This window comes from Dryobates pubescens, chromosome 26 (assembly GCF_014839835.1).
Source record: "Dryobates pubescens isolate bDryPub1 chromosome 26, bDryPub1.pri, whole genome shotgun sequence".
In the NCBI taxonomy this organism is placed as follows: domain Eukaryota; kingdom Metazoa; phylum Chordata; class Aves; order Piciformes; family Picidae; genus Dryobates; species Dryobates pubescens.
Genome location: NC_071637.1, coordinates 40,713 through 173,676, shown reverse-complemented (window position 1 = coordinate 173,676; position 132,964 = coordinate 40,713). Strand labels below are relative to the sequence as shown.

Sequence of the window (132,964 nt, the reverse complement as noted above, 5' to 3'; positions counted from 1 at the left end):
GACACCTCCCAGCCAGCCCAGGTGACTTGAGGCCACATCCAGCCTGGCCTTGAGCATCTGCAGGGAGGGGGCATCCACAGCCACCAGGTTGTTCAGTGCTGTGACAGGCAGGCAAGCAGCAGGACTTTGGGCAGCTCCATCCCAGAGCAGGAGTGCAAGGGGCTGCCCAGTGCCAGTGCAGAGAGTGGAGAAAGCCAGGCAGGGAGAGCTGTGCTGTGAGGAGGCAGCACAGCCAAGGCCCTGGGGGTGCAGAAGGGATCACAGCTCCCAGGATGTAAGGGGTTGGAAGGGACCTCTGGAGAGCTTCCAGTCCAAGCCCCTGCCAGAGCAGGAGCAGAGGATCCAGCACAGGTCCCACAGGAACACATCCAGACAGGGCTGGGAAGGCTCCAGAGCAGGAGACTCCACAACCTCTCTGGGCAGCCTGCTCCAGGGCTCTGGGAGCCTCACAGCCAAGAAGTTCCTCCTCATGTGGAGCTGGAACCTCCTGTGCTGCAGTTTCCATCCACTGCCCCTTGGCCTATCCCAGGGCACAGTGAGCAGAGCCTGGCCCTGTCCCTTCCCTCCTGACCCCCAGCCCTCAGCTATTGATAGCCATTGATCAGATCCCTCTCAGCCTTCTCCTCTCCAGACTGAACAGCCCCAGGGCTCTCAGCCTCTCCTCCCCAGGCAGTGCTGCAGTCCCTTCAGCATCCCTGCAGCCCTCCCTTGGGCTCTCTGCAGCAGATCCCTGTCCCTCCTGAGCTGGGGAGCCCAGAGCTGGATGCAGTATTCCAGGGGAGGTCTCAGCAGGGCAGAGCAGGATGAGACTGTGCAGGGAGGACATTTGCTGTCCCTGCCACCCACACATTGTTCTGTTTCCCCAGGCCCTGCTGGGGGGTGTGGGTTGCTCCATGCTGGGTGCTCCAGGAGCTGCTGGCAGGGCTCAGGACTCTCCTTCTCCAGCAATGGGCACGACTCAGTCCCCCTGCTCTGGCTCAGGGACCTTTCCTTTTCCATGACAAGCTTCAGCTTCTTGCTGCAGCCTCCCAGGAAGTGGCTTTGTTAAAGTGCTGGCTGCCAAGCAGAGGCAGCCAATGGCTCAGGGCTGTGGCACTGGGCTGAGCCTGAAGTGGCTCCCAGTGGACTTGCCTGTTGGGGAGCACTGGTGTGCAGCACTACCCAACACCAGGGCTCTGCTTTCCCTATTCCTGATGAGAGACAAGAGGAAGGACAGGACAGGAGCCTGTGTGATCTGCTCCAGCTGGCCCTGCTCTGGCAGGGGGGGCTTGGACTGGATGAGCTTTCAAGGTCCCTTCCAACCCCTAAAGTTGTGTGGTTCTGTGAAACCTGAGCTGGAACAGACCCCAGAGGCTGAGCCAGGAGAGGACAGCTCTGCAGGGGGACCTGGTGCTGCAGGAGAGCTCAGCAGCCGGGCAGGCTCTTCAGGGGCTGCACCATACGCAGCACAAGACCCCTCCTGAGGCTGCAGTCCCCTGGGCTGCCGGCTCCCAGGTGGTTTTTCCACCCCCCCACTGGGAACTGTGGAGTGCAGGCTGCTCCCTGAGCCTGGAGGGAGCTTATTCTGGCAGCAGTGAGTGAGTGAGGAAGGAGATGCAGGAGGGCATTGGTTGCTCAGGGGTGGGAAAGGATTGCCAGGGCCTGGGTTGGAGCAGGGCTGTCCCCAGGGCTGCTCCCAGGGCTGCTCCCAGGGCTGCCCACAGAGGCTTCACAGAGGGCTGCTCCCAGGGCTGCCCACAGGGCTGCTCCCAGGGCTGCTCCCAGGGCTGCTCCCAGGGCTGCTCAGGGCTGCTCCCAGGGCTGCTCCCAGGGCTGCTCCCAAGGCTGCTCCCAGGGCTGCTCCCAGGGCTGCTCAGAGGGCTGCCCACAGGGCTGCTCCCAGGGCTGCCCACAGGGCTGCTCAGGGCTGCCCACAGGGCTGCTCAGGGCTGCTCCCAGGGCTGCTCACAGGGCTGCTCTCAAGGCTGCTCCCAGGGCTGCTCCCAGGGCTGCTCAGGGCTGCTCCCAGGGCTGCTCCCAGGGCTGCTCCCAGGGCTGCCCACAGTGCTGCTCCCAGGGATGCTCCCAGGGATGCTCCCAGGGCTGCTCCCAGGGATGCTCCCAGGGCTGCTCCCAGGGCTGCTCCCAGGGCTGCTCAGGGCTGCTCAGGGCTGCTCCCAGGGCTGCTCCCAGGGCTGCTCCCAGGGCTGCTCAGGGCTGCTCAGGGCTGCCCACAGGGCTGCTCCCAGGGCTGCCCACAGGGCTGCTCAGGGCTGCTCCCAGGGATGCTCCCAGGGCTGCTCCCAGGGCTGCTCCCAGGGCTGCTCCCAGGGCTGCCCACAGTGCTGCTCCCAGGGATGCTCCCAGGGATGCTCCCAGGGCTGCTCCCAGGGATGCTCCCAGGGATGCTCCCAGGGATGCTCCCAGGGCTGCTCCCAGGGCTGCTCAGAGGGCTGCTCAGAAGGCTGCCCAGGGCTGCTCCCAGGGCTGCTCCCAGGGATGCTCCCAGGGCTGCCCACAGGGCTGCTCCCAGGGCTGCTCCCAGGGATGCTCCCAGGGATGCTCCCAGGGCTGCTCCCAGGGCTGCTCCCAGGGCTGCCCACAGGGCTGCTCCCAGGGCTGCTCCCAGGGATGCTCCCAGGGATGCTCCCAGGGATGCTCCCAGGGATGCTCCCAGGGCTGCTCCCAGGGATGCTCCCAGGGCTGCCCACAGGGCTGCTCAGGGCTGCTCCCAGGGCTGCTCCCAGGGCTGCTCCCAGGGATGCTCCCAGGGCTGCTCCCAGGGCTGCTCCCAGGGCTGCTCAGGGCTGCCCACAGGGATGCTCCCAGGGCTGCTCCCAGGGCTGCTCCCAGGGCTGCTCCCAGGGCTGCCCACAGGGCTGCTCCAAGGGCTGCTCCCAGAGGCTGCAGCCAGAGCAGGATGGGCAGAGGGCAGGAGAGGGGATCCTGCCCCTGGGCTCTGCTCTGCTGAGACCTCACCTCCAATCCTGCCTCCAGCTCTGGCCTCCCTACTGCAGGAGGGACAGAGATCTGTTGGAACAAGTCCAGAGGAGGCCACAGAGATGCTCCAGGGGCTGGAGCAGCCCTGCTGGGAGCACAGGCTGAGGGAGCTGGGGCTGTGCAGCCTGCAGAGTAGAAGGCTCCAGGGGCACCTCAGAGCTGCCTGCCAGGTCCTGAAGGGATCCTGCAGGAAGGCTGCAGAGAGACTGTTTCCAAGAGTGCCCACCCACAGGACAAGGGGAAATGGATTTAAATTGAAGGAGTTCAGGTTTGGATTGGATCTGAGGAAGAAATTCTTCACTAGGAGGGTGGTGAGGCTCTGGAAGGGATTGTCCAGAGGGGCTGTGGCTGCCTCCTCCCTGGAGGTGTTCAGGGCCAGGCTGGATGAGGTCTTGAGCAACCTGGGCTGGTGGGAGGTGTCCCTGCCCATGGCAGGGGCTTGGAGTAGATGATCTCTGAGGTCTCCTCCAGCCTGAGCCATTCTGTGATTCACTGCTGGTCACACTGGGCTCATCCTGCTTCACTGTGCTTGTGTGAGTGGTGCTCCCTGCATGGGTGCTCAGTGTCCCTGCATGGGTGCTCCCTGCGTGGGTGCTCCCTGTCCCTCAGCTTGGTGCTGAGGGAGCCTCAGTGCCTCTGTCCATGGCACCAACAAAGATGTTAACCAAGCCTGGTCCCAGTCCTGAGCCCTGGGGGATTGCACTTAACCATGGACCACTGACAGCCACACTTTGGGTGCAGCTCTCAAGCCAGTTCTGTACCCACTGAATGGTCCTTCCATGGAGCCCCTCCTGCACCAGCCTGGGGACCAGGATGTGCTGTGGGACAGTGTCAAAGGCTTGGCTCAGGTCCAGGTCAATGATGCCAGGTAAATATTCAAGGCCCTCAGTCACTGCAGCCATTCTGGGTCTGAGAGCAAGGGCCCACGGTGACAGCAAAGGGGCAGCCCCTGATGAGGCTGCACCTGGAATCTTGTGTCCAGCTCTGGGCTCCTCAGCTCAGGAAGGACCTCAGGGAACTGCTGGAGAGAGTCCAGCACAGAGCCACAGAGATGCTGCAGGCAGTGGAAGATCTTCCTCAGGAGGAGAGCCTGAGGGAGCTGAGGGCTCTGGAGCCTGGAGAGGAGGAGCCTGAGGGTGAGCTCATGGCTGGGGCTAAAGCTGTGCAGGGTGATGCCCAGAGGCTGGAGCCAGGCTCTGCTGGGGGATGCCCAGTGCCAGCCCAAGGGGCAGTGCTGGAAGCTGAGGCAGAGGAAGTGCCATGGGAACAGGGGGAAGATTTTTTTCCCTGTGAGGGTGAGAGAGGCCTGAAGCAGGCTGCCCAGGGGGGCTGTGGAGTCTCCCTCTCTCCCCCCTGGCTGTGCTCCTGCATGCCCTGCCCTGGGTGCTCCTGCTCTGGCTGAGCTTTCGAGGTCCCTTCCAGCCCCTAACGTTCTGTGGTTGTGTGGCTGCCCTGCCCCTGCTTTGCTGAGAGCCTTTCCCCAAAGCCTGCTTGCTGGCTCCCAGTCACCCACATGCCCTGCAGCCACACTCATTTGAGTGCTTTCAATTGTTTGCTTGTGGTGCTGTTGGGTTTGGTTTTCCCACTGGCCGCAGCCTGGTGTGAGGCAGCTCAGCTCCTTGCTCCTCTCTGAGTGAGCAGTTCTAGCCAGGATTTGCCTTAGATCTTGGAAGACAGAGTTAAGAGCTGTCCTTGCCTGAATTCACTCTGCCTTTCAAGCTCCTGCCAACGTGGCAGGGCTGTGTTTGGGGTGATCCCTCTGTGTGCAGTGCTGCAGCCAGCCTTGGCTGCAGGCTGTTGTTATGGCAGTGCCACGCTCAGCATCCTTCCTCCACAGAGAGCTTTGCCAGGGCTGCATCACAGAGCTGAAATTGCTTTGATGTTTGGCTGCAGCCTGAGAATCTGCAGAGCCTGAGCCTCTCCAGCACCTGAGGGACCAAGCAGTGGAAGTGGTTGTGAGTAGATGACTTGTGAGTGGGGGCTTGTGAGCAGATGACCTGGACTGACATCAGCCAGCAGTGGGCAGCTGGAGGTGGAAAAGCTTCACACCACTGTTGTGAATCCCTGAGTGCCTGCAGGGGTTAGGGTTGGGGTTGGAGTTGAGGTTAGAGTGCAGCAGGAAGGGGCTGCAGAAATAATTCCATTTCACAGATGTGTTTCTCACCCCACCCCCCAGCCTGGACACAGTGAACATCTTTGGGGTGTCAGGGAGGGACAGGACTGGGGGGGATGGAGCAGCACTAGAAGTGGGGAGATGGAGCTTGGATGTGAGGAAGAAGTTGTTGGCCAGGAGGGTGGTGAGAGCCTGGCACAGGCTGCCCAGGGAGGTGGTGGAAGCCTCCTGCCTGGAGGTGTTTGCAGCCAGGCTGGAGGTGGCTGTGAGCAACCTGCTGTGGTGTGAGGTGTCCCTGCCCATGGCAGGGGGCTGGGGCTGGCTGAGCCTTGAGCTCCCTTCCAGCCCTGAGAGTTCTGTGATTGTGTGGTGTTGGGAATGTGATCCCCATGGGCCCTGAAATTCCTCACCAGAGAGGCATCCAGCTCCTTGCTGAACCACGAGGTTCCATGGGGGATCCCCACTGCTGCTTCAGGAGCCCTGGTCTGCCCCTGTTACCTTCCCCTGGGCTTCCAGGCTGAGGCTGGGGTTGAATGAAGGGCTTGAGAGGTGAAAAGGGTCCCAGCTGAGGCAGAGGTGAGGTTTGTGGGCTCAGCACTTTTCCACTGGGTGTTTACACTAAAACCTTGCCTTCCTGGGGTTTCCATGCAAGCAGACACAGGAGCTCAGAGCAGCACACACTGACTGTAGCCAGAGCAGCCACAGAAGCTGCACCCAGAGCAGCTCCCTGTTGCTCAAGGCCTTGGGCAGCACTGCACAGAGCAGAGGATGTGACACTGCTCCCGACAGGCAGCCTGGGAGCAGGCAGGCTTCGGTGCCTTGCTGTCTCAAACGGCTCCCAGGCTGTCCCCTGCCTCTGGGGCAGGTCACTGCTGCAGGATGTGGCTTTCAGACAGCTTTCCATGAAAACACCTCTCTAGGAAGCCAGAGCTCCTGTGTCCCTGGCAGAAGCCTCACCAGTTAATGCTGCAGACAGCCCACTGCAGCAGACAGCCAAGTTTTAACCACTTGAGTTCTCTTGCCCAACACTTAACAATTTCCTTCTGGCTGGGCTGTTCCCAGAGCTGCACAGAGACAGAACAACTACAAAAAGTCCTGCAGACCTTGCTGGCAGCAGCTAACAGCCTGCCTGTGCTTGCCTGCAGTGGTGGGGGGGGTGTTTGCGCTCCAGCCCAGCACTGCAGTTGGTACCATGGCACAGTCTGGAGGAGGACAGACACTGCCCCTGCAACTGGCAATGCAGCCTGGAAGTGAACAGAGGGCAGAGAGAAATAGAAGGGTGGAGGGGAGGGACCTGGGCAAAGGCTGGTCTGCAAAGAGTCCTGGAGATGCACAGAGAGATCCCTTTGGACTTCTTTCTCATCTGATGGCATGGCAGATCCCAGATGCAGGTAAACAAGTTGGGTTAGATCTAACTGGGAAAAGCTGAGAAGCTTCCAGGTGCACAGAAAGCTCTCTGAGTTCCCCCTCTGCATGTTCCCATTCCTTGTGTTGAGAGAAGGCAAAGGCAGGAGCATGTCCAGCATGAGCAACTGCCTCTGCATCCATCACACCCTGCTGGCTTCAGCTCTTCCACTGAGTCCCTCACAAATCATAGAATCATCTGTCCCTCACACCCTGCAAAGTCCCTCCCCAGCTTGCTTGCAGCCCCCTGCAGCTCCTGGAAGGCCACCAGAAGCTCTCCTGGGAGCCTTCTCCTCTCCAGCCTGCACAACCCCAACTCTCTCAGGCTGTCTCCAGAGCAGCTCCAGCCCTCTGCTCCTCCTCCTGGCCCTGCTCTGGACACCTTCCAGCCCCTCCAGAGCCTTCCTGGCACAGAGGCTCCAGAGCTGGCCCCAGAGCTGCAGCTGTGGGCTCAGCAGAGTGGAGCAGAGGGGCAGAATCCCCTCCCTGGCCCTGCTGGCCACACTTCTCTTGCTGCAGCCCAGGCTCTGCTTGGCTCTCTGGGCTGCAAGTGCTCCCTGCTGGCTGCTGCTGAGCTTCTCCTCCCCCAGCACCCCCAAGGCCTTTGCTCCAGGGCTGCTCTCCAGCCAGTCCCTGCCCAGCCTGTAGCAGTTGGTTTGTCAGCTTGGCACAGGGAGCAACCCCATCAGTTCCCTTCTCTCCCCCTTTCACCCTCTCCTTTACTTTAGCCCAGCTGCTGGGCACACTGCCAGACAGTGAGGGGCTCTGCAGCCTGGGCAAGCACAGTATCATAGAATGCTCTGGGTTGCAAAGGACCTCCAAAGGGCATCCAGTCCAACCCCCTGCACCCAGCAGGGACATCCTCCCCTGGAGCAGGCTGCCCAGAGCCCTCTCCAGCCTCCCCTGGAATAGCTCCAGGCATGGAGCCTCAACCACCTCCCTGGGCAGCCTGCTGCAGTGTTCCAGCAGCCTCCTGGGGCAGAACTTGTTCCTCACATCCAGTCTCAATCTGCTCTGCTCTGCTCTGAAGCCATTGCCCCTGGGCCTGTCCCTGCAGGCCTTTGGGAACAGTCCCTCTGCAGCCTTCTTGTAGCCCCTTCAGATACTGGAAGGTCATCTGGAGTCTTCTTTTCCCCAGGCTGAACACCCCCAGCTGCCTCAGCCTCTCCTCATAGCAGAGATGCTCCAATCCTCTGATCATTTTTGTGGCCTCCTCTGGACCTGCTCCATCAGGTCCAGGTCCTTCCTGTATTGAGTGCTCCAGAGCAGGACCCAGCACTGCAGGTGAGGTCTCCCCAGAGCAGAGGGGCAGGATCTTCTCTCTCCAGCTCTGGCCACACTGCTTTGGATGCAGCCCAGGCTGCCCTTGGCCTTCTGTGCTGCAAGTGCACCCTGTTTGCTTATGTCCAGCTTCTCATCCAGCAGTAGGTGTGAGAGATCATAGCACTGGTCACCACAAAGTGTATGTAGCCCCCAGCTGCTGACTGGGCAATGCAGACCATCCTCAAAGCCTTTGAAGGAGCAGTGCTGTGGAAAAGCAAAGCACTGCTGAAATACTGATGCAGAGGTACCCTGGCCTGTGGCCTCATCACACCCTGAAGTGCTTCTCATCACACTAAAAAAGACCTAGACATGGGCCTGCAGGAGCATATTTACCCTCTGGTCCTTCCTTGGACCTGCCAAGAAGGACACAAAGCAGATGTCCCTGTCAGGCAGCTGCTAGGATGAGAGGTGAAGCCAACAACCAAATCCAGACCCCTTCACTAGGCTGATCTGAGCACTCATCATGGCAAGGCAGCGATGGATTTTACCCAGGGAGCTTCCCAGGGGCAGGGTGGGAGGCTGCCTGGGTTTAAGGAGCAAGACAGAGCTTTCCAGCTCTTGCCAAAGGAGTTGCAGAAGCCACCACCCAGCAGGAGTGGAGAGAAGTGGGAGAGTTTGAGTGGAAGTGCTGCTCCCAGACCACACACTGCAGAGCAGAGCACACAGCACCCAAAGCAAGCCATAGTCAGGCTGGGCTTAACACAGAAGCTCGTTAAGCCAAAGTTTCCCCAACCTCCTCCCAACCAGGCCAGAAATCCAGGCCTCAAATGCACCTCCCCCCTCCTTCTCTACTCCCCCCATAGCTAAGCTGAAAATGACCCAGCTAGAACTCAGCCTTGCCCAGGCTGCTGGCAGGCTGCTCAGGGCTGAAACCTTCCCCCAGCCCAAAGAGGAGAGCAGGAGCCTGTGCTGGGAGCAGGGAAGGGGCAGAGGCAGCTTGTGCTGTCCCTTACAGGGGCTGGGTGCAGGCATTCTGGGAATGAAAGAAGGAAAACCTGCGCTTTCCAGTCCACCCCTGGACCTCTCAGCTCCTCCTGGTAAGACTTTCCTGTGGTAGCTCAAAGGCAGCCAGCCTCAAACCAGGACACAGGGCCAGGATGCTCTCGCCGGGCGCACGGCCGGGAGCTGCAGCCCCCAGCAGCCTGCGCGGAGGGACAGCAAAGTCAGCCCAGAGTGAAGCTGCTGCTGTCGAGGGGAGGAGTGTGCAGTGCTCTGAAAGCTGACAAGTGCTGTGTGGCAGACCCTTCCCATTCACCTTGGCCAGCCCCAGGCTGTTCAGTGCCTTGGAGGCTGGTTCAGTGCAGCCCTGACCCAGCCAGGAGAGAAGCCTGAAGCGTTTTCAGCTCCCTCGGACAAACTCCTCTCTGCCTGCTGTGGAGGATGAGCTTCCTCTCGAGGGTCAGTTGGCTTGCAGATGGTTTAGGCTGGCTGGCAGGAATTCCACCTGTCCTCCTTGGGTATTTATTTGTTGCCATTCAAAGCTCACTCTGGAAAACCCTCAGCGTGGCACCAGAGGGACGATCCTCCTCCTCCCATGTCTTTGATGGGAAGTTCCTGGCATGGGAAGCCACTCAGAGAAATCTGGAGTGCATTTATTGACTCCTCTCCCTGAAGCCAAAGAAGAGACCACTGCTAACCTCCACAAAAGACCACAAAGCCTCTGCTGTCTCCTGCCAATCAATCAATCAGTCACAGAATGGTAGAGGTTGGAAGGGCCCTGCAGAGATCAGCCAGTCCAAGCCCCCTGCCAGAGCAGGGTCACCCAGGGCAGGGCACACGGAACACAGCCAGGTGGGGCTTGAAAGCCTCCAGAGCAGGAGACTCCACAACCTCTCTGGGCAGCCTGCTCCAGGCCTCCAGCAGCCTCACACCAAAGCAGTTTCTCCTCATGCTGAGGTGGAAGCTCCTGGGTTCCAGCTTGTGCCCTTTGTTCCTTGTCCTATCACTGGGCACCACTGCAAAGAGCCTGGCACCTTCACCCCGACACCCACCCCTCAAGTACTGACAGCCATTGACCAGACCTCTCCCAGCCTTCTTCAGACTCAACAGCCCCAGGGCTCTCAGTCTTTCCTCATAGCAGTCCAGCTCCAGTTCCTTCATCATCCTCGTGGCTCTCTGTTGGATTCTCTCCAGCAGATCTCTGTCTCTCTTGAACTGTGGAGACCAAAACTGGACCCAGCATTGCAGGTGTGGTCTCAGCAGGGCAGAGCAGAGGGGGAGGAGAACCTCCCTGGACCTGTTGGACACGCTTTTCTTGAGGCACCCCAGCAGCAGACAGATTAGAAGATACCTACAGTGCTGCTCTTTCAGCCTGCCAGGAACACGGGGGGGGGGGGGTCCAAGCTGGTAAATAAAAGGCAAGCCCCTCTCTCCCAGCAAGTTATTGTGCCCCAGAATGCTGAAGAAAAGGAGCAATGGAACTGGTGCAGCCCACACAAGTTAAACAGAGGAACTGGGAGGTGGGTAAATAAAATCTGCCAGCCAAAGAACACCACCAGCAGCCAGCTTGGAAAACAAGAGGCAAAAGCAGCTGAAGATCAGGAAAGGCTGCTGGTATGTAAGGTAGAGCCTGTGAAAGTGGTCTCCAGGGGAAGCCCAAACCCGCTGAGGAGCAGCAGGGAGCTCCCTGCAGCTCCTGCTGTGTGAGGGCTGTCAGGGGTGGGGAACAGGAGAACACAGTGCAGCACTGAGGTGACTGACTGCAAGGAAATAAAGCACAACTGCCTGGCCCCCATGAGTGGTGGGTGCAAATGATCCCTCTGGTACTTGGGCTTGGGGTGGAACAGATCCCACGGGAGGAGGAAGCATCTCTGGACTACGAATTCCACGGCAGAAGGCCCTTGAGATGAGATCTCAGTCAGAAGAACAGAGGCAGTTGTGGTCTCCCAAGTGCAAACCGACTGAAGTAGAGTGGAAGAGCTGCCAGCAAGGCCTGTGGGGTGCCTGAGGAGAGTGGAGCTAGGAAAGGAGTGGCTTGTTTACCCAGAAAAAGGTCCCTGTTGTGTAACTCCAGTAGGGCACACAAAAAGTGCCCAAACCAGCATCTGTTTGCAGGAACAGAGATGAATCATCACTGGATTGGCTCAGTCTTGAACAGCCTTTTATGAAAGTTCTGTGGTGTAACAGCAGCAGGTTGGGTTCAGCACCCAGGTGATCAGCACCCAGATTCCCATCACGGCTGCCCCACTTAGGCAATGAAATCAGTGAAGGGAAGGAGGTTCCACCAGCAGCTCTCCCTCGGCTGTTTGGCTCCATCTAGAGCTGCAGCTCTTTGTTCAGGCAGCAAAAGCTGGAGGCTCAGGGTAGGCAGCAAGACCCCTCCAGAGCTCCCTCTGCCACCAGCTGTGTGGAGCACCAAGCCCTTCACCATCCCTCTGCAGTGCTGCTGATGGTGCCACGGGAGGAGATGCTCCAACGGCAGGTGGTTAAACTGCTCCCATCCTCCAGCACCCCGAGCCCTGCACACGTTAGTGTCAGCTCACCCACACAGACAGGAGTCTCAGGAAGGAAGGAGAGCACAGGAAGCTCCTGGTGCTGCAGAAACTGCCAGCAGCTTGGGGGAAGCACCAGCACCAGGGCTCAGGTTTGTGCCTCTGCCGAAGAAGAGACCCAAAGTGCTGCACGGAACAAGCCCTCATCTCCCCCAGCTTCCACAGAGTGCCAGCTGGGAAGGCACCCCAAGGCTCATCTGCTCCAACCTCTCTAGGTGACAGCAGACTTGCAATGAGCTGCCCAGCACCCTGCCAGGCTGAGCCTTCAACCTGTCCAGTGCAGGACACGCCACTGCTTCCCCTGGGAGATGATTCCAGTGTCTGACTGTGCTCATGGGCAAACATTTTCTTCTGGAACGCAATGGGAATGTCCCCAGCAGTAACTTGTCCCCACTGCCTCTTGTCTCTTCCATGGCACTCCTTGTAAAAAGGGAGTCTCCATCCTCACAGCTGCCCTTTATGGCCTGGTCCATGGTGATAAGGTCTTCCCTAATCCCTTCCCTTCCCTTCCCTTCCCTTCCCTTCCCTTCCCTTCCCTTCCCTTCCCTTCCCTTCCCTTCCCTTCCCTTCCCTTCCCTTCCCTTCCCTTCCCTTCCCTTCCCTTCCCTTCCCTTCCCTTCCCTTCCCTTCCCTTCCCTTCCCTTCCCTTCCCTTCCCTTCCCTTCCCTTCCCTTCCCTTCCCTTCCCTTCCCTTCCCTTCCCTTCCCTTCCCTTCCCTTCCCTTCCCTTCCCTTCCCTTCCCTTCCCTTCCCTTTTCTCCAAGCTGCACAACCCCAGCTCTCAGCCTTTCCTCACATGCCAGCTCCTCCACTCCCCTGGCCATTCTCCTGGCCCTTCTCTGCACACTTCCCAGCCTATCCACATCTGTTTTGTGCAGTGGGGATGTTCGGTTTGTGTTCTGACAGCTCGATGCTGCAAGTCTCTGTTCAGCTCAGGATCAGCCTCTGACAGCCCCTGAGACCTCTTCTCTGTTGCTTCAGCTGCCTTCCCTCCCTGCCCTTTGCCTGCTGGCTGGGAAAGCAGCATGCTGGCTTCCAGCCCCAGCACTGCACACTGCAGGCTGCCAGGTGATCTCAGACCCTGCCCTTCCCAAACCCACCCCAGTCTGGGGCTCTTCAACCTCCTCCTGATTTTCACAGAGCCTGTGAGCACCACGAGGTCTGCTCCCGTGTCTCATGCAGCTGAAAGCAGCTTCAAAGGTCACTGCCAGACAAAAGCCAGTGCCACACAGTGTGTGTGTGTGTGCTTATCACAACTCCTGGACCAAAGTCCAGCTCCCCAAATTGGTGCCAGCCCATAGACAGTCACCAAGACTCTAGCACTTAACCTTTGCCTTCTCTATCTGACGTCCTGAGGGGGCTGAATGTGCCAACTTACCTTCTGAGCTTCACCCTTGCTAGCCTCAGGGTCTCCAGCTGGAGAAACACTTGGGCAAATCTATGGCTCCAGAAAGATTTGCTGCACTTGCCATGAATTGTTCTTGTGACCTTCCTTTTCAGCTGGCTTTTGCACTCCAAGCACAGGGGGCCTGCAGGGGCAGGACTTCCCAGGGCACGGTTATCAGCAGTTCCCCAGGGTTTCCATTTCCCTGTGCTGCACCAGCAGGTGCTGGGAAGCATATGGCAGAGATCAGCCTGGCAAAAGCAGCACTTGGAGCAGTGCAGCTCTAACCACACAGCCACGTTCCAGTTATGCAGCAAAGCAGCACTCCCAGCCAACCCCTGTCCAGCTACCCTGGATCAGAACTGTCACAGGAAGAGCAATCCATGCCGGGGAAAAGCCTTTCTGAGGAGAGCACTCAAGGGAGCATTGTTCACAGCTGCACAGAAGAGAAGAATCAGCATTTCTGGCTTCTTGTTTACAGAAGGCTGCACAAATAAATTAACTTCAACAAATTCACTCTGATTAATCAGAGGATGTGCCAAGCCCAGCAAGTCCTGGGGCCACCAAGTGCCACAGCCAGCCGGCGCCCGTGCTGATGGGAATTGGTTTCACCACCACAGCCAGCACCTTCGTGCCAGCAGCCTGAGAACAGAAGAGCTGCCAGGTGAAGGACATACATAGAATACATAGAATAAACCAGGTGGGAAGAGACCTTCAAGATCCTCGTGTCCAACCCATCAACCAATCCAACACCACCTAAACAACTAAGCCATGGCACCAAGCACCCCAGCAAGTCTCCTCCTGAACACCTCCAATGACTGCGACTCCACCACCTCCCTGGGCAGCACATCCCGATGGGCAATCACTCCTCTGTATAGAACTTCTTCCTAACATCCAACCTAAACCTCCCCTGACGCAGCCTGAGACTGTGTCCTCTTGTTCTGGTGCTGGCTGCCTGGGAGGAGAGACCAACTCTGCCTGTCTACAACCTCCCTTCAGGTAGTTGTAGAGAGTAATAAGGTCACCCCTGAGCCTCCTCTTCTGCAGGCTAAGCAACCCCAGCTCCCTCAGCCTCTCCTCCCAGGGCTGTGCCCCAGACCCCTCCCCAGCTTTGTTGCCCTTCTCTGGACTCGTTCCAGCAAGTCAACCTCCTTCCTAACCTGAGGAGCCCAGAACTGGACACAGGACTCGAGGTGCAGCCTAACCAGTGCAGTGTACAGGGGCAGAATGACCTCCCTGCTCCTGCTGGCCACACTGTTCCTGATGCAGGCCAGGATGCCATTGGCCTTCTTGGTCCCCTGGGCACACTGCAGGCTCATGTTCAGCTGCTGTCAACCACTACCCCCAGGTCCCTCTCTGCCTGGCTGTTCTCAGCCACTCTGCCCCCAGCCTGTTGCACTGCCTGGGGTTGCTGTGGCCAATGTGCAGCCCCTGGCACTTGGATGTGTTCAGTCTCCTGCCCTTGGCCTCTGCCCATCTGTGCAGCCTGTCGAGGTCCCTCTGCAGAGCCTCTCTACCCTCCAGCAGATCAACTCCTGCCCCCAGCTTGGTGTCAGCTGCAAATTTAGTGATGATGGAAATGTCTTTGTAGGACTGAACACTGAAGCTTCCCTGTTGCTTCAGGAGTAGTTTGTCATCTTGTGTCAGTGGGTAGGAGCACATGGGAGGCCAGCCCTGCAGAGGCAGCAGCTGGACAGGCACGTTGCCTCACCCTGGCAAGGGTGTGGGCAGAGGAGGAAACACTCTTTGGGCTGTCTGAAGGTGGCTTTGTAGCATGGAGGGATGAATGTTGTTCTGTGGTCTTGGAAGCTGCATGTGTTTTACCATCTCAATCTGTGCCACCTGGGCCTTAGGGACCATGTCCCAGAACCATTCATCCTTCCTCCATTTCTGCAGGTGGCTGCAAGTCTTCTTTGTGGCTTGGAAGCTGCATAAACCCAGCGTGAATGTCATGACTTGGCCCTTAGCCCTTTGAAATGGCAGCCTCAGGAGACAGCAAATCCTCCTGGTTTCTTACAGGACAATGAATGTTGTCTTCACACATCACAAGAAATGCTTCTTTTCACTTTCTCTCTCAAGCTCACAGGACCAGAGGATGTTAAGGGTTGTAAGGGACTTCTGGGGATCTTCCAGTCCAATCCCCTGCCAGAGCAGGACCATAGCACCCAGCACAGGTCACACAGGAACACATCCAGACAGGGATGGAAAGGCTCCAGAGAAGGAGACTCCACAACCTCCCTGGGCTCTCCCTAGCGTCAACAGCAGTGCTGTAACTGACCATAGCCGAAAGGCTGGCGGCAGCTACGTGCAAGACTACGAAAGCATTTCACACCTGGTGTGAAACAAAGAACAGCCTGAGGGGCTTTCCAAACAGCTTGCCAGAAGCCACTGATCCCAGCCTGCCAGCCTCTGCTCCAGGGGTTGAGGAAGTGAACACACGGGGCAAGAGCTGTCCTCCAGGGGCACCTCACCTCGACAGGCTGCAGAAACGGACCAAGAGGAGCCTGATGGAAGAAGCCTTTGCAGCAGTCCTGCCCAAGTTGAGTGCAAGGCTCCAAGGAGAGGCCGAGGGACACAGCCTCAAGCTGCGCCAGGGGAGGTTTAGACTCGAGGTGAGGAGAAAGTTCTTCACCGAGCGAGTCGTTCCTCATTGGGATGTGCTGCCCAGGGAGGTGGTGGAGTCCCCGTCCCTGGAGGTGTTCAAGAAGGGATTGGATGTGGCACTTGGAGCCATGGTCTAGTCGTGAGGTCTGTGGAGACAGGTTGGACTCGATGATCCTTGGGGTCTCTTCCAACCTTATACTGTGAGACTGTGACCACAGCCTGCTCCGTGCAGGGCATGAATGGCTCCGTGGGGCAGCACAGCCGCCGGCCGTGAGGCTGCCGAGGGGACGGAGCCAGACCCTCGGCAGAGGCCGCAGGGCGAAAGGCGATGTGCTGAAGGGGGAAGTGGAGCATCCAACCACTTGGAGAGGCCGCATCTGCCCGCACAGGAGAGGAAGCCTGACCGGGAGGGGACAGCACAACGCTGGAACGAGCGGCACACGCGGGCTTCGCGCTCTGGTTAAGTTCGTCCCGCCGCTCTCGCCGTAGCGCTCCGGTGGCACCAGGCCGCGGGGCCGGGCGGGGCGCGGGGCCTGCCGGGACTTGTAGTCTCCCCGGGCGGGCCGGGGCATTGGCGCCGCGTTGTGCGGCGCCGCCCGGGAACTACAGCCGCGGAGCCGGCGTCCGTCCGCGAGGATGGCTGCTCCCTTGGTGCTGGTGGTGCTGGTGGCCGTGACGGTCCGTGCCGCTCTCTACCGCTCCAGCCTCGCCGCCTTCATCTCCGAGCGGGTGGAGGTGTCGTCCCCTTTAAACGCCTGGAAGCGAGGTGAGGCCCGGCGAGCCTTGGCCGCGGCACCGCTGCTCCGGCGCAGCCGAACGGGCCGAGCCCTGCGGGGGCTGCGCTGAGGGGCTGGGAGCGGCGGCTGCCTGGGCCCGGGAGCGCAGAGGCGGGCGGGCAGGGGCCGGCCCGGAGCCGGAGCCGGAGCCGGAGCCAGGCCGGCGGCGCGGCCCGCGGGCAGGGGCCGGGTTGCTATCCCGGCGCTGGGGAAGGGCCTCGCGTCTCCCGGGCCCGAAAACACGCGGCGTGGGGCAGTCCGTGGCACTTGCTCCCGAGGGAAGAGCGAGTGCTGCAAGGGGACAGCGGCCCGAGGGCTCCGCCGTTGCGTGAGCTGCCTGGGCTGCGCTGGTGCAAAGCGGTGGTGTCAGAGGTGTCTGAAATGGAGACCAAAACCTGGCACCGAGGAAGTGGTTTCGGCAGCTCTGATGGAGCCGCGCTCGGTGCCCTGGAACCCTCTGTGCCGCGGGCACGGCTGCCTGCTCCCCGCTCCGTGCAGCGCTGCTCACCATCGCCGTGTTCAGTTTGTGCCCTACACCTTAGCAGCACGATGCAGATTCTCTTCTGAGGGCTGGGGTTCACTTTAACCAAGGCTTTTCTGAGGCGTTCATCTCTGCAGCATCTGAGCCACTTAGGAGCCTTAACTTTAAAGACAGCCATCTGGGAAAGTATTATCCAGGTATTTCTGCAGGGGTGGTGCAGAATAACAAAGACATGAATGCATTTGATAGCCACAGGGCCTCTTCTCCGTGGTGTGTGGCACTTCACGCTGCTTTGTTTCAGCACAGAGCTCCCCAAAACCCCCTTGCAATAATGTGTGCTTCTGAATCTTGTCTTAGAGCATCAAAGGAGGCATCTAGATAGTGAGGAGCATGAGCAGGATCACAGAATGTTAGGGCTTGGAAGGGGCCTCTAAAGATCATTTATTCCAGCACAGCTTCACACATGGCTTTGGGTTAGAAGGGAGCCTCCAAGGGCATCTTCTCCAACCCCCTGCAGGCAGCAGGGACACCTCCAGCTCGAGCAGGCTGCCCAGGGACACAGCCAGGCTGAGCTTGGATGTCTCCAGGGATGAGGCCTGAACCACATCCCTGGGAAACCTGTTCCAGGATTTCACCACTCTCCCTGTGCAGAACTTCCTCCTGATGAGCAACCTAACCCTGCCCTGCTCCAGTTTCAAACCATTGCTCCTTGTCCTGTCCCCACAGGCCCTTCTGGACAGTCCCTGCCCAGCCTTTCTGTAGGTCCCCTGCAGATACTGAAAGGTAGCTTTAAGGTCTGGAGCCTTCTCTTCCCCAGGCTGAACAGCCCCAATGCTTTCAGCCTGTCTGCCTGGGAGAGGTGCTCCAGCCCTTACCACCCTGAAAAGCTGAGCAGAGACAGAATGTCCTTCATAGATGGCTGCAGTGAGAGCCTCTTTTTGCTTCCCTCAGCCCTCTCTGAACAGATGCATCCAGTTACTGTAGTTACCTTTGCTGCTTGATGCCCAGGGAGCCTTTGTGCCCAGTCAGGGGGAGCTGCTGCTGTGGAGAAGCTGCAGCCCTTCCAGGGCAGGCTGTAATTCCAGGGGTGCAAAGTGCTGGGAAGGTTCAGCAGCAGCTAAGTTTTTGTCTTTGCCTGGTAATGTGTCTTCATTTGTGTGCTTCTGGTGTGGTGTTGAACATTTCAGATCTCTTGACATCCACTTAGGCAAAACAGTTCCAATCCTGTGTGTTGCCAGGATCTGGCCTCTCAGAACTCAGTGTGTCTCCTGCACAGCTGCCATGTGTCACACAGCAGGCACCTGTGCCTCCTCTGCAGTACAGTGCAGCTGTAGCATTTGTAGCTGGAGCAAACCAGCAGATCCCTGTGGCAGCAGGCAGCCAGCAGGCAGCAAGCAGGCAGCAGGCAGAGCTGGCTGTTGGCCCTGAGAGATTTCCACCCAGTCACAGAATCGATGTTAGGGCTTGGAAGGCACCTGGAAAGCTCATCCAGTCCAACTCCCCTGCCACAGCAGGGTCACCTAGAGCAGGTCACACAATTTTGTGTCACCCATCCCAGGTGAGATCCTTGGGAGTGTGGGTGGCTTAAAGAACTGTGCTCATTCTCTCCCCTCAGTCCAGGATTCACCTGCAGTCATTTTGTGTTGCAGTGGTGGAAGGCTTGGCTCTGCTGGACCTGGGGGTCTCCCCCTACTCTGGAGCTGTGTTCCATGAGGTCAGTGTGCATGCTTCATTTCAAACCTGCTAGCTGTGGCCTCACTGGCTGGCAAGGGCTGGGCACCTCTCTTGTGCCAGGGACTTCAGGGAGCTTGGAGCCTTGTAGTTGTCTGCAGTGTTTTATCTGGGTGGTGACCAGCAGGGTGAGGAAGCAGCTCATCCAAAGCAGCCCTTTGCTGTGCCCCTGGCAGGCACTGCAAGATCTGTTACTGCACAAGGAGAGCCTGAAGTGGGGAACACCTCTCATGAGTCAAATACTCTGCTGACATCCATTTCTGTCAGCAGGAGCCAGGGCTGGGAGCAGCAGTGTGAGGCTGAGCACAGTGAACACTGGCTAGCAGCAGCTGGGGTTTGGGCACTTGCAGAGCTCCAGCTCTGGCAGCAGCAGGCAGGAGATGTGTTCCTCACCCTGGAAACACCACACTGCACATTCCTGCAAGCCCTGGAGTGTCTCTGGGGTTTTGTGGCCTAGAGTGGTGTTGCTGCTAAGGTGCTCTCATCCATGGTGTCCCCTGGGGCTGAGACTCTCTGTGTACAGCTGGAAGTGGGGCTCTCCCCAGGAAGTTCTCCTTCTCTCCAGAGAGTGTTCTCCCAGAGGGAAAGCTTTTCCCAGGCTTACTTCCTTGAGGCCATCACATTCAAGGGTATTTCAAAAGCAATGCATTTTCTGCCAGTGGGGACTGGATTCACACCTCCAGGTGAAGCTTTCCTGTCACAGCCATAATGCAGCAGTGTGCTCCTCCTGCTGCCCTAGAAGGGAAAAGCTGTGGCAGTAAGAGGGTGCTGGGACTGCAGTCCTGCTGCTTGGTGGTTTGAACAGGCTTTGTTCTTTTTGCTGTGTGAAAGAGCTCTCAGAGGGTCATGGAATCATAGTATGGGAGGGCTTGGAAGGGGCCTGCAGAGATCAGCCAGTCCCAGCCCCCTGCCAGAGCAGGGTCACCCAGAGCAGGGCACACAGGAACACACAGCCAGGTGGGGCTTGAAAGCCTCCAGAGCAGGAGACTCCACAACCTCTCTGGGCAGCCTGCTCCAGGCCTCCAGCAGCCTCACACCAAAGCAGTTTCTCCTCATGCTGAGGTGGAAGCTCCTGGGTTGCAGCTTGTGCCCTTTGTTCCTTGTCCTGTCACTGGGCACCACTGCAAAGAGCCTGGCACCTTCACCCTGACACCCACCCCTCAGGTGTTCCTAGACACTGAGCAGGTCCCCTCTCAGCCTCCTCCAGGCAAGGGCAGGGGGAGAGGCAGTTGCTATGTAGGAAATGCTTTCAGAACCTGCAAAGAACCTGAAATGAAGGAAATTCTCTAGAGAAACTATTCTGTAAGGCCAGTCTTGATCTGGTTCCTGTTGTAACTCTGCCACTGTCCTGGTGGAGTGGAAAAGCTGGAGCAGAATCTAGCTGTCAAGGTTCCTGGGGTCTGGAAGGCTGTTGAGAACCTCTCAAGAGGAGAGATAGGTAAGAGGAGTCCCTCAGGGGGACCAGGACTGTTCAATCTATTCAGCAGCAGCCTGGCTGAGGGCACAGAGGGCACTGCCAGCAGATTTGCTGATGGCACCAAACTGGGAGCAGTGGTGACAGCCCTCAGGCTGTGCTGCCATTGCCCAGACCTGGCCAGGCTGGGGAGCAGGCAGGGAGAACTCCAATGAAATCCAGCAAGGCAGAGTCCTGCACCTGGAGAACAACAGCATCCTGGGCTGCATTAGAAGGGCCAGAGAGGTTCTGCTGCCCCTCTGCTCTGCCCTGCTGAGGCCACATCTGCAATGATCTGTCCAGTTCTGGGCCTCTCAGTTCAAGAAGGACCTCAGGGAACTGCTTGAGAGAGACCAGCACAGAGGCACAGAGCTGCTGCAGGCAGTGGAACATCTCCTGTGAGGCCAGGCTGAGGCAGCTGGGGCTTGGAGCAGAGGAGCCTGGGGGCTGCCCTCAGTGCTGGGGATAAAGATGTGCAGGGCTGGAGCCAGGCTCTGCTGAGGGATGTCCAGGGACAGCACCAGGGGCACTGGGGGCAAGCTGGAGCAGAGGAGGTGCCAGGGGAAGAGCAGGGAAAACTTTGTCCCTGTGAGGCTGCTGGAGCCTGGGGCAGGCTGCCCAGAGAGGCTGTGGAGCCTCCTGCTCTGGAGCCTCTCAAGATCCAGCTGGATGCATTCCTGCCCTGGGTGATCCTGCTCTGGCAGGGGGGTTGGACTCAGTGGTCTTCTGAGCTCCCTGCCAAGCCCTGCTGCTCTGTGATCCTCTGCAGCCTGCTTTGTTCAGTCTCTTGGCTCTGAGCTCACAGTGCTGTAGGGGAGGCTAAGGAAGATCACCCTTCAGAGTCTCTGGCAGTGCTGCTGCATTTGCCTCTGGGCAGGGTCTGACATGCCTTTCCCTCCGCTCTCTTTCAGACCCCCCTGATAATATATCTCTTCCACTTCCTGATTGAATATGCTGAGATGGTCTTCATGGTAAGTGCTGCTGGGAGGCTCCTGCTGAAAGCTTCCATCCCTGTGGAGTGCTGAGCAGGAGTTCCAAGAGCTGGGGGCCCCTCAGCCTCCCTGCAGCTCAGCCTCCTGCTGAGCTGTGCCTGCACAAACTGTGCTTGGCCTTTTCCCTGGCTGTGCAGACTCCTGTCCTGTGAGTCCTTGCTCAGCTGAGTGCCCACAGAGGGCTGGGAAGCTGCCACTTGGTTTATCTTTTGCAGCTGAGTGTTTTGTCCCCCAGCCTAATGCCCACACTGCAGTGTTTCTCCCCAGGCCTGCACAGAGAGCACAAATGTGGTAGGCCTCCAAATGCCTCTTGTAAGCTGGCCTGGAGTCCTGCATGGCTCAGGGCAGGAATCTCCCAGCTGGCTGCAGATGCTGGAGCCTGTCCCCCCCCCCAGCTCCTTGCTGGGCAGGTCTCAGGCAGAGCTGAGCCATCTGCCTGGTGCTGGTGCTGCTTTGCCAGGTGGCTCTGCTGCTGCCTGGTGTGTTTGGCACAGCTCTGGGCACTGTCATGCTGGACTGATGGACAGGTTGGGGTCAGCCAGCTGGGCACTGCCCCAGTGCTGCCTGTGCTCTGCTCAGAGCAGGGCTTCTCTGTTGCCCCCTGAACAGTTTCTTTGCCCTTCCTTCCCCATTCTCACAGCTTTGGTGCAGCTCATAGCCTCAAGGTGAAGCAGTGGGGGCTGAGCAGTGCTCAGAGCAGCAGGGCTGGCAGGTGTAAAGCTGCTGCTCTCAGATCAGAGTCCTCCCTCAGCACTGCAGGGCTGCCCAGTGGCTCTTGCTCCATTCCTTTGCTTTGCCCACAGTCCCTCTGTCTGTGCCTTGCTTTTCTGCAGATAACTGATGTGCTGACTGCTGTTGCCCTGTACTTGGCCATCCAGGACTTCAACAAAGTTGTGGTAAGTGCCAGTGTTGCTTGGTCTTCTCTCCCAGCACCTTGTCCCAGAGCCCAGCCAGGGGCTGCAGTGGTGAGCAGGCCTCCCTGCAGCAGTGCTGAGCAGAGCTGGAAGAGCCATGGACCAGGGGGCTGAGTGTGGCTGCCAGCAAGGGGTTCTCAGGGTTGCTGTGACAGTTCCCCAGTGTCTGTAGCTACCAGCCTGCACTTGAGTGCTGATCACAGCAGTGCAGGTTCTGTGCTCTGAAGGGAACAGGAAGCATTGGAGCAGTTGGTGAGGATGCAGTAGCCAGGGCAGTGCAGACAGGGCTGGGGGTCATGGTGCACAGGGAAGTGTGAGACCTCAGAAGGGGCTCTGAAAAGCCCTCCTCAGCTGTGGCAGGCTGCAGCAGGCAGAATTTCATCAGTGGCTGTGGATTGGCAGGGCTTGGGCCCTCTCTCAGCTCAGCTCAGCTCAGCTCCTGCTGCCAGCCCCTGTGTGGTTTACAGCTAGAGCCTGGAATGTTTTGCATTGGGCAGGGTTTGTGTTTTGCACACACCAGGAGTTCATCCTCAGGCTGGAAACCTGTAAAGGAGGGAGCAAAGCCTTCCAAGGGTGCTGGGGTGGCCTAAATCATTCTGGTGAGCCAGCTGGAGATCTGATACAAATGTGGCCTGCTCCCTTCAGCTCCTCAGAGCATGGATTGGGCAGGGAGTGCTCCCTCCCAGGTCCTTCTCCTGAGTAACTCAAAGGCCATTTTGTGTGTGCAAAGCTGAGCTCTCTGTGGTCCTAGAGGGACAGCAATTCAGCCCCAACAGGAGCAGGGGGCTGCACATTGTACAGCATGTCTGGTCTCCCATCCAGCTGTGTGCTTGTTCCTTCTCCTCTGACTTGGAGAAGTAACTCATGGCAGAATGTGTGCAAATCCTGCAGGTCAGATACTTGGCTCACTGAGAATTTATTGCTGCACCTGGTCCAGAGGAGGCCAGGGAAATGCTCAGGGGGTTGGAGCAGCTCTGCTGCAAGGACAGGCTGAGGGAGCTGGGGGTGTTCAGCCTGGAGAAGAGAAGCCTCTGGGGAGACCTTAGAGCTGCCTCCCAGTACCTGAAGGGAGCTACAGGAAGGCTGCAGAGGGACTGCTCCCAAAGGCCTGCAGGGACAGCCCCAGGGGCAATGGCTTCAGAGCAGAGCAGATTGAGACTGGATGTGAGGAACAAGTTCTGCCCCAGGAGGCTGCTGGAACACTGCAGCAGGTTGCCCAGGGAGGTGGTTGAGGCTCCATGCCTGGAGCTATTCCAGGGGAGGCTGGAGAGGGCTCTGGGCAGCCTGCTCCAGGGGAGGATGTCCCTGCTGGGGGCAGGGGTTGGACTGGCTGAGCTGTGCAGCTCCCTTCCAGCCCAGAGCACTCTGTGATTCATTCCCCATCACAGGAGGGGCAGAACTCAGATGTGACTTGACTCCAGAGAGAGCATCACAGAAAGAGACAGGTTAGAGGCAGGAGCTTTGGGTCCCAAAGGACACTTGCCACAGAGTTGTCCTTCTCCACAATAACCAAGATGCTTACTGCTGTGCATTGGTCTCTCAGGGCCCTGCCTGCTGAGCAGTGAGTTCATTGACTGTCAGTTTAATGAAGGTCAGCTTGTGCCTGGAGCTCCAGCAGCCTTCAGGAGGGTGCAAAGTGCTCAGCTCCAGTGCAGTGAATTCACTCTCAGTTGTGCCAAGAGCTGGACACAGGGGATTTAGGGAGTTAAATGAGCACAGAGATTGTCTGCTTTCCCCTGACTCCACAGGATCATAGAAAAACAACCAGTGGGCAGAGCCCTCCCAGCTCCCCCAGCCCAGCCCTCAGCCCAGCACTGCAGGCTCAGCACCAAACCAGGGCCCTAAGCCCCAGGGCCACAGCTGCTGGAGCACCCCCAGGCATGGGCACTGCAGCACTGCCCTGGGCAGCCTCTGCCAAGCTCTGAGAGCCCTTCCAGGGCACAAAGATCTCCTGAGCTCCAGCCTCAGCCTGCCCTGGGGCAGCCTGCAACCATTGCCTCTGCTCTGGCCCTTGGCACCAAGCAGCAGAGGCTGCCCCCTCCTCACCCCAACCTCCCTGCAGGGAGCTGCAGAGAGCAAGGAGGTCTCCCTCAGCCTCCTCTGCTCCAGCCTCAACCCCCCCAGCTGCCTCATCCCTCCTCTAGCCCAGGGGCTCCAGGCCCTTCTCCAGCCTGGCTGCCCTGCTCTGGACAGGCTGCAGCCCCTCAGTGGCCTTCCTGCAGGGAGGGCCCAGAGCTGAGCACAGCACTGAGCTGTGGCCTCCCCAGTGCTGAGTGCTACTAAGCTAAGCATTTGGGTTGTGGTTTGTCCAACACCTCATGGAACAGGAGGAGCCTTGGCTCCCCCCTGAGCCTGGTGTATCCTCTGAGCAATGGAGCAGCACAATGACTCTCCTCACCTGACAGTCTTTGGTTGTTCTCCCTTGTCCAGTTCAAAAAGCAGAAGCTCCTCATAGAGCTGGATAAATATGCCCCAGATGTGGCTGAGCTCATCCAGACTCCCATGGAGATGCACTACATCCCCCTCAAGGTAGCACTGTTGTAAGTATTGCTTCTGTGGTGTAAGTAAGGCTGCTTCAGCTCCTCCCTGCCCCTTGGGCTCTGTGTCCCTGCTCTGGGGCTTCAGCATGTGTTGAAGCTTGGTTGGTTCTTTGTGGGCTTGGGTTTTCCCCCCAGAAATTCTGCATTGTCTGCTGTGCCCAACCTCCCCCCCCCCCCAGCCTGACTGCAGGGCTGGAAGGGGCAGAGCAGCTGCTTGGCCAAAGGTCTGCTGCCAACAGGCAAATTCCCTCAGGCCCTCTAAGCAGACTGAGCAGCACAGGGTCCTGAGCTGGGCAGCAGGGCTGCTGTGTCTGCACACATCACAGCCCCACTTGCTTCTGCTGCCTCCTGATGTTACCTGAATGGGGTTCTGTGCCTCCCAAGTGTCCCTCAGGGAGCTTGGCAGAAAGGTGAAGAGCAGCTCAACATCACAGCTTGAGCATCCCAGAGCTGCTTGCAGCACTTCCAGGACCCTGTGGAGGTTGCCACCTTAGCAGGGGCCTCTGGGCAGCAAACCCTTTGGTTTCTTTCTTTGTTGCAGAAAGCTTCAACTGAAATAAGTAATTCCCAGGCCCCCAAGTTGGGGTTTTTCACACTGAGCTTTTGACATGAATAAATCATTGTTTGAGTCACTCTGCAGCAGAGAGTTTTCCCCTGAGCTAAGCTGGTGTGGTTTTTCCCTCCCCCCACTATTTTCATGTGGCTTTTCCCCAGGGTGAGGAAGGTGAAGCCTCAGGCAGGTTTGTATTTCACACTGCTGCACACCAGCAGAGCAAAGCTGGGCTGGACTTGCAGCTGGCCTGCTCTGAGCTGTCTCTGGAGACACAGGAAAAGGCAACCTGAGACTCAGAGGAGCAGGGAAGTGTAAGGAGAGAATTAGGGAATCAACCTCAGCTTGGTGTGCTCAGGTGGTTGGTAGCAGAGCTGAGGGGCCAGCACCTTGCTTGTGGGCTTGGTCATCCTGCCAGGCATGTCTGAAGCCAGGAGAGGAGCTGGCATCCCCCCAGGGACAGCTGTGCAGGGCTGGCTCTCTCTCCCCATCACTCCAAGGATGGATTTCCATAGCTGGCAGGTTCTGTTCCTGCCATGCTCCACATCAAGGATTGCTCTGCCACAGCAGGAGTGGGCAGCTGCAGCTGGACTGGGGAGCTCTGCTCTTGGCTCAGGGTTGGTTTCCATTTTGCTGTCTTCTTACCACTTCCTCAGGGACAGGAGATGTGAGCTGCAAAAAGAGTTCACCTTGCAGCCAGTGCCCCTGGGTCTGAGTGAATCAGTGTGCAGTGTTTTGGCAAAGCAGGGGAGGTTTCTGACAGCCATTTTCCTGGACAGAGCTTGCACTGGGAGCACCTTCCCAGCTCTCTCCTGTTCTCCCTGTGGCCACTCCATCCACAGCTCCAACCCAGGGGTTTGTTTTTAACAGTGTTCCAGGTGTGCTCTCAGCAGGGCAGAGCAGAGGGGCAGCAGAGCCTCCCCAGCCCTGCTGGCCACACTTTTCTTGCTGCCCTCCAGGCTGCCATTGGCTCTCTTGGCCCCCAGGGCACATTGCTGTCCCATGCAGAACTTGCTGCCCAGCAGCACCCCAAGGGCTTTGTCCATGGAGCTGCCCTCCAGCAGGGCAGCCTCCAGCCTGTCCTGGTGCCTGTATTCCTCCCCAGCCTTAAGAACTGAGTTGATTTGCTGCTGAGGTCATCCCATCACATGTAAACAAATGGCAAGGAGCTTCTGCTTCTCCTTGGAGCATCTCTTTGCTTGGGTGCTGTCTCCTTTGAATGTAACTCAGGCTTTGCTCTCTTTCAGCTATCTGTTGAACCCCTACACTGTGATGTCTTGTGTGGCCAAGTCCACCTGTGCCATCAACAACACTGTCATTGCCTTCTTCATTCTAGCTACAGTCAAAGGTAACACAGGGAACAGGAAGGGCTCTCTGGGACTTACTGCAAGGTTAGAGAAGCAGCAGCAGCAGTTCAGTGGAGGTGGAGCTTTACAGGCAGTGATTGCTGCGAAGGGCAAGACAGCAGAAATGGGCCTGGAGTGAGGTCAGAGCTCAGCCTGAGCTCACAAGATCAGGAGACTCCATAGTCAAGGCCAGCTGGGAGTTTCATCTCTAAAAGCTCTGCTTTTCCCAGATCCAGCTGCTTTGCTGCTGCTGGGGGAGTGTGTGTCTGCCTGGAGGGGTTCATGATGCTCTGCTGCTCTTCCCTTGGCCCATGGATGTGCACTCCAGGTTGTTGTCTCCAGAGTGGATCTTTGAGCCAAAGCCAGCAGCTAGCTGCAGCTCTTGTTTGGCTTCTGCCCACAGTTGTAAACTGGCTTTGAGCTGAGCTGAGTGAGAAGCAGTAACCAGAGAGCCCCAGCAGCACAGCTGTGGTGGCAGAGCAGTTTGTGCTGCACTTTGAGCAGTGCCAGGTTCCTGCTTGCTGGATGACCTTCCAGTGCAGAAATCTTGCAGCACAGCTGATTTGTTCTGATCAGCTCAGCTGCAGGAGCTGTCTGCTGGGTCAGAGAGAAGGTCAGTCTGGGCTCTTGTGTCTGGCAGTACCCAGACCCTGTGAAGAGGACTGATGGAGGCTGGATTCCAGAGGAGGCAGCTCTTGCCTAATGGGAGGGGGTTGGATTTCACAAGCTCACCCAGGTGGGGTCCATGTGGATGAACTCAGTTCTGACTCCTCTCTGATCCCATGACAGTCCCAGGCAAAGGCAGGGTGGCTCTCCCCTGGGCTCTCTACCTGCCTCTGAGTTTTCAGGTGGGCAGAGAGGGGATGCCAGGTGATGGCTGTGGCTTCTGGGCACCATTCCTTTAGATCTGTGCAGAGTTAAACCCTCAAGCAAAGAAGAGTGGGGAGGTTTGTGCCTAGGGAAGTGTAGCTGAGGAATGGAGAAGGCTCATCCCCAGGTGACCTGTATCTTCTCTTCCAAAAGGTGGGAGCAGAGAGGAGCTGAGGGTTGGGTGGCAGCAGGCTGCTGGTCACTGCAGTGTCCTGAGTCAGGAGTCTTGCTGCCTGAGCTGTGTTTTACACAGATGACTTCATCAAGTGCCATCAGCTGGGCAGCTGCTAGCCAGGCTGCTGCCCTGGGGGCTGGGGGGTTTATTCTGTTGAACCTGGGAGCTTGGGGATTTGATTTCTGGGGTTGGTAGCTGGGCAGTTGTGGCAGCTTTAGGGCTGGGTGATTTCAACCCACCCCAGCAGGTTGCTCAACCTCAGACACCTCCAGCAGAGGGTCCTCAATAAAGGCTTCCCTATTTGTGAGACCATGTGGAAAAGCTGAGCTGTGCCTTGGATCTGGTGTCTGTGAGGCAGGGCTAATGCCACCTCGTGGCTTCAGCTGCAGCCCTCTGCTTGGTCCCTTTGACACAGCTCTGCTGGGGGCCCTGGTGCTGAGGTTTTGCAGCATGCCCATGCCCAGTGTGACTCCAGCAGCTGCCTCAGTCGGCTGTGGCTGAAATAAATGCATTGCCATGTGTAAGGCAGCCAGCAGGCTGTGCCCAGACTGCATGAGCTGAGCCTGTCTGTATGTGAGGGGTGGGAGATGGAGCTCTGCTCCCGGGGGATCAACTTGATGTGAGGCATTCTTCCCTCAGTGGGGTTCAGACAGGGCAGTGGCCAGGACAGTTTCTGCCTGGCAGTGCCTGTGCAGGCCCTGCAGGGGGTTGTGCAGGGCCTGCCTGCCAGCCTGGTTAGCTGAGCTGAGCCTGGCAGCTGACTGTGGCTCTGTCTTTGCAGGTAGTGCCTTCCTCAGCGCCGTGTTCCTGGCCTTAGCAACCTACCAGTCGCTCTACCCTCTCACCCTCTTTGCTCCAGCACTGCTTTACCTCCTGCAGGTAGGTGATTTACACATCTGTGGGTGCCTGTTGGTCTCTGCTAGCTGAGCAGGGCCCATCCTCAGCTGCTGAGAGCGGGGCTGGGCAGCTCCTGAGCTGCAGAAGAAGTGACTTCCCTCAGGCCTTGGGAAGTGTGAAGCCTGTGCCTAGAGAGAAAGGAGCAGGGAGCCCTCTGCAGAGCTGGTGGTGCTCAGCTTGCCCCAGCTGGGTGCTGCTGTGGTGTTGTGGGGATGGCAGTGAGGATGTTGGACCTGGAGAGTTTGCTTTGCACTGAGCTGCCTTTGAGTGAGGAGCTGTGTGTTTGAGCACTCTGTGCTGCCTGGGAAGTGAGTGGCCAAAGGAAGGTGCTTGTGAAAGTGACTTACTGCCCTTGTGGTTTCTCCCTCCTCATGAAGAGGATCCCTGAATTCCAGCCCTGGGGATTGATCAGCCATGCATATGTGGTGACACTGCTCCAGGCCAACCCAGCCCAGCAGCAGGCTGGGGGCATATCTACAGCCATGGGAAGGGTCCTAAGGCTGAGGCAGCTCTTTCCTGCTGAGTGGATTCATCCCTTCCCACTGCTCTTCACAGAATCACAGAAACATTCAGGTTGGAAAAGTCCCTCAGGACCAGCAGGTCCAAGCACTGACCCTGCTCTGCAAGGCTCACCCCTAACCCATAGCCCCAAGCACCACAGCCAAACCACCTTGAAACACCTCCAGGGGTGGTGACTCCACCACCCCCTGGGCAGCACATCCCAGTGCCTGACCACTCCTGCGGTGGAAAAATTCTTCCTGCTCTCCAGTCTAAGCCTACCCAGTGGCAGCTTGAGGCCATTCCCTTTTGTTCTATTACCTGTGAGGAGAGACCAGCACCAACCTCTCCACAGCCTCCTTTCAGGCAGCTGTAGACAGCCAGGAGGTCTCCCCTCAGCCTCCTCTCTTTCACACCAACCATCCCCAGCTCCTTCAGTCTCTCTCCACCAGATTTCTTCTCCAGGCCCTTCCCAGCTTCCTTGCCCTGCTCTGCCCTGGCTCCAGCACCTCCACATCTCTCTTGGACTGAGGAGCCCAAACTGGGCACAGCACTCCAGGTGTGGCCTCCCCAGAGCTGAGTCCCAGGGGACAATCCCCTCCCAGCCAGGAGGCCTTTGGCTTCCTTGGCCACCTGGGCACACTGCTGGCTCCTATTCAGCCTTGTCCAGGAGCTCCCCCAGGTCCCTTTCTGCCAGCAGCTTTCCAGCCACACTGCCCCAAGCCTGGAGCCTTGCTTGGGGTTGCTGTGCCCCAAGGGCAGGACCTGGCACTTGGCCTGGTTGAAGCTCCTCCTGGGAACCTTGGCCAATCTACCCAAGCCCCTCTGCAGAGCCTCCCTGCCCTGGTGCAGACCAACACTGCCACCCAGCTTGGTGCCATCTGCAAAGCTCTTGTGCTACACACAGTGACTTAACCTAGAGCCCCAGTGGTGATGCACAGAATGCACAGTGATCATTTGCCAGCCTCACTGTTCTGGCAGAGCAGCAAGCTGAGCTGCTGGCAGAGGCCTCTTACCCACTTCACAGATCACATAGGGACTGTTTGTCATTTTGGCCACTCTGAAGGTCCTGCTGTTGAGTTTTGGCCACTCTTTCTGCTTCTGTCCTGTCTCCCTCAGGAGTTTTACAGCTTCACTGCAGCTTCCTCACAGCCTACTCTCAGCAACTTGAGCATCAGAGGAGAATGGACAGTCAGCTCTAGTCCATTTGCTTTCCCTGTCTGACATCTCTCTTTGCTAGGGGCTGCTTTTGGCAAGACAAGAGCTGCTGCAGACTCAGTGCTGCTCTTTAGGAGCATTTCCTTGATGAGCTGTAGCTCCTGCTCTCACCTGTAAAGTAAGGGACCAGCACTGTGCTCACAAGCACCAAGTGGTCTGTGAATGCCTCGTGCACAGCTTGTGCCTGCTGCTTCAGCCAGCTCTGGGAAGGATCTTCCCTGAGTGAAAGCCTTTCTCCAGCTTGCTTCCCCCGTGCCAGCAAGCGGCACTGTCACACTGTGCCTGAGGAGACAGCCCAGAGCCCACAGCAGGCAGGGCTGGCTGGCTGTGCAAGCCCAGCACCAGATGGGGAAGCTCCATCACTGCCTCAGAGCTGCAGAACTCTGAGCAGCTCCCAGAGGTGTTTCCCTGGGTGTAGCTTGGCCTTCACAAAGGCAGGCAGGGGGCCTCTGAAGCGAGCTTCCCAGGCGCAGGTCGTGGTGCGTGGCAGGGGCTCGCGGGGGAGCTGCTGGGACACGTGGCAGCGGCAGGACTGCAGCAGTTGCCTTGGCCTAAGGGGCAGCCTCTCAGAGAGGCTCATTTGTGCCTCCTTCCCAGATTGCAGCAGACCAGGAGTGCCAAGCACTGCACAGCTGGCAGTGCAGCTCACCTTGTACTCGGTGCAGCAGAGGTGCCCTGCTGCAGGCTGGCAGTGCCCAGCTTGGCTGCTGCACTCCACCTGCTGCCATCCGGATGACTTCTGTGGCCAAACTCTGCCCAGGAGCTGCTCCTTGCAGTGCTGCAGTGCCAGTGTTTGGTGCTCTCTCTCCCCACTTTCCACTGATGCTCTGCACACCTGGGCTCCCCTGTGGCCTGCTGAGGGGTGGCTCTGCTGCCTGTGTTCCATTTCCAGCGCCAGTTCATCCCAGTGAAGCTGAAGAGCAAAAGCTTCTGGCTCTACACCCTGCAGTATGCAGCCCTGTACCTGTGCAACCTGGTGGTGATCATCTGCCTCTCCTTCTTCCTCCTCAACTCCTGGGATTTCATCCCCTCTGTTTATGGGTTCATGTAAGTAGAAAGATGGCTCTGGGCTTGGGCTTTCTCAGTCTTGTTCCCCCTTGTATTTGGGGTCTCACACAGCCGTCCTCAGGAGTGTGTGAGCTGCGAGTTTACTGACAGAGCAAGAGCATGGAGTGTGTGGAGGGGAGCAGCAAGAGTGAGAGGAAGCTGGAGAGGTTTCTGCTGAGTTACTTGCCTATGGCTGGGTTGTTGAGCTGCCATGGCTGGGGAATTCCCCTCTCTGGAGAGATGTCTGCTTGGGAGCAGCTTAAATGCTGCTGGGGCACAGGGAAGGACTCTTCTCTTCTCTCTCCAGGCTTTCACCCCTGTGGGTTGTCTTCTTTGGGCTTGGTAGAATGGTTTAGGTTGGAAGGGAGCTCAAAGCTCATCCAGTTCCAACCCCCTGCCATGGGCAGGGACCCCTCCCACCAGCACAGCTTGATCAAGGCCTCACCCAGCCAGGCCCTGAGCTGCTCCAAGGAGGAGGCAGCCACAGCCTCCCTGGGCAGCCTGTGCCAGAGTCTCCCCAGCCTCTTCCTCATCTCCAGTCTCAGTCTCCCCTCCTCCAGCTCAAAACCCATGTGCATAGAGGTGCTGCATCCAGCAGCTGCCAGTGCTCAGTGCATCAGAGCAGAGCACTGAACCCAACCACCCTCAAGTGAGGCTTTGCCTTTTCTCCCCCCCTGCAGCCTCTCCGTCCCGGATCTGACTCCCAACATTGGCCTCTTCTGGTACTTCTTTGCAGAGATGTTTGAGCACTTCAGCCTCTTCTTTGTCTGTGTGTTTCAAATCAATGTCTTCTTCTACACCATTCCCTTGGCAATAAAGCTCAAGTAAGTATCTTCCCCTGCTGTCTTTGGACTCCCAGTTGTCTGCTGGGAGCTTGTAGGGCTGGTGTCAGACTAGACTGGACTGCACTGGACTGGACTAGGCCAGGTTGGTAAAGATCTACAGGCCTGAGAAAGTTAGGGTCTGTAACAGGACCTTTCCTCCTCCTTCCCCAGAGTTTTAGTCTTTATCCTTGAACAGAGTGAGTTTGTCAGGGCTAGAAGGGAGCTCAAGGCTCAGCCAGCCCCAACCTCCCTGCCATGGGCAGGGACACCTCACACCACAGCAGGTTGCTCACAGCCACCTCCAGCCTGGCTGCAAACACCTCCAGGCAGGAGGCTTCCACCACCTCCCTGGGCAGCCTGTGCCAGGCTCTCACCACCTTCCTGGCCAACAACTTCTTCCTCACAGCCAAGCTCAATCTCCCCACTTCTAGTGCTGCTCCAGCCCCCCCCAGTCCTGTCCCTCCCTCACACCCTCCAAAGTCCCTCCCTAGCTTTCTTGGAGCCCCCTGCAGCTCCTGGAAGGCCACCAGAAGCTCTCCTGGGAGCCTTCTCCTCTCCAGCCTGCACAACCCCAACTCTCTCAGGCTGTCTCCAGAGCAGAGCAGCTCCAGCCCTCTGCTCCTCCTTGTGGCCCTTCTCTGGACACCTTCCAGCACCTCCAGATGTGTTACAGGTAGCCAAAGAAAGAGCAGAACTGTGGAGGAGCCTTCTCCCTGCCAGCCACTGCAGCTGGAAAGCAGCAGCTCTGGGCTGGGACTGCAGATTCTTAATTGTCAAGAAAAAAGTGAAAGCTTGGGAGCACTCCTGGCAGCCTGCACTGCCAGCATTGCCCTTCCTCCTGAGAAAACCTCCTGGTAGCACACCTGGCCTCTCAGGGAGCTTCTCCTGAGGCCTGGTATGGATCAGCAGGCATCATGACAGCCCAGAGAGGTAGCTGTGGACTCCTCCAGACATCCTTCAGTGCTGATTGCTCTGGGTGAATAAGCAAGCTGGGACAGAGCAGCCTAGGTGACAGCCCAGGGGTTAAGCTGAGGGCTGGCCTCTGTGTGAGGGCAGAGAGCAGCTTCCCAGCCCCTGGCACTGCTCTGCAAAGCAGCTTGGTCTGCCCCAGCCCAGCACTCAGAGGCCTCAGGGACACGAGAGGCTCCCCGAGCTTGTCCCAGTGTGTGCCCTTGCTGGTGTGTGTCTGCAGTTTCTGAAGCCCCTCCTGCAGCCTCCTGCCCTTGTGTCTTGCAGGGAGCACCCTGTGTTCTTCATGTTTGTGCAGATTGCAATCATCTCCATCTTCAAGTCCTACCCCACGGTGGGAGACGTCGCCCTGTACATGGCCTTCCTCCCCCTCTGGAGCCACCTCTGCAGATGTAAGTCCTCTCTCTCTGGTTGGTCCTTACCTGTGCTGGGCAACTGCCACCACTAAACCAAACCAAGCTCCTGTGGCCTCCTTGGGGTGCCTGGAAGGAGGCTTCATGTTTCTGGAGACCCAATCCATCTTTAGGACTGGGGCTGAAGGGCACCAGGGAGGGAGTTGTTCCTTGTGCTCTCTCCAAGCTCTTCTGCAGGTTGAACTTTAGTGTAAGAGCCTTTGGCAGCCCTGCAGAAGGGATGTGGCTTGGTGTAGATTCCTCCACCCTTCAAGTGCTTTGCTCCCAGGTAGCTTGAACACTGCTCCTGCAGGTGTGGTGAGGTGAGGCCTCTGCCCTGCAGACCCTGCACCTTGCAGTGCCTTTGATCTGCCTCTGGTTTGCTTAGAGTGAAGGTGACTGAATTGCTCCAAGCAGTTGGCCAGTTTTGCCTGAATGCTTACAAAGAAGCTCTACAGCTCTTTAAAAGTCACCAGAGAGCTCCCTGATGGGTTTCAGACACAGCCCTGGGGGGAGATTTGGAGGGGCTGTGTTTTTCCTGCTGTTTCTTGCCTAAACCAGCTGCTTCCACCAGCCCTGCCAGGCTCTCCAGGCCTTTTCCTGCTGCCTTCTCTAACCAGGTATGTTGGAGAGCAGCAAGCCTGCCTGTGGCAGGAGACATAAGCAGGAGTCAAGAGACTTGGAGACCATTTCTGCTCTGTTATCAGACTAAGGAAAACTAAGGTCAAAGCAGCTGTGGTAAAACAGGACAGGACCCCAGGCCAGCCCTGAGCAGCCATGGCAGGTGATGAACTTCTGAGGAACCTGGAGTCAGTGTAGAGCAGTTGCAGGTTCCAGGCAAGCAGACAAAGGCACTGGGAGCAGCAGGAGGGACAGTCCCCTGTCACGTGCTGCCACCCCCCAGTGAGTGAGCCCAGCAAGAAGTTTAGCAGGACAAGTGGGAGCAGGTTCAGACGCTGTGCTTCAAATGCCAGGAGGCTGCCTCCAGCTGCAGAATGCTGGGGAGCCTTCAGCAAGGCTGCAGCACCCTGTGTCCTGCTCCCACACCCTGCTCCTGCCAGCTACGGAGCTAATTCACAAGGAGCCCCTGGGGTACCTCACCCCCCACTCGCTGGGTTCCAGCTCCGCTAATGCAAAAGGAGCCCCTGGGCCTCTCTCAGGCTCTAGTTGCTCTCCCTCGGCCTCTCAGCCTGCCTCTGGCCACGCCCCTTCCCTCCCGCACCAATGCCCAGGCGCTCCCAGCTCTCTGGCCACGCCCCTTCCCTCCCGCACCAATGCCCAGGCGCTCCCAGCTCTCTGGCCACGCCCCTTCCCTCCCGCACCAATGCCCAGGCGCTCCCAGCTCTCTGGCCACGCCCCTTCCCTCCCGCACCAATGCCCAGGCGCTCCCAGCTCTCTGGCCACGCCCCTTCCCTCCCGCACCAATGCCCAGGCGCTCCCAGCTCTCTGGCCACGCCCCTCCCTGGCACCCCGCTCGTAGGTTGCCGGCGCCGCGGAGCCTCTGCCGCTGTCGCCGGGGGTTAAATCCCCCGCGGCCGCTGCGGGGTGGTCCCCAGCCACGCTGCCCTCTCCGGCAGCCTCGCGAGAGCCTGCGAGTCGGGTGGGGTCGCCTCTGCCCCTCTCGGCCTCCCTGGCTCCGGGAGCCCTGTCCTCTTCTCAGGGTCTCGGCGCAGCACGGAGCTAGCCGGTGCTGATGCAGTTGCCTCGCAGCTCGCAGTCTCGGATAGTGAAACTCAGAGACTTAAGTCCCACAAGTGCCGGGATGAACCACAGCACTGCTGGGAAAGGACAGGCACCAGGATGTCACAGGAAACAAAATCTCTTCTGGCCTAGCAGTTCCCAGCTCCAGGAACCAAAGCTGGGATCGGGTTTTGTCCACCCGAGACATGCACTGAGTTCTGAATCCTGGCCACACTTGCACCTCCTGAGGGCCTGTGAGCCTCCTGCTGCTGTGGTGCTTCCATTTCCTCACCACCTCCCAAGGAAGTCTCTCTTTTCCTCTGGTCCCTTTGCCATCAGCCTGACAAGGCCAGGGAGTTCCATGCTTTGCTTTCTGTGATGTCCTGCTGCTGCTGGAAAAGCTGCTCAGAGCTGCTAGGTACTGCAGTGGAGAGACCAAAAAGCCAAAGTCCTCCAGGGGAGAGGGTTTGGAAGCAGGACAAATGAGGATCTCCCTCCAGCAGGGGCAGAAGCCTTCATTTTAAAGGGGTACAGAGTGGGTTTGTGGCAACAGCCAGCCAGGAAATCCTTGAAGCAAAGTGCAGAGGGCTGTTGGGGGGGCAGTGTGTGGTGCAGGTGGCAGTGCCTGCTGCACAGCCCCTGGGCAGCAGTGCTGCAGGGCTGAGCCTGGGGGCTGGGCACAGCCTCCAGCAGTCTGCTTTTCTCTTGCAGTTCTGCGCAACATCTTCATCCCCTCCTGCATGCTCATCGTCTGCTCCATCCTCTTCCCTGTCCTCTGGTACCTGTGGATCTATGCAGGAAGTGCCAACTCCAACTTCTACTATGCCATCACCTTGGCCTTCAACATAGGGCAGGTCAGTAAAGCCAGGCTGCCCCCGGGGTGCTCACTGCCTGGGGTTGTCCTGGCAGCAGCTGTGGCTTCTGCAGGGTGGCTCAGCCCCTGCAGCCCTGCACAGCAGCTTCCTGCCTCTCCTAGCTCCAGCTGGATCCTGCCTGCTCCTTACCTCCTGGCACACTAACAGGAAGGAGTTCTTGTGGTGGTTGAGCTGTGGCCAACCAGCCCAGCTAGGCTGGCCTGCAGGTTGCAGGGGCTGCTGCTGGAGGGCAGAGGAAAAGCATTTCAGTGGGGCAGGGCTTCAGAGCACAGCTGGCTGCAGAAGGTGAGCTGAGAGGAGATTTGGGGTAGAAAAAAACACAGAATCTTAGACCCCTGGAGCTGCTGAGACTGGAAGAGACCTCTGAGCTCATCCAGTCCAAGCACTCACCCAGAGCTCACAGCCCCACCTGAGCCTCTGCCACTGAACCATGACCCTCAGCACTACATGCACCTTTGAAACCCCTCCAGGAGTGGGGACTCCAGGAGCAATGGGGCCAGAGAGCAGGCAAAAGAGACCTGCCCATACCTGGGGCCATGGCCCCAAGTTTTCCTAGCTTGCTAAGTCACTGAGACGTGGGGCTGGGGGCAGTGCAGGCTCCCAGCCAGCCCAGGGCCTGCCCTCCCTGCTCTCTCCAGGCCATCCCAGGCACAAGACTTTCTCCAGCCTTAGGGACAGCAGAGCTCAGCACCCCTGCAGGGTGGGATTTGATGTTGCTACAGCCTTTGTGCTCTTTGCTGTGTCCCTGGGCCTGGCACACTCTCAGAGGTAGCTGAGCAGCAGGTTCATTTGATGTTAGAGTTCCCTTGCTCTGGAATGTGCCTCAGCCACTGCTGTTGGTCTGCAACTGGAGAAGCAGCAGTTTGGCCAGGGGCTGAAACCCACCTGCATGGACATGCCCCCTCCTGGATAAAGGGAGACAAATGTCCATTCTGGAGAAGCAGGAGAGACTCCCTGCAGTGAGGGGGCTAAGGGGGGGTCCCCTGCCAGGAGGGGCTTAGAGGAATTGGGAGTGGTTGCTTAGCTCTGGAATGAGAGAGATACTCAGTCAGAGGTGGCAGGGGGTGAGGAGCCCCAGCAGAGCCTGCAGGGTCCTGTGCTCTGTGTAAGTGCAGACAGGTCCAAAATCTGCTCAGCTCCTTCTGACCAAGAAGCAGCCCCCACCCCCCCCAGGCTCCACTGGCTCCCTTCCCATCCAGACACCCACAGGCTGCAGTCAGGAGTAGCCTGACCCAGGTGGCTGCAGCATGGCAGCACCAGGAGTGGGCAGCAGCAGCCTGGCTGGCTGCACTGCCTGGGCATCTCTGGCTCTTCTCCTTTGCCTTTCCTCCTCTGCCCTCAGCAGCCTGCAGTTTCTCTTCCCCTCAGCCTCCACACAGTCCTGCCCAGCCTGGCACTGCTCCTAGCCCTGCAGCACACTTCAGGTGGGGCACTCTGCCAAGGCAATGCCTCAGGTGGCATCTGGACATTAGGACCCTTGACTGGCAGCTTGGGTTGGCACTGGGAGGGTTTTCCACTCAAGCTGTGTGCTGCTGTGTCCAGATGGAGGAGGTCAGCAGCTCTGGGGAAGGGCCAGAGACTCAGTGACAAATGGGGGCAGCCCAGCCTGCCCCTGCAGTGCCAGCTGCCAGGGGGAGTGCTGCAGGAGCACTCTGGGCACCCCCTCTGTGTCCTCAGTGCTTTTAGGCAAGGAGTGCTCACACTGTGGTGCCTCAGAGCCACCAAGCAGGGACCTTGTGATTTCCAGGTCAGGTTTCCGTGGGCACTGCTCCTCTGGCACTTGAGCTGTGATTCCACACTGAACACAGCCAGAGGCCAGTGCCAGCATCCCTGTGTGGCAGCATGCTCTGCCCTGGCCTGAAGGCTGCCAGCTCTGTTCACCAGGCAGTGGGAGGCAGCCTGCAAATGCAGGCACAGGGTTTGGCTGCCCCCCAGAGAGGGTTAGAGAGCAGAGGAGCAGGAAGGAGCAGCCAGAGTGGTGTGAGTGGAAGGAGTGCCTGTGCCTGGTGTGCTCCTGCACCTTGTGCTGTGATGGACTCTGCAGCTCCTCACCCCTCAGCCTGGTCAGGACTGTTTTAAAGCCTCTGTGAGCTGACGCTGCCCTGGGGGCCGCGGTGCTGCTGCCTGCGAGCTGCTCCCTGGCCGAGGAGAGACAGAGCTGAGAAACGATGGCAGCCGAGCAGCGGCCGGCAGCAGGAGAGCTGCAGCGCTGGGATCGAGCCGCAGGGCAGGGCCTGCATGGAAGGCTCCTGCGGGGGGCGCTCTGCGAAGCCGTGCCCCAGAGGGACCTGCCCTTGGCCTCTCTTGCGGCCAGCGAGGGAGCTGCTGCCTCAGCTGAGGCTCAGAGCTCGCCGGCAGCTTTCACCTCCCTCGGCCGAGTGCTGCGGGGACCCCCGGGGGCGTTAGGAGCTTCTGACAGCCCTCCCCCGTCAGCCCAGCCCCTTCCTGACCCCTGTGCTGACCCCTGCCGTCTCTGGCCTCCTCCCTGCAGATCCAACTGATCTCGGATTACTTCTACGCCTTCCTGCGCCGCGAGTACTACCTCAGCCACGGGCTGCGCCTCACCCGGCAGGACGGCACCGAGGCCATGCTGGTGCTCAAGTAGGGAGGGCGCCGGCGGCTCCCTGGCGCCTGGATCCCGCTGAGCAGAAGCCTGGGGGTGAGGGGGGGTGGGGGAGGCTCCCTGACCGAGGTGTGACTTTGGGAATGATTCCTCCTGAGAGAAAGGGCTCTGGGAACACCTCCTGAGCCGAGGGCTCGCTGCAGAGACTCGGAGGAGCTGCAAGGAGGAGCTGCAGTGCCTCCCTTGGTGCATCTCCTCCACTGTGCTTTCACTGCAACCTCAGCCATCGACTCTGGGCAGTCCAGCAGGACCTGGAGAAAGCAGCTGAGATAAAGCCAGGGCTCAGTCTGTCCCAGGAAGAGCTCAGACCATGGACTGTTGACTTTGCTATCCCAGGCTTCTGGGGGCTGTTTGCTTCTCCTGGAGCCAGCCCCTCCCCTGCTTTGCCTGCTTGACTTGAGGCACTCTCTGGGCAGCTGGTGCCCAGGCCCTGCCTGCAGATGCCACTTGCTGGCTCCTGCTGCTGTGGGGTCTGGAGGAATCAAATCCCCTGTGCTCAGCTGGAACAAAAGGGTCGGCTGGGCGAGGCTGAACGACCTGCTGGAAGCAGGAAGCTGAAGCTGCTGCCCCAGGTACTCACCTTGGCACTCAAACACTACCAAGCACTGGAGGTGGGGTAAGGGCAGGGGCAAGGCAGGTACTGGGCAGCTGCTGTGTCCCCTGGGAGCAGCACAGACACTGTGGCAGCAGCTGCACAGAGCCAGGGCAGGGGCTCAGAAGGAGGAGCTGTGGAGATGGCCTCCTGCTGCTCCTCATTTCTGCAGGGAGGGTAGCAGAGCTTGGCAGGGCAGGGCTCACACTGGCATTGCTTGGGGCAGCAGCCTGCATGTGGAGCCAGCAGAAGCTGCTTGGCTGGGCTGGGGACCAGGAGGTGTCAGGATCTCCCTGTTAAGGCCCCAGACTGCATCCAGAAGCAGCCTCAGCTGCCACTGTTAAGGAGCTGTTGGGCTCCAGGTGCTCCACAGCCACCTGGCACCGTGGGCTCTGCTCTTGCCCAGGTTGCCCCCACTGCAAGCACAGTGGTGGTGCCCTCAGAGCTCCGTGCTCAGAGCTGCACACTTCAGAGGGGCTGCTGACCCTGGCAAGGAGACCCACTGAGGACAATCCCCCAGGCTGGCATGGTTGTGGTGGCACTGGAGGTGGTGCCCACGCTGGGGGAGCCTGGCTGGTGCTGGGGGAGCCTGGCTGGTGCTGGGGCAGCAGGCAGCCAGCTTCCCACTGATGCCAAGGGAAATCCAAAGGGCTGGAAAGTGACAATGTCAGAACCAAACTGCACCTGGCACGAGGCAGCAGGGAGGCTGTGCCCAGGCAGTTGCTTCCCTCTGGACACTTGCCCTGTGCCTTACTGCACTGCTAGTGGCGCTTCGGGGCGCTGGGGAGCCCAGGGCAGCCCCCGTGGTGGCAGCTGGTGCCAGGCAGGTGAGGCAGGGCTGCCTCCGGTGCCAGCTGCCTGGCATGGCAAGGGGCATAATAAACTGTGCGAGTTTGCAACCTGTGCCTTGTGCTGGGGGTGAGGGGGGAGGGTGGGAGGCACCCCCCAGTGCATGGGGGGGCCAGGAGAGGACCTGGGAGCAGTCATGGTCAGGAGGGAGGGAAGTGGCCCTGGGGCACACCAAGAAGCAAACATCTCTGGGGCAGGCTGGAGCCCCCATGGTGCTGGGTAGTGGTGGCTGTGCACAGCTCAGCCCCACAGCAGCTTTGTGTGGGGGCTGCCTGGGGGTGCAGCCCTTCCCCCTCCACATACAGCAGGGCTGGGCTGGCCAGGGGAGCAGCTCCAGCCTCTGTCCCCAGCAGCTGAGTTGGGTCTGTGACTGCCCAGGGCTCGGCTCCCAGCCCTGGGGCCCCCTGGGAAGCAGGTCCCAAAGCTGCACCCAAAAGTGGGCCTGGGAAGAGCTGATGGTGTGAGGACTGGGGCAGAGGGCTGGCAGGGACAGAGGAGTGGGCACTGGCATGGACAGGGGTACAAAAAGGCCAGGAGCGAGGCCAGGGCCAGGGCAGAGGAAGCGCCAAGGGGCAATAGGTAAGGAGCAAGGGCAGGGGCAGGGCTGGGAGCAATGAGAGGACCCAGAGGAACAGGGCAGGGTCAAGAGCTAGGTCACAGCAGGGAGAGTGGTGGCAGTGGCTGTGTGAAGGGCAGGGGCAGGGATGGGGACAGGCTGGGTAAGGACAGGGACAGAAGCAGTGGTGTGGGAGGGGGTACAGAGAGGGCAGGGACAGAAAGGAGCAGGGAATGGCTGCAGGCAGCAGGGGGACAGGGGTAGGAAGAGCCGCCCTGTGGCAGCTCAGGCAGGGTTTGGATGTCTCATCCTGGCCCCTGAGCAGGAGGTGGGTCCCACTGGGACCTCCTAGCCCATTCTGGACCCTGCCAGCAGCTGTTGGCTGTGCCAAGCTCTGCCTCAGAGTGGTTCCAAAGAATGTTTATGGTGATAGGTGAGTGAAAAACCACCCAAACCCCCAGGCCTCCTGCTGCCAGCCAGGGGCCACCACTGCCATCAAAACCTGGTGGGGAGTGGGCACTGGGCCCCATCCACCTGGGCAGCCAGGACTGATGGGACTGCCATAGGCTCTGCCACGGGGGGGCAAGGAGCAAGCCCAGCCCTGCCTGCAGTGGGGCCTGGGTAAGGCTGCTGTGGCCACTGTGCCACCATGCAGGGCACCCAGAAGCACCTGCGCTGGCACCAGGGGGATGCTGCAGCTGGAGCCAGAGGCTGGTGCCCCTGCTGGCTGCCTGGGGAGGGCTGTCAGTGGGAAGGGGGCACCTGGAGCACCACAGTCCCTCCCTCCAGGCCCCAAAGGGTTACAGAAACGTCTCTCTCTCTCGGGGGGGGTCACTGCTGTCACAGGGCACCAGCTCGACCAAGTGCAGCCTGCCACCCCAGGCTGACCCTGGCAGAGCAAGAGCCTGGTGCCACCTCCTCTGCCGGGCAGGTGTTGGCAGTTGCCACAACTCTTGCAACAGTCCTGTTGCAAACAGCAACAGAGGCAGGCGCTGGCTGTTGACCCCCAAACAGGACCCCCCCCCCCCGCCTCCCCCTGGCTGCCTGCGTGGCAACACAAAGCCTGGCTCCCGCAGGGGGGCTGCCGCCAGCGCCTGCCTGGCACTGCCCACCCACCCCAGCGCCAGACGGGAGCCGGCCCTGCAGGGGAGCCCAGCGCGGAGCCCTGCGAGGCAGGGAGGCTGCCCGCGGCCCCGGCCAGCCGTGCCAGCCGCGGGTGCCCAGGGAGGAGCCGGCGCTGCTGAACGTTAACCTGGGGTGGAGCCGAGGGCTCCCCGGCAGCGGAGGCTCCCAGCGGCGCCCACCCCCCACCATGAGAGGGCTCCGTGGCCGCTACCAGCTCCTGGTAGGTCCAGGGTGGCAGGGACCCAGGTGGCAGCGTGGGCACTGGGAACAGGCTTCAGGGCAGCACCGGGAGGCACCAGCCCTGCTGGACAGATGGGGGCTGCCCTGGGGACAGCGAGGGGCTGGGGAGGGTAATGGCACTCGGGACCTGCCCCTTTAGCCCTGTCCCCCGCCCCGAGCACCTTGGGGGCAGATCTGCTGCCTGGGGCTGCCCCTGCTCGTCCTTCCTCTCGCCTTGGGGGGAGTTTTCTGCCCATTCCCCACCCCAGGGGACCGCTGCCCACCTGCCCTTGGGCAGCGACTGCACCCACAGGCACCCCGAGCGTGTGGCCAGGAGAGACCCCGGCAGCCACCCTGCCCCCTCCACGCGTGCCCGGGGAGCCGCTCAGCCGTGGGCGGGTTGGGGAGCGGCTGGACTTCACCCCTCCTGCCGGGGCTGAGGCTGGGCTGCAGCTGTGGAAGCCTCCCAGACTTCCTCCTCGGGTGGCACCACACCCTCGAGGTTCCATGTGCAGCAGGGTGCCAGGGCACGGCATGGCACAGCAGGGCTCTTAGAAGTGGACAGCTGTGAGCTGCCTTGGAGTGCCCTGGGACAGGCCAAGTGCACGTCCCTGCAGCCTCTGTGCCTCTGCCCAGCCCCTGGACACCGGGGGCGGGGGGGGACACCCCTTAAGGGCAGGTCCGGGGATGCTGCTCCCTCAGGGCAGGGATGCTGCCCTCCACCTGCCTCCAGCCCGGCCAGGACGAGGAGCTGCCCGCGGGAAGGGAAGAGTTGGACGGAGAGGAGCAGCCAGGCTGGGAGGGAGCCCCAGCAGAGACCCCGGCCCCGGAGGAACCGAGCAGGCTGGTGCTGAGCACGGCAAGCAGCATCCTGCAGGACAGGGAGATCCAGGAGGTGAGGGACCCTCCTGCCAGCACGGGGACCACCACCCTCACACTCATCTCTCCCAGGCAACACAGCCATGGCCACTGTCCTGCCAGAAACTGGTCCAGCACAAGGACAGATGGGTGACCTCCTCCCGTCTCTGGAGACACCCCCCCCCCCCGCCCCCCAGCAGTGCCTCTTAGAGGGTTGCCGGGGGGGGGGGGGGGTGGGGGGCAGTGGGGGTATGCTCAAGGAGGCATCTCAGAAGGGTTCTCAGGCTGGGAGCTTGAGGAGGCTCCTTGGGAGCATGCCTGGGGACAGCGCTCAGGAGGATGCGCAGCGGGGAGGAGGTCTCCTGAGCAGATGCTTGGGGTGGGGTGGGGGTGGTTGTGCTTAGGGGGAGGATGCTCGGGGAGACATTGCCGTAGGATGCTGGGGGGGGGGGGGAGGAGGTCGCTCTGTGGGGAAACTCCCCTGGGGGATGCTCGGTGGGGGTGGGGGGCGGTGACTGCTTGGGCACATCTCCTGGGACGCTGCTCGGGGCAGGCTGCTCGGAAGCAGGTTGCCAGCCCTGGCTGAGCCCCCTCTGCCCCAGCTGAGCCCACACCTGCCCCCCCGGCTGACGAAGCAGCCCTGGCAGCTGCTGTACTGCCGCGGGCGGGACGCCTGCAGCCTGCGGACCCTGTACCAGCGAGGGGGGCGCCCGGGGTCCCCTGCCCTGCTGCTCGTCAGGGACACCGAGTTGCAGGTACGGCCAGAGCCTCCCGGCCCAGCTGCCCTGTGCCACCAGGGACAGCGAACCTGGCACCACCTGGGGCTTGGCCACATCCTCACCACCGGCAGCACGATGGGGCTGGGTCCTGGCCCCGGGAGCCCCACCGAGCAGCGCGGAATGGGACCCCCCCACCCCCCTCCTTTCTGTTCCCCCCAGGCCTTCGGTGCCTTCTCCAGCAGCAGCATTCGATACAGCGAAGGCTTCTACGGGACGGGGGAGACCTTCCTCTTCTCCTTCTCCCCGCAGCTGAAGGTGGGGGCTGCAGGCTGCCGGCCGTAGGGCATCCCAGGGGGTGGGGGGCTGGCGGTGCCCCTGGGACCTGGCAACGCCAGGAGCATCCCCAAGGTGCTGCTGAGTGACTGCACTTGGCCAGAGCTGCGAGGAGCAGCTGGGCGCCTGCTGGCTGTGATCCCCCAGGCCGGCCCAGGGCTGGGGAGAGAAGGCAAATCCCAGGGGAATCCCAGGGGAATCTCGAGCCAGAGCTAGGATAATGCCCACAGGCTGGGTCACATCTCCCTGCGGGCACACAGCAGGGATCAGCTGCCCCTTGCAGGACAGGGAGGGATGGGGACAGGGCCACTGCACCGCAGCCCCCGGTGCTGGCTGACCGCTGTCCCCATGCAGGTCTTCAGGTGGACTGGCAGAAACAACTTCTTCCTGAAAGGGGACATGGACCTGCTGATGATTGGGGCAGGCAGGTAGGAGCCACGCTGGCAGCTTCAGTGGCCCAGAGCCTCCACTGCCCTGATGGCCACCAGGGCCACGGTCTGAGCCCAGGCTGCCCTGTGGTTTGAGCCCACAGACACCAGTGGGGGCTGCCCAGCAGCACTGGCACTCCATCCCCATGGCCCTGCTGCTGCAGTCCTGCCTGCAGGCCCCGTGGCAGCCCTGGGGTGGCTGCTTGTCCTCTCTCACCACCCTCTGGCCTGTCCCTCGTGCCTGGCACCTCAACAGGAGGGGGGTGGCTGGGGAGCTGTGCAGGCAGCCTCAGCTGACTGTGCTGCTGGCACCTCCCCAGCGGCAGGTTTGGGCTGTGGCTGGATGGAGCCCTGCACCATGGGGGCAGCCTCCCCTGCGAGACCTTCGACAACGAAACCCTCTCCACCCAGGATCCCTTCCACATCCACAGCCTGGAAGTGTGGGGCCTGGCCTGACCCCATCCCACACACCGAGGGACAGAGGTGGCAGCAGAGGGCTGCTTTGGGACAGTCTCATGCACAGCTGTTCCCTGCCAGCACCAGCCAAGCCTGCTGGGACAGGGCACAGCCCTGGCGCTGCCACCCTCCCACCCTGGCACTCACAGGTGCCCTGCAGACAGTGTTGCATCCCCTGCAGCCCAGAAGCAGCTGCACCGCTGGGGCAATAAACTGCACTTTAGTTATGATGCTTGGAGAAGTTCCTGGTTGACTGTGGCCAGACTCCTCAGGCAGGGTCCTGGGAGCTCATGGAGCGCAAGCAGCCTGGAGGGCAGCGCTGTTGGCACAGCCCACATGGTGAGAGGCCAGTGGAGAGGATGTGAGAGCACTGAGAGTGCTGCACTGGGGCTCACTCAGACCTGGGCCCTGCTCCCAGCCCCTCTGCCAGCTGAGCAGCAGCTGGAATGCAGGAGGTTTATTCTCTGCCAAGTCACTTCACCTTCTAACACAACAGGAAACTGGCACAGACTGCAGGACTGCCACGGGGAGGCTGCTGCAGGAGCAGAGCTGTGCCACCTCCCAGGCTGGGGAGGAGAGGGCCCAGACCCAGAGAGAGAGTGGGGAAGGGTCAGGCTGTGAGAGGGCTGGGAAGAGGCAGAGGATTCATTCAGCTTGAGCTCAGCAGGAAGCCAGGGAAGCTCCTGCCCCCAGCTGGAGCTCTGCTGTGCCATCATGAGGTGCTGAGTCAGGACTGACCTCTGCAGGGAGACAGGAGCAGCACTGGGAGTCCCTGCTGCAATCCTGAGAGAGAACTGTCATCTCCAGCAGCCATGGGGAAAGCTAAATGGGCTGCTGCAGAAGGGCCAACCTCCCACTCCCAGCTGGGAGGTGAAGGTGTAACACAAAGCCTGCTCCCCATGGCCAGGAGTGCCACTGACCTCTGTGCTCCCTTACCCTGTGACCAGCACCCCCGGAGGAACCTCACTGGGGCAGAGCAGAGGGCTGGGGATCCTCTGCCTGCTGGCAGCCCAGGACACCAGAGGCATCCTGTGCTGCAGCAGCACCTCCTGTGCCCACCAGCACCTCTGGGGCCTTCTCTGGCAAGCTGCCTGGCAGGGGGCTGACCCTGCTGAGCTGGGCCTGGCACTTCCTGTTGAGCTCCAGGCAGTCCCTGGCAGCCACTGCCTCCAGGCTGGCACAGTCCCTCTGGCTGGCAGCACATTCCCCTGGTGTACCCCCTGCTCCTCCAGGTACCACCTGCAAACTCACCCAGGGTGGCTCCTGTCCCCTCAGCCAGAGCCAGGACTGACCCCTGGGGTACACCACTGGATTTTGTGCCACTGCTAACCACCCTCTGGGCCCAGCCCCTCCTTTCCAGCCCACCCAGAGCCACCTCAGCAGCTCCCCCCTCAGAGCCAGCCCAGTGTCCTGTTAGCTGATCAGGCTGGTCAAGGATGAATTCACTTTTGCTCTTCCCCCTGCACAAGAGCAGAGCTGTGCACAAGAGCAGAGCTGTCCAAGTCCAGCCTGCCCACTGTGAGGGTGCTGAGGTCAGGGATCTGCTGCTGCCCAAGGGCTCTGCTGGTGGCAAGGGCCTGGGGGGTTCACCCCAAGGCATGAATTGGTTCCTCCAGCTAGGATCATGGAATGGGTTGGGAGGGAGCTCAAAGCTCATCCAGTTGCAACCCCTGCCATGGGCAGGGACCCCTCCCACCAGCACAGGCTGCTCAAGGCCTCATCCAGCCTGGCCCTGAACACCTCCAGGCAGGAGGCAGCCACAGCCTCCCTGGGCAGCCTGTGCCAGAGTCTCCCCATCTCCACTCTCAGTCTCCCCTCCCCCAGCTCAAAGCCATTGTTCCTCTCCTGGCTCTCCCAGCCCTTGTCCAGAGTCCCTCCCCAGCTCTCCTGGAGCCCTTCAGGTACTGCAAGGCTGCTCTGAGGTCTCCCTGGAGCCTTCTCTTCTGCAGGCTGCACAGCCCCAGCTCTCCCAGCCTGGCCCCACAGGGGAGGTTCTGCAGCCCTCTGAGCATCTCTGTGGCCTCCTCTGGAGCCTCTCCAGCAGCTCCAGGTCCTTGTGCTGGGGGCCCCAGAGCTGGAGGCAGTGCTGCAGGTGGGGGCTGAGCAGAGCAGAGCAGAGGGGCAGAATCCCCTCCCTGTGCTGCTGCTCTCCCTGCTCTGCCTGCAGCTCAGCACTCAGCTGGCTCTGGGTTGCCAGGGACCAGTGCTGGCTCCTGGGCACTTTGTCACCAACTGCCACAACCTGAGTTCCCCATGGGTCCTTCTCACCCACTCTGGCAGGCAGTGCTTTGGGCCTGTGCAGTCAGAGCTCTGCTGCTGGAGTCCACAGACTACAACTTCTTAAAAGAACTGAAAAATGTATTGTGTGCAGGGAGGCTTCAGCTGGACCTTGGAGAGCAGGAAAGGCTCCACCTCTGAACTGGAGTACAAAGGTTTGCTTGAACATCAGCAAAGGCTGTTTGCCAGGGATAAAGTGCACCTTCAGAACAGCCCCAGAACAAGCCCCAGCACCAAGAGCAGGATGGCAGCACCCTGCCCAAGCCCTGGTTTGTGCAGCCCAGGCAGCTGGATGCCTTCACTCCAGGAGGCTGCTCTGTAAGGAGAGTATTTAGAAGCTTCTGGAGAGGTGACAGCCCCTTCTGAGAGTCACCTGCAGCTGTGACACTGCTGAAGGTGAGAGCAGCAGAGGTGGCACCACATCCCCTTCAGGCACTTGGGCAGAGGTGGGTAGGAAAGCAGCAGAGCACAGCCTCTGGTTATCCCAGCAAGGGAACTGTGAGGCTGTGAATCCTTCTTCCCCTTCCCTCTGCCTCAGGGGCAGCAGCTCCCAGGGCAGGGCAAAGAGGCTCCAAGGGGAAGCCCATGGCTGGCTGTCAGCTCTGAGCCCTCAGCTCCTCCTGCCCATTTCACACACCAAACTCCAGGGCTTGTTCCAGTCTCTGAGCATTCCTGAAGCTGTTGCTTTCATCTTCACTTCCAAGGGTGGACTTCTTCAGACTCTGAGGTTTGGTTTAATGAAAGCCTCCTTGCCAGACCTGAGCAAATGCTGAGGGGAGAGGCTCTCCCCATGCACCTTTTGGACGGGACAGACAGCAGCACTCCCTGCAGTGCTGCCAGGAGAGGGAAGTGTAAAAGGCCTTCCAGCTCCTCATGGCAGAGGCACAGCAATCAGACTTGTGAGGATCAGGGAAGGGACAGAAGGACAAAGAACTCCTGCAGAGGCTCTCTGCCTGCTGCAGCAGGAGGCAGGAACGAGGTGCAGGTGGTGCAGAGTCCCCAAAGCTTCCTGCTGAGCCTGCAGGAACCTTGCCCACCTCCACCAGTCCCCAGCAGACCCCCACCAGCCAGGAGCTCTGCATCCCTGCCAGCTCTCAAGCCAGGAGGTGCTGAGCACTCTGCAGTCAGTGTCAACAGTAAGAACACAACATTCAGTGTATCAGGAGCACACCATGCAGCAACAAAAGGCTGCATGGCACTGCAGTGCATTGCCACTGCCAGAGAGCTGTGCTGTCACCTGCAGCAGAGGCAGCATCCTCAGCAGCTTCCTGCACACCACCAGGGTGATCCTTGGCTACTGAAGAGCCTCCTCTCCTCCCCCTCCTTTTCTCTCTTGCAAGGCCATCAGTTTTGCTGCTCCTGGAGATGCCATGCAGAGTTCCTGCCGAGTTCTCTCACCTCTCTGCTTCCAGAGGCTCACTTAACTCCTCCTCTCTTCCACAGGCACTGCAAAGCAAACAGCCCTCTCCAAAAGAGCTGAGCTGGAAGTTCCTCTGCTAGCAGCATCACCTCCAGAAGGGCTGAGGAGCAAGCAGGAGCAGGCAAGGTGTCTTCAGCACTCTCTGCAGTGACACTGAACTGCACTGCCTCAGGCTGCCCTTGCTCCACGGTGCCAACACATTCAGGAGCAGCTGAGGGTTGGGTTTTGCTCTGCTGGAGCAGGCTGCCAGCTGTTAAAGATTCAGTTGCAATATGCACTTCAAATTATCTACATGAAAACTCTCCTGGAAAATGCACTTCTGCATTGTGCCACACACTCTGCCAGCCCCTGCCACTGGCTGCTCAGGTGGAGCCCCCCTCTGCAGCAGCAGACTCAGCAGTGCCAGCACCAAGGGGCCCTACTGGTCAAAAGTGAGCCTCTGTTTGCAGCTGGGAGTTGAAGCTGTCCTGTGTCCATCATGTCTCCTGTTGTTCCAGCTTTCCTTCATTGGGGTTAGATGAGGGGCAACCACATCTCCATCCTGTCATTGCAAGCCAGAAAGCATTAATGAGGGCACATCCACCTCTGCATTCTACCCAGCCCAGGGAAGCAGCTCAGAGTCAGACCCAACAGGCAGCAGTTGATCTGGGGCCCTAAGGCCCTAGGGACTGTGCCCCCCCAAGAGGTGGAAACTGCTGCACTCAGGGGTAGCATCTGCTGGGGACAAAAGAAGTCTGCCTCTTATCACAGAATGGCCTGAATTGGAAGGGGCCTTAAACCTCATCCAGTTCCAACCCCACTGCCACAGGCAGGGACACCTCCCAGCAGCACAGGCTGCTCAAGGCCTCATCCAGCCTGGTCCTGAACACCTCCAGGGATGAAGCATCCACAGCCTCCCTGGGCAGCCTGTGCCAGAGTCTCCCCAGCCTCCCTCTCAACAATTCCTTCCTCCTCTCCACTCTCAGTCTCTCCTCCCCCAGCTCAAAGCCTTTGTCTCTCACTCCCAGCCCTTGTCCAGAGTCCCTCCCCAGCTCTCCTGGAGCCCTTCAGCTACTGCAAGGCTGCTCTGAGCTCTCCCTGGAGCCTTCTCTTCTCCAGGCTGAGCAGCCCCAACTCTCCCAGCCTGGCCCCACAGGGGAGGTTCTGCAGCCCTCTGAGAAGCCTTCACCACTGGCAGTTCCTCTCCCTAAACATGAGCAGCAAGCCCAGGATCAGCAGGCTTGCACCTGGCCATTTGCTACAGGAATCAGAACCATTACTGGAAGGCTTTCCTCTGAATGCAGCACAGCAGCAACTTTAGGCCTGCCCCAGCCCCAGCAGCTCCAGCCAGGGCCTGCAGGATGGATACTGCCAGCTATCAGAACATGCTTACAGGGGACTGCCACACTCCAGCACCAGAGGAAGCTTCTTGCTTGACTCTGCTGAAACTAACTGCTCTTCAAATGCCTTCTGAACTTGACTGCATCTCCCAAGGGGCCAGGAACATGACCTAAGAATGAGCCTCAGAACAAGCTGCTCATGCCTCCAGCTGTAGCCTCAGCACATGAGAACCCTGCTCTGCTGGGTGGGCTTTCCCTTCAGAGGATGCAGCTCTGTCCCTGAAGGGTCTCACAGCAAATCAGCTGCCAAGGCAGGGCCATGAACACACCTGATGAGAAGAGAGGAGAATCCTCACAGCTCCCAAGAGCCATGGGCCAGCTCCAGGAGCATTTTCTGCTGAGGAAAGCTTGGGTGGCACAAGCACAGCTGCCTACCCTGCAGCAGCAGCACTCAGGGCCCTGCCTGCCAGGGGCATGTGGATGTCCCTTGGTGTCATCTGCAAACTCACTGCTGATGGACTCCATCCCCTCCTCCAGATCATCAATAAAGATATGGAGCAGGCTGGGACCCAGCACTGATCCCTGGGGGACACCCCTGGGGCCTGGCTGCCAGCTGGCTGTGGCACCATTCACCACCACTCTCTGGGCTCAGCCTCCAGCCAGTTCCTAACCCAGCTCAGAGAGCTGCTGTCCCAGCCAGGGGCTGACAGCTTGGCCAGGAGCTTGCTGTGGGGGATGGTGGCAAAGGCCTTGCTGCAGCCCAGGCAGACCACATCCACAGCCTGCCCCACAGCCACCAGGCAGTCACAGAAGGAGCTCAGGTGGCTCAGTTTTGTACCCATTAATTGCATCCCATTGTGGAGTGTAGCTGCCTGTGAATACAGCTTCCATTTGCTTCCAGCTGGGCTGCTCAGGCACAGTTGGGGGGGGAGAGGGAATTTCAACCCACCACAGAGCCACAGTAAAGCCAGAGAAGTGCCCCAGAGATGAGGCCTGAATGAAAGCACTTCCCAGCCCTGAGTCTCTGGGGAGAGCTGTAAGAGGAGGAGGATTGGAGTTTGTTACCTGTGGTTTGGTGAAGTCATTTGTTATACACCACTGAATCAAATACTGCTTGGCAGCTGAGACAGTGGCTGGGTCCTGGCTCTTGCAGTACACCCTGATCACCTGCTCTGCAAAGGTCATGGGCAGGAGCTTGGAAACCTGGGGCAGAAAGAAGGAGGGAGCTTTAGCACTCCTGGGGCTCTGGAGGCCTCTGAACCCTTTTCACCTGAGCAGGAATGGCAAGCAGCAAACCCCTCTGTCTTTGTTTCAAGGAGTGAGGCAGATGCTCTGCAGCCCTCCCCCAGGGAGTAAGGACAATGGGAAGGATTGGAAGTTTGCATGGCAGTGCTGCTCAGAGCTACAGACAGCAGCACCAGAGCAGAGACAACACAGGGTCCATGCTGCACCTCAGCCATCGCTCTCCAAGCACCTCCTTAGGCCAAAGCTTTCCACAGCCTTCCTACAAACCAGGCCTCAAATGCCCCCAGCCATGGCTCTCTCCCTCCCAAACAGCAGAGCTGAGAGACACAGCCAAAAACTCAGCTTGCCAGCCCCAGGCCCCTGCACAGCAAAGGGGCAGAGAGGGGGGAGAAGGGGCTGGGCAGCCTCTGCTGGTCCCTTGTGAAGGGGAGATGCAGGCATTCTGGGGATGGAGTAACACAACCTCCTGTGCCCACCCCCTGGGCTGGACTGCTCAGCTCCTTCTGCCCTCTGGTGCTGCAGGAACCATCTCTGTGGTGAGGACAGAGGCCTCAACCTGCAGCCCCATCCCATGCAATCCACCCTAAGCTGCTGTGTTTTGCTAAGGCTCCCAGGGCACTGCAGCTCCACACTGCTCACATGCAAAGGCTGTCAGCATCCCAGCTGGTCCCAGTCCAGCACACTCCTGGGACACACCTGCAAGGCTGCACAAGCTCTCTGCCACTGCTGACAGCTACCCTGAGGGACTGCAGTCACTCCCAGCACAAGTGGTGGGGCTGGTGCCCTTCAAAGCCAGCTGAGGGAAGCAGAGGCCTACCTGCTCTTTAGTGATGTTGACTGCCTTGGAGGGATCAGCCTTGCAGTAGAAGAGGACATTGTCAATGGGATTCTGCTCCTTCATGCCATAATCCATGTTGATGACCTGGCATGGAAGACCAAGAAGATGGGGTTTGTCCTTTGGCCTTCTCACAACCAAGATGGACACTGCCCTGCTCTGAGGGACAAGCAGAGCTCACAAAGGATTCCTGCTCTGGGCATTCTGCATCTTCCCTCCCACTGCCCTTCACTCTGCAGCTGCCAGGTGGACACTCACAGAGACACAGACCTGTGTGCTCTGAAGCACTACAGCTGCCAGCAGCAGGAGCATGCTGCTGCCCTGCCTGCAGAGCTGGCACCTTTCAACACCAGCTTCAGGCAGGGTTCTTCACACCTGCCTGGTAAGCCCAGCAGCTCTGTGGGCAGCAGCCCACTTCCACTGGTGGGGCAGGGAAAGCTGCTTCAGAGCTGACTTCTTCTGCAGGGAGAATTCATGCTGCTGCCAGACACCAGAGCAGGTGGCGGCTCCCTGCTGCACTGTTTCCTCTCCCACCTCAGAGGCAGGGCAGCAGCAGGACTCTCCAAGGCAAAGCTCTGCTCCTTGGAAGTTTCCCAGCAGGAAGTGGCTGTGTGTGAAGTGTCAGAGCGCCTCTGTGTGAGCAGAGGCTGCTTTGGCAGAGCATGAGGCACCCAGGGATTAGCACAAAGCTCTGGGCTCAGGGTTTATCCCTGAGGGTGGTGAGACACTGGAACAGGTTGCCCAGGGAGGTTATGGCTGCCCCCTCCCTGGGGCCAGGTTGGATGAGGCCTTGAGCAGCCTGGGCTGGTGGGAGGTGTCCCTGCCTATGGCAGGGGGTTGGAACTGGTTGAGCTTTAAGGTCCCTTCCAGCCCAGCCCATTCCAGGACTCTGTGACTTAACTCAGCCTGAAGCAAATGCTCAGCAAGAGGGAGCTGCAAAGTGGTTTCTGATCCATTCCATGAAAGCCATTCAGTAGCTCTTCCCAGAACCAAGCCCAGGGATTAAGCTGCTCAACACCTGCAGGCTGCTTGAGCTCTCTCCTCTCTGCCAGGCCCTCTCCTTCCCACCAGTCTGAGTGCTTTGTGCAGAAGAGGAGCCCAGGGCTGGCTGCCATGCACCAGCCCTGCAGAACCAGGTCCCTGCACCACTGGGGCCTGCAGTTTCCCTGCAGCAGGGACTCTCAGCCTGCTGCCCAGGTGCTACAACCCCAAGCTTTCCCTGCTGCTCCTTTCAGAGGGAGGACAGCCAGGGGAAGGTATTCATCACCTGAAGTGCCCAAAGGGCAGCCCAGCAAAGCTGCCTGCAGCCTCTGCCCCCAGCCACAGCAAAGCTCCCAGGGGGAAGCTCTCAGAGCCCCTAGCTGAGAAGCTGAGCCAGCTCTTGTGAGGCAGCCCTGGGGGTTTGCTCTTCCCACTGCAAAGGCACTGGAAGGCCTCTCCAGTTTCCACCACCTGCTCTGAGGTACTTACATCAATGATGACATCTTCAGCCTTTAGCTCCACATCTGGAGGATTCTTTTCTGGCCTGGAGTTGGCAAAGCTCTCCAGCAGGCTGTTGCTCTGAAAGGAGAGCAGCCAAGCTGACACTGCTGCCCTCAGCAGGACACAGCTCTGCCCCAGCTTGCATCAAGAGCAGCAGCTCAGCTGTGGGTTGGGTTTACAGGGAGCAAGACACATGCTGCAGCTACACACAACAAGCAGCACATAAACCCCACAAACCCACAGTGCACCTCCTTGAGCCTAAAGCTTTCCACAGCCTTCCCCCAGCCCAGGCCCAAATGCACCCCCCCCCCATACCTCCCTTTCCCACCCCAATGCCAAGCCTGAGTGACAAAGGCAAACATTCAGCTTGCCAGCTGCAGGCTGCTCAAGGCTGCAAGCCTCAACTCCCCCATAAGCAGGGCACCCTGAGGAGAGAGGGGAGGGAGAGCAGAGAGCAACAGGTTATTAAGGGCTGCAGGGCTCATGGGAATGAAACAGCTTGGATAACACTTTCTGGTCCACCCCTGGAGCTTTCTGCTCCTCATGGAGGTCCTCATCTCTGTGGTTCTTGAAGGCATCCAGCCTCAAAGCAGAACCAGCTGACACTGGTGCACTGAGCAGGACAGAGCTCTGCAGCAGCCTGCACTCCTCCACAGCCTGCCAGCCTCTGCTTGCAGCACTCTGGCTGGCTGAGGCCTTGGCACACCCTAGCTACACGTTTCCCACCAGCTCTGAGACACCAAGCCAGCTCAGATAACTGAGCAGCCCCCAATCTGCCAGCCTGAGGAGGAGGCTGACACTTGGCAGCACGAAGGGAAGAGGGTGGTGTCCATGCCAGGGTGTTGGAGCCTCCACAGAAGCCACCAGCACTCACCTTGCCTTCAAGCAAGGGTCTCACTGCTGCCAGTGTTTGGCAATTCAGTGCCCCAAGGCCAAGTGTGAAACATTTGTACTGCACTGTGCAAGTGCAGGGCTGCAGGCAGCTCCACCTCCAGCCTGGAACATGGAACAAGCCCCAGGGACACACAGCACTGATGCCATCAACCACCACTGAAAACCCAAACCACAGCCACCCAGCTCCTGGGCAGGCTTTGGAGGGGATGGTGACCTACTGCCAAAGCTGAGACCCACAAGGGAGTCTGGCTCTGGCCTCAAGGGGCAGGGGCTGCAGGAGAGCCCTGGCTGAGTTCCCATCACAGCCTGTGGCTGGGCAGCAGGGAGGAGGTCTCCTTAGTTGAGGGCTGCTGTGTTCTGGGCAAGATGCAAGATCTGATAAGGCAAAACCTGGAGCAAAGGAGGCTGAGGGGAGACCTTCTCAGCCTCTTCACCCCCCTGAGAGCAGGTCACCACAACATGGTCTCTTCTCTCCAGTGACAAGTGATAGCATCAGAGCAAAGTGCCTCAGGTTGCTCCAGGGGAGGTGCAGGTTGGACAAGAGAAGCAACTTCTTCCCTGAAAGGGTTCTCAAACACTGGCACAGGGAGCTGGTTGGATCCCCAGCCCTGGAGGTGTTTCAAAGAGGCAGAGCTATGGTGCTGAGGGCCAAGGTTCAGCATTAGATGATGATTGGACTCAGTGACCTCCAAGGTCTTCTCCAACCAACTCTGTGATTCTCAGATCTTCTGGGAGCAGCCTGAGCCTCAGGAGAAAAGCTCTGAGTGCAGCACAGGACACAGAGGAAGGAACTGGAGGAGCAGCACTGGGGTGGCTGCTGCCCTGTCCAGCGCAAAGGCAGGGACACAATCACACCCTGCCAGCTGAGGCAGCAGGGCTCTCTTGGGTCCTTGCTGCCTTTCTGTCCCAGGCCTGATTCCTGCCCCCCTCAGAGGTGTCCCAGACCCCTATCCCTCCCTGACACCCTCCAAAGTCCCTCCCCAGCTTGCTTGCAGCCCCCTGCAGCTCCTGGCAGGCCACCAGAAGCTCTCCTGGGAGCCTTCTCCTCTGCAGCCTGCACAACCCCAACTCTCTCAGGCTGTCTCCAGAGCAGGGCAGCTCCAGCCCTCTGCTCCTCCTCCTGGCCCTGCTCTGGACACCTTCCAGCCCCTCCAGAGCCTTTCTGGCACAGAGGCTGCAGAGCTGGCCCCAGAGCTGCAGCTGTGGTCTCAGCAGAGTGGAGCAGAGGGGCAGAATCCCCTCCCTGGCCCTGCTGGCCACACTTCTCTTGCTGCAGCCCAGGCTCTGCTTGGCTCTCTGGGCTGCAAGTGCTCCCTGCTGGCTGCTGCTGAGCTTCTCCTCCCCCAGCACCCCCAAGGCCTTTGCTCCAGGGCTGCTCTCCAGCCAGTCCCTGCCCAGCCTGTAGCAGTGCCTGGGATTGCCCTGCCCCAGCTGCAGGACCTTGCCCTTGGTCTTGTTGAACCTCCTGAGGTTGGTTTGGGCTCAGCTCTGCAGCCTGTGCAGGTCCCTCTGGATGGATCCTTCCCTCCAGCTGTCAGCTGCAGCACACAGCTTGGTGCCAGTTCTGTACCCACTGAATGGTCCTTCCATGGAGCCCATCCTGCACCAGCCTGGAGACCAGGATGTGCTGTGGGACAGTGCCAAAGGCCTTGCTCAGGACCAGGGCAATGACCTCAGTTGCTCAGCCTTCACCTATTGATGCTGTGACCTTGTCACAGAAGGCCACCAGGGTTGTCAGGCAGGATTTGCCCCTGGTGAAGCTGTGCTGACTGTGCCCAGTCACCTCTGTGTTATTGTTCTGCCTCAGCAGTGCCTCCAGGAGGATCTGCTCCATGATCTTTGTTTTGCACAGAGCAGGCTTCTCCTGAGAAGATATGGCCAGGCTGGCTGAGGCCAAGGCTGGCTGGGAGGTGTCCCTGCCCATGGCACAGAGGTGGAGCAGATGATCTCTGAGATCACCCTTTGGTTTCAGAGAGTCCCAGAAGCATTCAGCCTGAAAAGACCTCTGGGATCACCAGGTCCAAGCACTGCCCCTGCTCTGTGCAGTTCACCCCTCAAGCATGGCCTGCATATCTGAATGGCCTCTAACCACCCCCAGGGGTGGGGACTCCACCACCCCCCTGGGCAGCCTGTGCCAGCCTCTGACCACTCTTGCTGGGAAAAACTTCTTCCTGACATCCAGCCTGAGCCTCCCCTGCTGCAGCTTGAGGCCATTCCCTCCTTCCCTGTCACTAATCACCGCTGAGAAGAGACCAGCAGCAGCCTCTCCACAGCCTCCTTTTGGGCAGCTGTAGAGAGCCAGGAGGCCTCCCCTCAGCCTCCTCCTCCTCCTCCTCACACCACCCAGCCCCAGCTCCTCCTTCAGTCTCACTTCCTGAGATTAATTCCCCAGCACAAACTCTGCAATAGCAGCCTCTGAGTCTGCCTCTTTTGCCACCCCCCAGGCGGGCTGCAGAGCTAACCCTCCGCAGTGCCTGCCAGGGCCGCGGCTCAGCCGTGCCAGCGCAGGAGGAGAGCTTTGCCTCTGCCCTTGGGAGGGCAATCAACAGGAAAGCCCCAACCCAGCCCTGAGCCACGTGGGCAGAAAGGATAAAGGGAGAGACTGCAGCACCCCCCAGCCCTGGAGGTTACCTTTATGACTGTCCTGGCGGTCTCTGGTCGAGTCTCCCCCAGGAACCTGTAGAGCTGCCGGCGCTCCACCTTGCGCAGGATGCCTCTGGCCTCCTCCAGCTCCGGGCGGCTCGAGTGCAGGATCTCCAGGTAGATGTTGTCTGCCAAGGCCACCCAGAGGGGCTCAGCATGGTACAAGCCAGTGTCACGGCCAAATGCAGCCACAGGCATGTGCCAAAGCGAGAGGCTAACCTGCTGCCTCAGCAGAGAGCCCCTCGGAGGCCTGACTGTGCCCAGAGCGAGCTCTGAGAGGGCCTGGGGACAGGGAGCGGGCTGGGGAGGAAGGGAGCTCAAAGCTCATCCAGTGCCATCCCCCTGCCATGGGCAGGGACACCTCCCACCAGCACAGGCTGCTCAAGGCCTGGGAGGGGACCTCCCAGGGAGGGGGCATCCACAGCCTCCCTGGGCAGCCTGTGCCAGGCTCTCCCCACCCTCACTCTCAACAATTCCTTCCTCCTCTCCACTCTCAGTCTCTCCTCTCCCAGCTCAAAGCCATTGTTCCTCAGCCTGGCACTCCCAGCCCTTGTCCAGAGTCCCTCCCCAGCTCTCCTGGAGCCCTTCAGGTACTGCAAGGCTGCTCTGAGGCCTCCCTGGAGCCTTCTCATCTCCAGGCTGAACAACCCCAGCTCTCCCAGCCTGGCCCCACAGGGCACATGCTGCATCCTCTGAGCATCCTCATGGCTCTCTTACTTCACTTACACCACTGACTGGCACCACTCTTGGAGCAGATGCTGACACAAGAACTTTCTCAGTGTTCTCACTTGTCTGGAAGCTGCTTCCTCTCCTCCTTGGGCCAGTCCTGTTCAGCAGAGGACCCTGACCCCCAGCACCACCTGGCTCAGGGACGAGGGGGTCCTGTCCCATGCAAGAGTTAGCTGCTCCTGCTACACCTTCAGCATCCCTCAGCCTTCAGAGCCAGCACCAGAGCCCCTCCTGCTGTCTCCACAGGACTGAAGTGGGCAGGGTGTTGCCCTCCACCCACAGGAGCAGCAGGACACAGGTTTCTCTTGATGTGGCTTTGGAGCAGGAAGGTTCTTTTTGGCTGTCCTGAGATGGTGCTGCCAGGCTGCTGCTTGCCTGTCCCACCCCACAGGGCTGCACTCTGGGGGCACTGGCACTCCCCAGCCAGAGGCACCCAAGCAGCTCTGATGTGTGAGGCCAGCACAGCTGCTCCATGCCCTGCCTAGGGCCAGCAGCGCCTGAGGAAGCTCCTGACACACTCCAGAAGCAAGCCAGGAGCCACACACCAAAACACCTTTAACTGAGGGCTGGTTCCAAGGACAGCTCAGGAACTTCTCCATGAGGAATAACAGACTGAGAGCAGAAGGAGTGCAGGGGAAGTAAGGAGCCCATGAAGACCTCCAGTGCACAGACACAGCAGGGACAGGGAAAGCTTTGCTGTCTCATCCTTCACTAGGAGCCAATAGATTAAAAACCAGAAGTGGTTCCTCAGCCACCATGGAAGAAAGGCAGGGAACCTCCTGCTGCAGAGCCTCATGGAGGTTTATCCTTTGCAAGGACCCAAGAGAAAAAGAAATGGAGAGTTTGAAAGAAGTGTTAGTGACTGAGTGCTGAAACCCAGGCAGCTGTCCTCTCCCAACCCCCAGGCTGCAGTCTGCAGACACAGGAGTGCCCTGGTTCAAGCAGAGAGCACCCTTGCTCCTTGTGCTCCAGTCATGCCCCATGCTGGCACACTTCTCTCATCACTCTCCTTGCTGCTCCACCCTCCTCACTGAGCAGGGCAGCTGCAGCAGGAAGCTGCTCCCTGTGGCAGGCTGCAAGAGGCAAGGGACAGTGCTGGCCTCCTTTGCCCTGAGCTGTGCTCTGCAGCAGGTGCCACAGGGCAGCAGCAGCTACCACAGGACCCTGGTGCTAACTTGCCAGCACAGCTGCAGACCAGGCAGGCCCCAGAGAGCAGGTCCCAGCCTACTAAGAACTTCACCTCAGTCCTTGCCTTTCTGCCCAGTGTCCCACAGCCAGCACTGCAGTTCTCAGCAGCTCCTACAAGCCAGTCCCTTCCCCACCATGGGGCAGAGGCATGTGGGGCCAGGCAGCAGGGCAGGCTGAAGGTGGCTGTGGCAGATTCAAGGCCTCAGCAGAAGGCTTTCAGCATGGCACATGTTAAGGCACTCAGGATCATCTGCACCAGTGCCCTCAGCCTCTGCCACCTTGCTCATGGAGCAAAGGTAGAGGCTAGGTGGCTCTGCTGGGCAGCCAAGCTCGGGGTGGAACCTGCCAGAGGCTGCAACAGCTGCTAGTGCTTGGAAGCAGCCTTCAGCAGTCACCTACCACAAGCCCTTGGTGCAGCAGCATCTGCCCTGCCCACACTGGCCCCCATCCCCCAGGCTGCACAAGGCTGGCTGGGCACAGGGCAGCACTGAGCACCAACCAGAGCCATGCTGGGGAGCCTCACACAGAGCAGGAGGGGTAAACAAACCAAGGCACCATGGTGGAAGTCATGGAACTACAGTCTCCATACATCACAGCTCCCAGGGTGTCAGGGGCTGGAAGGGACCTCTGGAAATCCTCCAGCCCAAGCCCCTGCCAGAGCAGGAGCAGAGAATCCAGCACAGGAACACAGGAACACATCCAGACAGGGCTGGGAAGGCTCCAGAGCAGGAGGCTCCACAACCTCTCTGGGCAGCCTGCTCCAGGGCTCTGGGAGCCTCACAGTCCAGAAGTTCCTCCTCATGCTGAGCTGGAACCTCCTGTGCTGCAGCTTCCATCCACTGCCCCTGGTCCTGTGCCAGGGCACAGTGAGCAGAGCCTGGCCCTGTCCCTTGTTGACCCCCAGCCCTCAGCTATTGATAGCCATTGATCAGATCCCTCTCAGCCTTCTCCTCTCCAGACTGAACACCCCCAGGGCTCTCAGCCTCTCCTCCCCAGGCACTGCTGCAGTCCCTTCAGCATCCCTGCAGCCCTCCCTTGGCCTCTCTCCAGCAGATCCCTGTCCCTCCTGAGCTGGGGAGCCCAGAGCTGGATGCAGTATTCCAGGGCAGGTCTCAGCAGGGCAGAGCAGAGGGGGAGAACCTCCCTGGCTCTGCTGGCCACACTCTGAATGCCCCCCAGGACCCCCTTGGCCTTCTTGGCCCCCAGGGCTCATTGCTGTCCCAGGCAGAACTTGCTGCCCCCCAGCACTCCCAGGTCCCTCTCCCCAGGGCTGCTCCCCAGCAGATCCCCTCCCAAGCTGTGCTGCTGCAGTTTCTTCTTCCTGCCCAGCTGCAGGACTCTGCTCTCCTCCTTGCTGACCCTCATGAGGTTCCTCTGTGCCCAACTCTCAGTCTGCCCAAGCCTCTGAATGGCCTCACAGCCTTCAGGTGTCTCAGCTAAGCAACCAAGTTTGGTGTCATCAGCAGATTGCTGAGCAGACTCTGTCTGTCTGTCCTCTCATCAATGGCATTGATGATTTTGAACAGGACTGGACCCAGCACTGACCCCTGGGGGACTCCTCTGGTCACAGCCTCACAGCACTGAGCCAAGCCTTGAGAAAGGGGCAAACACCACAAGTCTCAGCTCCCTGCCTGCTCTGGAATCACCCTGGAGTTCCCCTGCACGTTCTCAGGCAGGCTGCTGTGTACTGATCCCCTGAGAGCCTTACCAAAGCTCCAATCCTAGCAAGCAGAAGCTTTCAGCAATCAGCTGAGCTGTTGCCCTGGGTTTGGGCTATGCCTTTCAATTTTTGAGCAGGAAAGTAGAAAACCAGGACTAAATCACTACTGGGTGCAAAAAGGAAAGCTGAAGATTCTTCTCAACTGATTCACTGGAGAGGTATCTGCTGCAAGAGTGGCTGTGCCAGACCAATCCTTTCTGCTCCTGCTCTCTCCTCTGCCTGCTTCACCCACCCACCTGCTTTCAGCTCACCTGGGCTGCATTGGCTTGGTTAAGCCTAACCACTGCTTTCTCTCTGCTCCTTTTCTCCCTTTGGCACAGGGGGTGGGGGGCAGTGGAATGGCTTCCCTGGTCTCCTTGACTGGGGGGTGGGTGTTTGAGTAGTTTGCCAATGGTAACTATGATGCTGCCAGTCCTGGGTGTTTTGTGCCTCTCCCTTGCATTCCACTGCAGAGTGTAGCTCTGCCTGTGAACACAGCTTCCATTTGCTTCCAACTGAGCTGGCCTGGCAAAAGTACTGCTAGGGGGGAAATGTCAGCCCACCACAGCTCCTCAGAGATTGTTTTCTCCTGTCACAGTTGCAGGCAGGGCAGCACTGTCTCAAGCAAATCAAACCAGAGCTGTCACAGCCCTTCAAACCCTGCCCTGGAGGTAGCCTCACTCTGCCACACGTGGATGGTACAGAGGTCCTCTCCCTGCTGCAGCATCACCCAGAGCTGACTGACATCCCTGCTTGGGACAGGGGCAACAAACCCAGGGTGAAGCAGAACCTCCTGAGAGCACTGCCTGCAGGACACAGGAATTGCTTCTCCTCCCTCTGCACAGAAGTAATGCAAACTGGAAGGTCCTGCTCTCCCAGCAGCAAAAGATGAGAGCACAGAGACTGGGTGGTGCAGGTCTGCCCTGTGCACAAAAGCAGCACTTGAGAGTCCAGGCACAGGCAGGGCCCCACTGCACCAGCAGCATTCTGCCAGGCACTCATGGCCCTTAAGGGCAAGAATTCTGAGCACTCATACCAGTCAGCTTAGTGTAGGCTTCCATGTCCTCCATTGCTGTGGAAATCTGGTACAGCTTTCCTCCAGAGCCTTCTATTTTGAAATACTGATCTGCTTTCTGAAAGGCCTCTGTAATCCTAGGTTGAGACAAAGGAAGTCTTAGGAAGAGCATGGCTGGGAAACACCAAGGGAAGAGATGCAGCAGCATGTGATAAGTAGCAGCCAAGAGGTGCAACTGCATCTGCAGCAGCCAGCAGCCCCTGGCCACCCTGCAGGCAAGTGCACCTCCATCACCTCACTGCACACCTCAACAGAGCCTCTCCAGCTACTGAACACAGTAACCTTCCTTCACAGAAGGACCAAGCCCAGTTTGCTCTGCTGCACTGCTCTATGTCACTGCTGCAGGGCCCTGCCCAGCACTCCCATGGCCACGCAGCACGGAGGCTGCCTCCCAGATGGCCAGGTCCTCATTGCCCCTGGAGGCACCTGGGAGAACACAAAGTGCTGCAGAGGTGAGGCACTGTGAACAGGTGCCAAAAGCTCTTGTTCCAAGTATCAAGCTCCTCCAGAGTGCCCTGCATCACGCTGTCATTTCCAGCTCACAGGCACATCTGGGCAGGCTGCTACAATGATGGTGAGCCAAGAACTACATTTTGTGGCTGTTTTACTCCTCACACAGAGCTCCTGCTGAACTTTGGTGTTTTCAGCCTGAGTCTGAGAGGATCACCCAACCAGCAAGCTGAAGTTTCTGACATGAAAGCAGTCAGGAATCACTCTTGTACTCTGCAGTCCTCTGCCTGCCTTTATCCCTAGCTCAGCAGCCAAGATCCTGACGAAGGAGCTCCTGAGCCTAGCAGCACTGCTGCCTTCCAGGGAAAGTAAAAAGGGAAAGCAAATAGGGAAGTTTCTACAGACATTAACCAGGGAGGTACAGAGGCAGGTAGCCAATTGAGTTGATCCTGAACAGTTCCTGCTGGGGCATTACCAGAAAGCGAAGTCAGGCCTCAGGCTGGGCTACAGTGGGCTGTTAGTAACCTTGGTCTAGTAGCCAGCCACTTGATCTTAGTGGTCTCTAACTTGAAGATAAAGATCTGACTTCATCTGTCAGCAGTTAAACCAGCACAAGCCCAGTCTGGTCCTATGCTTCCACTTCCCTCTCACTGAGTTTCACCTGAGGGGTGATGGATGTCATTATGGTTGTGCTCTCTTCTGCTGCTGATCGCAGCCTCAGTGAGGCTCTAAGCACAGGAGTGAGCTTACACAGCCCAGTGGCTATGACTCTCTGCTGTTAGTCCCTGTTAGGACTGGTGCAGACACACAGCCAGCTTCAAGAACTCCCAAGGAAACGGCAAGCAAGAGGAGGGGAGCAGAGTACTTGCATGATCTCGATGATGTTGCCAGTCTTGTGCTGGTAGGCTCGCCGGTGCAGCCAGTACCGCGTGTGGAACATGTCGTACAGGTTGGCAGCCTCCTGCAGCAACAGAACCCAACCACCTTTGGCTGCTGCCACTGCCTTAGCTGCAAAGCCAAAACCACCAAGGCAGCCAATGAGATGTCCCTTGCATTGGCAGCCAGCAGCAGAAGGGTTATTTGTTACAGCTCAGACTCAGGCTGCTGTGGGAGAGCAGAGAGCTGATGGTGACCCCAAGCAGCCTGGGCACAGCAAAGGATCTCCAGCTCCTTGCGCAGCCCCTTGCTAGATCACAGAACATAGAATGGGTTGGGTTGGAAGGAACCTTAAAGCTCATCCAGTTCCAACCCCCCTGCCATGGGCAGGGACACCTCCCAACAGTCCAGGCTGCTCAAGGCCTCATCCAGCCTGGCCTTGAACACCTTCAGGCAGGGGGCAGCCACAGCCTCCCTGGGCAGCCTGTGCTAGTGTCTCCCCAGCCTCACTCTCAACAATTTCTTCCTTATCTCCAGTCTCAATCTCCAGCCCTTGTCCAAAGTCCCTCCCCAGCTCTCCTGGAGCCCTTCAGGTACTGCAAGGCTGCTCTGAGGTCTCCCTGGAGCCTTCTCTCCTCCAGGCTGCACAGCCCCAACTCTCCCAGCCTGGCCCCACAGGGGAGGTTCTGCAGCCCTCTGAGCATCTCTGTGGCCTCCTCTGGAGCCTCTCCAGCACTTCCAGGTCCTTCCTGTGCTGGGAGCCTCAGAACTGGAGGCAGTGCTGCAGGCTGGGGCTCACCAGAGCAGCCACATTCAGCTCTTGCTCAGAGATGTGGAGAATGCACAGCTGAGGGTCTGGCAGAGCCTCCCTGGAAGAACCTGCACAAGAGGCTTGCTCCCTCCCTCCCTCCCTCCCTTCCTGAAGCTCCTGAGAGCAACTTCCAGACCAGCACCAGACCTTCCTCTCGTGGGCTAGGGAAGCCTCCTGCAGGCAGCCCAGCCTGCCCTGCAGACCCCAGGCAGCTCCTGAGGCAGGCTCTGGGCCGGCCGCTGAGCGCCGCTCACCTTGTCCCGGGCACAGATGTGCTTCTGGCTGCCAGCCTCACACACCTGCACGAACTTCAGCAGCCGCTTGTAATCGAAGTTGTTCTGGATCCCCAGGTGGTGGCAGTCCCTGGAAGCAGGGCACAGAGAGGCTCTTGTCACCCCCTTGCACAGCCAGCAGCATGGTTTCAGCAGTGCTCAGCACAGACCTGTACCTTGCAAAGTAATCCCACTTGTCGACGTCGATGCCGTTGGTTTTGTTGGCCACGATCTCGTACAGGAAGCTCTTCTCCTTCTGCCGACCACGGTAGGGCCACTGGCAACAGGGGAAGGCAAGAAACAGACCAGAAGTGAGCACAAGCAGCATCAGAACAATGCTCCAAGGACAGCAGGGAGACACTTGGGGTTTGTCCATGACAAAGATCCAAGATGGAGGTAGGGAGGAACACAAAGCTAACGACAGCCTTCAGGCTGCCTGCAGCAAGGCTTTGGATGCCATCTGCCAGAACATCCTGGTAGGCAACCTCCAGCAAAGTGGTTCAGATGCAACCTAAGCCCTGTGAGGCGAGTTGGAAACTGGCTCAGTGTTCAGAGTGCTGGCAGCAGCAGCACAGAGTCCAGTTTGAGGCCAGCAGTGCTCCCCAGGGATCAGTGCCGGGTCCACTCTTGCTCAATATCCTCACCCATGACCTGGCTGAGGGCACAAAGCAGCCCCTCAGCAAGGCTGCTGCTGCTGGGAAACTCAGAGGGGTGGCTGACACCCCTCAGGCTGTGCTGCCATCCAGTGAGCGCTGGACAGGCTGCAGAGGTGGGCAGGGGGCAACCTCATGAAGTTCAATCAGGACAAGGGCAGAGCCCTGCACCTAGGGAGGAACAACAGCAGGCACCAGCACAGCCCAGGGCTTGTCCTGCTGGAAAACAGCTCCATGGACAAAGACCTTGGAGTGCTGGTGGGCAGCAAGTTCTGCATGGGACAGCAATGTGCCCTGGGGGCCAAGAGAGCCAATGGGACCCTGGGGGGCAGCAAGGGAAGTGTGGCCAGCAGGGCTGGGAAGGTTCTGCTGCCCCTCTGCTCTGCCCTGCTGAGAGCACAGCTGCAATCCTGTGCCCAGTTCCAGAGGGACAGGGATCTGCTGGGGAGAGTCCAATGGGGAGTTACAAGGATGTTTGGGGGACTTGAGCATCTCTGCTGTGAAGAAAGGCTGAGAGCCCCAGGGCTGCTCAATCTGGAGAAGAGAAGGCTGAGGGGGATCTGATCAGTGCCTATCAATATCTCATGGGTGGGTGCCAGGGTGAAGGTGCCAGGCTCTTTGCAGGTGCCCAGTGATAGGATAAGGAGCAACAGGGACAAGCTGGAACCCAGGAGGTTCCACCTCAGCATGCTTTGGTGTGAGGCTGCTGGAGGCCTGGAGCAGGCTGCCCAGAGAGGTTGTGGAGTCTCCTGCTCTGGAGACTTTCAAGCCCCTCCTGGATGTGTTCCTGTGTGTCCTGCCCTGGGTGACCCTGCTCTTGGACTGGATGACTTCTGGAGGTCCTTCCAACCCCTGGCATTCCATGATTGTATGAAAGAGCTTCCAGAGCTGTTGGGCATTAGAAACTAGTTTTGAGGCAGCTAACCCCCCAGAGTATCAGGGAGAACCAAAGTCTCTCACTTTCCATTTGCCTAAAGCAGAGGCCTGCAGCTCCAAAATGCCCAAACCCCACCCACAAAAGCACAGCAACACAGAGGGGGAAGGGCTGCAAGCAGGGAGTCCTCCGAGGGCTGCTCAAACCCACCAACATGGCACTGCCTTGCAGTCTGCTGCAGCCAACTCTAGGGAACAGAGTTTACAAACAACTCCTTGGATGTTTCAAACAAAACTGGTTTGAACCCCCAGCTCCTGTAACTCCTAACCCCCAAGGGACAACCCAGCCCCCAAGCAAACAGCAAACCAGTGCCAAAATACCAAGATAGGCTTGCATGTGAGCACTGCTTTCTTGAAAAGGTAACTGTTCTAAGCCAAAAGCTAAACACAAAATGCCATGAAGTGGCCTAGAAGCCCTGAGGAGGGCAATCCTTGCTTACAGCCAGGTGAGGGGCTTTCACCTTGTCTGCATGACCAGAGCAGTCAACCCAGTATGAACAGGCACAGAATCCAAACAGGGGAAAAACAAACCTTGAGCAAGAACCTGATGCAAGATCAAAGTCTGTCTGCAAATGAGTGTGAGTGGGTAAAAATCTACTCAGAATCATAGAGCTGTTTGAGCTGCCAAAGCCCTCCAAGGTCATCCAGGCCAACATCCACCCCACACCACCATGGCCACTAAACCACATCCCAAAGTGCCATAGCCACACATTGCTTGAACACCTCCAGGCATGGGGACTCTACCACCTCCCTGGGCAGCCTGTGCCAGTCCCTGACCACTCTTGCAGCAAAGGAATTTCTCCTTATCCGCAACCTAAGCCTCTCCTGGCACAATTCCAGGCCATGTCCTCTCCTTCTATCACCTGAGATTAGGGAGCAGAGCCCAACCCCCACCTCACTGCAGCCTCCTCTCAGGGAACTGCAGAGAGAAATGAGGTCTCCCTCAGCCTCCTCTGCTCCACACTGAACTCCCCCAGGTCCCTCAGCTGCTCCTCCCCAGCCCTGTTCTCCAGACCCTTCCCCAGCCCTCAATGTCCTTCTTGCAGGGAGACTCTAACTTGCAGCCTGCTAATGAACATCTCCTTCCCTGAGCTCATGGAATCAGGGAACTGTTCTGGTTGGAGCACTGAGTCTCAGACTGAAGTGTATTATGCCAAGCTGCTGATGCTGTCAGAGTGCTGGGGCACTCGGGCACACATGGCAGCACCACAGCCCACTGCAGCAGCAGATGGTAGCTAAGTGCTGACGTTTGTGGGTGATTTGTCTCAGCCACACACACGAATTCTAACTGGGACCAGACGTTGAGAGCTTCTTAACTCTGGCAGCAACTGAATGGCTGTCCTTGAAGACACGACAGGAGCTGTGGAGCGAGAGCTGGCAAGGCACAACCTCTTCTTGCCCTTGAGGCAACACATTCAAGTTCTGTGCCTGCCTCTGTCTGCTCCTGCAATAAATCCAAGGATTTTGCTCCTGTCAGCAAAGCTGAGGCAACTCTGGCACTTGGGCCACGCTCTGCACTGCTCTTTGCCTCACCCCTGCCAGTTCTGTTTTGTTATCCATCACTACAAACCACTCTCAACTATCTTCCATGTGCTCTTTATACACCACCCTGCAAACACCATCTCCCCTACCACCACCTCCAGGACCAGGCTGTTATCCCACCCTGGCCATTTTAGTTTCCATTAAAAGCTGACTTCCCCCCAACCTAGTTTCAGTCAGAGGTTCACTAAGTACAAACAACTTTCCCACACTTCTGTGATCTGAAGATGCTGAGGTAAGAACTTCTCTGCAAGCACCCAGCACAGAGAAGACACCACCTCACTACCCTTGCCCAGCACCTCTTGTGCCTGCATTCTCAGAATCTCATGGGGCCAGTAACAGATAACAGCATGCAGCAGAAGTTCTCTGCTCCTGCAGTAAACCTGAAGGTATGCTGTAGGCCAGAGACAGCTGTCCTACCACAAAGAAACTCCTCCAGAAGGGGCCAGTCCTGCAGTCCCTGGATGTGGCAGTTTGAGGCTGGTTGCCTTTAAGAGGGCCACAGAGGTGAGACCCCAGTGTCCAGAGTGTGGCTGGGCACAGGGAATGGTGGTGTTGGTGTTTATGGTTTCTAACCATAAACACTGCATCCTGTAAAGCTGCCTGAGCAGCCAGACTCTGTCCCTTTTCCCTCTCTTCTCCCTCTCTTTTTGGGGAGGACTGTGATGAATCTGTGGACCTCTGAGGAGCTCTGGTGAGCAGTTCAACATGGGAAACCTCCCTGTGTTCCCATGGGAATCTGGAAACTCCCAGGGCTGAATGTTGGGAGGATGAGAAACCACAAGATGAGATAGGAGCCACCTGGGCTGGCTGGAGCAGTAACCATAGCAATGTTATCAGTGACCAGGGAGAGCCCCCAGAGAAGTTTGCTAACCAATCCCAGGCAGCCACACTAAGAACAGCCACACAAACGTGAGCTGCCTGCTGGGCCAAACAGAGCCTTTTGGCTTTCTCTGTACGCTGCTTGTGGAGACTTCTGTCGCTTCGGCCGGCAGCCTATCCCTGGGCAGCGGCAGAAGGTGACCCTGAGACGCGATCCCACACCTGATCCCAGACCTGATCCGATCCGGTTTGGTTGGAGGCGCTGGGAGGCTGCCGGTGCGACGCGGCGGTGAGGGCGCCCGGTGCAGCCGAGCTCAGTGGGATACTGCCCGCGGCCCGGACCCGAGCTTCGGCACCTGCCCCGGTGAGGTAGGTGAGCCACGGGGAGCATAATGGGGCAAGAACTGACAAAGGACGAGGACTTGGTCCTTGGGACCTGGAAACTGTTGCTGAAACACAGGGGACTGAAAATTACAGATGCTGAGCTGAGAAGATTATTGCTGTGGAGTGAGCAGCAAGGGTTTGAGCCTTCCCTGGTCACGGCTTTCAGCCTGGCAGCCTGGCAGCAGCTAGGCAGTCACTTGTGGGATGCTGTCTCCAAAGGAGACAAGGAACTGGCTGGCATGGCCACCACCTGGCGCCGGCTTCGTGACACACTAAAAGATCTTAAGCAGGAGTGGGGCAAAAAAGAGGAGGAAGTGATGGTGGAGCTGGAAGGAATAGGGATGGGCTTGGCTATGGGGGAGACGAATGGATCCGTAGAGGACACGCCGGCACCCCCTGCCCGCCCCCCGCCCGGCTGCTCTGGAGCAGGTTCAGTAAGAGGCACTGCTGAGAAGCAGCTTTCTCCTAATGACCAACTTACACTCCCTATGAACTGGAAAGGTCCCAAAGGCTTTGCTCAGGTGCCCCTGGCTTACCAAGCTCCCAGAGAGCAGCTCGAAGGACATGTGAAACAAGAGGGATGTAATCAGCCTAGCAATCTACAGACTTCACAGCCTTTGCAACAGCAATTTCCCTCTCTGCCATCTGACAGCGAGGGCAAGAGCCAGGGGGAAGCTTTAAATCAGAGAAAGACTGCCGAGACCCGAGCGGGAGGGGGCTGTGGGCCCCCTGCTGCCTCTGCTCCCCGCACTCTGCCTCCCTGCAGCGCGACCGTGACTCCGCTCTCGGCGGCCAGATTTTGGCAGCGGGTTCGCCGGAGAGCCGCTGCGGTGGGTGACTGGGATCTAGTGGAAATGCTGGAGGCACCACATATGTCTATTAAAACAGAGGAGAAGTTTTCTCCTATGGGTGTCTCAGATGATCCTACCGATTCCCCTGGGGAAAAGGCAGCCCTGGGATCGGGGCACCAGGTCTTGGGCTGGAAGGCCGTACAGGACTTGCGATCCACAGTAGCACAGTGCGGTGTGAACTGCAGCGAAACCAGGCAGCTTCTGCGTGCTCTAGACACCGATGTGCTGTGTCCCTTCGACATCCAACGCCTTGCACAGATCATCTTCCAGCCTGTTCTCTTTGCAGTATTTGAATCTAACTGGAAAAAACTGGCCCAGAAGGCCGCAGTACAAAACATGCAAAGGGAGCCGAACGATCCCCTGCGGGGAGTGGGGGCAGGGGCCCTCATGGGCACAGGAGCTGTGTTTTCTAGCCCTGACACAGCAGCTCCCTGGCACCCTTCCCTGCTGGCACAGAGCCAGGAAAACAGGCATGACTGCCATTTGAAGGACGATGGAGCTGGCGTCCCCACGGCCTCCGTACACCAGCACCCAACAGGGGCCTAAGGAACCCTTTCTGCAGTTTGTGGAAAGGCTCTCTGCCGCCATCGAGGCGCAGGTCGACGATGAAAGCCTCAGGCACATTTTGTGTCGGCAGCTGGCAAAAGACAATGCCAATGCTGACTGCCAAAGAATCATTGAAGCGCTGCCAGGGGAACCATCCGTGGCTGATATGGCGGCTGCCTGCTCCAATGTCGGCACTACTGACTTTAAGACGACTGCGCTTGCAGCTGCCTTGAAATCAGGAGGCCCAGGGAAGTGTTTCAGCTGTGGGAAAGAGGGACATGTGAAAGCTAATTGTAAGCAAGCAAAAGCACAGCTGGGAGCTAACTGGAGAAACTCCTCTTGTGCTCGCTGTGGTAAGCCTGGTCATGATGCCAAACACTGCAAAGGTAGACTGGATGTGAGGGGTCAGCTTCTGCAGGGCGGCGGCAAGAGGAACGCGAAGGGGCACGTGGCGACACCAGGACCCCCCAAGGTCAGCAGTCCATTCCTGACTGGGGCACATCCAGCTCAGCAGCTCCCACCTTGTGTGACAAATTATCATCCAAAACCAGGGGAGCAGCAGGGATGGATGCATCCACAGCAGATGCAGTAACTATTTCAGACACAAAGACACACAAGGTGCCTTTGGATGCATGGAGGCCCACTGGCAACGGGCTCAGTGCTTCATTAGTAAGACAATCAAGTGGCACCCTTCAAGGAATAGAAGTAGATGTAGGGCTAATTGATGCTGATTATGTTGGGCAAATATGTGCTTTAATATCCACTGTACCACCACCTGTGACAATTGCTGAAGGGACTCAGACTGCTCAACTGGGACCTTCTGTGAGTCCTGTTTCTAGAGCAGAGCAGACTGTCCATGCTGACAGAGATTTGGATTGACAGGACCACCATCTCTGTTCTGGTCTCAGACAATCACTGAGAAGAGACCACTAATGACCTGTGTGCTGTCACTGGACCCCATGGCTCCTGCACAGACAGGAGTCACGGGATGACTCGACACAGGAGCGGACGTTGCCATCGCTGTGCAGCGCAACCGCCCTGCCACCTGGCCACTGGCATCCAACCACACGGGTGTAGTGGGGCTTGGTGGAGCTGCTAACACTTTCATGAGTGCTAAACCTGTTGTAATCACCAACCCTGAGGGGCAAAAAGGCACAGTTAGACCTTATGTGACCACAGCACCCCTTGATCTATGAGGAAGAGACTGTTTGGGGCAGTGAAAATCACGAGGGACTTGTGCTAGGGGGCATTGTGCTGCAGGGCGTGACGCAACCCACACAGCATTAACATGGGAACAGAGAAGCCTGTCTGGGTGGACCAGGGGCCCCAGGGGCCCCTCACCCATGAAAAGCTCACTGCCCTGTGCCTTCTAGTTGAAGAACAAGTAGCTGCAGGACAGATAGAAGCTTCAGACAGCCCTTGGGACACAGCTGTGTTTGTGATAAATCAGGGCAAGGGCCTTTGTTACATGATCCGAGAAACGTCCCTGAGGACGTGGAGAGGCCGATGGTACCCTCAGGGAACAGCAGGGAACCAGCCCAGAGGCATCACTGGAAAGGCTTACCACAAGTGTTCACTGGCAGCTCAGGGAAAACAGGACAAGCTGCCATACTGTGGTGTGGTGGCAACCAGTGGCAGAACAACATGGAACACCAAGGAGGCTCTCCTCAGGCTGCTGAGTTAAGGGCCGTGGCTGACTCCTGGTGATTCTCGGGCACCCTGGTGCTGCATCCTTTTGGCTCCTTAGCTACCACCAGTGGGGTGCCCTCAGGAGCTAGTCAGGGTCTGCAAACAGGTCAGTGGTCTGATCCTTGTGACTTAATGACTTGGGGAGGAGGGTATGCTTGTCTCTCAACAGATCCTGGCCCAGGCCGGGTTCCAGCAGGATGGGCTCCACCAGCGCTGCCGTCTCCCTCCGGACACTGACTGCTGCAACAGCCAGGCAGATCCCACAGCAGCCGCATCCCATCAGCCTATCCCTGTGCAGAGACATCTCATCTCCTGCTATTTGCACTGCACACCTATGGCCTAGGCATGGGTGGTGTAGGGCAGCCCTGATGGGCCTCAGGGGAGAGAAACCTCAGGAGAGGCGGTTTGGGCCTGGCCAACCTGAACCAGCCTAGCAGTGGGGGGGAAGGAAGAGCCCTGGGGCTTATGGTGAACCCCAGGTGGGGGAAGGAAGAGCTCTGGGGCTTATGGTGAACCCCAGGAAGGAAGAGCCCTGTGGTTCTGGTGTGAATTGGCTGGCCTGGTACAAAGGGAGTTTTGTGTAAAGCCTTGGCTTGATGAACTTGTGTGTTAAGCCCAAGATTTCTTTGGGTTTGATGTGCTTTGCTATGCTCACCACTATGGAACTGTTTGTGAAGAGCCTTTCCATTTGCACTTTCCATCACTGTCCAGCTCAGCTGCGTTATTCTGTAGCCCCTTTTGGAGCAGCAGAGCACTCTGCTGCCTGCTCATTAAACCAGGACACTCTGTAAGAGACCTCCCAGGCAGTTCTGTCTCTCTCCCTCCTCTCTGCTCCCTTTGGTTGGGGAGGAGTGCAGCCTTGTGGGCAAGCTGGTTTCTCCTGGCTGTGTAGCTGGGCCTAGTGTGCCAGCTGGTGTGGGGGGCAGTGAGGTCTGGGGGGGAACATTCAGGCCTGTCTTGGTGGGGGGGGCAGTTTGGCCTAATCAGGCCCAGGGCTGGGGGAAAGTCTTGGCCTAGTGTGGGGCTCAGCCAGGGCCAGTTCTGAGTATGTAAATATCTACCCTTTGGCCTTTTTACCTTCCGTATTTGATTCACCTTTGCAAACAGTATCTCTATTTAACCTCCCAATTATGTGCAAGTGTTTTCATGTACTCCCTGGGGGCAAATTCCTTCTGTCCTCAGCCCAGAGCAGTTTTCAGCTCAAACCACAACACGACCTCGGCAGGGACAGCCACAGGAGCAGGACAGGGACTCACCAGCTTCCCAGCAGCACTTTCATCGATGGGGCCTCCTATTTGCTCCTTGATGAAGTTCAGATCTTCTTCCAGGACAAGCCCATAGGACTCCATGACTTCTTCCAGCTTGTTGGAAGTGATCAGGTGCTCAAACATTTTAACAGAAGCCATTTCATGCTGTGGACAGAACACCAAGTGCTGCACTGCACAGCTGAAGCCTCCTTCCTGTGGGGCCCTCTCATGGCTTGAAGAAACCACAGAGCACAGACCTCCAGAGGCCAGACAGGGCCAGGGGGGACCAGAAAGTGCAATCTTTTGTTATTTTGTTCCCACAGTGCCTGCATCTCCCCTCTCTAAGGGAACAGCACCAGCTGCCCAGCCCCGCTCTCCTCCCTGCTCCCTTCCCAGGGCAGGCTGCCTTACCTCTGGCAATGGCCTTGGGTTGGGACTCCCCTTGGGAGTGGGGCCTTGAGCAGCCTGGAGTTGGCAAGCTGAATTTCCAGCTGCATCACTTGGGTTTGGCATGGGGGTGGGGGGGCAGCACAGGCATTTGAGGCCTGGGGTTTTGGCCTGGTTTGGAGGGAGGCTGTGGAAAGCTTTGGCCTAAGGAGGTTTTTGGGGAACCATGGCCTAGGTGGACCATGGATTTGTATATTTTATCTGCCTTTGTACTGCTGTATGGAGCTATGAGCAGTACTTCCAGTGCTTTCCAACCTGCTGTGGAGCATGCTCTTGACTCCTTTGGCAAGGGGTGCAGAGCACCTGTCTCACTCCTTAAAACCAAGACAGGTCTCAACTTTCTCCTAACCCAGGAGTCTGCCTGGCAGGACACCTGGGCTCAGTGGTGTGCAAGGGCAGCTCCTGGGTGGTTTTCTGTCCATTCTGTATGGAACCAAAGAGGAAATCACCAGGTCCAGAGTCCAGAAAGAGGCTCTGCAACAGTCAGCTGTGGATTTTGTGTTTTAGCAAACAGCAGCAGGAGAACTACCCTGCTACAAGACAGGATAACCAGCTCTGCTGGGCAAAAGCTCACCAGGTTCACTCATCTGACTCTGCTGAGAGTCTCCAAGCAGAAAGAGGCCTGGAAGGGCTGGACTGTGCTTCATTCACAGCAGGCAGCCCCTGGAACCTTGGCAGTCTCTCAAAGTCTGAATCCTACACACTGCACTAAACATCCTGGCCTTGAACTCCAGCTGTAAGCTGGAACTTTGCAGCTGTAAAATACATCCTGCACTCGGTCAGCAACAATGCTGGCCCAGAGCCCCTGGCACGGTCACACCGCAGGCACCGGCAAACACAGCACAGCTGAGCCCTCCTGGGTCACCCAGGGTGTCACCTGCAGGGACAGGACAAGCACATACAAGGACACCTCCTGGAAGTACACAGGAGTTCAAGAGCAGTTGCACTTGCAGGGCAGAGGTGCTGGTGACAAACAGCTGCCTCCCCTGCTCCGCTGCGTCTGCGCAGGGCCACGCTGAGGGGGCCAACAGTCTCCAGGCAGGCAGAGAGCAACAGGGAAATCAATCACAAGATTGCAAGACAACGTTCTGGGGATTAATGCAGCCACTACAATGTTGCAACAGCAAAGGCCAGATGATCACTGTGTTCTCACAATCACTGGCAGACTCTAGAGCTGAGTTACTGCTCCTGGAAGCCCTGGTGAAAGCCTACCTTCCACTTCAGGTCTGGGCGAGCGAGTGGAATGAATCTCCCATCAAACATGTGTGAAAAGGGTCCATGGCCTGGAAGGTAGAGATGACAAAAGCAGAGGCTTAATCTGAGGCATGGCTGCTCTTAAGCAAGTTAAGGATCTGGATTCTCTTCAGCTTGTCTCGATCTTGACAGGTTGGAACAAGTCCAGAGGAGGCCACAAAGGTGGCCCAGGGGCTGGAACACCTCTGCTGTGAGGCTGGAAGAGAAGGAGAAGAGAAGAAGAGAAGACTCTGGGGGAACCTTCAAGTTGCCTTGCAGTACCTGAAGGGATCCTACAGAAGGCTGCAGAGGGACTATTTACAAGAGTACCCACCCACAGGACAAGGGAAATGGATTTAAATTGAAGGAAGTGATTGGATCTTAGGAAGAAATTCTTCACTAGGAGGGTGGTGAGGCTCTGGAATGGATTGTCCAGAGGGGCTGTGGCCAGAGTGTCTCTTCCTTAAAGGCACAGCCTCAAACGGTCACAACTAGCAGGTTGCAAGACTCTGGAATGGATTGTCCAGAGAGGCTGCAGATGTCCCCTCCCTGAAGATGTTCAAGGCCAGGTTGGATGGGGCCCTGTGTAACCTGGGCTAGTTGAGAGGCAGCTCTGCCCATGGCTGGGGGTTGGATTAGATGATCTCTGAGGTCTCCTCCAGCCTAGGCTGTTCTATGATGCTATGGTGACCATATGGTAAGGAAGATCCAGCTACAGCCAGTAGCCTTTCCTAAGACACCTTAGGTACTGCTGCACAGCCATTGCCTACAGCACAGGCAAGCATAGCAGCAACACTGAGCACCTTCATGACTCTGTGTCAGCCCTGAAGAGCTAGTTGCAAATTAGAACAGAATTAACCAGGTTGGAAGAGACCTTTGAGATCATCGAGTCCAACCTATCATCCAAGCCCATCTGATCAATCACCTGACTCCTTCAGAAAGGGCCACTCACTTTCACTCTGAAATGTGTAAGAGACCTGAGGACATCACAGAAGGAAGCAGACACTTCAGCCACAGAGAGCAGTGCTCTAAGCCCCATATGGACACATGAAGCAGGCTGAGCCTGGCTGCAGGCTCGGCACGTGGAGCTGCCTCTGCACACGGACTGATAAATCCTGGCTCAGAACACGGCCATGCACTGAGCAGCCCAGAACAGGCTCTCACAGCCAGCTTTTCAGCCAAGGTAGCTCACAAAGAGCACTGAGTCATCTCAGGTGCTGCTTACCCAGGTCATGACAGAGCCCAGCAATCTCCACGCAGAGGATGTCCCTGGGGGTGATGTCCAGCTCCGGCTGCCGCTCCTTCAGCGCACGCACCAGACACCCTGCCAGGTAGCCCACCCTGGGGGGCAGAGAAGAGAGAGGGAAGTGGACACAGAGTGCTTCAGGCTGAACAGTACCAGGGCAGCTCAGCCCTGCTGGGACCACAGCTGGGGTACTCTGCCCAGTGCCAGGGCCCCCCTGTTCAAGAGGGACAGGGAGCTACTGGAGAGTGTCCAACAGAGGCTGAGGATGGTGAAGGGACTGGAACAGCTGTGTGGGGAGGAAAGACTTAGAGCCCTGGGGCTGGTTGGTCTGGAGAGGACAAGACTGAGAATGGATCTTATTAATGGTCACAAACATCTATGGGGGGTGGGGTAGGGAGATGGGGCCAGGCTCTGTTCAGTGGTGCTCTGTGGTAGGACAAGGAGCAATGGACACAAACTGGACCCCAGGAGGTTCCACCTCAACATGAGAAGAAACTTCTTTGGTGTGAGGCTGCTGGAGGCCTGGAGCAGGCTGCCCAGAGAGGCTGTGGAGTCTCCTGCTCTCGAGACTTCCAAAGCCCACCTGGATGTGCTCCTGTGTGACCTGCCCTGGGTGCCCATGCCTTGGCATGGGGGTGGGACTGGATGATCTCTGGAGGTCTCTTCCACCCTCTAACACTCTGTGATTCTATGATCTACTCTGCTTTGTTCTGTTAAGTCCCAGCCCTTGTCTGAGAGGCAGCACACAGCAAGCACCCAACCCCTGACCTGCCAGAGCAGTGCAGATTAAGCTACTTCCTGCAATCGTTTTAGTCATCAGTAACACATTGGACAGCAAAAAAAGCAGGAAATACCAAACCCTGGGCACCACAGCCCCCTGCAGCAGGTCCCAAGGCACAGCCATGGAGTAGCTGTGGGAGGAAGGAGCAGTGTGGTCCAGCTCACAGCTCACACAGCCTCCCAGAGAGTGCAGCTGCAAAGGTGCCCAGCAGGCACCACAGCATTTTGTTGTTCTCCCACACTGCTCTTGCAGCAGTAGCTTATGACAGCTCCTTCTCTACTTCCCATTCACTTTGTATTTGATTTCTCAGTTCCCAGGATGCAAAACCAGCAGGAGAGAACCCAGGGCTCACACTCCTGTAACTGTTCAGAAGCTCTACACTCCTTTCCTTTTCTTCTTGCCTCAACAGTGCCCCTTAGAGAACATCTCAAAGCAAGACAAGAGGCAGAAGCTCTGTCAGAGCCAGTCTGACTGCCTGGTGTCTTACCAGTGAGCACACAAAGCCCAGTTCTCTATTTTAGCACTGGAGAAATCTTTGAAGCTATGACCAAGCTGAGAACTGTCCAACCACAGAGATTACCTCAACTGCTCACAAGCCAAGGCTGTTGATACCACTGGAGGTTCCAGACTCCTGCTGTGAAAGCTTTCCTTGTATCCCTCACATTTTTGCCTTTTAAGCTTGCCCAGATGCAACCAACTCCAGCCTGCCTCACTGCCTCAACCCCCTGGCACAGCCATTGGCATCTCTTGGTGTCAGGGAGCAGGGGCAGAGGCCACAAATACTCCACAGTATTTCAGTGCTAACAAAAGCAGCTTCAGGCTGGCCAGGTTATATTATCTGACTGATTTCTCCCCCCAGTGGGATATACCTCCAGAGCAAGCTTCATTTTGCCTCCACCAGCTCCTCCATGGAGCCCGACTGACCCAATGCTCATTTCTGTTCACTGCATTGCTGCTAGCAGCTGACAACCTGCACAGAGCACACAGAGCTAGGAACACCACCACTGCAGACAAACTGCTTTGGCTGTGCTGGGTGAGGCAAGGGGACTACAACTGCCTGGCAAGTCACCTACAGCAGCCCCAGGACCCTCCTGGGTTTGTGCACTTGAAGCTTTTAATTACTCTCATTATTAGAAGAGGAAGGGCCAGGGGAAGGAAATCTGCCATTGATCCACCTTGGAGGGTTCTTTCCTTGTCTTTATTAAATGAAGTCCAAAGGTACAACCCAGAATCACACAGAGATTTGGGGCTGTTCAGTCTGGAGAAGGCTCCAGGGAGACCTCACAGCAGCTTCCCAGTACCTGAAGGGCTCCAGGAGAGCTGGGGAGGGAGTCTGGACAGGGGCTGAGAGTGCCAGGATGAGGAACAATGGCTTTGAGCTGGGAGAGGAGAGACAGAGTGGAGAGGAGGAAGAAATTGTTGAGAGTGAGGGTGGGGAGAGCCTGGCACAGGCTGCCCAGGAAGGCTGTGGCTGTCCCCTCTCTGGAGGTGCTCAGGACCAGGCTGGATAAGGCCTTGAGCAGCCTGTGCTGCTGGGAGGGGTCCCTGCCCATGGCAGGGGGCTGGAGCTGGCTGAGCTTTAAGGTCCTTTCCAACCCAAACCATTCTGTGGTTCTATGACAGGGCATCCAGGAACATTTGAGAGACCCAGAGTGCCACCCCAGCACAGAGACCCCCCCCTCCCCCAGCACAGAGAGCCCCCCCTCCCCCAGCACAGAGAGCCCCCACCCCCAGCAGTGTTGTCAAGCACTGCGAGGCGCCGGTGCCCCTGGGCTGGCACCCCGCAGGGCAGCGCCGGGGCAGAGCCTCACCCGATGGAGTGCTCGAAGCGGTTGTGGGAGGCTCCGGGGAACACGAAGTAAGTCCCTCCCAGCTGCTTGATGTAGCGCAGGCGCTGGAACTGCGGCGTGTCGATGATGCGGACCAGCAGGGGGTGCATCTCAATGTGCCCGTGGATGGGGTCGTTAAAGACCTGCAGAAGCCAACCCCCAGCACCATTAACCTTCCCAATGCGGCCGCGCAGACCGAGCCCGGGGGCAGGCTCAGGCATCGGATAGCAGAGGGCAATCGGCTTGGTCCACCCTGCCCAGCAGCTGGCCAGCTCTCTGCTGGAGCATCATGGCCTGGCTTCAGGGCAGACAGGAAGATCATTTCCCCCTCTGCAAAGCGGCAAAACAAAGATGCTGGCTCACAGGCTCGGAAACACAAAGGGCAATGTGTGCACAAATCCTCACCGTTTACACCATGCAAAACACCCAGACCTACACCCAGCTTACAGCCACCTCATGGAGCCCAAGGCCCCCCAACAAACCAGCCTTCAGTGTCCCCCCAGGGCCCCCCAACAAACCAGGCTTCAGTGCCCCCCCAGGGCCCCCCAACAAACCAGCCTTCAGTGCCCCCCCAGGGCCCCCCAACAAACCAGCCTTCAGTGCCCCCCCAGGGCCCCCCACCAAACCAGCCTTCAGTGCCCCCCCAGGGCCCCCAACAAACCAGGCTTCAGTGCCCCCCCAGGGCCCCCCAACAAACCAGCCTTCAGTGCCCCCCCAGGGCCCCCAACAAACCAGCCTTCAGTGCCCCCCCAGGGCCCCCCAACAAACCAGGCTTCAGTGCCCCCCCAGGGCCCCCCACCAAACCAGCCTTCAGTGCCCCCCCAGGGCCCCCCACCAAACCAGCCTTCAGTGCCCCCCCAGGGCCCCCAACAAACCAGCCTTCAGTGCCCCCCCAGGGCCCCCAACAAACCAGCCTTCAGTGCCCCCCCAGGGCCCCCCAACAAACCAGGCTTCAGTGCCCCCCCAGGGCCCCCCACCAAACCAGCCTTCAGTGCCCCCCCCAGGGCCCCCAACAAACCAGGCTTCAGTGCCCCCCCAGGGCCCCCCAACAAACCAGCCTTCAGTGCCCCCCCAGGGCCCCCCACCAAACCAGCCTTCAGTGCCCCCCCAGGGCCCCCCACCAAACCAGCCTTCAGTGCCCCCCCAGGGCCCCCCAACAAACCAGCCTTCAATGTCCCCCAGGCCCCCCAACAAACCAGCCTTCAATGTCCCCCAGGCCGCCCAACAAACCAGCCTTCAGTGCCCCCCCAGGGCCCCCCACCAAACCAGCCTTCAGTGCCCCCCCAGGGCCCCCCACCAAACCAGCCTTCAGTGCCCCCCCCGGCCTCCCACCATTCTTCCCTACCCCCCAAGCCAGGCCAAGTGGCACAGCTTTGCCAAGGCCGAGCCAGGCAGCAAACCTCCTCCCCCCCCCAAACCTCAGCCCAGCATGGCCAGATCACAGAACCACAGAATCAGCCAGGTTGGAAAAGACCTCAGAGATCAGAGATCAAGTCCAAGCTGTCACCCAGCACCTCCTGACAACCAAACCATGGCACCAAGGGCCACATCCAATCCCCTCTTGAACACTTCCAGGCACAGGGACTCCACCTCCCTGGGCAGCACATCCCAAGGGCCAATCTCTCTGGCTGGGAAGAACTTTCTCCTCCAGCCTGAACCTCCCCTGGCACAGCTGGAGACTGTGTCCTCTTGTTCTGCTGCTGGCTGCCTGGCAGAAGAGCCCAACCCCCACCTGGCTCCAACCTCCCTGCAGGGAGTTGCAGAGAGCAAGGTCTCCCCTGAGCCTCCTCTTCTGCAGGCTAAGCAACCCCAGCTCCCTCAGCCTCTCCTCCCAGGGCTGTGCCCCAGACCCCTCCCCAGCTTTGTTGCCCTTCTCTGGACACCTTCCAGCAGCTCAACCTCTTTCCTGCCCTGAGGAGCCCAGAGCTGGCCACAGGACTCCAGGTGTGGGCTGAGCAGTGCTGAGCACAGGGCAGGATGAGCTCCCTGCTCCTGCTGGCCACACTCTTCCTGCTCCAGGCCAGGATGCCCTTGGCCTTCTTAGCCCCCTGGGCACACTGCTGGCTCCTGTTCAGCTGCTGTCAATCAGCACCCCCAGGTCCCTCTCTGCCTGGCTGCTCTCAGCCACTCTGCCCCCAGCCTGTAGCTCTGCCTGGGGTTGCTGTGGCCAATGTGCAGAACCCGGCACTTGGATGTGTTCAGTCTCCTGCCCTTGGACTCTGCCCATCTGCCCAGCCTGTCCAGGTCCCTCTGCAGAGCTCTCCTACCCTCCAGCAGATCAACTCCTGCCCCCAGCTTGCTGTCAGCTGCAAACTCACTGCTGATGGACTCCATCCCCTCTTCCAGATCATCAATAAAGATATGGAGCAGGCTGGGGCCCAGCACTGATCCCTGGGGCACACCACTGGGGCCTGGCTGCCAGCTGGCTGTGGCACCATTCACCACCACTCTCTGGGCTCAGCCTCCAGCCAGTTCCTAACCCAGCTCAGAGAGCTGCTGTCCCAGCCAGGGGCTGACAGCTTGGCCAGGAGTTTGCTGTGGGGGATGGTGGCAAAGGCCTTGCTGAGGTGCAGGCAGAGCACATCCACAGCCTGCCCCACAGCCACCAGGCAGTGCCCTGGGCATGGAAGGAGCTCAGGTTGGTCAGGCAGGACCTGCCCTGCCTAACTCCATGCTGGCTGGGCCTGGGCCCTAGGCCATCCTGTGAGTGCTGTGTGACTGCACTCAGGATGTCCTGTTCCATAACCTTGCCTGGCACTGAGGTCAGGCTGACAGCTCTGGCATTCCCTGGCTCCTCCTCCCAGCCCTGCTTGTGGATGGGCATCACCTTGGCAGCTTCCAGTCCTCTGGGGCCTCTCCAGTGAGCCAGGGCTGGTGAAAAATGATGGAGAGTGGCTTGGCAGCTCATCTGCCAGCTCTCAGCACCCTGGGATGGATCCCATCCGGTCCCATGGACTTGGGGGGATCCAAGTGGCTCAGCAGGTCTCTAACTACTTCCTCCTGGATCCTAGGGGACCTGCACTGCTCCCTGCCTCCATCTGCCAGCTCAGGAGGCCAGCTGTCCTGCAGCCCTCCTGCCTTGCTGTTGGAAATGGAGGCAAAGAAGGGATTCAGGACCTCAGCCTCTTCCTCATCTTCAGTGACAGTGTTCCCCTCCAGGTCCAATAAGGAGTGGAGGTTCTTCTTGCCCTCTTTTTACCATTAATATATTTGTAACAATGCTTTTTGTTGTCTGTCACAGCAGTGCTCAGCTGGAGCTCTAACTGGGCTGCCTGCTGCAGAGGGTGAGGGAATTAAGGTCAAAATCTCTGAACATGTCATCAGCTGCTGTGCCATTCCAAACCTCAGCACTGGAGAGAATTCCTCTCTTCATTCAGTTGCTGGTCTCTTCTCCCAGGTAGTAAGTGACAGAACAAGAGGGAAGGGCCTCAAGCTAGGACTGGGTAGGCTTAGACTGGACAGTAGGAAACATTTCTCCATGGAAAGAGTGGTCAGAGACTGGCACAGGCTGCCCAGGAGGGTGGTGGAGTCACCAACCCTGGAGGTGTTTGAAGGTGGCCTGGATGTGGTGTCTGGGGCTGTGGTTTAGGGGTGACCCTTGCAGAGCAGGGTTCTCAGTTTGACCTGGTGACCCTGAGGCTCTTTTCCAACCTGAATGTTTCTGTGGCTTTCCAAAGCAGGACACTGCAATGCATGTCCCAGACACCCAGTGTTTGCCTTCACACTGCTCCTGGGTTCCAAAGTCCAGGGAGAGCTGGAGCTGGCAGAGTGGAAGCCTGATTAAATGAGGTGCAAACCCCTAGGCAACTGCAGTATGAAAGCCCTCCCTGACCATCCCTGAGTGCTCTTCAGCAGACATCTGAGTAACCCCAGAGAAGATAAACACACACCATCAACCCTGGCCTCAAAGCAGCAGGGAAAATAACTTCACACTGTGGTTGTCCTGAGTTCTGTCCACAGAGCTGCCTGGGCTCGAGCAGATGTGCAGCCTGCCTGCAAGCCTGGCCCCAGTTACACCAACACCTACCACTGAGAAGCTGCTGCACAGGGCACACACTGCAAGTGAGGAGGAGACTTAACCCAGGCCTGGGGCCAAAGCAGCAGCCACTCAAGGGCTGTCCCCACACAAGGAGAAGCTTCTCAACACATTCCAAACAGCTCAGCTGCTCAATCCATCTCTCTCAAGCACCAGGTGCCCACAGAATGCTCTCAGCTGATGATTCCAGTCCTTCTCCTTATCGTGGTGTCTCAAAGCAGAAGGCTCAGGCTGCAGCTCTGCACAGCACCAGCTGGCACTGCCCAGGCACGGCAGGCACCAGAGATGCCCTGCAGCGGTCTCCTCCTGACACCACTGGGCACTGGTGCCACCTTCATCCATGGTCACTTACCTTCATGACATCCATGTCCTGCTGCCTCAGTTTGTTCAGGCAAGCCAGCACCTTCAGTCTCTCAGCTGGGAGGCTAGAAAGGAGAGAAAAAGCCACTGAGAGCAGTGTGTGCCACCTGTTGCCCTCTGCAGTTGGCAACACACAGAATGACTTCTCCAGCTCCATCTGGCTCTGGCCTCTGTTTGCTCTCCTAGAGCAACAGCCACCCCTGCAGCTTCCTCAGGCACAGGCTGCAAGCAGTTAACACAGGGCACCAGAGGTGGTGGCAGAAGGGAGCTGGCACAGGTTGGCTTTGCCAGGGCAGAGCTTTCTGGCTGCTTTGCTGGCAGGCTCCGAGCTGCTTCCCAGCGGTTTGGGTCAGACTCCCTGTCCTGACTCAGCTCCTGCACTGCTGGGGCTTTAAGATGAAGGCTGGAGCAGCTCACAGCATGAAGCCAGCCTGGCTCTGCTCCCTGGAGCAGCTCATAGCATGAAGCCAGCCTGGCTCTGCCCAAGGCTGCTCCCTGGAGCAGCTCACAGCATGAAGCCAGCCTGGCTCTGCCCAAGACTGCTCCCTGGAGCAGCTCACAGCATGAAGCCAGCCTGGTGCTGCCCAAGGCTGCTCCCTGGAGCAGCTCACAGCATGAAGCCAGCCTGGCTCTGCCCAAGGCTGCTCCCTGGAGCAGCTCACAGCATGAAGCCAGCCTGGCTCTGCCCAAGGCTGCTCCCTGGAGCAGCTCACAGCATGAAGCCAGCCTGGCTCTGCCCAAGGCTGCTCCCTGGAGCAGCTCACAGCATGAAGCCAGCCTGGCTCTGCCCAAGGCTGCTCCCTGGAGCAGCTCACAGCATGAAGCCAGCCTGGTGCTGCCCAAGGCTGCTCCCTGGAGCAGCTCACAGCATGAAGCCAGCCTGGGGCTGCCCAAGGCTGCTCCCTGGAGCCCTTGAGAAGTGTCCTGCTGAGGGGAACACCTGAGAGAGAGACACCAACTGCAGCTGAGCTGTGCTCATTGCTGCTGCTGCTGCTCTGGGAGCAGAAGAGCAGCCTGGGGGGGGGATCTCAGCCCTGCTGAGCAATGCTCAGAGGGTGGCTGGCAGCAGGATGGGGCCAGGCTCTGCTCAGTGGTGCCCAGTGGCAGCACAAGGAGCAAGGGGCACAGGCTGGAGCGTCAGAAGTTCCATCCAGACATGAGGAGGAACTTCTTTCAGGGTGGTGGAGCCCTGGAGCAGGCTGCCCTGGGGAGTGCTGCAGTCTCCATCTCTGGAGTCATTCCCAACCCCCCTGGACACCATCCTGTGCACCCTGCCCTGCCTGACCCTGCCCTGGCAGGGGCTTGGACTGGATAATCTCCAGAGGTTCCTTCCAGCTCCTACTGCTCTGTGATAGTAAAGTGGAGCACAGAAGAGGGGAAACGGCTCCAGCAGTTTTCTGTCAAGCAGTGGAAGACCCAAGAAGCAGACACAGCAGGAAATCCACCACTTCTGCATCAGTTTCTTTCAGGGGAAGCTCTCTGACCTCCTGCAGAAGGACAGTGTGCAGTGCCTCAGCAGCAAACAGTTGACAGGCTGAAAAACTCCAACTAAAACATGCCAGTGTTTTTTACACACCTTTCCTTCCCTCAAGCAACCCTGTAACAAAAGCAGTTTAATTTGGCCAAATTAACTTGAATTTGATGTACATCAATTGCAACACCCCCAGCAGAACCAGGGGAATTCAGCAGATGCTGCAACCTGGTTGCCAGTTAGGGGCTCTCTGTTGCCAGGATGCTTTACTCTCGGTTTGAATCGACCTGAAGGGCCCCTCCAGCAGAGCCAGAGAGGCTACCAGGGCTCAGGCAGCCCAAGGGCTCAGGCAGGAGCAGGCTGGAGGCAGAGATAAGGCAGCATCACAGCCACTCCTGTTTACTGCCTGCAAGCCTCCTCCTCCAGCAGGATGCTTTCAGCCCTGAGAGAAGAGCAAACACCTCACCACTTACGTCCAGTTTGCTGCCTTTGACACTCTCCAGCAGGTAACCCTCCTGAGAGCAGCTTTGTAGCAGTCTCTGGGTTTAAAACATTAACAGAAAGCAGCACTGCAAAGTGCCAGCTCCCAGCAAACTGCTTGGTGCACCTCCCCTGCTTTCATGGAGTCCTGCAGCATTTCCAGCCCATGAACTACTGACCTCACACACACCTGAGCTGCTGCTGGGCAGCTTTTAGTCTCAAGCACTCAGCACCCCTTCCCCTGCCAGGGAGCTCTTGGGCTGCCCACAGCTCACCACAAGTCTTCAGCTGCTCTGACTCAGGAGCAAGGTGAAGAGCAGCAGTGGTGATGGCCAGAGCAGTGTGGTACTGCAGCAGCTCTGGCTGGGGGCACACTCACAACCCCCCTCCTGAGAGCTCACTGCTACAGGGTAATGGAAAGCAGCAAGCACTGGGGACAAGAGGAGGACTACCTGCACCTGCCTGTCCTCCCTGCTCTCTGCTGAGAGCCTTGGCCTGGTGGAAGAGCCAAGGAACTCTTCTGCAGTCAGCAAACCAGAAGCTTGTGCACACCTACCCTTATGCTCCCCATGAAAAGCAACTGCAGCTGCTCTGTGAGCTCCAGCCAGCAACTCAGCTGCTGCTCACAGCCAATGCCCACAGGTATGGCTGGCTCAGCCAGGACCAGCACTCCAGCTGGCAACCAAGCAGCTCCATCACCACTTTCAGGAACAGTTCAGGGAGAGCAAAGCCAGAAGCAATCTGCTTCCAGCCATCTACCTTCACTTTGCTTCTGGAGCTCTCCTTCAAGCCATGGAAGCTGAGAGCAGTGCTGCTGGGGAGCCAGGCCTTGGGGAGCCTGCTGGATCCACTCAGGAGCACCAAAAAGGACATTTCAGTGCAGGGGGTAGCTTGGAGCAGGTGCCATGACCCTTCTGCTGATGTAAAGGTCAGCACCCAAACGCAGCTGCCAGGCAAACATGCAAGTGCCCAGCTGCAGGGAGTGCCCTCCCAAGGGAGGCTGCCACAGACAGCCCTGGGGGCAGGGCCACTGGGTGAGCATTGCAGCCTGGAGGCTGAGCTGCCCCAGGACATGGACAGGCTGAGGGCTGGGAAAGGCAGAGAGAGGTGGAGCCAGCCCTTCCCTTGCTCCAAAGAGGGCCAGCAGGCAGACAGAGCTCAGGACATGAAGGGCTCCCTGTCCTCTCTTCAACTTGCTGAAAGTGGTGATGTGGAGCACAGGGAGTGGTGGTGCCAAGGACCTGCCTGGCACCTCACCCCAGGAGCCTGCACACCTCCCCAGTGCCCCTGCAGAACAGCTCTGCAGGAAGGAGCAGCCACCAGGCTCAGAGGAGGTGCCAAGGCTTAGCTGGGCCACACCTGGCACCAAAACAGCCTCAGGGAAGACAAACAGCCCTGTCACAAGTGACTCTCTTCTGAAGGGAGCAGCAGACCCTAGCCACACACCAGATCAATCTCAGGGAAGCCTCCTGCCTGCCTGGGGCCACAACTGAGGACATCAAGAGAAAATGTCCCACCCTAGTCCAGCCCTTGGACTACTGCACCTTAATAATCTTCCAGGTAGGCAGTGATGAACTTCAATCAAGTCCAAGTGAGAGAGATTTCAGGGCCTGGGGAGAGCTGGTGGAGGGCTCAGCAGCACAGCAGAGACCTCCTCTGCCCCACCAGCTGCAGGGAGGGAGGAGGTTTAGACAGGCAGAGTCAGCAGATGGATTCCTGGCTTTGAGACTGGTGGTACCAGCAGGACTTTAGGTTCTTTGAGCACAGCTTGGCCTGTAAGACACCAGGCCTGCTGGCACAGAGGGGCAACCTTGTCTCCAAGGGGTAAAAGGACTGAGACAAGAATCCTGCAGGGCTCATGGAAAAAGCTTTAAACTCGATTGGAGGAGGGATGAGGAGGAGACTGGGCTTGCTAGGGAGGAGTGGGGGTCTCAGTGAGAGTCTCAGTGGGGCTGGGGATGGTGATCCATGCAGCAGCAGGGCTCAGTGATAGCTTAGTCACCACAGAGGTGGCTGTGAACACTCAGGGAGCAATCAGAACTTCTCCCCTGATGGCAGGCAGCAGCAGCACCCACACCAACACACCCAGCACAGGCAGCAAGCAGCAGCTGGAGGCCAGAGTGCAGCAATGCCAGGTCCCTGGGGGCTGGCTCACACAGCTGGAGCACTGCAGGCCACAGCTCCAACCTCTCAGAAGGGATGGGCAGCAAGGAGAGGCAGGGGGTGGCCCAGCTCTGCCAGGGACACAGCTCAGTGAAGGTGATGGTAGGGCTGAGGCCCTGTGGATAAGGATCAGGGGAAAGGCCAACAAGGCTGCTTGCCTGGAGGGAGTCAGCAGCCAGGATGGCTGAACAGCTCTGTCAGCACTGGGAGAAGTTTCATGGTGGCTGCCCCTTGCTCTCATGAGGGACTTCAGCTCCCCAGATGTCTGCTGGGAGCACAGCAGAGAGAGGACAGTGCCAAAGGCTCCTGGGGGTGGCACACAGCTGCTGGGGGAGCTCCACCCTGGACCTGCTGCTTGTGAACAGGAAAGGACACATGGGGGAAGCAGTGGCTGGAGGCTGTCTTGGGCACAGTGACCATGGGATGACAGCTTTCAGTCCCTGGGGACACAAGGAGAGGGCAGTAAAATGGACACCTTGGACAGACTTTGACTTGCTCAGGAGACTGACAAAGTCTCTTGGGAGGCTGCCCTGAGGGCAAGGAAGCTTGGGCACTCTTCAGGAAGGAAGCTGTGATGGTTGGAATGAGAACAGAACAGGTCAGACCAATCCAGCAGGGTAACCTGGCTACTGCCCCAACCCAGGAGGGAGGGAAAAGTAACACTCAAAGACTCAGGATTGAGAGGAGAGAAAAGGGCAGAGTAGAGTTTACTGATCTGCAGTCAGAGACCCATGGTAGCAGAGGCATCATCCCCTCAGCCTGTGCGCAGGACAAGCAGGGTGCAGCAAGAGAGCCAAAAGCCCAAGGCACAAACTGCTGCCCTGTCCCCGCTTGTCCTGCTGCCACCCCAGCAGAAAGGGCGCCCAAAAGAACCTGGAACCCAGCAGCAGCCACTGGAGCAGGAAGCCTCCCACGCTGCAACCTGAGCTTCAATCCCCATCAGGCTTTGCCCCAGCACTCCCACTGCTGCAGCAGGCATGAGCTCAGCCCATGACAGAAGGCTCAGAAGCACAGGAGCAGGCTGTCCCCACCCGTGGAGCTGGGGAGCCAGGGGGCTGGCTGCATGGAGAGATCTGGCTGGGGCTGGGGAGCAAAAGGAGAGTTGGTGGCCTCTGGAAGAGGTGGCAGAGCCACTCAGGAGGGCTACAAAGATGCAGTGAGGCTGTGCAGGGAGAAAATCAGCAGGGCCAAAGCCCAACTGAACTCAGCCTGGCTGCTGCTGTTCAAGACAATCCAATGTCTCTGTACACACAGCAGCAGCAGGACAAGGGAGAGTCTCCATCCTCTGCTGGGTGCAGGAAGAACCATGGTGAGAAAGGATGAGGAAGAGGCTGAGGTGCTCAGTGCCTTCCTTGCCTCACTCTCTAGCAGAACTCCCTTGTTCCCTGGGCACCCAGCCCCCTGAGCTGGAGGACAGGGAGGGGGCCAGAATGAGACCTCCAGAATCCATGAGGAAATGGTGAGGGAGCTGCTGACCCCTGCAGCCAAAGGTCTGTGGGGCTGAATAGGCTACACAAGAGTGCTGAAGGAGCTGCTGGCAGTGCTCCCCAAGCCACCTTCCAGCACTGCCCAGCAAAGCTGAGGCCATCTACAAGAAGGGCTGGAAGGAGGACCCAGGGAGCTCCAGAGCTGTCAGTCTGCCCTCAGTGCCAGGGAAGGACATGGAGCAGGTGCCCTTGAGTGCCATAACACAGCAGCCACAGCACAGCCAGGAGAGCAGGGCCAGCCAGCATGGCCTCAGGAAGGGCAGCTCCTGATCTTCCATGCCAAGGTGACCTGTCAGTGGGTGAGGGACAGGCTGTGGATGTTCTCTGCCTGCACTGCCACACAGCCTTCAGCACTGCTCCCCTCAGCATCCTCAGGACACAACTGCTGCCCTAGGCCTGGATGGGCACTGCTGGGGAAAGCACTGGGGGATGGCCAGGCCCAGGGGGTGGTGGGGAATGGAGTGAGAGCCAGCTGGTGGCTGGTCACAGGTGGGGATCCCCAGGGCTCAGCTGGGGGGATCCTCAGGTGGGGATCAGTGATCTGGATGAGAGGATTGAGGCACCCTCAGCAAGTTGCAGATGACACCAAGTTGTGTGGCAGTGCTGATCTGCTGGAGGGCAGGGAGGCTCTGCAGAGGGACCTGGCCAGGCTGGATCCATCAGCTGAGGCCAATAAACAAGGCCAAGGGCTGAGTCCTGCACTTGGGGCACAACCACCCCAGGAAGGCTCCAGGCTTGGGGCTCAGTGGCTGGAAACTGCCCAGCAAAAAGGGTGACAGCAGCTGGCGATGAGCCAGGGGGTGCCCAGGTGGCCACCAGCAGCCTGGCCTGGAGCAGCACTGGTGTGGGCAGCAGGAGCAAGGAGGTGATCATGGCCCTGGACTGGGCACTGGGGAGGCCACAGCTTGAGGCCTGGGTTCAGTTCTGAGCCTCTCATTCCAAGAAGGACATTTGAGGGCTGGAGCAGGCCCAGAGGACAGCAAGGTTGGAGAAGGGTCTGGAGAAGAGGGCTGGGGAGGAGCAGCTGAGGGTGTTCAGCCTGGAGATGAGAAGGCTGAGGGGAGACCTCATTGCTCTCTGCAGCTCCCTGAGTGGAGGCTGCAGTGAGGTGGGGGCTGGGCTCTGCTCCCTGCTTGCTGAACAATCTGTAATGCTGCAAGAGGGGCAGCAGCACCACTGCACAGTGGCCCTTGGGTAACAACTGCCCCCAAAGACACTGGGGTCACAAAGTGCACAAGGGACTGGAGGCAGGACTACAGAGCTGAGGGGTAGAGGCAGGGCTAAGGGACAGCCATGCTGAGGGCAGGACACAGCTTGCTGCTCTGAAGCACTGGGTTGTACTTCTAAAGGCCACAGAGATGCTGAATGAGGAGAAAGGATGAAGGGACTGGAGCACCTGAGGACAGCCTGACAGACCTGGAGCTGTTCATATTGGAGAAGAGAAGGCTGAGAGGGGACCTGATCAATGCCTGCAAGTACCTGAAGGGTGCTGTCAGGAGGAGGGGGCCAGGCTCTCTGCAGTGGGGCCCTGTGACAGGACAAGGGGCAGGGATGGAAATCCAGCCACAGGAAATTCCACCTCAGCATGAAGAGAAACTTCTTTGGTGTGAGGCTGCTGGAGCCCTGGAGCAGGCTGCCCAGAGAGGTTGTGGAGTCTCCTCTGGAGAGATTCCAAAGCCACCTGAACACTGTTCCTGTGTGAGCTGCCCTAAGTGATCCTGCTTTGCAGGGGCTTGGATGGAGGATCCCTGAGAGTCTCTGAACATTAACTGGAAGACAAGCAGGGAGATGAGGAGGAAGGGGTGTGATCCCCAGGCCCTGCAAGTACAGGCAGAGCAGAGCCAGGCCAGCTGTGTGCTGCTGCCAGCACAGATAAGCAAACACCTGCCAGGGCCAGGGTGCAACCCCAGCCAGCACCTCAGCCTCACACAGCTGCTGCCTCCCAGCCCAGAACTGGGATGGGGAGAGAATCAGAAGGGCTAAGAGTGAGAAAACTCCTGGGCTGGGCTGAGGAGAGTGTAACAGGCAGAGCAAAAGCCACCTGTGCCAGCACAGCACAAGGAACTCATTCCCCACTTCCCACCAGCAGGCAGGAGCTGAGCCATGGCCAGCAAGGCTCCATCCTGGTTACTTTGGAAGATGAACACTGCAGCTCCAAACCTCCTCCCACTCCTTATTGCCCCTGCTTGATACGCTGAGCATGATGTCAGAGAGCCTGGGATGTCCTCACTGGTGGGGTGGGGTGAGGAACAGAAAGTGCTACTCAGCAGTAACTGCAGTGTCCCCCAGTCACCAGCACAAAGCCACAACACAGCTACTAGGAGGGAAGTTAGCTCCCAGGCCAAAGCAGCACAGCAGGCACTGTGCACAGCGAGCACAGCCCAGCCACAGAGCCATCAAGGCTGGAAAAGTCCTTTACAACCATCGAGTCCCCCTGCAATCTGATTGCCATGGCCACTGAACCCTCTCCTGCAGCTCCATGCTTCCTGGACCCCTCCAGGGACAGGGACTCCACGAGCTCCCTGGGCAGCCTCTGCCAATCCCTGGCCACTCTTGCAGCACAGAAAGTTTTTCTTCCTCTCCAAACTAACCCTCCCCTGGCACAACTTCAAGCCATCTTCTCTCCTATCAGCTGAGACTAAGGAGAAGAGCCCAAACCCCCACCTGACCAGGCAGGCTGAGATGTCCCCTCCTGCCACACCGCAGGACCCCTGCCTTGCCCTGCCTCCATCAACCCCTCAGGCTCCAGCACACCAAGCAGGCTGTCAGCACAGCCCTCCTGTGCCTGCTCACCGTAGGGTCAGTGGCACAGCTCTCTCTACCCTTCTGCAAACAGAAGACCACAGCAGGAGGGTTTTTCACCTAATGCCTACCTGGCCAGCCCAGCTCAGCCAGCAGGCTGCACACAAGCCAGGGGCCAGCCCTGTGGCTTCCCAGCACTCTGCAGGCAGGGCTCCTCCAGCAGCCCAAGCACTGATGCCTGACGCTGCTGCTGGCTGCCTCCGAACGGTGACAACTGACACTTGGGATGAGCTGAGCTGGAAGGGACCTTTAAAGACACTTCTCCATCCTCTTCCCTCCACCACTCTTTGCTTCATCTGCACCCTCCCTCATGCCCCAGATGATGAGGATGAGACCCCCCCTGTGCTGCACCCATTAGGAACCACTCCAGAGGTCAGCCAGCCCTCCCCATCGCCTGTACTTAGCACATGGCACACTGCACACCACACAACTTCCACTCCCTGCACAGGAGGCCCCCTGGGAAAACCACAGCACCGCCTCCAGGCCCCTCTCCTCCCCAGCTCTCCCCACTGGACCTCCAGGAATGACAGCAAATATGCACATTCATCCCTGACCCATCCCAGGGACAGGGGGGAAGCTGCAGCAAGACAAGGTGTGCAGGGGGCAGGACACGTGGCAAAGGGACCACTCACACTGCAAAGCTGTTTGAAACAAGCAGAAGGCTCTGGCACCTTCTCACCCAGCTCACACTGACAGCCAGAGAAACAAGAGCTCAGAAGGAAGCACCTCGTGAAAGCAGGCCCCCAGCACCACCCCCTCCGTGCGGAGCGCTCTGCCCAGCTCCTCTCCACCACCGACCTCCTTGCTCTCCTGTCCTGCCTGCCCACTGCCTGCCCCACGGTGTTCTGACGCCCTGCAGGCGTCTGTTGCGTCTGCAAAGGCATTTGATGCCACGAGGTGCTACAGGCAGCCGCCTGGTAAGCCTCTAAACCAAACCCAGCAGCCGATTAGTACGGCAGGCAATTACCTCACCCCGCGGGAACACAGCCTCTAGCGGCCTCCCTCACCACACCAGCCAGCTGCACACTTCAAACGGCTGCGGTTAAAATCCTGCTCCCAACAAAACCAAAGATACCTTAAGGACTCACCACCTTCCCTCCTCCGAAGCACAAGCCCTCTGCCTTATCACCTGCAGGCACACCACCTCTGCTTTATCTCCCCACGGCCACACCCAGACACCTGCCCCTCCAGCTCACCCTTCTCGAGTTGCAACCGCGTCCAGGACGTCCCAAGGCAAGAGATGGAGCCCTTCAGGCTCAGCACAGGGCTCTCAGCCGAGGACCCCAACCTGCAAGCCGAAGTACTCAACACCCCCAGCAGCCCCACACTGGCATGTGCTGCCAGATAACCACGCTCCAAACTGCCTCAGGTCCCCCAGCCACAACGTGAGCAGACAGCTGCAGCGCAGCAGTGGTGCAAGATGTTTGGAGGAAGCAGGGTCAACAAGGTTAGCAAAGCAGCAAGGCAAATACTAGAAGGCAAAAGGATGTATGTGCTAGCCAAGCATGCTCACAGCCCAGCAGAGGTGACCAAACCTGACACCAGGGGTGCAGAGGGAGCCCTTCAGACAGGCAGGATGACAGCAACCATTTGCACTCTCCTCTGTAGCAGAAGAGCAAGAAAGCCTAACAACCAGCAGGCAAAGTGCAGTGTTTCGCGGCGTGTAACTCCCCTCCTGCCAGGAACAAGAACAATCTCCACGTGCTTTAAGAGGCCGACAGTTTTCACGGGCCTGCTAGCAGGCTGGCTGCAAGACTTGGCCGCAGTGCCCTCTCGCTGGTGCCGCGGCAGCTCAGGGTGGCCACTGAGCCCCCGGACCTGTGTCCCCTCAGGGCACACAGAGCCTCCCTCTCCGCGGCAGCACAACTACTGCAGCAGGCACAGCGAAGTCCCAGCAACCGTGGGAGCTGTCCTGGGGTGGGTGAAGCCAGCCTAGAGAGCCCAGCACCTACCTGCTACACCAACCACCACCGCTGCTGCTGCACCAGACCGGGAGCAGCATCCACTAGACTCCGCGGAAAGCTCCCACGAAAGCCCCTGCAGTTCACGCGGGTGCTCCAATCCACACCGAAAAGGTTACTGTGCTACCGCTGCTCCCTGCACGGAAGCTTCGTGAACAGATTTTTCTTGCTTTTCGTAGCTACCGGGCATAAGCTTCCACGCTCAGGATGGCAGCAGCTGGGCTAGGTGGGCAGCAGCTGGGCTGGGTGAGCAGCAGGAAAACTGTTCTGGAGGTTCAGCATCACACACGGAGCCCGTCCCACGCACCCGCTCCACCGGTCCCTGCGGTCCCCCGGGCATCAGAGTGGAACCGGGACAAGGCCACCCCCTGAGGTCAGGAGACTTCCTTCTCTCAGAACTTGCCAGCCGCGGCAGCTCCCGCGGCACCCACGCCCCGCAGGGGCCTCCCGGCGCGGCAGCCCCGGGCGAAGCCTCCGCCTCCTCCTCCTGCTTCCGAGGAGGAAGCGTGCCCGAGCGCGGCGGTGGGGGACCCCCGGGGGCTCACCGCGAGACGGCGGGAGCCGGGGCCGCCTTTCACCGCCCTTCCACCCCGCGGCCCGGCTCTTACCAGACGCGGGTGACCTCGAGGGCGCAGGCCGGCAGGTCCAGCAGCATGCTCCCGGTGATTCCGCTCTCTGCGGGAGCAAGCACACGTTAGCGGCGGGGCCCTGCCGCCCCGAGGGGCCGCCCGGCCCCAGGCCCCGCTGCCGGCCCCGGGCCCCAGCGCTACCTCGGAAGCGGCGCAGCAGGCCGGGCTCGGCCACGCCGCTGCGCTGGAGGTGCTGGCAGAGCCGCTCCGTGTCCCACAGCCGCGGGTCGCCGGGGCCGCGGGGCTCGTCCGGAGCGCTCCCGCGCCGCGCGCGCTTGGCGGGAGCCGCGCCCCAGCCCGCCGCCGCCGGGCTTCCCATGGCTGCCCGCGCAGGCGCCGCGCCCGCCCCGCTCGGCTGCCCGGGGCACCGGCGCCGCTCTGACGTCACCGCCGCGCGGCCCCCCGGAGCGCGCGGCCCCGGGGCGGCGAGGCCCTGCGGTGGGCGGAGATGCCGGGGAGCCCGGGCCGCTGCCCCACCGCTAACCCCGGCAGCCCCCTACTCACGCTGCCCCTGCCCCACCGCTAACCCCGGCAGCCTCCTGCTCACGCTGCCGCTGCCCCACCGCGCTCCACACCGCTAACCCCGGCAGCCCCCTGCTCACGCTGCCCCTGCCCCACCGCGCTCCACACCGCTAACCCCGGCAGCCTCCTGCTCACGCTGCCGCTGCCCCACCGCGCTCCACACCGCTAACCCCGGCAGCCTCCTGCTCACGCTGCCGCTGCCCCACCGCGCTCCACACCGCTAACCCCGGCAGCCCCCTGCTCACGCTGCCCCTGCCCCACCGCTAACCCCGGCAGCCTCCTGCTCACGCTGCCGCTGCCCCACCGCGCTCCACACCGCTAACCCCGGCAGCCTCCTGCTCACGCTGCCCCTGCCCCACCGCTAACCCCGGCAGCCCCCTACTCACGCTGCCCCTGCCCCACCGCTAACCCCGGCAGCCTCCTGCTCACGCTGCCGCTGCCCCACCGCGCTCCACACCGCTAACCCCGGCAGCCTCCTGCTCACGCTGCCCCTGCCCCACCGCTAACCCCGGCAGCCTCCTGCTCACGCTGCCGCTGCCCCACCGCGCTCCACACCGCTAACCCCGGCAGCCCCCTGCTCATGCTGCCGCTGCCCCACCGCGCTCCACACCGCTAACCCCGGCAGCCCCCTGCTCACGCTGCCCCTGCCCCACCGCTAACCCCGGCAGCCTCCTGCTCACGCTGCCGCTGCCCCACCGCGCTCCACACCGCTAACCCCGGCAGCCTCCTGCTCACGCTGCCGCTGCCCCACCGCGCTCCACACCGCTAACCCCGGCAGCCTCCTGCTCACGCTGCCGCTGCCCCACCGCGCTCCACACCGCTAACCCCGGCAGCCCCCTGCTCACGCTGCCCCTGCCCCACCGCGCTCCACACCGCTAACCCCGGCAGCCCCCTGCTCACGCTGCCGCTGCCCCACCGCGCTCCACACCGCTAACCCCGGCAGCCCGCTGCTCACGCTGCCCTTCCCCCGAGGGGCGAATATGGAGGCTGAAGGAGCCTCTGAGGAGCTGCTCTGAACGCGAGGAGCGAAGGATGAGCTCGAAGCGGGAAAGAGCCAGAAACAAGGCTCGGGAACGACGAGCGGGAGCTAAGGAAGCAGCCCAGGCTGCTGAGACCTCATCCAGCCTGGCCCTGAACACCTCCAGGGGGGCAGCCACAGCCTCCCTGGGCAACCTGTGCCAGTCTCTCCCCACTCTCGCTGCCAACAATTTCTTCCTCATTTCCCCTGCACTCGGGGCTTGGTATTGCCCCGACCTGAGTGCAGGACCTTGCCTTTGGCCTTGTTGAACTGTTCTGGACAGGAACAGCTTAATAGCAGACATAAAATATAATCATAATAGCATTTGTAATTAAAAGGAAGATGATAGAGAAACACAGCCCCAAGATAAATGATGCAGGATGCAGTTTCTCACCCAGCACCTTGCTGCGCCCCAGCAGCAACCAGCCCTGCCCAGCCCCCAGGGCAGCTCCCCTGGCAGTGCTTCCCGGCTCCTTGTGCCCCTAGGAGCTCGCTGGCAGAGCACAGAAAGCTGAAAAATCATCAACTTGGGATGAGTGTCAACATCAAACAAGCAGAATTCTTATCTAAATCCTCATATAACCTGCAGAAACCAAGTTTTCCCCCACAATCCAGTAGAGTTCAGAATCAAAGCACTGGATTTCCAGACTCAGTCCGTCGATTTCCACCTGAAACTTGTAAAGTATCATAGGAAGACAGCTATTGCAACATAAAAGAAGCAGATTTCTGGCCTAAATTGTCAAAATCGAGCAGAAACCAAGTTTTCCACCAGAATCCAGTAGAGTTCAGAATCAAAGCACAGGATTTCCAGATTCAATCTGTCGATTTACCGAGGAAAGTTGTTGATTGTCATAGGAAGACACCTATTTCAACCAAAAAAAAGCAGATTTCAGGCCTAAATTCTAAAAAAAACAAGCAGAAACCAAGTTTTCCCCCACAATCCAGAAGAGTTCAGAATCAAAGCACAGGATTTCCAGACTCAGTGAGGCGATTTTCTGCAGCAACACCTTGATTTTTATGAGGAACCTGCAGTGTCAACATCAAACCAGCAGAATTTTTATCTAAATCCTCACATAACCTGCAGAAACCAAGTTTTCCCCCACAATCCAGTAGAGTTCAGAATCAAAGCACAGGATTTCCAGACTCAATCCGTCGATTTCCACCTGAAACTTGTAAAGTATCATAGGAAGACAGCTATTGCAACATAAAAGAAGCAGATTTCTGGCCTAAATTGTCAAAATCGAGCAGAAACCAAGTTTTCCCCCACAATCCAGTTGAGTTCAGAATCAAAGCACAGGATTTCCAGACTCAGTGAGGCTATTTTCTGCAGCAACACCTTGATTTTTATGAGGAACCTGCAGTGTCAACATCAAACCAACAGAATTTTTAACTGAATCCTCACATAACCAGCAGAAACCAAGTTTTCCCCACAATGCAGTAGAGTTCAGAATCAAAGCACAGGATTTCCAGATTCAATCTGTCGATTTACCGAGGAAAGTTGTTGATTATCATAGGAAGACACCTATTTCAACCAAAAAAAAGCAGATTTCAGGCCTAAATTCTCAAAAAACTAGCAGAAACCAAGGTTTCCCCCACAATCCAGTAGAGATCAGAATCAAAGCACAGGATTTCCAGATTCAACCGGTCGATTTACGGAGGAAAGTTGTTGATTATCATAGGAAGACACCTATTTCAAACAAAAAAAAGCAGATTTCAGGCCTAAATTCTCAAAAAAACTAGCAGAAACCAAGTTTGCCCCCACAATCCAGTAGAGTTCAGAATCAAAGCACAGGATTTCCAGACTCAGTGAGGTGATTTTCTGCAGCAACACCTTGATTTTTTCTGAGGAACCTGCAGTGTCAACATCAAACCAGCAGAATTTTTATCGAAATCCTCACATAACCTGCAGAAACCAAGTTTTCCACCAGAATCCAGTAGAGTTCAGAATCAAAGCACAGGATTTCCAGATTCAATCTGTCGATTTACCGAGGAAAGTTGTTGATTATCATAGGAAGACACCGATTTCAACCAAAAAAAAGCAGATTTCAGGCCTGAATTCTAAAAGAACAAGCAGAAACCAAGTTTTCCCCCACAATCCAGTAGAGTTCACAGTATCACAGTATCACAGTATAACCAAGGCTGGAAGAGACCCCAAGGATCATCAAGTCCAACCTGTTCCAACAGACCTCACAACTAGACCATGGCACCAAGCGCCACGTCCAATCTCCCCTTGAACACCTCCAGGGACGGCGACTCCACCACCTCCCTGGGCAGCACATTCCAATGACGAATGACTCGCTCGGTGAAGAACTTTTTCCTCACCTCGAGTCTAAACCTCCCCTGGCACAGCTTGAGACTGTGTCCCCTTGTTCTGGTGCTGGTTGCCTGGGAGAAGAGACCAACCCCTTCCTGTCTACAACCACCTTTCAGGTAGTTGTAGAGGGCAATGAGGTCACCCCTGATCCTTCTCTTCTCCAGGCTAAACAACCCCAGCTCCCTCAGCCTCTCCTCATAGGGCTGTGCTCAAGGCCTCTCCCCAGCCTTGTTGCCCTTCTCTGGACACGCTCAAGTGTCTCGATGTCCTTCCTAAACTGAGGGGCCCAGAACTGGACACAGTACTCAAGGTGTGGCCTAACCAATGCAGAGTGGAGGGGCACAATGACCTCCCTGCTCCTGCTGGCCACACTATTCCCAATGCAGGCCAGGATGCCATTGGCCCTCTTGGCCACCTGGGCACACTGCTGGCTCATGTCTAGGTGGCTGTCAATCAGCACCCCCAGGTCCCTCTCTGTTTGGCAGCTCTCCAGCCACTCTGACCCCAGCCTGCAGCTCTGCATGGGGTTGCCGTGGCCAAAGTGCAGCACCTGGCACTTGGACTTGTTAAATGCCATGCCATTGGACTCTGCCCATCTGTCCAGTCGGTCGAGGTCCCTCTGCAGAGCCTTTCTACCCTCTAACTGACTAACATCTGTTCCCAACTTGGTGTCATCTGCAAACTTGCTGATGACTGACTCAACCCCCTCATCCATATCATCAATGAAGATGTTAAAGAGGATGGGGCCCAGCACCGATCCCTGGGGGACGCCACTGGGGCCTGGCCGCCAGCTGGCTGTGGCACCATTCACCACCACTCTCTGGGCTCGGCCCTCCAGCCAGTTCCTAACCCAGCACAGAGTGTTGTGGTCCAAACCACGAGCTGACAGCTTAGCCAGCAGTTTACTGTGGGGGACGGTGTCAAAGGCCTTGCTGAAGTCCAGATAGACTACATCCACAGGCCTCCCCACATCCACCAGACGGGTCACCTGATCATAGAAGGAGATCAGGTTGGAGAGGCAGGACCTGCCCTTCCTAAATCCATGTTGGCTGGACCTGAGCCCTTGGCCATCCTTCAGGTGCGCAGTTATAGCCTCCAGGATAATCTGCTCCATCACTTTCCCTGGCACTGAGGTCAGGCTGACTGGTCTGTAGTTTCCAGGTTCCTCCATCCGTCCCTTCTTGTGGATGGGGACCACCTTGGCCAGTTTCCAGTCATCTGGGACCTCTCCAGTGAGCCAGGACTGGAGGAAAATGATGGAGAGCGGCTTGGCCAGCTCATCTGCCAGCTCTCTCAGCACCCTAGGATGGATCCCATCCGGTCCCATGGACTTGTGGGTGTCCAAGTGGCTCAGCAGGTCCCGAACTAATTCCCCATGGATTTCTGGGGCATTACACTGCTCCCCGACCCTGTTACCCAGCTCAGGAGGCCACTCATCCTGGACTCCTACCTTGTTGTTAAACATCGAGGCAAAGAAGGCGTTCAGGACCTCAGCCTTTTCCTCATCTTCGGTCACCATGTTCCCCTCCAGGTCCAGTAAGGAGTGGAGGTTCTTCTTGCCCTTCTTTTTAGCGTTGATGTATTTGTAAAATTGCTTTTTATTGTCTTTCACAGAGGTGGCCAGTTTCAGTTCCAACTGAGCCTTTGCCTCTCTAATTTTATTCCTACATAATCTAACCACTTCCTTGAACATACCTCGAGAAGCCTTCCCCTCCTTCCAAAGGTGATACAGCCTCTTTTTTTCCCTTAATTCCTTCAGGAGCTGCTTGTCCATCCAGGCCGGTCGCCTTCCCCGCCGGCTCATCTTTCGGCACATGGGGACCGCCAGTTCCTGTGCCTTCAAGAGCTCCTGTTTGAAGTAGGTCCAACCCTCCTGGACCCCTCGGTTCATGAGGGTTGGTACCCAGGGAATTTTACTAATAAGTTTCTTAAAGAGGCTGAAGTTTGCCCTCCTGCAGTCCAAGGTGAAGGTTCTGTTGGTACTCCTCCCTATCTCCTTGCATATTGAAAACTTCACTATCTCGTGGTCACTGCACCCTAGGCAGCCTCCCACGGTCACATCTCCCACCAGCCCTTCCCTATTGGAGAGCAGCAGGTCAAGCAGAGCCTGTCCCCTGGTAGGCTCGCTTAACAGCTGCGTCAGGAAGCAATCCTCTATTCGCTCCAGGAATCTTCTGGACTGCCTTCTCTCTGCTGAATTAAGTTCTCAGCAGATATCTGGCAGATTGAAGTCACCCACGAGGACAAGATCTGATGATCTTGAGACAGCCTCCAGTTGTTTATAGAATAATTCATCATCCTGGTTGGGTGGTCTATAACAGACTCCAACCAGGATGTCAGATTTGTTGGGCTGCCCTCTGATTTTAACCCACAGGCTCTCAGAATCAAAGCACAGGATTTCCAGACTCAATCCGTCGATTTCCACCTGAAACTTGTAAAGTATCATAGGAAGAAACATATTGCAACATAAAAGAAGCAGATTTCTGGCCTAAATTGTTAAAATCGAGCAGAAACCAAGTTTTCCCCCACAATCCAGTAGAGTTCAGAATCAAAGCACAGGATTTCCAGACTCAGTGAGGCGATTTTCTGCAGCAACACCTTGATTTTTCTGAGGAACCTGCAGTGTCAACATCAAACCAGCAGAATTTTTATCTAAATCCTCACATAACCAGCAGAAACCAAGTTTTCCCCCACAATCCAGTAGAGTTCAGAATCAAAGCACAGGATTTCCAGAATCAATCTGTCGATTTACCGAGGAAAGTTGTTGATTATCATAGGAAGACACCTATTTCAACCAAAAAAAAGCAGATTTCAGGCCTGAATTCTCAAAAAACGAGCAGAAACCAAGTTTTCCCCACAATCCAGTAGAGTTCAGAATCAAAGCACAGGGATTCCAGACTCAATCCGTAGATTTCCTCCAGAAACTTGTACAGAATCATAGGAGGACACCCATTGCAACATAAAAGAAGCAGATTTCTGGCCTAAAATGTCTAAATCGTGCAGAAACCAAGTTTTCCACCACAATCCAGTAGAGTTCAGAATCAAAACACCAGATTTCCAGACTCAATCCGTAGATTTCCAGCTGAAAGTTTTTGACTATCATAGGAAGGCACCTACTTCAACCCAAAAAAAGCAGATTTCTGGCCTAAATTCTCAAAAAATGAGCAGAAACCAAGTTTTCCCCCACAATCCAGTAGAGTTCAGAATCAAAGCACAGGATTTCCAGACGCAGTGAGGAGATTTTCTGCAGCAACACCGTTACTTTTATGAGGAACCTGCAGTGTCAACATCAAACCAGCAGATTTTTTATCTAAATCCTCACATAACCTGCGGAAACCAAGTTTTCCACCAGAATCCAGTAGAGTTCAGAATCAAAGCACCACATTTTCAGATTCAATCTGTCGATTTACTGAGGAAAGTTGTTGATTATCATAGGAAGACACCTATTTCAAACAAAAAAAAGCAGATTTCAGTCCTAAATTCTCAAAAAACGAGCAGAAACCAAGTTTTCCCCCACAATCCTGTAGAGTGCAGAATCAAAGCACAGGATTTCAAGACTCAGGCGATTTTCTGCAGCAACACCTTGATTTTTATGAGGAACCTGCAGTATGAACATCAAAAAGGCAGAATATTTATCTAAATCCTCACATAACCTGCAGAAACCAAGTTTTCCCCCACAATCCAGTAGAGTTCAGAATCAAAGCACAGGATTTCCAGACGCAATCCGTCGCCTTACCGAGTAAAGTTGTTGATTATCATAGGAAGACACTTATTTCAACCAAAAAAAAGCAGATTTCACGCATAAATTCTCAAAAAACGAGCAGAAACCAAGTTTTCCCCGCACAATCCAGTAGAGTTCAGAATCAAAGCACCGGATTTCCAGATTCAATCTTTCGATTTACCGAGGAAAGTTGTTGATTACCATAGGAAGACACCTATTTCAACCAATAAAAAAGCAGATTTCAGGCCTAAATTCTGAAAAAACGAGCAGAAACTAATTTTTCCCCCACAATCCAGTAGAGTTCAGAATCAAAGCACAGGATTTCCAGACTCAGTGAGCCGATTTTCTGCAGCAACACCTTGATTTTTCTGAGGAACCTGCAGTGTCAACATCAAACCAGCAGAATTTTTATCTAAATCCTCACATAACCAGCAGAAACCAAGTTTTCCAACAGAATCGAGTACAGTTCAGAATCAAAGCACAGGATTTCCAGACTCAATCCATCGATTTACCGAGGAAAGTGGTTGATTATCGTAGGAACACAGTTATGTCAACCAAAAAAATCAGATTTCAGGCCTAAATTCTAAAAAAACAAGCAGAAACTAAGTTTTTCCCCTCAATCCAGTAGAGTTCAGAATCAAAGCACAGGATTTCCAGATTCAATCTGTCAATTTACCGAGGAAAGTTGTTGATTATCATAGGAAGACACCTATTTCAACCTAAAACAAGCAGATTTCAGGCCTAAAATCTAAAAAAACAAGCAGAAACCAAGTTTTCCCCCACAATCCAGTAGAGTTCAGAATCAAAGCACAGGATTTCCACACTCAGTGAGGAGATTTTCTGCAGCAACACCTTGATTTTTATGAGGAACCTGCAGTGTCAACATCAAACCAGCAGAATTTTTATCTAAATGCTCACATAACCTGCAGAAACCAAGTTTTCCCCCACAATCCAGTAGACTTCAGAATCAAAGCACAGGATTTCCTGATTCAATCTGTCGATTATCCGATTAAAGTTGTTGATTATCATAGGAAGACACCTATTTCAAACAAAAAAAAGCAGATTTCAGGCCTAAATTCTCAAAATACTAGCAGAAACCAAGTTTTACCCCAGAATCCAGTAGAGTTCAGAATCAAAGCACAGGATTTTCAGATTCAATCCGTCAACTTACCAAGGATAGTTGTTGATTGTCATAGGAAGACACCTATTTCAACCAAAAAAAAGCAGATTTCAGGCCTAAATTCTAAAAAACTAGCAGAAACCAAGTTTTCCCCCACAATCCAGCAGAGTTCAGAATCAAAGCACAGGATTTCCAGACTCAGTGAGGCGATTTTCTGCAGCAACACCTTGATTTTTCTGAGGAACCTGCAGTGTCAACATCAAACCAGCAGAATTTTTCTCTAAATCCTCACATAACCAGCAGAAAACAAGTTTTCCAACAGAATCCAGTATAGTATCCAGTATAGAAACTCTATGATTTGGGAGTGCTTGGTTTGGGGGTGACAGTGGTTTGGGGGGATCTCTTGGGAGGGGTCTGAATGGGATCGTTGCAGGGTAAAAAGGAGGTGGAAAGTGGGCAGGAGGGGAAGGTATGGTTTGGGGGGCTGTGGGGGTGGATTCAGGGGTGCAGTCTGGGTCCAAAGGGTTTGAAGATGTCTGGAAGGGTCCCTAGCACTTGGGACGGCTTTGTCTGGGCGTGTCTGGGTTTTCGGGGGGGGCTACTGGAGGGGTCTGAATGGGATCGTTGCAGGGTAAAAAGGACGAGCTGGGTTGTGGGTTGGGCGGGGGGCAATGATTTGGGGGGCTCTGGAGCATGATTGGGGGGGTCCAGGCATAGTCCAAAGGGTGTGAGAGTGGGCCACAGGCTCCTTGGTATACCCTAGGGTTTCGTCTGGGGGTGTCAGGGTTTCATGGTGCGATGGGGGGGTCCTGAAGTGGATCATAGCTGGCCTGAAAGGATGAGGAGGGAAGTGGGCGGAGTGGGGGTGGAGCATGGATTTCAGGGGCTGGGGGCTTCTGGGGGGGTCCAGGTAGGCTACAAATGGCTTTAGATCTTGCAGAAGGGTCCCCATCATTTGGGAGAGCTTTGTCTGGGGGTGTCAGTGTTTTGGGGGGGGCTACTGGAAGGGCCTGAATGGGATCGTTGCAGGGTAAAAAGGACGAGCTGGGTTGTGGGTTGGGCGGGGGGCAATGATTTGGCGGGCTCTGAGGGATGATTGGGCAGTCCAGGCAGGTTGAAATGGGTTTGAAGATGTCAGGAAGGGTCCCTACGAGTTGGGAGGGGGTCGTCTGGGGGTGTCAGGGTTTTGGGGAGTACATGAGGGGTGTTGAAGCGAGTGGGAGTGTGACAAAAGAGACAAGGTGGGAAGTGGTCAAAGTCGTGGAGCATGGATTTGGGGGGCCCTGGGGGGGGGATTTGAGGGTGCATGCCAGAGCCAAAGGTTTTCAGGGTGTGCAGAAGAGTCCCTCCAATTCTGTAGGGGTTTGTCTGGGGGTGTCAGGGGTTTGGGGGGATCTGTGGGGAGGGGTCTGAATGGGATCGTTGCAGGGTAAAAAGGAGGTGGAAAGTGGGCAGGAGGGGAAGGTATGGTTTGGGGGGCTGTGGGGGTGGATTTGGGGGTCCAGTCTGGGTCCAAAGGGTTTGAAGATGTCTGGAAGGGTCCCTAGCATTTGGGTGGGTTTTGTCTGGGGGTGTCAGGGTTTTGTGGGGGCTACTGGAGGGGTCTGAATGGGATCGTTGCAGGGTAAAAAGGAGGAGATGGGTACTGGGTTGGGCGGGGGGCAATGATTGGGGAGGCTCTGAGGGGTGATTTGGCGGTCCAGTCTGGGTCCAAAGGGTTTGAGGATGTCTGGAAGGGTCCCTAGCATTTGAGAGAACTTGGTCTGGGGGTGTCAGGGTTTTGAGGGGGCTACTGGAAGGGAATGAATGGGATCATCGCAGGGTAAAAAGGACGAGCTGGGTTCTGGGTTGGGTGGGGGGTAATGATTTGGGGGGTTGTGGGGGGTGCAGTATGCGTCCAAAGGGTTTGAGGATGTCAGGAAGTGGCATTGGCATTTGGGAGGGCTTTGTTTGGGGGTATCTGGGTTTTGGGGGGATCTGTGGGGAGGGGTCTGAATGGGATCGTTGCAGGGTAAAAAGGAGAAGGTGGGAAGTGGGCAGGAGGGGAAGGTATGGCTTGGGGGGCACTGGGGGTGGATTTGGGGGTCCAGTCTGGGTCCAAAGGGTGTGAAGATGTCTGGAAGGGTCCCTAGCATTTGGGAGGGCTTTGTCTGGGCGTGTCAGGGTTTTCGGGGGGGCTACTGGAGGGGTCTGAATGGGGTCATTGCAGGGTAAAAAGGACGAGCTGGGCTGTGGGTTGGGCGGGGGGCAATGATTTGGGGGGCTCTTGGGGGGGATGCGGGGGATCCAGGCAGGCTGAAAAGGGTTTGAGGGTGTGCAGAACGGTCCTGAGAATTCCATAGGGGATCGTCTGGGGGTGTCAGGGTTTTGGGGGGGGCGATGGGGGGTCCTGAAGGTGACCATAGCTAGGCCAGAAAGGACGAGCTGGGAACTGGACGAAGGCAGTGGGGGAGCATGGATTTCGGGGGGCTGGGGGGTCTGGGGTTCCAGGCAGGCTACAAATGGCTTTGAGTTGTGCAGAAGAGTCCCTAGCATTTGGGAGGGCTTTGTCTCGTGTTGTCAGGGTTTTGGGGGGGCTACTGGATGGGTGTGAATGGGATCGTTGCAGGGTAAAAAGGACGAGCTGGGTTCTGGGTTGGGCGGGGGGCAATGATTTGGGGGGCTCTGGAGCATGATTGGGGGTACCAGGGAGAGTTCAAAGGGTTTGAGGGTGGGCAGAAGGGTCCTTGGTATATCCTAGGGGTTTGTATGGGGGTGTCAGGGTTTAGGTGAGGCTACGGGAGGGGTCTGAATGGGATCATTGCAGGGTAAAAAGGAGGAGGTGGGTTCTGGGTTGGGCGGGAGGCAATGATTAGGGGGGCTCTGGGGGATGATTTGGGGGATCCAGGCAGGCTGAAAAGGGTTTGAGGGTGTGCAGAAAGGTCCTGAGAATTCCATAGGGGATCGTCTGGGGGTGTCTGGGTTTTGTGGGGATCTCTGGGGAGGGGTCTGAATGGGATCGTTGCAGGATAAAAAGGAGGTGGAAAGTGGGCAGGAGGGGAAGGTATGGTTTGGGGGGCTGTGGGGGTGGATTTGGGGGTCCAGTCTGGGTGCAAAGGGTTTGAGGATGTCTGGAAGGGTCCCTAGCATTTGTGAGGACTTTGTCTGGGTGTGTCAGGGTTTTGGGGGCGCTACTGGAGGGGCCTGAAAGGGATCGTTGCAGGGTAAAAAGGACGAGCTGGGTCCTGGGTTGGGCGGGGGTGCAATGATTTGGGGGGCTCTGGAGCATGATTGGGGGGGTCCAGGCATAGTCCAAAGGGTGTGAGAGTGGGCCAAAGGCTCCTTGGTATACCCTAGGGTTTCGTCTGGGGGTGTCAGGGTTTCGTGGGGCGATGGGGGGGTCCTGAAGTGGATCATAGCTGGCCTGAAACGATGAGCTGGGAACTGGTGGAAGGCGGGGTGGGAGCATGGATTTCAATGGGCTGAGGTCCCTGGGGGTTCCAGGCAGGCTACAAACGGCTGTAGGTTGTGCAGAAGAGTCCCTAGCATTTGGGAGAGCTTTGTCTGGGGGTGTCAGGGTTTTGGGGGGGCTACTGGAGGGGTCTGAATGGGATCGTTGCAGGGTAAAAAGGACGAGCTGGGTTCAGGGTTGGGCGGGGGGCAATGATTTGGGGGGCTCTGGAGCATGATTGGGGGTACCAGGGAGAGTTCAAAGGGTTTGAGGGTGGGCAGAAGGGTCCTTGGTATTCCCTAAGGGTTCGTTTTGGGGGTGTCAGGGTTTGGGGGGGTGATCAGGGGTCCTGAAGTGGATCATAGCTGGCCTGAAAGGATGAGCAGGGAAGTGGGCGGAGTGGGGGTGGAGCATGGATTTCAGGGGCTGGGGGCTTCTGGGGGGGTCCAGGTAGGCTACAAATGGCTTTAGATCTTGCAGAAGGGTCCCCATCATTTGGGAGAGCTTTGTCTGGGGGTGTCAGTGTTTTGGGGGGGGCTACTGGAGGGGCCTGAATGGGATCGTTGCAGGGTAAAAAGGACGAGCTGGGTTGTGGGTTGGGCAGGGGGCAATGATTTGGGGGGCTCTGAGGGATGATTTGGCAGTCCAGGCAGGTTGAAATGGGTTTGAAGATGTCAGGAAGGGTCCCTATGAGTTGGGAGGGGGTCGTCTGGGAGTGTCAGGGTTTTGGGGGGTACATGAGGGGCGTTGAAGCGAGTGGTAGTGTGACAAAAGAGACAAGGTGGGAAGTGGTCAAAGTCGTGGAGCATGGATTTGGGGGGGCTTGGGGGGGGGATTTGAGGGTGAATGCCAGAGCCAAAGGTTTTCAGGGCGTGCAGAAGAGTCCCTCCAATTCTGTAGGGGTTTGTCTGGGGGTGTCAGGGGTTTGGGGGGATCTGTGGGGAGGGGTCTGAATGGGATCGTTGCAGGGTAAAAAGGACGAGCTGGGCTCTGGCTTGGGCGGGGGGCAAAGATTTGGGGGGCTCTTGGGAGGGATTTGGGGGTCCAGGCAGGCTGAAAAGTGTTTGAGGGTGTGCAGAAAGGTCCTGAGAATTCGATAGGGGATCATCTGGGGGTGTCAGTGTTATGGGGGGGGGGGGTAGGGAGTCCTGAAGTGGACCGTAGCGGGCCCGAAACGATGAGCTGGGAACTGACGAAGGCAGAGGGGGAGCATGGATTTCGGGGGCTGGGGGCTGCTGGGGGGGTCCATGTAGGCTACAAATGGCTTTAGGTCGTGCAGAAGGGTCCCTAGCATTTGGTAGGACTTTGTCTGGGGGTGTCAGGGTTTTGGGGGGCAACTGGAGGGGCCTGAACGGGATTGTTGCAGGATAGAAAGGACGAGCTGGGTTGTGGGTTGGGTGGTGGGCAATGATTTGGGGGACTCTGGGGGGTGTTTGGGGGGTGCAGTCTGTGTCCAAGGGTTTGAGTATGTCTGGAAGGGGCTCTATGATTTGGGAGTGCTTTGTTTGGGGGTGTAAGGGGTTTGGGGGGATCTCTTGAGAGGGGTCTGAATGGGATCGTTGCAGGGTAAAAAGAAGGAGGTGGAAAGTGGGCAGGAGGGGAAGGTATGGTTTGGGGGGCTGTGGGGGTGGATTTGGGGGTCCAGTCTGGGTCCAAAGGGTTTTTAGATGTCTGGAAGGGTCCCTAGCATTTGTGAGGACTTTGTCTGGGTGTGTCAGGGTTTTGGGGGCGCTACTGGAGGGGCCTGAAAGGGATCGTTGCAGGGTAAAAAGGACGAGCTGGGTCCTGGGTTGGGCGGGGGTGCAATGATTTGGGGGGCTCTGGAGCATGATTGGGGGGGTCCAGGCATAGTCCAAAGGGTGTGAGAGTGGGCCAAAGGCTCCTTGGTATGCCCTAGGGTTTCATCTGGGGGTGTCAGGGTTTCATGGTGCGATGGGGAGGTCCTGAAGTGGATCATAGCTGGCCTGAAAGGATGAGCTGGGAACTGGTGGAAGGCGGGGTGGGAGCATGGATTTCAATGGGCTGAGGTCCCTGGGGGTTCCAGGCAGGCTACAAACGGCTGTAGGTTGTGCAGAAGAGTCCCTAGCATTTGGGAGAGCTTTGTCTGGGGGTGTCAGGGTTTTGGGGGGGCTACTGGAGGGGTCTGAATGGGATCGTTGCAGGGTAAAAGGGATGAGCTGGGTTGTGGGTTGGGCGGGGGGCAATGATTTGGGGGGCTCTGAGGGATGATTGGGCAGTCCAGGCAGGTTGAAATGGGTTTGAAGATGTCAGGAAGGGTCCCTATGAGTTGGGAGGGGGTCGTCTGGGAGTGTCAGGGTTTTTTGGGGTACATGAGGGGTGTTGAAGCGAGTGGTAGTGTGACAAAAGAGACAAGGTGGGAAGTGGTCAAAGTCGTGGAGCATGGATTTGGGGGGCACTGGGGGGGGGATTTGAGGGTGCATGCCAGAGCCAAAGGTTTTCAGGGCCTGCAGAAGAGTCCCTCCAATTCTGTAGGGGTTTGTCTGGGGGTGTCAGGGGTTTGGGGGGATCTGTGGGGAGGGGTCTGAATGGGATCGTTGCAGGGTAAAAAGGACGAGCTGGGTTGTGGGTTCGGTGGTGGGCAATGATTTGGGGGACTCTGGGGGGTGTTTGGGGGGTTCAGTCTGGGTCCAAAGGGTTTGAGTATGTCTGGAAGGGGCTCTATGATTTGGGAGTGCTTTGTTTGGGGGTGTCAGGGGTTTGGGGGGATCTTTTGGGAGGGGTCTGAATGGTACGTTGCAGGGTAAAAAGAATGAGGTGGAAAGTGGGCAGGAGGGGAAGGTATGGTTTGGGGGCTGTGGGGGTGGATTAGGGGGTGCAGTCTGGGTCCAAAGGGTTTGAAGATGTCTGGAAGGGTCCCTAGCACTTGGGAGGGCTTTGTCTGGGCATGTCAGGGTTTTCGGGGGGGGCTACTGGAGGGGTCTGAATGGGGTCATTGCAGGGTAAAAAGGACGAGCTGGGTTCAGGGTTGGGCGGGGGGCAATGATTTGGGGGGCTCTGGGGGATGATTTGGGGAATCCAGGCAGGCTGAAAAGGGTTTGAGGGTGTGCAGAAAGGTCCTGAGAATTCCATAGGGGATCGTCTGGGGGTGTCTGGGTTTTGTGGGGATCTCTGGGGAGGGGTCTGAATGGGATCGTTGCAGGATAAAAAGGAGGTGGAAAGTGGGCAGGAGGGGAAGGTATGGTTTGGGGGGCTGTGGGGGTGGATTTGGGGGTCCATTCTGGGTGCAAAGGGTTTGAGGATGTCTGGAAGGGTCCCTAGCATTTGTGAGGACTTTGTCTGGGTGTGTCAGGGTTTTGGGGGGGCTACTGGAGGGGCCTGAAAGGGATCGTTGCAGGGTAAAAAGGACGAGCTGGGTCCTGGGTTGGGTGGGGGTGCAATGATTTTGGGGGCTCTGGAGCTTGATTGGGGGGGTCCAGGCATAGTCCAAAGGGTGTGAGAGTGGGCCAAAGGCTCCTTGGTATACCCTAGGGTTTCGTCTGGGGGTGTCAGGGTTTCGTGGGGCGATGGGGGGGTCCTGAAGTGGATCATAGCTGACCTGAAAGGATGAGCTGGGAACTGGTGGAAGGCGGGGTGGGAACATGGAATTCAATGGGCTGAGGTCCCTGGGGGTTCCAGGCAGGCTACAAACGGCTGTAGGTTGTGCAGAAGAGTCCCTAGCATTTGGGAGAGCTTTGTCTGGGGGTGTCAGGGTTTTGGGGGGGCTACTGGAGGGGTCTGAATGGGATCATTGCAGGGTAAAAAGGACGAGCTGGGTTGTGGGTTGGGCGGGGGGCAATGATTTGGGGGGCTCTGGAGCATGATTGGGGGTACCAGGGAGAGTTCAAAGGGTTTGAGGGTGGGCAGAAGGGTCCTTGGTATACCCTAGGGGTACGTTTTGGGGGTGTCAGGGTTTGGGGGGGTGATGGGGGGTCCTGAAGTGGATCATAGCTGGCCTGAAAGGATGAGCAGGGAAGTGGGCGGAGTGGGGGTGGAGCATGGATTTCAGGGGCTGGGGGCTTCTGGGGGGGTCCAGGTAGGCTACAAATGGCTTTAGATCTTGCAGAAGGGTCCCCATCATTTGGGAGAGCTTTGTCTGGGGGTGTCAGTGTTTTGGGGGGGCTACTGGAAGGGCCTGAATGGGATCGTTGCAGGGTAAAAAGGAGGTGGAAAGTGGGCAGGAGGGGAAGGTATGGTTTGGGGGGGTGTGGGGGTGGATTTGGCGGTCCAGTCTGGGTCCAAAGGGTTTGAAGATGTCTGGAAGGGTCCCTAGCACTTGGGTGGGTTTTGTCTGGGGGTGTCAGGGTTTTGTGGGGGCTACTGGAGGGGTCTGAATGGGATCGTTGCAGGGTAAAAAGGAGGAGATGGGTACTGGGTTGGGCGGGGGGCAATGATTAGGGAGGCTCTGAGGGGTGATTTGGTGGTCCAGTCTGGATCCAAAGGGTTTGAGGATGTCTGGAATGGTCCCTAGCATTTGTGAGGGCTTTGTCTGGGGGTGTCAGGGTTTTGGAGCGGCTACTGGAGGGGCCTGAAAGGGATCGTTGCAGGGTAAAAAGGACGAGCTGGGTTGTGCTTTGGGGGGGGGGGGGGGGCAATGATTTGGGGGTCTCTGGAGCATGATTGGGGGGTCCAGGCAGAGTCTAAAGGGTTTGAGGATGTGCATAAGGGTCCTTGGTATACCCTAGGGGTTTGTCTGGGGGTGTCAGTATTTTGGGGGGGCTTCTGGAGGGATCTGAATGGGATCGTCGCAGGGTGCAAAGGACAGGCTGGGCTCTAGGTTGGATGGGGGGCAATGACTTGTGGGGCTCTGGGGGGTGATTGGGCGGTCCAGTCTGGGTCCAAAGGGTTTGAGGATGTCTGGAAGGGTCCCTAGCATTTGAGAGAACTTGGTCTGGGGGTGTCAGGGTTTTGGGGGGCTACTGGAGGGGAATGAATGGGATCATCGCAGGGTAAAAAGGACGAGCTGGGTTCTGGGTTGGGTGGGGGGTAATGATTTGGGGGACTCTGGGGGGTGCAGTATGCGTCCAAAGGGTTTGAGGATGTCTGGAAGGGGCATTGGCATTTGGGAGGGCTTTGTTTGGGGGTGTCTGGGTTTTGGGGCGTGATGCACTGATTTTAGGGATTAATCTCAAGCAATGGTCAGCTGATAGAAGGAAAAGTTTTTACTCTTGCCTTCGACCAACCACCTCAACATCTGGATGTAGCGTGGTTCGATAGGTGGGGCCAGCCCTCCTCCTAAGAAAAGAAGATATCAATCATAAAAAAAGGGAATATCCTTGATTTCTTTTGAATCAACCAAAGCCTTAACAGAACTAACCTCTTTGGTTGTTGTGGAATACGAAAAACCGCTCGTCTGGGCCTCTCCTCCCTGCAGGGTGACAGTGGCCTAACAGCCTAATGGTGAGAAAACATTGCAGCATTACAGCCAAGTTAGGAAATATTTTCTGGGTTTTTATTAAAATAGAGAAACATTACCCTTGGTGGCCTGGCTGGCATCTCAGAAAGCTCTGGAAATGGATCCGGGGTGGTCTCATCCTCTCTGGCGGTGGCCATCTCTTCCAGCTCAAGAGGTGACACCTCGTGATTCCAGTATGAGAATGAGCAACTCCAGCCCTGCACATGCACCATAACCCTCTATGGTTCAGCCACGATGCTGCGATGCATGGTGAAATCAATGCCATAGCTAGCAAAAGGGTTTATGTTCTATATGATGGGTTTTAATTGTGTTGTATGAATCTGTTAGATCGTTCAGTCTCAATGCATAAGCATAGTTAAGAACGGGAATAGAGAGTAACACCTTTGCAGATTGATAATAATGGTTAGTTTAAAGCATTGTTTAAAACTTAGGGCTGTATATCATAATTGCTTAATGATTGTATGATCAGAAAAATATGTTTATATGGACTTATATGTTATCCCACCAGTTTGATATAATTCTATACACCTAGAGAAAAAATCAAAATTGATTATAGCACAAAATACATTTTCATTTTAGGTTATAAAAACAAAAGAGGGGAATTCAGGTATTATGTTGCAAGAAAGAATGGTTGAAGCATGTTGTATTCTCAAATTTTCATTTTATATGTGATTTTAAATGTGATGTAACAAAATGTATAGAGGATATAAGAATTATGGAAGTTTTAGCTAGGAGAAATTTGAAAGAAAAAGAAACAGCATTAGGCCGAAGTGAGTATCACTAGGACTCAGTACCTCTCCTTAGCAAAAACAAAGCAGCAACAGATCATATTACTAGGATGAGTGAAAATGCATTATTGTATTATCTTCTATTTTGTATTGGGCAGAGCCATGAATATTCAGGATGCCATCTCTGAACCAGCAATGAGGCACTTTTGCTCTAACTGTTTGCCTGCAAGTCTTCTGTCTGTAAAGCTAGAGCCTGGCCAGATCTACCTTTACAGATTAGAGAAATCTTGCTACCAAACAATTGATGATTTTTGACCATCTTAGAAAAGTAAAGATGTAACATACCTTTAGAGCAGGTTGTACAAGATAGTGAAGATCAGGTTTGCTGTGTTTTGCTTTATGTCTGGCTACTGCCTCTCCTGATAAGCCTTTTTCTACTTGCCTCATGGGATAGCCTTTGGATAAGTGGCCAGTCCCATCATCCTTTTTATGTGATTATGTAGCTTTCTTAAAACAATCATTTATGCTTTTGTTATTTTACTTTTTATTACTTCTGTTGCCTTGTATATTGCAATGATGTTGCTTGAGCGTTCTCATAAGAAGGTTCTTGTTGTGCAACAGAAAGGGGGAAATGATGCACTGATTTTAGGGATTAATCTCAAGCAATGGTCAGCTGATAGAAGGAAAAGTTTTTACTCTTGTGGGCCACAAACCCTGTGAGCAAACTGCAATTATGTAGAAGAGAAAAAAGTATTTAGCTAATTACCAACGGCCTTTGTGCCTCAGGAAGAAGCACACAACTACTACCTGTTAACGAGTGCGAGTTAGCACTGCAAGAGAGCCTTCTGTCTGCTCTCTGAACTTAGATAAGAGATACTTGACCATTTGCCATTTGTCTAACATCTGTCTGAGCCTTGCTTAGGAATGTGTGTTCCCTTGCATTTCCTCGACAGCCAACCACGATTCTGTAACTGTCACGAACACATCTAATTACCAATTACAAGTAGCCTTCTGATCTGTTAGCCTATATAAAGAAATGACTTGGTACAATAAAGTAGACACTTTGCTTGCATCAAGCGTCGTCTCCATCTCCCAATCGCGGCAGGGGGGATCTGTGGTTTGTATGGGGGTGTCAGGGTTTAGGTGAGGCTACGGGAGGGGTCTGAATGGGATCATTGCAGGGTAAAAAGGAGGAGGTGGGTTCTGGGTTGGGCGGGAGGCAATGATTAGGGGGGCTCTAGGGGATGATTTGGGGGATCCAGGCAGGCTGAAAAGGGTTTGAGGGTGTGCAGAAAGGTCCTGAGAATTCGATAGGGGATCATCTGGGGGTGTCAGTGTTTTGGGTGGGGGGGGTAGGGAGTCCTGAAGTGGACCATAGCGGGCCTGAAACGATGAGCTGGGAACTGACGAAGGCAGAGGGGGAGCATGGATTTCGGGGGCTGGGGGCTTCTGGGGGGGGTCCATGTAGGCTACAAATGGCTTTAGGTTGTGCAGAAGGGTCCCTAGCATTTGGTAGGACTTTGTCTGGGGGTGTCAGGGTTTTGGGGGGCAACTGGAGGGGCCTGAAAGGGATTGTTGCAGGATAGAAAGGACGAGCTGGGTTGTGGGTTGGGTGGTGGGCAATGATTTGGGGGACTCTGGAGGGTGTTTGGGGGGTGCAGTCTGGGTCCAAAAGGTTTGAGTATGTCTGGAAGGGGCTCTATGATTTGGGAGTGCTTTGTTTGGGGGTGTCAGGGCTTTGGGGGGATCTCGTGGGAGGGGTCTGAATGGGATCGTTGCAGGGTAAAAAGAAGGAGGTGGAAAGTGGGCAGGAGGGGAAGGTATGGTTTGGGGGTCTGTGGGGGTGGATTCAGGGGTCCAGTCTGGGTCCAAAGGGTTTGAAGATGTCTGGAAGGGTCCCTAGCATTTGAGTGGGTTTTGTCTGGGGGTGTCAGGGTTTTGTGGGGGCTACTGGAGGGGTCTGAATGGGATCGTTGCAGGGTAAAAAGGAGGAGATGGGTACTGGGTTGGGCGGGGGGCAATGATTGGGGAGGCTCTGAGGGGTGATTTGGGGGTCCAGTCTGGGTCCAAAGGGTTTGAGGATGTCTGGAAGGGTCCCTAGCATTTGGTAGGGCTTTGTCTGGGGGTGTCAGGGTTTGGGGGGACTACTGGAGGGGTCTGAATAGGATCATTGCAGGGTAAAAAGGACCAGCTGGGTTGTGCTTTGGGGGGGTTGGGGGCAATGATTTGGGGGTCTCTGGAGCATGATTGGGGGGTCCAGGCAGAGTCTAAAGGGTTTGAGGATGTGCATAAGGGTCCTTGGTATACCCTAGGGGTTCGTCTGGGGGTGTCAGTATTTTGGGGGGGCTTCTGGAGGGATCTGAATGGGATCGTCGCAGGGTGCAAAGGACAGGCTGGGCTCTAGGTTGGATGGGGGGCAATGACTAGTGGGGCTCTGGGGGGTGATTGGGCAGTCCAGTCTGGGTCCAAAGGGTTTGAGGATGTCTGGAAGGGTCCCTAGCATTTGAGAGAACTTGGTCTGGGGGTGTCAGGGTTTTGGGGGGCTACTGGAGGGGAATGAATGGGATCATCGCAGGGTAAAAAGGATGAGCTGGGTTCTGGGTTGGGTGGGGGGTAATGATTTGGGGGGCTCTGGGGGGTGCAGTATGCGTCCAAAGGATTTGAGGATGTCTGGAAGGGGCATTGGCATTTGGGAGGGCTTTGTTTGGGGGTGTCTGGGTTTTGGGGGGATCTGCGGGGAAGGTTCTGAATGGGATCGTTGCAGGGTAAAAAGGAGAAGGTGGGATGTGGGCAGGAGGGGAAGGTATGGTTTGGGGGGCTGTGGGGGTGGATTTGGGGGTCCAGTCTGGGTCCAAAGGGTTTGAAGATGTCTGGAAGGGTGCCTAGCATTTGGGAGGGCTTTGTCTGGGCGTGTCAGGGTTTTGGGGGGGCTACTGGAGGGGTCTGAATGGGGTCATTGCAGGGTAAAAAGGACGAGCTGGGTTCAGGGTTGGGCGGGGGGCAATGATTTGGGGGGCTCTGGAGCATGATTGGGAGGTCCAGGCAGAGTCCAAAGGGTTTGATGGTGGGCAGAAGGGTCCTTGGTATATCCTAGGGGTTTGTATGGGGGTGTCAGGGTTTAGGTGAGGCTACGGGAGGGGTCTGAATGGGATCATTGCAGGGTAAAAAGGAGGAGGTGGGTTCTGGGTTGGGCGGGAGGCAATGATTAGGGGGGCTCTGGGGGATGATTTGGGGGATCCAGGCAGGCTGAAAAGGGTTTGAGGGTGTGCAGAAAGGTCCTGAGAATTCCATAGGGGATCATCTGGGGGTGTCTGGGTTTTGTGGGGATCTCTGGGGAGGGGTCTGAATGGGATCGTTGCAGGATAAAAAGGAGGAGGTGGAAAGTGGGCAGGAGGGGAAGGTATGGTTTGGGGGGCTGTGGGGGTGGATTCGGGGGTCCAGTCTGGGTCCAAAGGGTTTGAAGATGTGTGGAAGGGTCCCTAGCACTTGGGAGGCCTTTGTCTGGGTGTGTCAGGGTTTTCGGGGGGGCTACTGGAGGGGCCTGAAATGGATCGTTGCAGGGTAAAACCCTGGCCTGGAGGCCAGATACCCACCAAGCCGCTCTATCACTCCCCCTCTTAAGTGAAGAGGGGAAGAAGGGGAGGAAAATATAACAGAAGCCGGGGATAAGATAAAAGCAATTTAATAACACTAATGAGCAAACAGCAATAGACCGTGCGGAAGCAAAGAAAGCAGAGAGAGAGATGTTAGTCTCTACTTCCCATCGGCAGGACGGTGGTCGGTCTCGGGAAGCAGGGCTCTCTAAGCTTGATGGTTCCTCGGGAGGATAAACGCCATAGACGAATCCCCACACTTCCTTCTTTCACTTCCTACTTATACCTGAGCTGACGTCATATGGTATGGAATACCTCTTTGGCCAGTCTGAGTCAGCTGGCTCAGCTGTGTCCCCTCCCAAGATTTTGCCCACCCCTCAATGTACTCCTGGGGCAGGGAAATGTTGAAAGGACACAGCTTGAATACTGGATTTAGCTGTAGCCAAAACGCTGCTGTGTTATCAACTACTGCTGAAAAAAGAAACAAAACACCACAGCACTACAACAATACTGCGAGGAGAATTAACTCCAGCTCAGTTCAACCCAATACAGGGGCTGTGGGGGTGGATTTGGGGGTCCAGTCTGGGTCCAAAGGGTTTGAAGATGTCTGGAAGGGTCCCTAGCATTTGGGTGGGTTTTGTCTGGGGGTGTCAGGGTTTCGTGGGGCGATGGGGGGGGTCCTGAAGTGGATCATAGCTGGCCTGAAACGATGAGCTGGGAACTGGTGGAAGGCAGGGTGGGAGCATGGATTTCAATGGGCTGAGGTCCCTGGGGGTTCCAGGCAGGCTACAAACGGCTGTAGGTTGTGCAGAAGAGTCCCTAGCATTTGGGAGAGCATTGTCTGGGGGTGTCAATGTTTTGTGGGGGCTACTGGAGGGGTCTGAATGGGATCGTTGCAGGGTAAAAAGGAGGAGATGGGTTCTGGGTTGGGCGGGGGGCAATGATTAGGGAGGCTCTGAGGGGTGATTTGGGGGTCCAGTCTGGGTCCAAAGGGTTTGAGGATGTCTGGAAGGGTCCCTAGCATTTCGGAGGGCTTTGTCTGGGGGTGTCAGGGTTTTGGGGGGACTACTGGAGGGGTCTGAATAGGATCATTGCAGGGTAAAAAGGACCAGCTGGGTTGTGCTTTGGGGGGGGGGGGCAATGATTTGGGGGTCTCTGGAGCATGATTGGGGGGTCCAGGCAGAGTCTAAAGGGTTTGAGGATGTGCATAAGGGTCCTTGGTATACCCTAGGGGTTCGTCTGGGGGTGTCAGTATTTTAGGGGGGCTTCTGGAGGGATCTGAATGGGATCGTCGCAGGGTGCAAAGGACAGGCTGGGCTCTAGGTTGGATGGGGGGCAATGACTAGTGGGGCTCTGGGGGGTGATTGGGCGGTCCAGTCTGGGTCCAAAGGGTTTGAGGATGTCTGGAAGGGTCCCTAGCATTTGAGAGAACTTGGTCTGGGGGTGTCAGGGTTTTGGGGGGGCTACTGGAGGGGAATGAATGGGATCATCGCAGGGTAAAAAGGACGAGCTGGGTTCTGGGTTGGGTGGGGGGGAATGATTTGGGGGGCTCTGGGGGGTGCAGTATGCATCCAAAGGGTTTGAGGATGTCTGGAAGGGGCAGTGGCATTTGGGAGGGCTTTGTTTGGGGGTGTCTGGGTTTTGGGGGGATCTGTGGGGAGGGGTCTGAATGGGATCATTGCAGGGTAAAAAGGAGAAGGTGGGAAGTGGGCAGGAGGGGAAGGTATGGTTTGGGGGGCTGTGGGGGTGGATTTGGGGGTCCAGTCTGGGTCCAAAGGGTTTGAAGACGTCTGGAAGGGTCCCTAGCACTTGGGAGGGCTTTGTCTGGGTGTGTCAGGGTTTTGGGGGGATACTGGAGGGGTCTGAATGGGATCGTTGCAGGGTAAAAAGGACGAGCTGGGTTCAGGGTTGGGCGGGGGGCAATGATTTGGGGGGCTCTTGGGGGGGATTTGGGGGATCCAGACAGGCTGAAAAGGGTTTGTGGGTGTGCAGAAAGGTCCTGAGAATTTGATAGGGGATTGTCTGGGGGTGTCATTGTATTGGGGGGCAACTGGAGGGGCCTGAACGGGATTGTTGCAGGATAGAAAGGACGAGCTGGGTTGTGGGTTGGGTGGTGGGCAATGATTTGGGGGACTCTGTGGGGTGTTTGGGGGGTGCAGTCTGGGTCCAAAGGGTTTGAGTATGTCTGGAAGGGGCTCTATGATTTGGGAGTGCTTTCTTTGGGGGTGTCCCGGGTTTGGGGGGATCTCTTGGGAGGGGTCGGAATGGGATCGTTGCAGGGTAAAAAGGAGGTGGAAAGTGGGCAGGAGGGGAAGGTATGGATTGGGGGGCTGTGGGGGTGGATTCAGGGGTCCAGTCTGGGTCCAAAGGGTTTGAAGATGTCTGGAAGGGTCCCTAGCACTTGGGAGGACTTTGTCTGGGTGTGTCAGGGTTTTCGGGGGGGGCTACTGGAGGGGTCTGAATGGGATCGTTGCAGGGTAAAAAGGACGAGCTGGGTTCTGGGTTGGGCAGGGGGCAATGATTTGGGGGGCTCTGGAGCATGATTGGGGGTACCAGGGAGAGTTCAAAGGGTTTGAGGGTGGGCAGAAGGGTCCTTGTTATACCCTAGGGGTTCGTTTTGGGGCTGTCAGGCTTTGGGGGGGCGATGGGGGGTCCTGAAGTGGATCATAGCTGGCCTGAAATGATGAGCAGGGAAGTGGGCGGAGTGGGGGTGGAGCATGGATTTCAGGGGCTGGGGGCTTCTGGGGGGGTCCAGGTAGGCTACAAATGGCTTTAGATCTTGCAGAAGGGTCCCCATCATTTGGGAGAGCTTTGTCTGGGGGTGTCAGTGTTTTGGGGGGGGCTACTGGAAGGGCCTGAATGGGATCGTTGCAGGGTAAAAAGGACGAGCTGGGTTGTGGGTTGGGCGGGGGGCAATGATTTGGGGGGCTCTGAGGGATGATTGGGCAGTCCAGGCAGGTTGAAATGGGTTTGAAGATGTCAGGAAGGGTCCCTACGAGTTGGGAGGGGGTCGTCTGGGAGTGTCAGGGTTTTGGGGGGTACATGAGGGGTGTTGAAGCGAGTGGTAGTGTGACAAAAGAGACAAGGTGGGAAGTGGTCAAAGTCGTGGAGCATGGATTTGGGGGGCCCTGGGGGTGGGATTTGAGGGTGCATGCCAGAGCCAAAGGTTTTCAGGGCGTGCAGAAGAGTCCCTCCAATTCTGTAGGGGTTTGTCTGGGGGTGTCAGGGGTTTGGGGGGATCAGTGGGGAGGGGTCTGAATGGGATCGTTGCAGGGTAAAAAGGAGGTGGAAAGTGGGCAGGAGGGGAAGGTATGGTTTGGGGGGCTGTGGGGGTGGATTTGGGGGTCCAGTCTGGGTCCAAAGGGTTTGAAGATGTCTGGAAGGGTCCCTAGCATTTGGGTGGGTTTTGTCTGGGGGTGTCAGGGTTTTGGGGGGATACTGGAGGGGTCTGAATGGGATCGTTGCAGGGTAAAAAGGAGGAGATGGGTACTGGGTTGGGCGGGGGGCAATGATTAGGGAGGCTCTGAGGGGTATTTTGGGGGTCCAGTCTGGGTCCAAAGGGTTTGAGGATGTCTGGAAGGGTCCCTAGCATTTGGTAGGGCTTTGTCTGGGGGTGTCAGGGTTTTGGGGGGACTACTGGAGGGGTCTGAATAGGATCATTGCAGGGTAAAAAGGACGAGCTGGGTTGTGCTTTGGTGGAGGGGCAATGATTTGGGAGTCGCTGGAGCATGATTGGGGGGTCCAGGCAGAGTCTAAAGGGTTTGAGGATGTGCATAAGGGTCCTTGGTATACCCTAGGGGTTCGTCTGGGGGTGTCAGTATTTTGGGGGGGCTTCTGGAGGGATCTGAATGGGATCGTCGCAGGGTGCAAAGGACAGGCTGGGCTCTAGGTTGGATGGGGGGCAATGACTTGTGGGGCTCTGGGGGGTGATTGGGCGGTCCAGTCTGGGTCCAAAGGGTTTGAGGATGTCTGGAAGGGTCCCTAGCATTTGAGAGAACTTGGTCTGGGGGTGTCAGGATTTTGGGGGGCTACTGGAGGGGAATGAATGGGATCATCGCAGGGTAAAAAGGACGAGCTGGGTTCTGGGTTGGGTGGGGGGTAATGATTTGGGGGGCTGTGGGGGGTGCAGTATGCGTCCAAAGGGTTTGAGGATGTGTGGAAGGGGCATTGGCATTTGGGAGGGCTTTGTTTGGGGGTGTCTGGGTTTTGGGGGGATCTGTTGGGAGGGGTCTGAATGGGATCGTTGCAGGGTAAAAAGAAGGAGGTGGAAAGTGGGCAGGAGGGGAAGGTATGGTTTGGGGGGCTGTGGGGGTGGATTCGGGGGTCCAGTCTGGGTCCAAAGGGTTTGAAGATGTCTGGAAGGGTCCCTAGCACTTGGGAGGGCTTTGTCTGGGCGTGTCAGGGTTTTCGGGGGGGGCTACTGGAGGGGTCTGAATGGGATCGTTGCAGGGTAAAAAGGACGAGCTGGGTTGTGGGTTGGGCGGGGGGCAATGATTTGGGGGGCTCTTGGGGGGGATGCGGGGGATCCAGGCAGGCTGAAAAGGGTTTGAGGGTGTGCAGAAAGGTCCTGAGAATTCCATAGGGGATCGTCTGGGGGTGTCAGGGTTTTGGGGGGGGCGATGGGGGTTCCTGAAGGTGACCATAGCTAGGCCAGAAAGGACGAGCTGGGAACTGGACGTAGGCAGTGGGGGAGCATGGATTTCGGGGGGCTGGGGGGCACTGGGGGTTCCAGGCAGGCTACAAATGGCTTTGAGTTGTGCAGAAGAGTCCCTAGCATTTGGGAGGGCTTTGTCTCGGGTTGTCAGGGTTTTGGGGGGGCTACTGGATGGGTGTGAATGGGATCGTTGCAGGGTAAAAAGGACGAGCTGGGTTCAGGGTTGGGCGGGGGGCAATGATTTGGGGGGCTCTGGAGCATGATTGGGAGGTCCAGGCAGAGTCCAAAGGCTTTGAGGGTGGGCAGAAGGGTCCTTGGTATATCCTAGGGGTTTGTATGGGGGTGTCAGGGTTTAGGTGAGGCTACGGGAGGGGTCTGAATGGGATCATTGCAGGGTAAAAAGGAGGAGGTGGGTTCTGGGTTGGGCGGGAGGCAATGATTAGGGGGGCTCTGGGGGATGATTTGGGGGATCCAGGCAGGCTGAAAAGGGTTTGAGGGTGTGCAGAAAGGTCCTGAGAATTCCATAGGGGATCGTCTGGGGGTGTCTGGGTTTTGTGGGGATCTCTGGGGAGGGGTCTGAATGGGATCGTTGCAGGATAAAAAGGAGGAGGTGGGAAGTGGGCAGGAGGGGAAGGTATGGTTTGGGGGGCTGTGGGGGTGGATTTGGGGGTCCATTCTGGGTGCAAAGGGTTTGAGGATGTCTGGAAGGGTCCCTAGCATTTGTGAGGACTTTGTCTGGGTGTGTCAGGGTTTTGGGGGGGCTACTGGAGGGGCCTGAAAGGGATCGTTGCAGGGTAAAAAGGACGAGCTGGGTCCTGGGTTGGGCGGGGGTGCAATGATTTGGGGGGCTCTGGAGCATGATTGGGGGGGTCCAGGCATAGTCCAAAGGGTGTGAGAGTGGGCCAAAGGCTCCTTGGTATACCCTAGGGTTTCGTCTGGGGGTGTCAGGGTTTCGTGGGGCGATGGGGGGGTCCTGAAGTGGATCATAGCTGACCTGAAAGGATGAGCTGGGAACTGGTCGAAGGCGGGGTGGGAGCATGGATTTCAATGGGCTGAGGTCCCTGGGGGTTCCAGGCAGGCTACAAACGGCTGTAGGTTGTGCAGAAGAGTCCCTAGCATTTGGGAGAGCTTTGTCTGGGGGTGTCAGGGTTTTGGCGGGGCTACTGGAGGGGTCTGAATGGGATCGTTGCAGGGTAAAAAGGATGAGCTGGGTTGTGGGTTGGGCGGGGGGCAATGATTTGGGGGGCTCTGGAGCATGATTGGGGGTACCAGGGAGAGTTCAAAGGGTTTGAGGGTGGGCAGAAGGGTCCTTGGTATACCCTAGGGGTTCGTTTTGGGGGTGTCAGGGTTTGGGGGGGTGATGGGGGGTCCTGAAGTGGATCATAGCTGGCCTGAAAGGATGAGCAGGGAAGTGGGCGGAGTGGGGGTGGAGCATGGATTTCTGGGGCTGGGGGCTTCTGGGGGGGTCCAGGTAGGCTACAAATGGCTTTAGATCTTGCAGAAGGGTCCCCATCATTTGGGACCATGTTTTAAGTATTTGGAATTAATAACTCAGAACTGGTGGATAGCTCTGTAAATAGGAGGCCAACATTTTGGAACAGCAGTGAAGTGGTTCTGTCAGAGTAGGAACAGACTGCACATGTCTTTGATCTTTGCCTTTAGAGTTTAATCCTACTGTCTTTAAAAACTGTAAAAAAAGCCCCCCCCAACCCCAGGAAAATGTATTACATGGTCTGAATGGGAGCTCTTTTCCCAGCCTTTTGTATCTTATGTTCCTTCTGCTAAGGAGGGTTCAAAGTTGAACTCTTAGACAGTCGCTCCAGAGGTACAACTCAGACTGAGGTCTGGCCACGCAATGTAAGAGGTGATCCCAACTGAGCTGATCCCAAGTGCTAATATTACATATTGCACTGAATATGCAGCTATTGTACCATGGCAGGGAGTCATCCCTCATTCTGTTTCTGGGGATATCAGTTAATTTATCAGGAAATTTCTTCCCAGATGCCTGTTGGGGAGGGGAATTAATCCTACTCATTCCTACCATACTCACCACAGAGCTTCTTTGTATCTGTGGAGTTCTAGTGAATGATAAAGCAGCTCCAATTCATTCTCAAGATAGATATTATCTCCATAAACCTTTAACAAAAATACTAGCCTACAATATGTTCTAGACTTTTATATGCTTCATTCCACCTATAATTTTACGTATAAAATCGACTGCAATTCACAATGGATGGCTAGTTCAGCCATTACAGATTGCCCCACTGATCTGTAGGTGGCATTTTATCAGTCTACAGGTTGGAGCAATGTTTTGAATGTACAAAAAGAAATGAAGGTTACAGCTGGTTCTGTAACTAATTTACCAACTCCTTAAACAAATAGACACAGGATGTGTTTAGGACAGGTGAAAGTGTAAGTACCACTGGGCTAACCCAAACAAAAGAGGTTAAAGTATACAGACAGACAGAAACAACAATTACAGGGCTTGTGGAGTTAAGTCACTGTAAGAGTGACTGTTTCAGCTACACTGTTTACCTATTCCCTAGACAATGTCATCAGATGCAAGAAGGAAAGCTTCAGAGTCAGACAGTTTGAATTCCAGGATTTTGAATCTGAGGATCTTGAATAGTAATTTCACTTCAGTATTTCTTTAAATATTTCACTTTAATCTCATTTCAGAGTGTCTCAGGCTCATCAGTCTCTTACTGGGAGTCTTTGTTACATGGATTTCTATGGGCCACATGGATAGGCACTCCCTAGGAGTTAGGAGCCCAGTGCAGTGCTTTGTGCCTTAGTGCATTTCCGAGGGAAGCAGCCTTTTCACCTGCCTGAGTAGCCATCCTTTGGCTTCTGAGTGTTTAGGTTTCTAAGTATTTTTCAGTGCCCAGCCCTGTAACTATATTCAGACAGCATCATTTCACCAACACCTCTGTGTCTGGAAATTCATAGTTCCCTATTCCATGTGTCCCTTTGGTTCTGTGAACTGAGCCTTGGAGACCTTCAAAGCAAAATCTCTGACAATCTCATGGCAATGCGGGAGAAATCTAGCAGGGATTAAAAGAGATGTTGAAAAACTAAACACGAATGCTGGCAGGGTGAGTGTGCTTCTGATTATTGAAATAAGAACAAATTAAAAAGGCAGAATGAAGAGGAAAGGTATTTGTCTGGAGTGCAGCAATGCCAGGGACCTCTGCCATGAGCAGAGCAACATTGTGTGTAGCATGCTGGGAGAAATGAGCAAAAGATTGTCCCAGGAGGATTGGTGCACTGGATAAGTAAATCAGTCAAATATGACTGTCCAGGTTTTACAGAAAATACTGAGAAACACAGAAAGATGAAGCACCTTGTCTGAGATTCTAGATTTGTCCAAGGCTCTGTACACATCTTCACCTATGAAAGCAGTGCCATGCTGGGAGAATGCATGGGGAGTGGTAGGTCACAGATTGGACGTTGTGTTGTGCTGCTGGTGGGTGGATCCTTTCTTTGCCTGTCCATGGTCTGTAGCAGGGATGGCAAAGTACTCAACAAGTTCCTTTGTGTTGACTGATGGTGTCTGACCCATGGCAATGCACCTGTAGCAGCAAGCAGTGAGAGGGTGATGCTTGGGGTTAAGTATTTGCCAGTTTTAATCTTTGAAATGACAGCAGCTGAGGAGCAATATATCTGTAGGATCCAAAATTGCAACTGACTGCTGGCAAAGGTCTTTAATTCCAAAAAAGACAAGGCTTTAGTGCTTGAGAATTGCTCTAAATTTAGACTGAAAGTCCCTTCTCTCCGATGAGGTGGCTAGAGGAGGCCACCACCACATACACTGATAGAGACTACCTATTGCTGTTGGCACAGTAGCTGGAAGCTTTGTAGACAGCCTCCAGTACACCAAAGCTGCAGAATAATGTCACAGATGGGTTTGAAGCCTTCCCTGGGTTTTGTGCTGCATGTTCATTTCTGTTTTGCACCTCAGGACACAGTGAAGGTCTTTCCTCAAAATCATCACCAGGTCAAGCTGGCAAAGCTGGATGCTTTGCTCACCTGCTCTGCTTCATCCACAGGACCCATATGCCATTCCTGGAATTAAGCAGGATGAACAAAGGAGGAAATCCTCAGTGCCTTGAAAATTATTGGCAAAACTCTCATTGACTCCTTTGTTCATCCTGTGGTGGCTGACGATGTTCAGTCAGGAACTGGTCTTTGTTCTGGTGCAGTCAAAAGGATTTTTGCCAGTGATTTGTGTGAACATTGCATAAAGCTTATGGCTAAATCTATTCCTCATGTAGAAATCCATGGATCCTACTGAATTGCTTTTCTCCCAGTGAAATGAATGGGAGCTGTATGAGAACATCTAAGGGAAGACTTAGTTCCTGTTTGTAACAATATGTTACCCCCTGATACTGGGCCTGCTTTGAAATGTTTATGGTGAAATCCATGTATTTTTGGTTATATCTCATTAAGAGAATAATACAACCTTGGAAAGTACATCCTGAAAGGGTATTACAACAGGATTGGGATTACTGTTTGTGAGAGACTTTCAACTAGGGGGAGATTTCAAATTCAATTTACAGTAATGTCAAAGCACAATTAATATATAGACAATGATAAGGGGAACATGCAGAAGTACACAGTGACAGCACTACATCAACAAATAAACTTTTGGTGCTGGTAATTAGGTACATGAGATTATTATATGTTTAATTGACTAAAGTGACAATTTGGAATGACATCTAGTCACATTTAATTGGATTTGGAATCTCTAGAGGAAAGGAAACGGAGAGCAGTGTGGAGAGGCAGCCATAAAAGCAAACTGATTTTCTAAAGTCTGTTAAAACTCTGCATTCATAGCCATTGCACAACAGTTTTTTAATACCCCTCAGTCAAGGAAGAGTAATGCAATGATTGTCACAGACAGTGGGAGTACTAAAGCATGCTCGGTTATGTAGCAAGAGAGCTGATTACTTTCAGTTTGGGGACTTTGTTTTATAAGATACAGTTTAATCCAAGGTGAACTGTGTCTGAGTGTGCCACAGACAAGTGATGTGCCCAGACTGCACGCTGCAGGGTGCTTACATGTTGCTGCTGTGAGAGTAGAAATGTATCTAAGACACTTCACTCACAAATACTGTAAAGCAAAACAAAAAAGAAAAGCTAAAGTATTCTGTTGCAGTCATTAAATATTTGCTGAGAGTGAAAGGTGATAAAGCTGTTAAAAGAAAATACAGGGTCGTGTGTTCACAGATGGTTTTGCTAACTAAAAAATGTTTACTAATGCTTGTCTTCAAGTTGGACAAAGACTGAGAGTTCTGTGTAATCTTTTGACACAAACCTCATGTTACACTCTTTTACCTGCTTTGCATTTTGCTGTATCCATTCTTCTCTCCCCACACACTCACTCATTCTGCTTTTGTCATCAGGAGCGCCATGATTGCCGACTATATGTACTGGCTGATGGGAGGCACTAGGAAGCGTACAAGCAAGTACATCAGATACTATTGGCAGGTAAATAATTGATAGCTCAAAGAGGAAGGAGGTGCCTATCTCATTATTAAGACCAAAATGAAGGATTACTGCTTAAAAGACTGCCGACAAAGGTAGCTCTTGGGCACATCAATCACCAGGACACCAGACGGTACTGCCGTATTTGTAATGAAGTAGATTTTCTTGGACTAATTTTAAGGGCAAAATTCAAGGTTGTTAACCCTTGGCTCATACTTCAATTTTATGGACTGCTCCAAAATTTAATTCTGGATACTGTATAGTGAAGTCTTCCTACCTCAGTGACACTTTCCTTTTGCAGTTTTCATGGTACTAATCCTCTGACACCTTTCCGAGCTCCTCGGAAGGGGAGGGAAAAAAATGACTGTAACAAATGGTCTCAGAGGAACCTAAAGAGTTCTGTGAAGGATGGCTAGGCAAGACCACATTGTACAAAGACTACTTATGAGGGGACTAGACCATTGACTTCAATGAGACAGGTCTCTTGAGTGATACTTATGTGAGATGGCTGTTCAGCCACATCAGCACAAATGTAAGTTTAAGGGTACCCCCTTCTGCTGAGGAGAGCTCTTAGAAACTTGGAGGTGAATAGATGTTTCATCCTCTGCTGGGAGATGCTTATTGCTGCAGGAACTTATCACTGCCAGTGGTGTCCCAGCCTAAAACCCCCTTTTCAATGAGAGCAAAGTCCATTTCAGAGAGAGTGCAACATTTGGGCCACAGGCCCAATGGCAGACCTCTCTGCCTTCCAGCATGGACCTTGCTACCAGGTTCTCCTTGTCCATATGAGGAATTAATGATTCTAGGAACAGTATATGTCCCTTGTGATAAAATTTCAGAGTCTGATCCCATTTGGGGTTCTTTTTTTTTCTGTGAGAACATCTGTGACAACTGCAGTTTATGTGGAGAGGTGCAAAACGTGCCTAATATAAGCTAGAGTCATAAAAATCAGAATCTGGTCTTTTATCTTCACTCACATGGTAAATTCTTCCTGTTAAAAACTATTATTAGTTGCATTCTTAGTGGTAAAATCAAATAAATCTCAGTCTCATGTTTCAAAGATGTTTAATAGGAACAACTTGTCCATCAAAGCTCCAGACCATTTAAAAAACCTACAGGGTAGCTCAAAGTAATCCACAAGTAGAAGTTTCAATTCATCCTGCCTTTCCCTGGATTGCAAAGCAGAGCTTTAAGATTTAGAAAGAAACCCGAGAAATCAACGTAGAAACCCAGCCATTTCTTTGCTGTTCTCAAGCCCTTATTGTTCCCTCAAGTCACAAAGGTCCTCAAGAAGTTACATGTTCATGATGATCTTCCCTTTCTTTGTATACCTTCTTCTTTCTTCAGGGGGATGAAGCTACAGGCAGGATTTTGTGTTCTTCCCAGGATCATTACTGGTTATGTGGCTTTCCATCTGCACATTTGCTCTTGAAAAGCTACAGAGGACATCACACAAAAAACTCTTTCAGACACATCTCTATATGCAGTCAACCTGTCTCCTACTAAATGAGCAGCCATTCAGCCACATAAAGTAGTTTGCTATTTCAATGACTCAGGCATGAATTTTTGCTGCCCCTTTGAACAGTGCTGTCCATTTTACAGGCTAACCACATTAGTCACCACCTCTGGCTGTCTGATTCATCTCTTCACATTTAAGTCAAGTTCCCAAGAGATGTTGAGCTCAGTGCTGGGAAGGGCCAACATACCCTTCAGTTTCTGCAGTTTAGAGTCCTTTTTTTCCCCTCTTTATTCTCTTGTTTGGGCTAAAAGCCTAGAAATCCCCTGCAGCAAGCATCTCACCTTTGTCCCAGCAGTATTTCCTTGCCAGAGTCACTCCCCATCTCTCAAGCACTTGCCTGAATTGCCAGATGGATGGAGCTTTCAGGTGTTGGCCTGTGGGTTCTGGCTACATTCAAGTAAAGTGCTCAGCGATGCTCAACCTTTAGCTCTGCCTCTCACAGTTCAGATGTCTCTCTGAGCCCAGGCTGAGCACAGTTTATAATCCCCTTTCACGCACACACACAAAAAAGCCCTGGTGATTAAACTGTGACCCATTCCTAACATAGCAAGAGCCACGAGGAGCCGATCTGCTGAGCACTTGTAATGGCTAAAGGCTTTTCCCAGCACTGGAAGGGAAGTCCTGCTGCTCAGAGCAGTCACTGTGAATTGCCTTATTGGAAGAAGAGTATTCCATAGAAGCAGAGCAGAGGGGCAGAATCACCTCCCTCAAGATGCTGGCCACACTTCTTCAGATGCAGCACAGGATATGTTTGGCCACCTGGGCTGCCAGTGCTCATTGCCCAGCTTTTTGTACACCAGTACTCCTAAGTCTTTGTCCACACATCATTCCATTCCATTCCATTCCATTCCATTCCATTCCATTCCATTCCATTCCATTCCATTCCATTCCATTCCATTCCATTCCAGCCTATACCAATATTGAGGATTTTCCTGACCCAGGTTCAGGACCTTGCACTTGACCTTGTTCTCACGGACCCACTTTTCAAGCTTGTCCAGGTCCCCCTGGATGGCATCTTGTAACTCTGGAGTTTCACCCAAAAAACTGGTTCAAAGCTGTGGGTTTGGCTAATAGCTTCATGTAGAGGATAAATGGCTTGTTCACAGGAGTGGTTCTTCAATGTTTGCATCCACTACTCCCACTGCCCCATTGCAGATTTCTGTCTGCCCCTGCTCCCACACCAAGGAAGCATGTCAGCACCATGGCTAGCTGGGTGGCTCAGAGCTTGCCAGCCCAGCAGAACACAACACTCACACTGACTATCCAAGGGAGCCCAATTCACTCTGGCCTGGCTCTGCTCACGTTGTAGTGTCTCAGGGAGTCTCAAGGCCCCAGCTGGGGAAGGGATAGGTGGCCCAGGCCAGGAGCCACTTCTGTAGAGATGCTTGGAGCCAGAGCTCCTGCCTCATATAGATACTGATGGCAACAAATCATAGTCTGAGCAGTAACAGGGGCTCACTTTGCCAATGCTCTGCAACAGCCTTGCAGAGCAAATACAGCCTCAGAGTCACTCCACTGTAGCAAAGCAGTACTGAAATCCTTCACATTTACCCACGTGATGAGATGAAAAGGCAAGACCCTTGGGTAGCAGCATGTGATACAGGAATTGAGGATGCCTGTGGCACTCTCTGTGCACATGAGTTTGTGAGACTGGAGAATGAGTTTCTGGGGAGAGAGCTCCCCTGGTCTAGAGCTGCATTTCCACATTTGTGTTCAGTCTTTGCTTTCCCACCTGTTGGCATCATGGACAGAGAGTTTCAAGAGCAGCCTCCAGCCTTCTCCATGCTTGGTGTCTCATGGGAGTTTTCTTTAAATCCATGCCTTATATCCTTCCAAAGAGATCAGTATTCATTATTTTCCTCCAAAATATAAAGAGATACTTATTAGAGTATCAAACAGATCTTGAAGCTCAAGGCAACCCATCTGCATTACTTCTGCCTCTGCCTTTCAGAAGTCAGCAGAACCCACGGATCTATCACTGTGGCGCTCTGCAAATCTGCTTTCAAAACATACTGCCTACAAAATAACTCAAAGAAACCTAAATACATTAAGAACCTAAATAAGCTGATATTTGATGTGACCTGCATAAATGGGGAGACACTACATGGCAGAGAAGCAGAAAGTTCCTGTCTATTGAGTAAAACATGATTTATTCATACCATAAACATATTGAGAGAAGGATACACACTGGCATTCTGTCTGCTTAGTTTTCCCACGGAAGAAAATAGAAATGACAATCATGTAAGAAGATCATACTGGTGAGAAGATACTCCTGTCACAACAGCAACAGGCTTAGGCTGCCAGATACTTCTTTGTGGCTGGAAAGATAGAGAGAAAAGCCCATAGGTGGCACTGCAGTGCACCTGTAATTCTAACTACCAGCCTAGGAGTGGAAGCAGTTCATAGAAGAGGCTAATGGCTTTACCCTGACCGATACCATTGCATCAATAAAAATCATCAATAAAAGCATCAGTTCCTGCTGTACTGTCAATGAGACAGTGGCTGAGCGAGCACTGCAGCTGCAAGAGAAGGCACTAGAAAGATATCTAAATTTTTGGCTAATTCTAGATGTCAAGATAATTGGATTTTCCAAATGAAACCTTTCTGTAGTTAAGGAGGATTAAGGTTAGGGACTGTAGCGGGGAAAGCAGCTGTCACAGTTGCGAAGGATTTTTTGCTACAGTGCCATTTTTCTTCTCTGTCTGCTCTAAGCAGGCAAAATGGCAAGAGCTTCATAAAAATATTGAAGTAGTTCTATCATTTGCCATCAAAAGTTGGCAAGGGAAAGCTTTGTTTCTTGTGCATCTACCTATTCATTTTCTGAGCTCTCAACAGAATTTTAGTGGGTGTTGAAGGGACAGTGCAAGATGGTTTAGGCTAAAGTTTAAGTTTTGCTGAAAGTGCTGTGAAATGTAACATTACTAGAGATATTGCAGAGCCAAGGTGCTCAGGGCCGAGGTTGTGGTGCTGGGTCAAATACATGTTGAAAACCATGATCAAAACAAAGCTTGTGGTTTAGGAATGTCTTTTGGCTTTCTAATTGTGGCGCCAGCAGTGTGCATCCCTCAACCCTTGCGAGCGCGTGTGTTTCGTGAAGGAGTTTGTTGGGGTTTTAATAGAAGTGCTGACAATAGCAATGCTCCTTGAGACACTTCGTCTGCAGATGGTTTCTCTGTGGACTTACTCTGATTCTCCATGCTTCCAAAAGAGGGGTATAAGCCTTATGCCACAGCAGAGCGTGAGTCAGTTCCAGAAGTACAAAAAGAAATCTTCCCTATCATCAGATTACTCTGCAGCATCTTGTTGAGTAAGTTCTCACATCTTTACTGAAGCAAGAGCTTTTGCCTGCTGCTGAGGTAAGCCAGTACATTCAGTGGACTCGTGTCATTCATAGTCCTTACATTATTGCACATAGCTCGAGGAGCTCTTTCTGGTAGTTTAAAGTCATCTCAACTTTTTCTAGCCCTGCTGGAATTGAAGGCTTGAGTGCAGCAGCACGTGATGAGACATCGCTGCAGAGCTCACGTGCAAAATATGAAACAAAATAAATGCTTTTTTCTTTATCATCTTAGCCAGTTTAGCATCTACCTCCATACTTATGAAAGAGCCTGACATTCTTCAGCTGCAAGGCCAGAACAGCAACACTCCCTCTGAGGTATCTCAGAGGACATTGCAGAAAGGACCTTTCAGATAGAAAGGCAGCAGAACACTTGCAAATGGGGATCAAAAAAAGAAAAAGCAGTGGTCATGTCCTCTCTGCAAGAGCTCTCTTGCAAGTCCATTGGAGCCCTTGCAATCCTCTCCATTGTGTGACTGCATCTTGGGTAGCATGACACATGCTCTGTAGGCACCTCTCTTTCCTGGACACATTGCCATATGTTCATCCACAGGTGTGGACTTCAGTGCATAAAGGCTTAAGCAGAAAAGTCCTTAGAGATTTAAAGCATATAAAGTTTTCTCCTCCAAAGTTTTCATGGGCTGAAGTTTTATATCCTTAAAGACTTTACCCCATAAAAATCCAAGAGGATAATAAAACAAATAGCATCTATGTTCAGGGTCAGTAGCTGGGGGGTGGGGGGGAGTGGAAATGCTCTTGGGTAATAATAATAATCCCTTCAGTAGCAGTATTGACCAGAAACTACAGATCGATTATTGTCCCTGTTGGCTGACATTTGGCCGTTATTGCCCTCTGAGCTAGTCACTATTTGCATGCTGTGCAGAGTGGTCGTGGGTCCATGGCAATGCAGAGGTACTATAGGAGTGACTTTGAACTGATCTTGAGGATGATAAAGTGAACCTTGCAGGCGGAATACAGAGTTTGTCATGAGCTGGTCTAGCCGCTCCTGTTTTCAGCTCACTGTCTCACTCCACTTGGAAAGCTAGACTGGTACCATTGTGTTGCTACTTCTCATCCTCTAAGGGCCCTGAACAGCTAAATAATTAATGTCCATAGAAATATGAAATCCAAAATCACTCTCCTATAAAGCAGTGCAGACTGGTAAGAATTCCCACAGGGAGGAACAAGAACACATCCGTTCATGGGCCCCTGAGCTCTTGGCAGGAGGACACACTTGCTATATTCAGGTCTGATACCTCCAGATCTGTGGCACTGTGGATGTGGATAACATGGCTGTGCCCATGGAAAGCTGGAACTCCTTCTCACCAGTGGGAAATGTTATCACTGCCCCAGGTGGTCATGATACTATTGCACACATTTGAAGCTTGTCAATTTTCCAGGGCTAAATGGTGGTCACTCCAGACTGCTCCTGCTCCAGTAAATGCAGGATGATGGGCTGAACAGATGATCTGTTACACAAGCAACCCCCCAGTGACACCCTGGACATCCAGGCAGAGCATTCAGTGTGAGAGCACTCAGGGTGCGTGCATGGCAGCCTATCCCATATCTGCTCAAAACAATTACAGTGTTTGGGTGCTATTTCTGCACACCCCATACCAATAATCAGGATGGAAATAAACTGCTGTAAGACTCTGTCAGAGGACCTGTTGTCTAAAGCCATTAAAGAGAAGGACATAGATACATAACAAATTGGCACACTCAACCCTCCATTCCAGGTTGGTGGGAGCAGATGTCAGCTAAACAAGCAACCCACAGAGGCACAGTGTGTCTTGGATAATTTTGCATAAGTGGAGGATATACTGGAGAACCAAAGTGAGGACTTGTCAATAAAACACCAAGCTAGGCCCATAATGATACCTTCTGTGAATCACTTCAGTGTGTAAGGTGATCTGGAAGGTGGATACACCCTGTTAAAAAATAGTATCTTTTCCTCTCATGCTTTTCCGACCATCTCTGGTAACTTTGTATTGGCATTGCCACTACTAACCACGGCTACACGTTTGCCAAGATACAGCAATGAAGCCTCACAGTTCCCCCAAGAGGACAGCCCTTGTCAAGGAGACAAGGCTTTATGAGCAACAGATGTAGCTAAAGCAGTGCTGAACGTAGTCTTACCCAGACCCCAACACAGGAGAAAATGAGCTCAACCTCACTTGCTCTGACTGAGAAGAGTACCTAGCAAGACTGTTTCCAGGCTGGTAGCTCATCCTGGCAGTTCCAGCACCAGTTCATTGGGGTCCACTGAGTGTGAAATCCACCTCTCCACACAAAACCAGCGCAATGCATCATTGGAGTCATTTTTAAGGGATGACAAGGTTCATCAGCTTCGTGTTGCCCTCTGCACAGGAGTGAGTTTTACTCTTAATGCAAATAGGGTTTAAATGCACTATTTTAAGACTAGTATTTCGTATAGGCATAGTGTCTGATTCATGCCAACCCAAGGGGAAGCAGCTCCCAAGGACTGAATAAAACCCTCCTATGAAAGATGTGACCTTCAGAGAACGTGGAATCACTTTGTTCTTTTCATCTAAAAGATAATTTATCTAATAGTAGTCTACCTGGACTTCAGCAAGGCCTTTGACACCGTCCCCCACAGTAAACTGCTGGCTAAGCTGTCAGCTCGTGGCTTGGACAGCAGCACTCTGTGCTGGGTTAGGAACTGGCTGGAGGGCTGAGCCCAGAGAGTGGTGGTGAATGGTGCCACAGCCAGCTGGCAGCCAGTCACCAGTGGCGTCCCCCAGGGATCAGTGCTGGGCCCCATCCTCTGTAACATCTCCATTGATGATATAGGTGAGGGGGTTGAGTCAGTCATCAGCAAGTTTGCAGATGACACCAAGTTGGAAACAGATGTTAGTCAGTTAGAGGGTAGAAAGGCTCTGCAGAGGGACCTCGACCGACTGGACAGATGGGCAGAGGCCAATGGCATGGCATTTAACAAGTCCAAGTGCCGGGTGCTGCACTTTGGCCACGGCAACCCCATGCAGAGCTACAGGCTGGGGT

General features: G+C 56.3%; 3 protein-coding genes across 3 annotated transcripts; 2 read left to right on the top strand and 1 right to left on the bottom strand.

The window, feature by feature from the left end:
• The first annotated feature begins 15,866 nt into the window (after nucleotides 1-15,866).
• PIGU (phosphatidylinositol glycan anchor biosynthesis class U) lies at nucleotides 15,867-38,182 on the top strand. Its single transcript, XM_054173493.1, has 12 exons — nucleotides 15,867-16,063; nucleotides 18,204-18,268; nucleotides 20,650-20,709; nucleotides 21,564-21,626; nucleotides 24,075-24,184; nucleotides 25,982-26,082; nucleotides 27,907-28,004; nucleotides 30,631-30,785; nucleotides 31,466-31,609; nucleotides 32,846-32,970; nucleotides 35,362-35,504; nucleotides 38,017-38,182. Exons 1-12 carry the CDS (start codon nucleotides 15,934-15,936, stop codon nucleotides 38,128-38,130), a joined length of 1,308 nt encoding a protein of 435 aa, XP_054029468.1. The 5' UTR covers nucleotides 15,867-15,933; the 3' UTR covers nucleotides 38,131-38,182.
• A 3,275-nt stretch (nucleotides 38,183-41,457) lies between these two features.
• On the top strand, nucleotides 41,458-44,344 carry TLDC2 (TBC/LysM-associated domain containing 2). The gene is made up of 6 exons (XM_054173681.1): nucleotides 41,458-41,490; nucleotides 42,223-42,384; nucleotides 42,950-43,102; nucleotides 43,286-43,381; nucleotides 43,754-43,827; nucleotides 44,148-44,344. The coding sequence occupies exons 1-6, from the start codon at nucleotides 41,458-41,460 to the stop codon at nucleotides 44,281-44,283; spliced, it is 654 nt and encodes a 217-aa protein (XP_054029656.1). The 3' UTR covers nucleotides 44,284-44,344.
• A 4,040-nt stretch (nucleotides 44,345-48,384) lies between these two features.
• SAMHD1 (SAM and HD domain containing deoxynucleoside triphosphate triphosphohydrolase 1) lies at nucleotides 48,385-93,422 on the bottom strand. The gene is made up of 16 exons (XM_054173672.1): nucleotides 93,229-93,422; nucleotides 93,067-93,133; nucleotides 82,087-82,159; nucleotides 77,681-77,841; nucleotides 75,068-75,183; nucleotides 73,822-73,892; nucleotides 72,172-72,327; nucleotides 63,675-63,775; nucleotides 63,481-63,589; nucleotides 62,409-62,500; nucleotides 61,051-61,166; nucleotides 56,387-56,526; nucleotides 52,850-52,939; nucleotides 51,362-51,466; nucleotides 50,365-50,502; nucleotides 48,385-48,521 (listed from the first exon to the last, which is right to left on the bottom strand). The coding sequence occupies exons 1-16, from the start codon at nucleotides 93,404-93,406 to the stop codon at nucleotides 48,399-48,401; spliced, it is 1,836 nt and encodes a 611-aa protein (XP_054029647.1). The 5' UTR covers nucleotides 93,407-93,422; the 3' UTR covers nucleotides 48,385-48,398.
• Between the last annotated feature and the right edge of the window lie 39,542 nt (nucleotides 93,423-132,964).

Coding starts and splice junctions, on each gene's coding strand:
- PIGU (XM_054173493.1), top strand. CDS start 15,934: ATGGCTGCTCCCTTGGTGCTGGTGGTGCTGGTGGCCGTGACGGTCCGT. Junction 28,005..30,630: donor CACTGCTTTACCTCCTGCAG/GTAGGTGATTTA, acceptor TTCCATTTCCAG/CGCCAGTTCATCCCAGTGAA. Junction 32,971..35,361: donor CTGGAGCCACCTCTGCAGAT/GTAAGTCCTCTC, acceptor TTTCTCTTGCAG/TTCTGCGCAACATCTTCATC.
- TLDC2 (XM_054173681.1), top strand. CDS start 41,458: ATGAGAGGGCTCCGTGGCCGCTACCAGCTCCTG. Junction 42,385..42,949: donor AGGACAGGGAGATCCAGGAG/GTGAGGGACCCT, acceptor CCTCTGCCCCAG/CTGAGCCCACACCTGCCCCC. Junction 43,103..43,285: donor TCAGGGACACCGAGTTGCAG/GTACGGCCAGAG, acceptor TGTTCCCCCCAG/GCCTTCGGTGCCTTCTCCAG.
- SAMHD1 (XM_054173672.1), bottom strand. CDS start 93,406: ATGGGAAGCCCGGCGGCGGCGGGCTGGGGCGCGGCTCCCGCCAAGCGC. Junction 75,184..77,680: donor CGCTTCGAGCACTCCATCGG/GTGAGGCTCTGC, acceptor TCTGCCCCCCAG/GGTGGGCTACCTGGCAGGGT. Junction 72,328..73,821: donor GCCCAGACCTGAAGTGGAAG/GTAGGCTTTCAC, acceptor TTCTGTCCACAG/CATGAAATGGCTTCTGTTAA.